General features: G+C 43.0%; 1 protein-coding gene and 1 pseudogene across 7 annotated transcripts; both read right to left on the bottom strand.

Annotated features, from left to right (window-relative positions):
- Positions 1 to 2,725: 2,725 nt before the first annotated feature.
- LOC147641730 (protein MRG1-like) lies at positions 2,726 to 98,715 on the bottom strand. 7 transcript variants are annotated; one of them, XR_015266008.1, is made up of 11 exons: positions 98,346 to 98,712; positions 65,772 to 65,825; positions 24,422 to 24,435; positions 24,116 to 24,261; positions 23,272 to 23,312; positions 22,864 to 22,968; positions 4,960 to 5,039; positions 3,883 to 3,903; positions 3,663 to 3,747; positions 3,258 to 3,383; positions 2,726 to 3,142 (listed from the first exon to the last, which is right to left on the bottom strand). XR_015266008.1 is itself a non-coding variant. In XM_086798978.1 (11 exons), the coding sequence occupies exons 1-10, from the start codon at positions 98,475 to 98,477 to the stop codon at positions 3,287 to 3,289; spliced, it is 822 nt and encodes a 273-aa protein (XP_086655104.1). In that variant the 5' UTR covers positions 98,478 to 98,715; the 3' UTR covers positions 2,726 to 3,142; positions 3,258 to 3,286. The 7 variants fall into 7 exon arrangements, 5 of the variants coding, with proteins under 5 accessions (XP_086655104.1, XP_086655094.1, XP_086655118.1 ...); XM_086798978.1 differs by having other exon boundaries at positions 3,836 to 3,903; positions 98,346 to 98,715; XM_086798968.1 differs by having other exon boundaries at positions 3,883 to 4,058; positions 98,346 to 98,706.
- Positions 5,545 to 12,628, bottom strand: LOC147641731 (uncharacterized; annotated as a pseudogene).
- Positions 98,716 to 144,179: the final 45,464 nt, after the last annotated feature.

Here is a 144,179-nt window from a genome sequence, read left to right on the forward strand (position 1 = left end):
TGATAAAATACGTACAGTAGCGATATGCTAAAATGCATGACCAAAAGGTTGTACTGCTGTCCCCATCAGTGTCAGAAAAAAACCGTCCTTTAGTGTAATTTTCACGACTTAAATTGAGAGAAACGGGTACACGATACACAGAACATGTTCACCATTGCAATATTTGTTTGCAAAGATCATTTCTTTAAATACCCAGTTGCCTACAACATTCCATTATGCATGTCTAGAGGTTTAGTGGTACCCCAAGCATTCAAAAATGTGGACTGTTTAGCGTCTACCAACCTCTCATGAAAAAGACACTTTGCTTGTGCTGATCTAAAAGTTCCTGTATACGGGCCGAAGTGGCCTCGTATAAATGCATTGAGTGCCGTGGTGCCCTCGATCCGCCTTAGGATCCATATCTACCAAATAGATAGTGTTGCTAGCTATTAATTTGACGATGGGAATATCCTAAACTGTGCATCTAGGCCATCCCTTTGTGGATCATGATGGTGGAGTCATGGTTCTCCCCCTGCTGAGTGAGCTAAGCAAAAAAGCCCCACGTGATGCATATAGTACCTCCGCTCAGTCTGCCTAAAAGCTGAGCTATGAATCTCCATATCCTCTAGGCATCACTGCAAACCTAGAGACAATGACATATAGTCTCAAAGGCTATAGAGCATCTAGGGCAAGCTTGATCCTGCACCAAAGATAGCTCTCCACTGGATTAACAAGGGGATCACTGCTATCTTTACACATTTCTAATGTATAAGATTCTAGATAATGACTTTATTTTTTATTTTATTTTTTTGAGTGAGGTACAGTTTTACCTCACATTTCTAATGTGTAATATTCTGGATAATGACTTTAAAAACAATTTTATTTTTATGAGTGAGGTACATTTTTACTTCAGCCTGGTTTAAGAGTTCCAAGTTTCAATCAAGAGCTACAATTTTACCTACATAATATTATTTAAAAAAATTAACACTGCCAAAGAAATCATAAGGAGATGTGAGTAATACACACTTCATGGGCAAAGTAATTTAAAAAACAAAGTGTCTTTGTCACCTATCAACTTGTTTGATCAAGTAAATGTGTACATGGAAAATCACGTTAACAAACAAGCTTGGTGTGCAACACTTGAGTAGACCTTGTTGCACATACTTCATAGTGGGCAATAGTACCTTGCTATGGATTGGATTATCTGAAGAAAGGTAATGGCACAGATAAGAGAAAGTCTGCAGCAATATGGAAAGTCATGAAGATGCCGCATCTAACTCAATGCATAGACGGTTACTCTTCTTTTTGAAAAATGTTCCTTCCTGGGACTGTTGGATAATAGCGTCGACTCGTAGTAGCTGAGATGGCACATGTTCCTTTCACGCATTTCAAGGATGGTCATGGTCTTGGTAGTAAAAAACCAAAAGACTATAATGATTGTCTCAAAGAAGAAAGAGAAGACAAACAAAATTATGTGCTCGATAGCAAAAACAACCCAATCTCCTTAGATAGTGATAATGAAGAAGATGCTCATACCACTACTTTGCCAAATATTCTTGTGTGTGGAAGAAAATCCACCTATAAAGCTTATTCTTGAATCCCATGATTTTGAGCCTTTTTAGCATGTAAAAGAAAACAGCTCCAACAATGTGGAAAGTCATGAAAATGCTTCATGTTGATCAATGCATAGGTGGTGGTGAAATCTTCATTTTGGAAAATGTTCTTTTCAAATACTGCAAAGATAGTAGTGCTCTTGGTAGTGAAAAACCAAAAGGTTATGGTGATGGTCTCAAAGAAGAAAGAGAAGACCAAGAAAATTATGTACTCAATAGCCAAAACAACCCAATCTCTTTGGATAGTGATGACGAAGAAGCTCGTTAAACGACTTCTTTAACAAATATTCTTATGTGGGAGAAAATCCACCTAACAAAGCTTATTGTTGAGTCCCATGATTTTATGCCTTTTTGGCATAGATAAGAGAAAGGGTTGCAACAACAATGTGGAAAGTCATGAAAGTGCCGCACGTTACTCAATGCAAACATTGATAGAATCTTCTTTTTGAAAAAATGTTCCTCCTTCAAGGATGATCGTTGTCTTGGTAGTGAAGAAACAAAAGGCTATGGTGGTCTCAAAGAAGAAAGAAAAGACAAAGAAGATGAGTGATAATAAAGCAACTATTCACCATGACTACTATGACAAACATTCTTTTGTGTGGAAGAAAATCCACCTAACAAAGCCTATTATTGAGTTCTGTGAATTTGTGCCTCTTTGAAGTAGCCAAAAAGACGAGGTGGTTATTATGTAAATGTCATAAAATATAATGTAATTTGCCACTTTTTGTGGTGTAAGCTCTTCTTTATATAATACCTTTTTTTAACCTTCAATTTTAGAAATTGTCTATATTTTTATTTAATTTCAGAAGTTGTTTTTATTAGTAAATCCAAATTTGACTTCTTTTTTTGAAGTAATTAAACATAAACCTTAGCAATACAACCTGAGACTTCATTGAACCTTAGGAGACTTTCAGAAAAATTCACCACAAGAATTAATTAATTCAAAAAAGTGAATATAGGAGACGGTATTTAAAAAAAAAACAAGGAGTGTATTTCCTACAACACTAAAACATTAGGTTGACGAGTACCTTTTTTCTGTCTCAAATGATACTCGACTGAAAACAATATGACAATTGCATGCTACATTCTGTCTTTAACACATGGTTGTAAAATATACATGCAAAGCTAGCCTGTGTGGCAAGAGCCCAGTAGTTCTTTACTAAATGAAGCAAAAGAAACGAATATTATAAATTTACAGCTTAATAGATGGTGAATTAGAGTCCTGAGAATATAAAGATTGCCCCCCTATGGGCTGTTGGAAGCAAGCTATTATAGTACACTATAGGTATCTTTGTATTTGGCTTTATAAGCCAGGGCTAAGTTGTGACCATATCACAATGGTGCACAACTTGCCGGGCATCTTGTTTGCTAGGAAACAAACATATAAAATTGCAGACCTTTGGTGTAAGAAAACTATTGTAACATGTGCCACACCTTAGGGACATCAATTCAGGGTGATTCTGAGATGCTATATCAATGCTACTGTAATACTGCCTTGACTAGCTAAACATGGTCGTGGCACAGACCTTGACGGTAGTAGCACTTCACACCTGCAAATCAACCTCAAAAAAATTAAAGTGATAAGTAATAATCTGTGCAGTGTCCTACTCTCAAAAGCAGATGCAAAATAGAAAGAATGTGGCATGCGCTTCACTGATCACGCACACCCAAGACTGCTTCATGAAAAAGCATTGTTAGGAATGCCTCTCCTTTCCTTCTTCCATGACAATATCAACTCTTGGTCCATCATAGGTAGACAGAAAAAAGACACTCTGATTCTTTTGCAAATATCTGATGTCAAATAGATAACCAAATTTCTTAGTCTCCTTTACACATCAACAACTGACCATTTCGAAGTAAAAATGCTAGATAAAGATTTAGCAAGGATGTGCAATCTTGCTGATTATCTAAACCTTATAATGATCACTGAAAGCCTTGAGTTGCAGCATGTGCTAAGTAAAACAAAGCTGTTACCTATGGCTGAAATTAAGGTGTTCACCTTAGCCTATTAATTGCATATGCTAAAATGAGGGTTACTGCCGTAAAATGCTGCCAGCTTAAAATACATACTTGAGGAAATCCGCCAGTTTTTGTTGCAACTGTATAAGAGCATCATCCTCCATGTTGGTGTAAATGAGCAACTCCGGCAGTTTCACTGAAAGCAATACATATACATGTTTTGATCTCTACACTGTCATGCATAAAAATCTTTCAACAAAACCATGGCTCCATCTCCCACTTACAAGATCTGTAATACAACCATGCTTTTGATTGAATCAGCAGACCATACCAAACAGGCGTAAAAGGTGCTCTGCTCCATAGACAGAAGACGGGGCAACCATGCTGTTTTCAGGTACATGTTCAAGAAATTGACCTCGTTCCAGTTTATATAGCAGCATTGCACGCAGCGACTTGTCAAAGTATGTACGCAGGCCATTCAAAATCTCCACAAGAGTATCACCAACACTACAGGTCAAAAGAATTTTAAGTGCGCTTTAAGCTTGTAATCAGATTGCAACAGTCCTAATCAATTGTAGTGGTAGTCACTAAGGATGCTATTCCATAGAGAGCCAAAATGGTGTATGTTACCATCAACCATGATATTGATCCTAAATGCATGCCGGAACGCCTATGTCTTTCACACAAAACCCATGTTTCTGATATAATTTTTGAGCAAGCACACCTTAAGATAACCACAATCCATCATGTATAATAATAAGCTTTAGGTGGGTTAAAAGCTTGGATCAGAAATGTGCTCGACATCTGTCGTAGGCGTCAACCTAAAAGGCCATCCCAAAAGGACACCAGACGCTTAAAACAGGGTTGTGCATGCTAGTAGAGCAAAATAGAGTCGTTTTTACTGATGCCAACTAAGAATGCTAATAGTGTGGAAAAGATTTATTGATGCTACCATAAAGGCTGGGTTCAAAAAGCTTCTCCACCTAGAGGGAAAAACATGGAGGAGAGGAAAAGAACAAAAAGTTCTTCCACTTGAAGCAACCAATGAAATTGCCACAGTTGATAGTGTATCAGACTGGGAAAGACAGGGTAGCCGGTTCAAAACTCTCAAGTGCGGAGGTTGACAAACTTGGTTTGGTGTCTGCTTGTCAGGCGGTTGGATTGGGTCGGAAGCTTCTTTTTTAATGCTTCCATCAAACGGTAGACACGTGGGCTTGGGCGCTGCCCTTTTAAATGGGGATTTCCGCCCGGAAACCCCTTTTAACTGAGGGGGGAAAGACTTACTAAAAAACTCTCTAAGCCATACACCCTGTCCATTGGACCAATGGTTGGGCATCCTAACAAAAAGGCATCTGATTACCTTTGAAATAGCAAAGGAAAACAGTAAGAAAAGAAAAGGTACACTCACACGCCTTCCTGCTTTGTTTTAAACTCCAAATACTTTTTCAGGATATCATCAACTGTGGGATGTCGTGGAAGCTTTATTAACTGCAAACAAATGCAAGCACACAGTTAGAGTGGATTTCATTGTCTGCCATTGTATTAAATCATGTAATCAGTAACCATGGTTTGGTTAATGCATGGCATTCATACCAAGGAAAACTGGTGAGCTGTAAAAGGAAAAATGAGTGAAGGACTATGAAGCAGTGTAATTAGCCCTGTATCCAGGAGCATGATCAAATTAGGTATGACATGTTACAAGTGTGGGGCTTCTGGAAATTATGCAAGTTGGAGTTCAATCATTACAAAAAGGGATCAGATCACCACACTATTAACCATAGCTAGGTTAGTTCCTAACATTTGTACCAAGGGAAATTGTAGAACTGTTAACTACAAGTAATCTGTGAAGGACTCTATGAGATAAATGTGCTTCGAGTGTGATGTTTGGCCCCAAGAGCCATAGCCTTACATTTGGTATCAGAATTTGCAAGTCCAGTCCCCAGAACAAAACTTGGAAGGAAAACATTGTAGAAATGGATGTAGCAAAAAAATATTTTTGTTGCGTTATATTTTTTGGGTCTGAGCCATAAATGGTACCAAAGATCATCTTGTAACTTTCATGACACCTTAAAGATTGCATGCCCAGTCCAAGCTATGTCTTTCTTTTTTCCCGGGAAAAAGATCCTTCAATTAGTTAAAGAAAAAACAGCCACAAAGGGCTAAGTACAACCACAAAGGGCTAAATACAAACTCGCCTCATATGAGGGCGGGAGACAAGTGATCGGGGAAGGGAGGGAGGGAGGGGGGGGGGACCCACACAGGTGGTCTGTAATGCCAAATGGGGTCACCGCCTCTATTTGTGAGAAAAGGGCCAGAAGAAGCGGAGCGAACTACTGCTCGGGAGAGAGATCAATGCCCACCTACCAACCGGGATAGCGAACTGGAGTGCCCCTCGAGATCCACTGGAAAGCCTCAACTCGTCTCCAAGTCGGGGCAGGTACTGAACCTACCTAAAACCACACGACTTGTGCCAGTTGATCTACGCTCCTGATGTGCGGCAGAAAATCTCAATCACCTCTGCGAATCTCTACATCTCCTGAAAGGAAGGCTACTGTGTCATCTGCAAACTCTGAATTGAGCAACCTCTCCTACGCGATTGGAGGGGGAGACGCAATCCCTGGAGCCCGGTCTCCTGGGCAGAGACAAAACTGCTCATGGCCTTGGCAACGAAAAGAAAGAGGTAAGGTGCCAGTGGACAGCCCTGCCAAACCGAGCGGAAAAGGGGAAATCTATCACCTCAGGCCCTCTGAATCGGGACCTGACTATGCAAGGCTGAGTGGAGTCCTGAAACCCCATGAATCCAGTCCTCGGGGAATCCCATCCGGCTCATTGTGCCCTCCAGAAAGCTCCAATCCACCCTATCATATGCTTTCTTGAAATCTAGGAGAAGCACAATGACGTCCTGCTGCCGCATCTTGGCCGAACTTGTCGCCTCCTAGAAGGTAAAAATGTTGTCCGGGATGCTCCTATCTTGAACAAAGCCAATCTAAGTGTCATGGATCAAGCCTGGGAGAAAAGGCTGAAGTCTCCTGCTGATGGTCGTGGCCAATATCTTATAGGCTGTCACAAGGAGAGTGATTTTATGGGTCTCCACTGTTGGATCTTCAATCTATCACCACTTGGGAATCAAGTGAATCAAGCTCTCTGAGAGCCTCTTTGGCATGGCACCTGTAATCATAATCTCAGTGAAGGCAACTCGAAGGCCACCTTCCATGAGGTCCCAATGGCGAAGAAAGAAGGAGATTGGAAGCCCGTCCGCCCCCGAGCATCTACCCCTGGGAGGTGCCATCAATGCCTCCGCCAACTCCTCAGCAGTAAATGGTGTCAATAAAAATGACCGAAGAGAAGGGGAAACCACCTCCCTTGTATGCCGCCAGATCCTCTCGCGTGCGTCCGCCACCTGTGAAGATGCTGGGACACCAGTGAGGAGGGATCGAAAAAAGTTTGTGGCGATGGCTCTCACCGGGGGGGATTTGAAACAATAGCTCCCTCCTGGCCACGCAACCTGTGAATACCATCTCTCCTCCTGTGGCGTCCAGCTATCTCAAAGAAATCCCCTGTGACTCTGTCACTTGCCTGTGTCCGAAAAGAGGCCCTAGCATGATACATGTACTCCACCCTCTTCTCCTCTATGGATCTAATCTGCGTACGAGCGGTGGCGAGCTCACTCTCGATCCACTGCCTATCCTGGGACCTCACAAGACTACTCCTCAAACACCTCTCCTGCTCCCAGAAACCCTCTAATCTGCTCAGAGCTGCCTCTTGCAAGAAACCGTTGATCTCCCCTAAGCCCTCATCCAATGTGCACGCAGCAGAGCCTGAAAGAAAATTCAATCTTGCCAAAAATCTGCTCTATCCTGCTACATATCGTAGGTTCCTGAATGAGGCTGTCCGGAATCCTCGAGCTCACATGCCTATCATGCCTCCAGGGATCCTCTAAGGACAAAATAACCAGGGTGTGATCAGAAAAGGAAGTACCTACCAAAATACCAATCATACCCCCTCGGTTGCAAGCCCACTCATCAACATAAAACCTGTCAAGTCTACAGATGTTGGGACCAATGCTCAGCCTATCCGATCATAGTTCTCACGGTACGAAAATACGATACCGTACGGTACGATACCGTACGGGAATATTCGGTACGATATGAAATTTTGGGATACGGTACGATAAAATACGGTTTTTTAAATTAAAGAACACCTACAAACATAGACATTTTCAATTTGGAAGGGTAGAGTCTAGAGAAGTTGTTTCAAACCAAAATATCATTAAAAACAACTAAACAAGTTTGAAGTGACAAACAAAAGTACATAAAGTATAGAGGTGCGATGCGATCATGCGCGCTAGGCGCGAGTACAAAAAGAGAGGCTAGAGCCAAGGCCCACGGAGAGACTAGACAAAGGCATCACTATCAGAGCTCTCGCTGAAATCATCCTCATGAGAAGAGGACACATCAGTGGCCTCGCCGAAGTCGCCATCGCTAAGAAGGTTGCCCTCATCATCGAACTCAGGCTCTCTAAGCTCATGTGAGAAGCCAAAGGGAGCATCCTCATCTGCAAGAGCGAGTGTGGAGCTACCCGATCCACGCCGCACATAGGTATGCACTATGTCCCTGGGAGCACCACGAACCGTGCATCCACGGCTTCCTACTTGCACTCCTCTGCCACTACCTCCACGCCCACGACGAGTGCGAGTAGGTCGTCGATCAAACGACTCGAGCTCTTGATAGATCTCTGCATAGATCCTCTCCTCCTCCTCATCCTGCACTTTGTTTACACTCTGAAGAGTGCCCCCTGTGAGCTTGAATGCATCCACATTCACCTACATTGTACAATGATCAAGTGACAAGCAATGTATTAGAATTTGGTTCCAAATTTCAATAAACATTGAAGTTTGAAATTTGAATGCTTATAACTTATAACTTATAAGTTGTAACTTATACCTGTCTCGCCGATTCCATCTTTTGCATTGCGCGCAGCATGTGCAAGTTAGCGCGGCAATATACTAGCCGCTCTAACTGTTGCGTGCTCAAGCGATTACGTAACTTCGTGTGTACAAGTGAGTAGGAACTCCAGTTCCTCTCACATGAACCTGAAGAGCAATCCTGAGCTAGGATTCTCAAAGCCACCTTTTGGAGGCTTGAGAGCGCATACCCAAATGTCTCCCACCAAAAGAGGGGCTTCACAAGGGATTCCCTCTTCCAACAGGTAGTAGATGCAAACGCGGCTCCTCCCCTTTGGTCATTGTAGCTTATGAGCTCCTCAAGGAACTTCCCATGGCGATCCTCCGCGGCAATGCTTTGGGCAAGTAAGCATCTCGGGCTTCAAGTAGCTCCATGTTGGTGAAGAGGGCGGGTGATTTGTAAGCCGGATGCAATAAAGCGGCAAGACCATGGATAGGTCTTCGCATCCACTTCCATCTCTTCTCCACAATGGCCAACATACCATCGCGCTTCTCCTCGTCGATGGAAGGAGAAACGCGTAACTCTGCTATGGCCTCTCTCATGAAGTGAACAAGAAGGCCCATGGTGGCTCCCTCCATGTCGGTCATCCGCAATACGCTATAGAAGGGCGTGACCGCAATGACAATAGTGCAGACCGACTGCCAAAACTCCTCCTTTAGGCAAAGCCGTTGCATGGCTTTGGCCTCCGCCGATTCTCACTCATCCCACTCATTCCACATTGTGGAGACCACTGTTTGGCGAAGGGAGGATTTCACATCGTGGAGACGCTCCAAGAGGAGCCACATGTAGGCGAAGCGTGTAGATGAAGGCTTCTTCAATTCCAACTTACTATGTTCGCGGAACATGGCAAGCACCTTCACCTTTGTGGTGAAGAAGGTAACAATAGAGATAGCTTCGGTCATTACTTCCTTCATCCACACTAACTTGCCCATATCCTCCATGAGCAAGTCAATGCAATGGGAGGCACAAGGCGTCCATACTATGGAGGGATAGTCCTTCTCGAGCAACTTCCCCATCCGACGGCAATTTGAAGCGTTGTCGGTGATGACTTGCACCACGTTCTTCGATCCAACCTACATGTCACAATGCACATGAATGGATGCAATGAGCGTATGCGGTATGAGACTTGATTCATGACTCATGATATAGCCACATATGATCATATCACATATACTAAAGCCTAAACTTTAAAGACTTTAGTGCAATTTGAAAGTTGAAACTTACCTCCATGATGGCTTGCTTGATATGGCGATATATGAATGCACCCGATGTTTTCCTCCCCGCCTTTCCGGAATCCACGCCCCGCACAAAGTATGTGCCAAGAGGGCAAGAGACAATTATATTGATGATGCCTCTCTTCTTCCGGTCACTCCATCCGTCGGAGAGGATGCTACACCCATACTTGGACCATGCCGCCCGCACCGGATTGAGAGATCTATCGATTCTTTCCCTCTTGTCCACAAGCCTCTTCGTGCGCATGTCATGATAGGAGACGTCGGTCCATCCTTCACATGGGCCCACATTTGCAATGGCTTTCACCATTGACTTCCATTGATCTACCTTGAGCACATGGAATGAGAGATTGCACTCAATAATGGTGCGTGCAATCTCTATATCCGCTAGCCGTTGCCGTTCTTGGAGATGTGATAGAGAAGAAGAGAACCGCCCGGTGGCTTGGGCTAGAGTGGCTTGCCTCATGGGAGACTCAAGCCTTTGTCTCTTTGAGGAGGCGGAGGCGGCACCGATGGAGGTGGCACCGATGGAGGCAGTGGGGGAGGATGTATCACAAGGCGGGGAAATGACCTCATCATCCGCCCTTGAGCTTCTACCACTATCATAGTGAGCACCCAATCCACCCTTGATCTTGTTGAAGATCTCATCGGATATAGCAAGGGGGACTTCCTTGCATGGAGCAACTTGCCCCCCCACCTTTCCAACATGTTGGAGAAGCCTAGTAACTCCACTTGTGTATTGTTTGCCACAATACTTACAAGTCCACCTATATGACTTGGACTTTCCATCGGCTTTCTCTACATGGATAGCATGCACATTGAAGGCTTCATTCTTCTCCCTTGTCATTGTAATAGAGAGAGAGAAGTTAGAAGATTCAAGAGATGGATAGGCTTGAGAGAGAGAGAGAGAGAGAGAGAGAGAGAGAGAGGCTTGAGAAAATGAGAGAGTGAGGCTTGAGTCTTGACTCTTGAGAGAGAGAGAGCCTAAAGGCTTGAGAGAGAGAGAGGCTTGAGAGAGGGCCTATGGGGGAGAGAGTGGCTTGAAAGTTGAGAGTTGAGAGAGAGAGAGAGGGGGGCTTGATGGTCACTTGAGCAAGACTCAAGAGAGGGGGGGGCTTGATGGTCACGACTCACTTGAGTAATGAGAGGCTAGAGCTTTGAGAGAAGCTTAGGGGGTGGGCATTTTATAAGGGCATGTAGCATGTCCAATGGGCCAAGCAAACACATGGGCCACAAAGCATGCCCAAAACGGCCAGCAAACGGCTACAACAACGGGTATAAACGGCTACAAAACTGCGCAATCGGCGGCGGCGCAACGGCTAAAAACGGGCAGATCCTGCATATCGTACCGTACGATATCGTACCGTACGGTATCGTACGTACGAACAGGTTCGTACGCGTACGAGAAACAACCATGTATCCGATCTCGAGAAGCAGAGGCTCCTTGGGCTACGCCCAAACTCTGGAAGATGTCAAGGGTCCTACCCCTTGACTGCAAGAATCATCTCCTCCCAGGCTAAGTACTCTACTCCTGAAACTGTGGCCGTGCCACCTCCAAGCATGTCCTTTGCTACCTCTATCATGTTAAAGTCACCGCCCAAGCACCAAAAGTCAGCCTGAGGGAGGGCTTGCCGTACTGAGCTCCAAAAGAGGGCTCTACCTTTAGCAGCATTCAAAGCATAAATGGTGAGGAAGCCAACGCTATCCTCTCCAATGGTAATGGTAATCCACTGTGCCCGCCCCAGGACAATGACGACTCAGCCAGTCATGACCGGCAACAATTGCTCACTGACAAAAATACACACCCCTCTCTGCGTCCCTTAGGGACCGAAGGATGGGGACCAGAAAGTATGACTCCTGCCTCGAAGAATCTTCCCGCATTTGCGAGTATGCCCCTCTGAGAGATGATGCTCCTGGAGGAAACGAATGTCTATGGGTTCCCCCACTATGGCCCTTTGAAGCTCGTCTCGTAGGACGCCTCGTCTCTAAAAGCATTGAGGCCCCCCTAAACCCTTAATGTTCCATGAAACAATCTGCATATCAATCTCGGTGTGATGCGGCACTAGCGGAACTACCCTCCACTCGGAGAGTTTTGGGCGAGGGTTTAGATGGGGAATAATCACAATACGTGCGGGGGCGCACCAGGTGGGCACTAATCATGTCCTCCATGTGACGCCACTCTGTACAAGCACACGCATATGCATGCTCCGGACTCCATTGATCACAATATAGGTATCTGTAAGAGGGGGGAAGAGGTACCACAATAGAGGTATGCATGAACACAAAGAGCAGCACCTCCATACTGGATACTACCATCTCCTCGTCCTGGCCTTGATGGGCTCAACCTCCAAGCTCCCTTCTAGCCAGAGGCCAAAAATGGATGAGAATATCGGTGATGCGGAGATCGTGGAGATGGTGGGAAAGCTCGAGTGCTTGACCCTGAATGGCAACTGCCACTAACTCAAAATCCCACTCTATCCCCGCGGCTATACTGAAGGGGAAAGATAAGATCATCGTGCCATTATCTGGCGTAGAGGGCATGGAGTGGTGAAAAACCACACACAGCCGAGTAGGGGCTATTGTCTCCTCAAATATGCCAATCCCTTCCGTTGACAGACACTAGAAGAAATTGTAGTGCACAAACTGTCCCAGGATCTTGGGGGGCCCACCTGGGGACTTTGGCAAGAGAGCCCTCACCGGGGAGGCAACGATGGTCATCACTACCGGATTGGAGAATCAGTGAATCAAGCGACAAATTGATCCCGTCGGCTGCCTCCGCACCGGGGGTCAAGGGCTGATGGGGGGCGACAAGAGTGCTCTGGAGAGGCAAAAGGAGGGGGGAGAGAGGTCTCGAATGATAAAGGCGGGGTGGAGTGCATTGTTGCGGGTAAAGTCGGTGACGAGACTAGGGGAGGAGAAGGGGGAGGCGGTGGCGAGAGAGGGCAGAGGGGCGGAGAGCCCAGGGAGGGGTGCTGCTGAAGGGGATCCACCGGAAGGGGGGGGAGGAGGGGCTCAGAGAGGTCGGTCGGCTTCTCAAAACACCCGGGGGGGGGGGGGGGGGGGGGGGGTCTTGACAAGGGATCGACCACCAAACTAGTGGGGCCGGAGGGGCCCACTCCTAGATTGAAGAGGACGCGTCGCCAACAGAAATGTGCTGGAATAAATGCTTGAAACGATTCTCTGACATAACCGAATCCTCGTGAGATCTATCAGCCTAGCGCACTTGGCGGTGGCGGCGGCGCTCGGCTCTGGTGGTCATCTAGCGACCCAAGCATGGTCCAACCATCCGCTACTCACCGTCTGCTGGGTCACCCGAAGTTGGGACCTGATGCTCAGCTACCTAAGGGCTTTCCTCTCTCTACCCCTGGTGAGGGCCAACACGAGAACCGAGGCGGTCTCCTGGACTGCCGTCGAGGGCAAGCTCTAGCTAAGTGATCCATCTGCCTGCAAATGAAGCATTGGCCTGGGAGGCTAGAATACTCCACGCGCTACCATATGGGGTCTCCACAGAAGCTAGGTATAGAAATACAATGTGGTACTGACTCCGGCAAGGCCCCACAGATACGGAGAGATGGAATCCCAGCTGCCCTCACGAGGGCCAAGGTGGGGGGGGCTCCATCACTCTCCTGATGGCACCACCAAGAGAAGAGGAAGGTACTCCTTCCTAAGGCTTGGGAAGCAAATTGTCACTGGGAAGCCCAAAACGCCAGCCAATGGGTCAGACATAGGATCGAAGCCATGCTGCCACCGGGCAAAGAAGGCCTGCGCCATATGCAGTGCAAGGGGACTCAGCTGCATGACTTGGTCTGACACCGATGGCGAGTCGAACTCCACTTGGTAGTATCCACGCCCCAAAGGGTGAATATCGATGATCTTTGCAGGTTCGCCAATGAGGCTGGCCTGAAAAAGATCACTGAGCTGTCCGCGTGTGGGGCGGCTACCAACAATTTTGCAAACCAGGGTGGAGGCCTCAAGTGAGGCAACAGTCGTGGCAAGAACTTGAAGATCTATTTCGGAGAAGGAAATGCAAGCAACGGCAGCTTCCGTCAGGGATGACGGAGTGGATAAGATGCACTATCTTTAGTAAGGCAATCTCGAGATTTCCGACGCTAGGGCAGATAGGATCTCACGCCATGAAATGCAATTATGCCTCACGTCATGAAATGCTTTCCTGCACTTTCCCGTGTTTATCAATCGAGCCAACATAATGATTTTTGAGTGGTTTGGAGTTTGATTTCCCTGCCCAATAGAGACCATTACTTCACATGAGACAGAGGTAGCCCACATACACATCCCAGTTACCCATCACAAGCTTCTTTGCGCCCACCTCCACCACTGCCAGACAGAGCCATATGAGGATAACCAAGCGGTGAGATAGGCCACACAGTGTATACATGCCCTGAGGTTCCCGGTGTTTACTTGGAGACAGCTACTCAGATCCGGAGATCCAAACGGCCTTGACCGGAGAGGACCGAGAGTACCATCCCCTCGCCAGCTCTAGCTTCGGGAAATCCTTCAGCGATATCAGAGTGCACCACCCCGAAATGTGGACATAGATAGCCAATACACGCTTACAAATACAGAGCCTATTGCCCCGTCAACGACCAACCCTGCCACACACTTATCATCCCTGTGGATTGTATCTCTATTTATGAGGATGTATTGCACTTTTACAGTTGAGCCTAGGTGTAGCACATAGGGCTTTCTTTGACAACTTTGACAGTGATGGCTCAGTTTTACTTTAGTTCTTGTTTCATTTTCAGTTTGTTATTCCATGATTCAAACATCTCTCTCTCGCTCTCATCTTGACACCGGCGGAGACTACAACAGAGGATCAGGACCATACTAGCACGGCATGGGAGACGTCCAGTCAGAGTACTCACCATGGAGGACATTGAGGATATCCGCCATCGACCGATGAGAGACATCTTTGGATAGTGATGTATATGATGCTTACCTTTGTTGCTGGAGTTTTCCTTCCCAGATGTTATCCATTAGGAGCTCCTAGTACCTTACTTTTCCCCATAGTTGTTGTTTGAGTTTCAGTTAGTTGTTTAGTTGTTTTAGCTTTCTTACACAGACATTGTATCGGATCCACCAATTGTTGTAACCTTTTTGGTCTCATAGGTCATTTTGGCCTTTTGAAGACGTTAATATATCATTTCATTTCTCTCTCTCTCTCTCTCTCTCTCTCTCTCTCTCTCTCTCTCTCTCATATCCCATCATTGATTGTTTTTATTCAGCTCTCCCATATCCCATTACTTATTGTACCCTATACCTAGCATAGAAGGATCTAGATTTTTCATCTTGTATAATCTCAGAGTCTGAGATGTTAGCTTTCAGTTTTCAATTTTAATTTACTGTTGCTTTTTCTTTATTTTATCCATGACGAGATTTTATGTATAAATCATTTCAGTCTTATAGACCCTTTGGGTCTTTTGAAGATGTTAATATTATGGACTTCCCAGACCAATGATTCCTTGGTATGTTTCTACTCAAGATGTGCAGACACCGGAGGATCCTCTCCAAAGATCCCAAGCCTCAGGCACCACCATTTTTTCGACAATATGTATACATCATGTTGCTTTTTCTTATTTCATCCATGACAAGATTTCATGGACACTATGTATACATCATTTTGGTCTCACACACCCTTCAGTCTTTTGAAGACGTTAATCTCTCTCTCTCTCTCTCTCTCTCTATCTCTCTCTCTCTCTAGCCCCTCGTACACGAGGTGTCACCAATGAGCGTGTGCAATCTCTTCTAAGAGTCAGACACCCCAGATCTCAGAGGCCTCATACCTCCACCCGGCAACTGCAGATCCAAGATACTCTTCGCCGATATGGCGAGCTTCCATCACAGAGGGGAGATGCTACTACTTTGCGTTCTATTGTGGAGGAGAATGGTATTACTATATGATCACATGTTGTCATCATGTAACATCACATGGATACTTTAGCTTATGTAGCTAGTTACGTACAATTTTAGCTTTCTTTTCCATGATTCAGATTCATCATAGATACATAATACATTGTACTACTTGTTGTCTTATAGACCCTCTAGGTCTTTTAGAGACATTAATATATCTTTCTTTCTTTCTCTCTCTTAGAGACATTAATATATCTTTCTGTCTCAAACAAAGGCATTGTACAAGACTAAGCTTCAACTCTTTCCAACACATTGGGCTCTTTTTAATTATGACAATTTTTGCAACTTTTTAGCTCTTTTGGAACTGTTTTGGACTAACTTAACAGTTTTGATCAAAAAAAAAATTTGACCGGTCCACTAAGCTTTGATCAAGGTGTGACCGATTACGACATGTTTTTCACAATTATAAAGAGTTTTGATATAGACTTGAGCAGTGTTGACCAAGGTTTCATCATTTGGTGAGGGCTGCAAATATATTGAGCTCCAAACCTTGGAACATAATTATGGCAAACAAAGGCAAAAGATGAAGACAAAAATGTATATTCATTTGACCTACAGTGAACCTTAAATAGGGATTGTAGAGGAAAATTGCCTCATGTTATCAAGAGTCACAATTGTATAATTACTATTGATTAGCCTTCAATCATTGAAAGGACACTAGTGAAGGGTCACATCCTGTCACATGGGTCGTCACTAAAGTACACATCTCTTCAAAGGGACACATGTATTGATCAAAGGACACATCTCTATGTCCAAAGGACATACTTATTCATTCAAGAGCCACACCCTTTCATTAGGAATGTGCCTCTTCATTTGTACCTATTCAGGCCCTATTTAACAAGGCCTTGTGTCTCAATGCAACAACACACTTTCCGCTCTTTGCCTCATGTTTACTAAGTATTTAAGCATTAAGATATTTTAATCATGTTTGATTAAGCTTAAAAGCTTAACAATGGTATCAAAGCAAGCAAACTCCACCTTGTGGGATGCCCACAACCAAACCCTAACCCTAAAAATAAAAAAACCCTAACCCTAGAAATCAACCAATCCCAACCCTAAAATCAGCCTTTGTCATGTGCACACCCAGTTGGTGTACAAGTGACATGGCATTCTAGGCATTCATAAGCATTAAGCAGAGCATTCTTGGCATTAAGCATGGCATTCAAGCATTAATCCAACATGTACAGCAATTAAATCATGTACTCAAGCGTAGATCACAATAGTTACAGCATGTGCAGCATTGTATGGGGTTGTTACAGCACCTACAACAATACACAAGGCATTAAGGGCATTTAGGGCATGCATCACAGCAAGTCGGGACCTGTGGCACGAGCCGACAACAGTTGTTGGGCATTTATGAGTCGTGGAGGACCTAGCCAAACAGGCTGACAGCAGTAACTGGCCGACCAACAACATAAATCATTATAAATAGAAATCGCATCATTCAGTTCATTTATCTTCCTTCTTCTTGGCATTTCCAGCCTAAGGAGCAAGGGGAATCAGTAGCATAGTCAGCATACAGTTAGAAGTCATACAGTTAGAAGTCAACATTCAGCCATCTCTTGCCTCCTACATAGAGGAAAGCCAGCATCTCAAGGGTGGACCTCAGCATTGGAGAAAGGAACATTCAGTCCATCATTATTCAGCATCTCTCTCTCTTCTCGACAAGGATACTCATTTAGGACAGACATAGATCTATTCATAGATCTCATTGTAACCATTGCATTTAATATAGTTGCATTGCATTTGCATTGAAACCATTCTCTATCTCTTAAGTATTTCTAAGTGCAGTTTAGTCCAGCCTAAGGTTGTTTTACTACGATCAATCCCTCGCATGTCACAGCCTTAGCAAGGGTCGTATGGAAGAACTAGAGAGAGTGCTCTAGCCAAAATAGGCCCCTTTGCCCAATTTTTCCTAATTTATGAATTCCCCCAAAATTTCTCAGTGCAGTTTAGTCCAGCCTAAGGTTGTTCTACTACAATCAATCCCTCGCATGTCACAGCCTTAGCAAGGGTTGTATGGAAGAACTAGAGAGAGTGCCCCAGCCAAAATAGGCCCCTTTGCCCAATTTTTCCTAATTTATGAATTCCCCCAAAATTTTGTAAGACCCTCTTCTACAAAAAAAAACAATGGATTGCTATGAAGGTTACCTAGGTATTATATAGACTAAAGCAAGCACGGAGAGCTCCCTCTCCATCATTTCGAGGAATCGTGGAGTCCATTTCTCTCCTCTTAGTTGAATCATCAGTCGTGATGAGTCACCTTTCTTCATAGTAAAGCCACAACTTTTCACTTTAAAAAAAAAAATCAAGACATAGGGTACCTAGAGGCTTTGATGATACGGGACTTAGAGGCTTCTCGCACTGTCAGTGATGTCACGACTGGTACCCTTGGGATTTACCCACACAGCCTTCTTTTTTGCCCGTAATTACACCTAGGATGTCAGCAAGCTTGTCCATCCGCTCATACACGCATTCGGCCTTCGTTCACCTCCGTCAAGAGGAATTGGCAAGTCGACCAGCTCCGCTAACAACATCCCAACCTGCCCTCCTTGGCTTTGATACCATGTTGGAAATTGGGGGCCATTTTCCGGGAGGTCACCCATCCCAGTAGTGTTCACACCACTGCGTGCTTAACCTCCACCACCCTAATCCCTTCCAAGCCACAAAAATCGGTGGAGGGATGATAATGGCCCTGGCACAAACGACGTTGTTGAAGACACCCACAAATTGACTATATTGCTGACGTCGAGTGCAGAACAAGACTGTCGACTAGCCTCTTGTTGCGAGTTACTAGGCTAACGACGTTGCCTCACACTCCACTGAGCCAATGTTGGAGGCACTCAACCACCAGAAGCGCATCTTCTCAACGTGAAGTGGCAGATACCGTTGAAGACGAGAGACTGGCAACCGCATAGAGACTGGCAACAGGCAATCGAAGATGCTTGGGTGAAGAGGGCCGCGTACAGACTAGTAGCCGGCGTTTGTTGGAGACACGTTGACCCCGTGCAACGTGGCTCGGGCATACAACACTGCTATGTAAATCAACACACCCTCTTTTGGGCTGTTGGGGAGCAACGCACAAAAGAGAACAGCTCTCAGCTATGATTGGCAACACACAGGCTTGGTTATGCTTGTGTGTATAGAAGAGTAGCAAGCAAAACAGTGCGGCGCAATGGGCAGCTATAGTGCAATCGATCCTGTGGTTACACAGTAGCAACACTAGGCTCCTGTCGTTGAAGGGCTATAAGGTGGCAATGAAGGTGTGGGGCGTACAAGATGAGTTAGCTTTAGAGGCAGCAATAGCAACAATTCGGAAGGTATGGGCCACTTCCTGGGAGGTCACCCATCCCAGTAGTGTTCACGCCACTACACACTTAACCTCCACTACTCTAATCCCTTCCAAGCCACAAAAATTGGTGGAGGAGGGATGATAATGGCCCTAGTCTTCTATTATTTATAGATGATCCCATTGCTTGGGACTCTATGCATATGGGATGTAGATGACCAGGCCAAGACCTTCCAACACCCTCCCTCGACGGCCAGGACATAGGGCACCCAGAGGCTCTAATGATATGGGGCTCAAAGGTTCTCACACTATCAGTGATGTCACGATTGGTACCCTTAGGATTTACCCACACAGCCTTCTTTTTGGCCCGTGACTACACCCGGCATATCAACAAGCTTGTCCATCTGCTCATACACGCATTCGGCCTTCGTTCAACTCCGTGGAGAGGAATTGGCAAGTCGACCAGCTCCGCTAACAACATCCCAACATGCCCTCCCTAGCTCTAATACCAAGTGAAGAGTTCTAGGTGAGGGTTGGAGCCTGCATAGTGAGACTAGGATGGATGGAAGCGCTTCATTACTCACAGTGTAGAGGAATGGAGAGAGAACAAAGCTGAAGAGAGATGAAATGCTAGAGAGAGAGTATTGCATGACTCAATAAAGATTTGATTGATAATTCAAACCTCCACTAAACACATGCTTTTATAGGCATAAAGCCTTATCTTTTGACTCAATCAAACTTGGATTACTTCTTCCCAAGGAAGCATCCTACACGCTTGACACTTGCATAATATCTAATCTATCCTAAGAGATTGTTCACACATAGACGCACTAGTACATATTAGTACAATCCCAACGAATATTCACACACTATGGCTATACGCTACCCTTTGACTTTGGAACCCGTACAATGATAAATAGCAGGAGAACATGTGTTGTCTCCAACAGGATTAGCAACAGGCTTTGCAGCAGATACAACAACAATTTCAACAACAACTTCAAGAATCCATGGCCACATTGGCTTCTCAGATCCAACAATGGCAGACGGATCACCATTCTCATACTAGTTCTCTAGCAGCAGTCGACATTACAACATCGGAACCAGACAATGAAGACAACATTCCTCCTGAGGTGAAAGGTGACGATCTTAAGACTTTATCACCTTTTGCAAGCTAGTAAAACAAAGAAATTGGAAATTAAGCCCCCTAAATTCTATGTAGGACAACACAATAAGCATACTCTTGAACAATGGCTTTACAAACTTCACTTGCATTTTGACTAGATGGTCCTTACCAATGCCAAGAAGATTACATTTGCTACATCCTTACTTAAGGATATTGCCTTACTTTGGTGGCAACGATGATAGCATGAAAAATGGCTACGACGTGGGAAAAATTTGAGCGGATCATTCGTAAATAGTTCATTCTTGCCAATGCGGATTTTCAAGCCCGAGCTCTTTTACGCCACTTGGACCAAACTGGTTCTCTGGCTTCTTATATCTCGCAGTTCACTAATCTGATACTGGAGATTGATTCTTTGTCCCTAGCGGACGAGCTTCATGCCTTCATTGAAGGTTTAAACCCACACTTCGTATCGATGTGCAAAAGTACAACCCTGTTGACCTTGCTACCGCTATTCATTACACCGAGCGTGTTGCGGATCTGAATCCCAATTCTCAAATATCGGCCTCTCACGGTCGCTATGGCAACAGTTCACATATGGCTCATGAAGGTTATGAACAATCCTCATCAGACAACTTTCAATTCCAACCCAACTCCCCTTGGCAACATTCGCAGCAACCTCGTTGACAAGATAGGTCATGTCATCTTCTTTCATTCTCAGCATTAGCTGTTATTTCAACCACATGCATCGGATCGTGGACGAGACTCTGGACGTGACCAATCTCACACTCCTCGTTCTGCAATAGCTTCGTCTTCTCTTAACCAGCAAAAGACGGGATTGTGTATAATTTGTAATGGCAAACATAGATAGTTTGAATGCCCTAAACGACCCAATGCTCCTCAAAACCGTAATGTAGAACCTTCAACTTCAGAAAACTGCTCTAATAAAGGAAAACATGCAAAAGCTCATGCACTTCATGTTAGTCCTAATCTTACACATCTATGGCAAACTTTATTGAGTCACTTGATGACCACACCGAGGATTCTTCCAGCATGGCTTCACATGAACAACAAGATGATATTGAAAAGTCCTTGGATTCTTTGTCTCAAGATGATGAGTCCCCGTCACCAACAATGGACTTCTTTGAAGACACAGACATTACCAAAGTGGATATAACACTTGTTTCAACCTTACCCACATGGGATGACACAATCGATATCAAGCAAGAGCATAATGGTTTCAACATTGTAGAGAATTTCACACATTCTTGTAACAAATTGGATTCTTCTACACCGCAACATAGCCAAGTCAACTTCAAGCCCAACATTTAGAAGAACACAAAGAAGAAGACGTTAAAGAATGATACTACAGCTTGGGATTTAGCATTTAAAGCACGACAACAAGACAATACAGGAAACTTATTCTTCACCACAAGCATAAATGGCCTAATGACAAAGATCTTCACCAACATCGAAAGTCAATTATTTAGCCGGCGTCGTATTTTAAGTGGGAGAGACTGTCACGATTGTGACTTAATCTCTCTAATTACTATTGATTAGCCTTCAAACATTGAAAGGACACCAATAAAGGATCACATCCTGTCACATCGGTCATCACCAAAGGACACATCTTTCCAAAGAGACATATCTATTGATCAAAGGACACATCTCTATGTCCAAAGGATATAACTATTCATTCAAGAGTCACACCCTTTCATCATTCAACAACATCAGAAGTCTCTTATCTAACCAGAGTCCTATTTTAAGTGGGAGAGAATGTCACAATTGTGACTTAATCTCTCTAATTACTATTGATTAGCCTTCAATCATTGAAAGGACACCAGTGAAGGGTCACATCCTGTCACATGGGTCATCACCAAAGGACACATCTCTTCAAAGGGACACATCTATTGATCAAAGGACACATCTCTATGTCCAAAGGACATAACTGTTCATTCAAGAGTCACACCCTTTCGTTAGGGATGTGCCTCTTGATTTGTACCTATTCAAGCCCTATTTAACAAGGCCTTGTGTCTCAATGCAATAACACAGCTTTTCACTCTTCGCCTCATGTTTACTCAAGCATTTAAGCATTAAGATATTTTAATCATGTTTAATTAAGCTAAAAGCTTAACATTGAGATATTTTAATCATGTTTAATTAAGCTAAAAGCTTAACATTGAGATTCAAGAAAACAGCCGAATATGTGAAATGCCAAAAAAACATCTATTTTGAAGGCTGAGAATGCCAAAATGTGTTTCGGGCTCAATGATCCCCCAAACCTAACATTTCACACACTTTTACCATCATTACACATGAAGCTAAAATGTTGCATCATGGCATATTCGTTTCATTTCACAACATTCACCAGTTTGTCAAATAAAAGTCCTAACCATTGAAATGAAGGTGAACCCTTCAAAATTGACAATGCTACCACCACAACAAGTATACCTTTGATTGGAAAACCACATTTCCACACACACTTGGCATTGAAATCATTACCTCAATCATCATAAACCATGTTGATTACATGGATAAAGCACTTTTCATTTCACAGCATTCACCAGTTTGTCAAATAAAAGTCCTAACCATTGAAATGAAGGTGAACCCTTCAAAATTGACAATGCTACCACCACAACAAGTATACCTTTGATTGGAAAACCAAATTTCCACACACACTTGGCATTGAAATCATTACCTCAATCATCATAAACCATGTTGATTACATGGATAAAGCACTTCAGCAATACATCAAGGCAATGTATTTAGAATGACTAACCTTTCCAAGTTGGGTTATAAACTCCCAATCATCAACTAGCTGCTTCTTTAATGTGCCTGGAAGAGGAATCTTAATCACTTGATCGGATTCATCAATATCTCTATCCTGACAATTGAAAACAGTAGAAAGCTTCAAGCAATGCAATAGTGAGATTCAGAAGAAAAAAAAAAGTAATTGATCCTGGTACGCAAAACATAGAGAATCTAGATGCACTACATGCATGTGAATCTGAACCTATAAGGTGTACACTGCACATATGATATTTGTATTCAATGGAACTCAGATATTTTATCACACTCACATGATGTCCCATATTTACGTGATCAAACTACATCGTAGCATGGGGTGGCTTATAAGAAAGCACCTAAACTTCAATAATAACACCACATGAGCAAGGACTGTACATACCTCAATACCTGAGTCTGCTTTACGCTTTCTCCCTCTTGTCACTGTAATTATACAATCAGCAAAAGACAACCTGCAGTAAGATATATATGGAACTATCCACACACTTAGCATTTAGCCTAGCATGGCCTCTAAAACACATCCCCGTGTGAAGCTAAGTTTAATTAGTCCAGTGTATGAGTTGTCCCACTCTGCATGTGACATACATGTACTATCTGAGGGGCCTATTTATGGGTCATCTGCCCTCGGTCGTCCGGTTGGCCTGCCGAAACTAGGCTAGAAAGCCTTGTTGACATGGGCAAACAATCTTTAAATACTTTACATGTCCATTGGTAAGGGGGGCCTTTTATCTCCCTTTTCTCCTCAAAACCACCATGCATGCAATGATGATCCCTTCCGCTAGGGAATATTAGCTTTCTAAATCCTAGAAACTTAGGATCCTAGCCCCTCCATTATGAGGCCCAAAAAGGTCCCCTAATAATCACTCAGGATACAAACTGGCATATTACCCCATTCCAAAGTAGGACCTTGAGCCCACTCTCAACATACCACAAGGCTCTCATCTCTCAGTATACATAAGGACAAAGCTAATTCCTTCTAGCTCAACCTTCATGCTCCAACTCTCTGACTTTGTATACATGAATTTCACTAGTTAATCCGGATGGCATCCTTCGGGAACATAATTCAGATTTGGATTGTGCCAACACATCTTCCAACAAAAATGCAAACAATTTCTTACAATGGCGGCTACCGTACTTGAGAAGCAATGTTTTGTAATCACCTGACATTTCTTATTATGCCAATAAGGAAAGGTTACGAACGACAAGTAGAGAGAAGGGTAAATTACCTGTTGTTGTACTCTTGGGTCTACTTGGTGCAATGCGTCCCTTCAGATTTTTGTCACCATTCTGGTTTTTGAAGAGCTTCTTTTGCTTTTCAACATTTGCTTCACTGTACTTCATCAAACGATCTGTGCCTACCCACTCATCCCAACTACTCTCGCAACTCACAAAGCATACATTATCAGAAACCTTCCATTGACTGCTTAACAAAACTTCAAAGCAATGTGTCAATTACTTGAAACCTTCCATTGACTGCTTAACAAAACTTCAAAGCAATGTGTCAATTGCTTGAAACGGAACAAATGACTCACTTTTTGCTCCATCCCTGCACACAAGCATGGCAAAGAGCTGAGAGTGATCTCCAAGCACCAACGTAATTAGAATATGTTTACATTCAAAATAAAACTTAATTAGTACATGTATAAGAAACAATTATTGTAGAAGAATGCTATAAAAAGTAGAGGGTTAAAGCAGTATCAGGAGTCACACGAGGAAAACGTATGAATGAGCCAAGGTTTGCAGATACAAGATGCCAACAGCACACTCCCAGAATCCAGATTGCTAGGTAATGCTACTCCGACAGCTCATGGGCGACCTTGACTTCCAATTGAGGCCACGTCTACAGATTCTAGAACTAGGAGGTCAAGAACTATTCAAACTCCTGCAGTCTTCCTCCTCATGAAGGAACCATTCCTAGACCCATTGGTCTTGAAGAGTTGTGGGTAACACAGATGACTGGTCTGCCATGAAGAAGCTACACATCACAAGACACTCTGTAAGGAAATGGTCTTCGTTAGCATGAGCTTCTTGGCCTCTTAAATGTCACCAATGAACACAAAACACCTGTGTAATCACTCCGCCCGATCAGTAAGCTCTATGAGGCAGTACAATGGCACTGGCATGGGTACACTTAACACCAGAAAAACAGCAATTGCAATCTCTTCATGTGAGAAGTACGTGGGAGTATTATTTTCTTAGGGCAAGGTTTAATGTGATCTAGCATTTCTTACTAATGTGGCCTTTTGTACGTTGCAAGCCAACACTTCTAACAATGTTTGAAAAGAGTGACCAGAAAGTTGTAATGCTTAAATGTCACCAATGCACACAACACACCTGTGTAATCACTCCACCCGATCAGTAAGCTCTACAAGGCAGTACAATGGGACTGGCATGGGTGCACTTAACACCAGAAAAACAGCAATTGCAACCTCTTCATGTGAGAAGTGCATGGAAGTCTTATTTTCTTGGGGCAAAGCCTTTTGTACCTTGCAAGCCAACACTTCTAACAATGTTTGAAATGTGTGACCAGAAAGTTGTAATGCAAGCATCTCCACAGGGTTGACAAAGGCTCCTTGTCATGTACACAGTGTGTATCTACCGTGTGCTACACGCACACAAGACTAGCTTCGAGGTTTGGGGAAGCTTGGAGCTAGGCAGGTTGCTTGGCGAGCTGAGTTAGGGATAGACTAACGGGCGGGCACCCAAGTATGGACGAGCGGGCGCCCAAGTGTGCACACCCGATGACCTGCCAAGAGCCTATAAAAGGGTGGCCAAGGTTAGTCATTAGTGATATGGAGTCTCACATGTCTTTGTGAAAGCTCTATGGTCAGGAGCCTGGATCTAGTGCAGACGTGCGCCTGCTTTATGCAACCGAGGCCGGCAGCAGTCTCTAGACCCGCAAGGGTAGCTTCGTGGCGGTATGGGACGTCACGAGGTAGAGATTGGTCGGTACATTCATCTAGTTAGCTCAGCTCGTGGTTCGGTGGGGACAGCCAAGACTTGTGGGCTTGCCCACGGCTGTCAAGGTTGCGAGGTGAGTCAGGCCTGCACCCCCTTCATGTTTGTATGGTTTGTTTGCAGGTTTCGAGTCTTGTACTAGGAGCGTTCTACGAGGAGATCCTATGAGGATTTGACAGTGGTATCAGAGCAAGCCTCGTGAACGAGCAAGTCGGTAGGTAGAGAAAAAGAGCTCGAAGAAAAGGTATGAGTTTGAGAAGCTTGCTGTTTTTCTGAGTATACTGCTGTTTTTTTCAAATTCAGCATGTTTCTTTGCATCGTAGGAACCCGTGATGAAGGTTTTGGTCTTGTTAAGGGTTGGTTTGCTTAGCGAGAAGAAGGGCTGTATGTTTTGCAACTGTATGAACAATTTGTGGAAGAGAGAGAGAAAAGAAAAAGCCAGTCGGCTGCTGGTATGAGAGAGAGAGAGAGAGAGAGAGAGAGAGAGAGAGAGAGAGAATAGCGCCGGTTCTTTGCTCTAAAGGTTGTATCGCCTATGTGTGTGACGCCTGAAGATTGCGCAGCCTATACGTGTGAGGACACCAACTAGTCACAGTCGGGCTGGTACACTTAGGCGTGGGCTGGTACACACAAGCAGGCAGGCGAGTGGCCTAGCGCCCGTAGGCGGACACACCTTGCAGTCGGGCTGTGTGCGAAGTCACGGGCGCAGGTGCGCCGATTTTAGCAAGGCGCAGTCGGGCAAGCACGTGCGTAGAAGGTCCACGCAAGACGATGGGCGTCAGACAGGCGGGCGCTAATTGCAGGCGTACGGGTGGCAAGCAATCGGGCGCAGAAAAAAAAGCGAACAACAAAGTGTGACGTGTAGTTTTTAGCTTTTGTTTTTTTAGAAAAAACAAAAAACCCACGCCTTGTTTCGTTTGCTGAACCTTAGAAAGGGTTTAAAAAACCCATGCTTTGCTTTTTATGTGTTTTTTTTAAGAAAACAGAATATATATATATATATATATATATATATATATATATATATATATATATATAATTTTATTTTATTTTTTTAATTACAAAAGCAAAAGCTAAGTTAGCTTTTGGTGAAGCCTATATATTTCCCTTAAGCGGGCTTTTTGCCACACATCTCTCAAGCTCTCAAGTTGTCTAGCACTCTTATTTATGCAAGATCAACCTTTTCTCTCACCTTGCCCTCTTCAAGATGTCGACCCAAAAATCCGAGTTGGAGCCCATTCTCGAACATGAAGACCTGCCAGCTACGGAAGCCACCGATGCCGATCTTTTCGACAATTTTGTTTCAAAATCTAAAAATCAGATTTCCAAGAGTTTAAAGTTGCTCTCGAAGCTTCTTCCTCGAGACGTCAAGCACAAATCGCGCGCAGATGCAAGCTTTACAGAACTCCATCTCTTTGTTGACCACTACCCTTTCTACTCTTTCGGGTATGGATACCTTGGCATTTGCTTTAGGCCCCAATATTACTTCGGAACAGTTTGGGGGCGAGCAAAAGCGGTGTACCAAGGAGATAGTGGACACTTGGCTACATAAGTGGCAAGTCCATTTTCAGTTTCATCCATATGACGATGGAAAAAAGATCCAATTAGCAACAGGTTTCCACTCAGACAAAGCTTTGCTTTGCTGGAAAGAACTCAACCCTAAACCAACGACTTGGGCACAGTTCGAAGACGTCTTCAAGAAAGAATTCCTCAAGAAAGAGGATGACTATGATGTTGTTGCCCGGTTTACTACTTTGACCATGACCTCGCAGAACCTCACTTACAAGGTCTATCTCCAGAAATTTAGGGACTTGCAGATGAAAGCTACGAAGATGGATTCCACAACTCTTTTGGGTTTCTTCGTAGCCGGTTTACCCGACTCATACCGTTTACAGGTTAAAAACAACAAATGCAAAAACTTTGGACAAAGCCATTCATTCCGCTCGTATCTATGATGATACAATGGTCTCTTCTAAGTCTAAACCCATTACCGAGCAGGGAAACAAGCACAAAAGGAAGTTCTCCACATCGATGACTAGCACGACAGAAGGAAAGTGTTCGGACCAACCTTCAAAGAAATCAACTTCGACCCAAGCAAAGAAGAAACGTCTCCTCAAGGCTTTGAAGCTCAAGAAGGAGGGACGTTGCTTCATCTGCGAAGAAAAAGGACATATGCGTAACGAGTGCCCGAAGCAAAAGGGTGCAAAGACCAACGCAGGACCCAAGCCAAAGGCAGCTAACCAATTGTCTTTGACAGGTACGTCAATTACAATACTTTCTCGCCCTAGTACATGTTCTCATTGTCTGTTTAACTCTAAAGTTTTTGGCTTGCATGATCTTCTCCGAGTTTATGGAGAAGTGAATGGCCATAGAATCAACATTCTTCTAGACCCTGGCAGCTCACACAACTTTGTTAATTACAAACTTGTGCAGAAATTGAGTCTTGACACAACACCCAACGATCATACCTATGAGGTACGCCTACCTGCGGGTCGGTAAGTATGGGATCGAAAGGGGGAGACACTACCGATCCGGATTTAGGACTACAAAGATACTATGGAATGCTATATTATGCACCTAGAACATGTAGACTTGTTATTAGGAATTGAGTGGTTTAAGACTCTTCAAGTCCAGATAGATTGGTCTAGTCATATTTTTTCTTTTGAACATAGGAACACCCAGTATAGTATTTTAGATGATTGTATACATCCCTCTCAGGGACCTCTTGTAAATACAGTTGATTTTGGTAATATAATGGATTCTTTTTTGTATACTGCTTTCCATTGTGTATTGATTCCACTTTCTTCATTTCTCATATCTTTTATGGATGTCAATGAATTAAGTGTATTTGAAAGCAAAGAATTACAGAAGATACTTGATTCGTTTCAAGATGTATTTCCTAAGGAACTGCCATCGGGCTTACCACCTAAAAGGGCAATAGATCATCGTATTGACCTGATCCCTGGTGCTCACCTTGTTAGTATTCCACCTTACAGGATGAGCCAAGCTGAGAAAGATGAGTTGGCCAAACAACTCGAAGATTATTTGAGGATGGGACACATCCGTCCTAGTAAATCACCTTGGGGTACACTTGTGTTGCTTAGGAGAAAGAAGGACAACACCTGGAGAATGTGCATAGATTACAAGAAATTGAACAAGCTGACAATTAAGAACCGTTATCCTCTCCCTAGATCAAAGGACAACACCTGGAGAACGTGCATAGATTACAAGAGATTGAACAAGCTGACAATTAAGAACCGTTATCCTCTCCCTAGATCAAATGACCTGATTGACCGGTTAGCCGGAGCGAAATATTTCACGAAGATAGATTTACGTACTGGCTATCACCAGATACGTATTCATGAAAGACATGTCGAAAGAACCGCCTTTCGGACTAGGTATGGCCATTACGAGTTTCTCGTATTATCTTTTGGGTTAACCAATGCTCCAGCCACTTTCCATGATGAACGATCTTTTTCGTGAACATTTGGAAAAATTTGTGGTTGTGTTCCTGGATGATATTTTGATATATAGTCGTACTCTTGAGGATCACGTTAGACACCTCATGATTGTCTTAACTATTTTAAGACAGAATCGACTATATGCTAAATTAAGTAAATGTGAGTTTTTCATGAGACAGACATCATTTACTTGGGACACAAGATCACTAGAGATGGATTGAGCATTGACTATGACCGAGTTCAGAAGGTTCTGGCCTGGCCTATACCGCGAATAGTGAAACAACTTCATTCTTTTCTCGGTTTTGTTGTTTTTCTTCGGAAATCTGTGCGGGAGTACTCTCAGCTCACACTACCGATAACCGACTTGTTGAAAGGTCGGACGTAAGTCAAATCAGCCTATCACTTAGAATAACGATCTCGATATGGCCTTCAGACTTTTAAAAGATAAAGTCAAGGAAGCACCTATCTTAGCATTGCCCAATCCTAGTCGGCATTATGTTCTTGAAATAGATGCCAGTGACTATGCCATCGGGACTGCTCTATTTCAAGATGGTAGACCTATTGCTTTTGAAAGGAAAAAGCCAGACGACACTCAATCTCGTTGGCCAACCCTTGAGAAGGTGCTTTATGACCAAGACTCGATGACTGAGCAGCCTAACATTCAGGCTGTAGGAGGCCAGTAGATGATTCGGAATGGTTTACTATTCCATAATAACAAACTTTGTGTACCACAGATCCCGGACATTAGGTCCAAGATTCTTAAGGAGTGTCACGACGCTCCTTCTGCTGGACACCCTGGGGTACACAGGACATTATTGTTAGTGAAACACACTTTTTATTGGCCAAAGATGAAAGGGTATGTAGAAGACTATATTCTCAAGCGTCAAGTTTGTCAAGCAAATAAAGCTGAACGCTTTAGACAGGCTGGGTTGTTGCATCCTTTGTAAATCCCAGGTAATAAATGGGAAAGTATTTCCATGGATTTTATTACCGGATTGCCAAGAACACATCAAGGCCACGATTCTATTTAGATTATGGTAGATCGCTTGACAAAAATAGCTAGATTTTTACCGACCTGGAAGACCATTACAGCTACGCAATTAGCAAGGCAGTTTATCGAGCAAATGTTTAGAATGTACGGGTTACCGCAGGACATAGTCAGTGATAGGGACTCTAAGTTTACGAGTGATTTTAGGAAACTTGTTTTTGAGAAGTTGGAAACAACTTTGAATTTGAGTTCCTCGGATCATCCTCAATCTGATGGCCAGACTAAAAGAGTGAATCAGATTTTGGAGGATATGCTTCGAGCATATGTATCCAAAAGGCAAAGTTCATGGGAGGATTATCTTCCTATGTTAGAATTTGCATATGACAGTACTAAGCATACGAGTACAGGTTTTAGTCCTTTCATGCTTATGTATGGTTTTCAACCTAGATCACCTGTTACAATGGAATTCTCAAGACTTTAGCATGATGCAACACGTAATTTTTTGCAAGATATGCAAGATATGTTACAAGTTGCAAAGGAATCTATTAGAAGTGCTCAAGACCGAGACAGATTTTATTCTAATAGACATCGTTCACCCAGAGAGTTCTCTGAAGGAACGATGGTGTATTTGCGAGTTCCGAAAAATTCCGAGACTTTACGGACAGGTCGATCTCCGAAATTATCCCCTAGATACTGTGGACCATTTCGTATTACATGACGGATTGGTTCAGTCGCATATGAATTGGATTTGCCTTCTCATGTGAAAGTTCATCCTTTATTTCATGTCAATAGACTTAAGGAAGTACTGGGTGGACTAGACCAGTTAGTTACTCCTCAAGAAATCATAGATGTCGAGGACATGACATTTGTTCCACACGAACCTGAAAAGATTCTTGGATTTCATGAATGAAGATTGCGTAATACGCTTATCACGGAATACAAGATCAAGTGAAAGGATCGTGTTAAGGAGGACGCTACATAGGAGACATTGACTACTCTTCAAAGAGATTACCCTAGCTTTTTAGTGAGCTCAGGAGTGAGCTCTTAGAGGAAGGAGAGTATGTCATGTACACAGTGTGTATCTACCGTGTGCTACACGCACACAAGACAAGCTTCGAGGTTTGGGGAAGCTTGGAGCTAGGCAGGCTGATTGGCGAGCTAAGTTAGGGATAGACTAACGGGAGGGCAACCCAAGTATGGACGGGTGGGCGCCCAAGTGTGGATGCCGGATGACCGGCCAAGAGCCTATAAAAGGGTAGCCAAGGTTAGTCATTAACAAGGTGGTAAGGTACGTAGTGTACGGTACGCTATCAGTACGTACGGAACGTACTTCTGTACGGAACAAATTTTAAGGTACGTAAACAGTACGTACCATTTGTAAACAGTCCTAGAAACCTGAATATTTTGTAGACATAGCAACCAAAATACTTAAAATAAAGAGACTGAACCTCACTACTTAAAGTTTAAATCAATTATCAGTTACCAAGCCCATTACACAATACCTCATGTTAACAGTCATAGTGATATAAGTAAGAACCATGAAAGTCACAGATGATAAAAGAGAGTACAAATATCATGTCTACAGCTGCCAGCACATGTCCTGGTCCACAAGTGCAAAAAGCAAAACAATAAAACACTACAGTTGTCTAGACTCTAGAGTCTAGACTCTAGAGTCTAGACGCAAGAGTCTCAAATCTCATCATCAGATGAAGATGATGAGTCTTCTGAAGAGAGCATGCCTCCATCATTGATACCATTGCCCTCTTCATCCAACTCTGGCTCAGCAGCAACAAGCTCCAGTGCATCCTCGTCATGTGCCTCGGGGGGGGGGGGGGGGGGGGGGGGAACGTACGGATCCGTACAGTACGGTACTGTACCGTGCCGTATGGCTGTACCGTACTGTACGGATCCGTACGTACGTACGGAATCAACCTTGGTCATTAATGATATAGAGTCTCGCGTGTCTTTGTGAGAGCTCTATGGTCAGGAGCCTGGATCTAGTGCAGATGTGCACCTACTTTATGCAATCGAGGCCGACAGCAGTCTCGAGGCCCGCAAGGGTAGCTTCGTGGCGATATGGGACGTCACGAGGTAGAGATTGGTCGGTACGTCCATCTAGTTAGCTTTAGCTCGTGGCTTGGTGGAGACAGCCAAGACTTGTGGGCTTGCCCACGGCTCTCAAGGTTGGGAGGTGAGTCAGGTGTGCACCCCCGTCATGTTTATTTGGTTTGTTTGCAGGCTTCGAGTCTTGTACCAGGAGCGTTAGATCCTATGGAGATTTGACAAATCCAGGCTCCTGACCATAGAGCTCTCACAACGACACGCGAGACTCTATATCACTAATGACTAACCTTGGCCACCCTTTTATAGGCTCTTGGCCGGTCATCGAACATCCACACTTGGGCGCTCGCCCGTCCATACTTGGATGCCCGCCCATTAGTCTATCCCTATTTCAGCTCGCCAATCAGCTTGCCTAGCTCCAAGCTTTCCCAAACCTCGAAGCTAGTCTTGTGTGCGTGTAGCACACGGTAGATACACACTGTGTACATGACACTCCTCACTGTTGAAACAATAAGAACGGGATTTTTTTCTAGAATAGACCCTTCTCTTAGTTAAAAGAAAATCCGCCACGAGTCGTAATACAACACGGGGAACGATAGTAAAAAAAGCCACACGCAAGTATGAGGAAGACTAGCGCTGTCGTGAAGAAGCCAACCGAGAATTCCAGCAAAGACTCAATTGGGAGGCTATGCAAATCAGCATTAACAAACGATGGCACAGATTCTAGCATCCCTCCCCAGGATGGCTCCAAATCCTTCGTCCTCCAACACCATCATTCGAACTTCACCAAACCTTATTAAGTATGAAGGTAAGTGTGATCATGTTGCTGTTACTCAGTTTATTCATCAGTTTGAAGCACATTTTTTATTAGCTAGAATCACAAATCCACAAGACAAAGTCCATGTGGCAGCACCTCAACTCACTAGGGAAGCTGTTACTTGGTGGCAACATTGGTCTCAGCTTCACACAGACCCCTTAGCAAACCAATATCTGTTTGATGGGGCTCTTATCCATCAATTTGTTCAAAAACTCAACCAGCCTCCTGATAGTCTAGTCAAGAATATAAAACCCATCCTCTATTTCACAAGCCATAAATATGGCCAGAGAATATGAAAGAGTTTTTCCATTGGAAGATACTCGGAAGGACGTGAATCCTTCCATCTTAACCAAGAAAAGGTCCCTATTTCAAGAGAAGTGCCCAACCCACCCCTCGCTAAGAGGAATCGTGAGCCATAGCAAAGTCAAGGTCAGAAATAGGGGTAACAGGACTAGAGAGCAAGACACGAACTCCTAAACAATGCATCAAAAAAGACATGTAAGCATCCATCCTCATTCTTTCTAGGAGATGTGCTATCGCAATCCAAATCCTCTATGTTTCCTTGCACTCCATAAGCAATGGTAGATGTCTCTGAAGCTCCTACACATCTCAAGCATTCTTTGGAGTTTTCTCGTGGGCTACTAGAGGATACTCAACAACTTGTAGTGTTTCTTCAAGAGTGGTCGGACAAATGGGAAGTGCTAGATTAGGCAACAGTTGGACATCTACTCTTTGGAGGTCTTTGTGCTGATGCGCCGAGGAAGGAATGTGAGCTTTCGCACTAGATGCATAGTAGTCTCGCATTGTTCGAGATCTTGGGTTATCCTCGATGAGCTTTGCTTGGATATTTTCCTTTTATAAAAGGGAACTTTATATGGACATCTTATATGGACATCGCGCAACTGAGGCCAACTACCATGCAAGTGGGGGAGAATGTGACACACCTCACCTGCAAGTATGCATGGAATAGCATGTCTAGGTAATCACACAAGTACCTTTAGGCCCATGTAATGCAATTGAGCCTGCTACATGGCACTGCCACATAGCAGTCGCCTATTGGTCATCTGGTCGGTAACCTATTTAAGCTAGTCATGGACACAAAATAGCAGGCCAACAATCCCACATCTGGCCGACCAACATATTTGCATCATATATATACGTGCCTCAGACATTCGCCACAGTTGGACTTCACAGAGCGTTGCGAAGTGCTAGCTAGGGTAGTCACAAGGTTGCAACTGACTTTTTCACTCAGCCATATCCATTCATTCAGTTGTATTACTTCTTTCTTGTACATACTTCAGACATTAGTTTAGAACTCTTGTGTGTGTTGAGTGTGATTCTACAGCACTCTTCTTTCTATCTCTGAAAACCCTAGCACATGGGCACAAGTGTTCCACACCGTAAAACTCCATCCGCTAAAGCAAATATAAGCTATTGAGGCTACAAGTATCCGCAAGATTTGTAATGAAGCGGTGGGGCCAAGGGCCAAGCATAAGTTGTATTGGACCAAAGGGCCAAGTGTAAGTGGGGGACATAGGCTTATGGGTCAAAGGCCAAGTAAGATGGACATTAATAAGTATGTGTGAAAAGGAGGCCATGGTATATAGGCCAATGTGAATAGCTAATCACAACTAACTCATACTAATCAAAATTACAAGCTAATAAGCTTCCATGGCAATCTTGTCCTTCTCCTTGGTCATGGATAGTGCTCCTACACCCATGTCATCACTCCATGCCTTGAGTGATCATAGCTAGTTCATTGCAATGGTATCAGAGCTTCTCATTGATCCCATTTTCCCCAAATTTCATCATGATTAGCTACAGAATTTTCAGCCCCTTTTGTGCTCCAAGAAAATCCTAGAATCTCATAGGTTCCATCAAATCTCTTGCTCAAACTTCATGTGCATGTAACCAAGCATCTAACTAAGCCTTAGTGATGATTCTTGGGCACCATAAGCAAGTGATTGAGGCTTGGAAACTCAGCAGCAGGGCGGCGAAATTCAGAAGGGCTGGCGGCAATTTTCGTGAAGGGCCAAGCCCTTGGACTCTCCAAAAAGCTGCAAAACAGAGATCCACATTTTTCATCAAGGTAAGGACATTTTCCACCATATATTCATGATCATGGCTTTGTGGTAATCCTCGAGCATTTGCTAAGCTTTTCCTTGTATTTCTTGCTTGATTCTTAGATTTTTTGAATCTTCCCTTGAGATTTAGGACTTTCTTAAAAGAAACCCTAATTTCTTGACATCTGTCATTCCAACTTGCCATTAGCCTTGTCTAATCATCATTAATTACACTAATGATACCATTAAACAAGCTAATGCTTCAAATAGACCAATGATCAAGCCATGTGTCTCAAGTTTGGGAGTTCTTGATCAAATCCATACACCATTGGATGCCATTGGAACCATTTGATGCTTCTTCAATCATTGGTGTGACACTCAAGCTATCTCTATGCTTGGGAATGTCAAGATACACGCCAATCCACATGCTATTTGCTTCACCTTGATTGTTGCATTAGTGTTGATGTTCTTTGGACAATGGAGCTTCGGAAGTGAAAGTATAGCATGAGTACATGCTAATGTAATAATGAATTGTACATGAGTTCATGCAAAGCATTGTAAGTCATCATACCTAGATCTTTGAAGTTCAAATCACACCTATTACATCACTTTGTACCCCACATTCTATTCCTAGAATCTTGACGTGTGAGGGTACCTTGGCATTTGGTTGGAGAGGCCACGGAGAGCATGGTTTGAATCTTCCTTACCGTGAGTGCCGCAGTAAGGCAGTAAGAAAGAGGATTAGGTACATTGGATGTGAAGAAATGGCCCCAACTTGTGCCTAGTTTTGACCTAGGTACGAGGATAGAAAGTGCTTGGTAGGAGATCGGCAAGCATCAACGCTTTACATCAACAACAATTGGGATTAATTTCGGCATCCAACAACATCCTACATTCAACATTGCATTCAAGAAATTGCATGGATAAATGCAATTATGTCACACGGTAAAGAGAGGATGGACAATGGCAATGGCATTGCATGAGCCTATGTTACATGCATGATTGAGCAAATGATGCCTTTGTTGGGATGCAAAGTGATGCAAATTTGTTGATGGATTGTTATCAAGAGTTGATGTGAATGGTGGATATTAGATTGTGGACACATCTATATTGAGATTTTGTCACAAAAACAAAGGAGACCATGCCAAAAAAAATTAAAATTTACATACATGGTTGGGATTGAGAGAAATTGTGGACACACATAAGGTGTTTTTGGATGCCAATGATGCTTGGAAGCAAGGGATAGTACATGTGGAGCATGTGGAAGGCAAATGGGTACTAAAGGAGCTCATGAGCAAAATCTGTAGATTTGCAAAACCCTAATTCAGTAAAATTACATTAGGACTAGAGTTTGGGTGATTATATAGGCTCTTAGTACTCCCTTATACCTTCCCAACAAGCCTTAAACCTCTCCGTTCCGACATCATTTGGATCCCCAACTTGCCATTTTCCATTGGAGATCAAACTTAAGCCAATCAAAAACGGCAAGCTATTTGGGACAAATGACATCATAGAAAGGATGTACATCATTCGGGCTTCCCAACAATCCATAGTACACCCGAATCCGATGTCGTTTGAGGGGTCAAACCTATATGGTTAAATTTGACCAAAAAGTCAAAACAGAGGATATCTGCACTTTGACTTTGGTCAAACCCTCTTAGGCGTAGTTAGTACTTGTCATCACAAGACCACACACTAAATTTCATCTAAATTTGATGACTTTTGAGTACTTAATGGCCTAATTCCTATTTTCAATAGAATCGCATAAACCCTAAAACAGAGAATATTAAGACTATTTGAAAATCTTTTGTTTCTACATATTTGCATTCTACGCCACAAGATCTATCCATAGAGCCCTAGATCATCGAATTCCAACATCATTCAAGCCTTCTACTAGCCATTTCCCATTTTCAGCTTTTTTGCCAAGGTGGCATCCGTCTAAGCAAGCAATGGAACTTCATGAGATAGGAAAAGATAGGGAAATGGTGAATGAGGATCGTGTAGAGGAGATTGGTGATGAGGTTATGAATTTACAAGATGGCAACATTGCAAATACGGCACATAGGACCAATCATGTGCAAATTGGGCCAAGTTTTGCAAATGTGGTTAATACATCAAATCATTTGGGGGAAGCAAATGCACAAGCAATACCCACTATGACAAATGATATGTCACAAATGATGATGATGATGAGAAGCATGATGGAAAGCATGATGCCACTTCTGCAAGAGATTACGGACACCATAACACAAACACTTGTGCAAGAGATTAGGGACATGCATGGAGACATAAAGACCAAGGATGAAGACAAGGATGGACCATCTCACAAGATTCAACAAGCTCATATTGAAGACAAAGAGAATTATCACCCAAGTTTCCATTCTACTCATGGTGCTATGCGCAACCCAATGTTTACACACTCACCCAATGATGCCAAAGACAAAGGTCATGCATCTCCAAATGAAGGTTCAAGAGTCCCAAGGAGTGATAGTCATGTTCCATTCAAAGGGAATACTCATCGAGGCGGTGCTTTAAGACCTCATGTTGAGAAAGATTTCTTTGGTGAGTTTGAGGATTATAATCATTACGTGGATGGGCCTATGCATAGGCGTGGTGATCGTCATGGGAATGGAGATGAATTCAAGGGTGTGAAGGATAAGATCGTCCTTTCAAAGTTTAGTGGTGAAGACACTAATAATGATGTCGTTGAAGAGTGGGTGAACAAATTGGATCTCTATTTTGAGATGAACCCTCGAAGTGAAAAAGCTATGGTTTACTTTGCCACTTTACACTTGGAAGAATACGCTCATGTATGGTGGAGGCATCTCCAATCACAAGGTTATGAGGCCACAAGTTGGGATGCTTTCAAAGAAGATACGAGAGACACATCCACTTCCAAGATGTACAAGAACAAAATGGTTTGTGAATGGGATGATCTACAACAAAGATACATGAGTGTGAATGACCAACAACTCTCAAGGATGCAATCATCTTGACTAAAGTATATGAAGAAAAGTATGCAAATACATGGGTGAACCCTCGGCCGGATTATGGGTCAAATGCTTTCACAAAGCCATCTCCTACCACTCCAAATGTACCCAAATTTCCTACCGTCTATGGTAGTGATGAAAAACCATACAATGCGGGTGCTTTCAAACGTGGGAATACTTTTCAAAAGCCTTCACAAGCAGGTGCAAAGCCACCTAATGATGGAGTCACCAAGACCAAATTTGTGAAGAAAGACCGTATTAATGAGACGAGGGACAAAAGCTTACGCTACAAATGTGGTGGGAAGTATAGCAAGGACAATTGGAAGGAGTGCAAAGCCCGCAATGTCAAGATTAATGTGGTTTATTCGGAAGTGGTGGATGACACTAATGACAAAGAATTGGAGCCATTTCAGAAGCCATGTGAGTTTGTGAATGCCGACTTTTCTTTAGAGCCGGATGGGGAGTTCCTTTTGACCCCGGTGGTTCTCTTGGTGATCTTCATGAGTATGATAATGGCTTACCTCATACTTTGGGTGCTACAAATGCATATGAACACAATGCTTCTCTTTGTTCCATATCCAATGAATCTTATGCCGGTTGCAAAGAGACACATACATTGAGATTCAAGGCTAAGGTCAAGGGAAGAGATGCGAGGGAAGAGATGCATTTGTGTTGGTGGACAACGGTAGCACACATAGTTTTGTGAACTACAAATCATTGGGAAATCTGAAATTGTACCCGGATGCATTGGCAATGAAGAAAAAAGTTGAAGTAGCAAACGGGGATAGCATGGATTGCACAATGATTTGCAGAAATGTGGAATTGATGCTCTCAAAAGAGTACACTTGCAAAGCTGAATTGTTAGTGCTCGATATGGGACCGATTGATATGGTTTTGCGGTGTGATTGGCTATCAATTCTTGGAACCTTCTCCATGGATTTGCAACAAGGCTTTTTGAGATTTATGCATGGGAAGAAGACCATTACATTGCATGGTTTTGGCACCTCAAAGTTAACCTTGATCCAAGGTCACCGCGAAACGTTTCACTACTGAAACAAAACGTTGCTGAAACGATTCATTTTGGAATGAAACGTTTCACCACCGGAAGGTGGCCAGTGAAACGATGGACCGAAACGATTATATACATAAAATCTGAAGGTTGGGTATGGTGCCAAAAGAGCTGAAAGTATACACAGTGCACACCAACAGTTCAATATCAATCAATCATAACCCTCAAATTGGTGGAAGAATTGGGCAACCAATTTGGGAGTTTTGCCCAAACCGGAATCAAACCTGAATTTAGGGATTTTGTCCAAACCCTCGAATTGGTGGAAGAATTGGACAACCAATTTGGGGATCCAAATTGAGATTTGCTCAAATTGAGCAACCAATTAGGGAATTTTGTCCCAAATTGGACAAAACCCCCAAATTTGGACATCGAATTGAATGCCCATTTCTGAATGTTGAGAAGATGGGCTTATAGCTGTGATTTTTGTATGTTTTTCTCATATTTAATAGAAGTCTCTTTCTTATAAATAAAAAATAAAAAAATAAAAAATTTATCCGCCTTGAAACGTTCTACGCTTCACTCCATGCATGAAATATTTCACCAACGTTTCGCGTTTCAAGGGAAGTAAAACGCATTTCGCGGTGACCCTGCCTTGATCAATAGCACACAACTCAAGAAGGAATTGAAGAAGAGTGGCTATATATATGTTTTGCAGCTTTGTAAGGATGAAGACAATGAAAAAAGAGCAAAGTTACACATGTGGGCATGAAGAAGTTCCTTAAAGAGTATGAAGATGTGTTTCATATACCCAAGTGCTTACCACCGATGAGGGAGGTTGATCATGCCATTGAGTTGGAGCCAAATGCAAAGCCGGTCAACAAACCTCCACATAGGTTGTCAAAAGTGGAGAAAGATGAAGTGGCAAAGCAAGTTAAAGAGCTCATTGATATTGGTTGGGTGAAATCGAGTCAATCACCATTTACATCGCCCGTTTTATTGGTGAAGAAGGATGGGACTTTTAGACAAAATTACCATCAAGAATAGGTATCCAATCTCAAGAATTGATGATCTTTTGGATGAATTGAAGAGTGCCAAGTTCTTCACCAAGAGTGACTTACGGTCCGGTTACCACCAAATAAGAATGAAAAGTGGAGATGAGCACAAGACGGCATTTCGTACCGACGAAAGAGGTCTCTATCATTTCATGGTGATGCCGTTTGGTTTATGTAATGCACCGGCCACTTTTCAAGCATTGATAAACAAAGTGCTACAGCCATTCCTCTTCAAGTTTGTATTGGTGTTTTTTGATGACATATTGGTGTATAACAAGAGTGGAGAGGAGCACTTGGTTCATGTGAAGGAGGTATTTGATGCATTGAGAGCCAACCACTTGTACGCCAAAGAAACCAAGTGGGCAAAAGAAGTGGAATACCTTGGTCACAATGTGAGCATTGATGGCATAAAGGTGGACCCCAAGAAGGTGGAATGTGTGAAGAACTGGCCGGTTCATTGAGAAGTATGACATATAGCAGCTCCTTTGACGGATAAGTTGAAGAAAGAGACATTCTTTTGGGATGTAACGGAATAAAAGAGTTATGGGCTGAAAAGAATGCTTACTTCAGCAACTATCTTGGTATGGCTAGATTTGTCCAAGCCTTTCACTATTAGAGATGATGCATGTGGAAGAGGCATAGATGCGGTGTTGTATCAAGACCATGGGATGAAAGCCGCAAACTTGATGACAAAGAGATGGAGATGCATGTTATGACCAAGAGATGATTGCTATTTTGCATGCGATCAAGAAATAGCATCACTATCTTTATGGAAGCAAGTTTTATGTGCGAAGTGACCATAGGGTTCTTCAATTCTTCCTATCTCAATCAAACCTCTCACCTAAGCAAAGAAGATGGTTGGTTACCCTTCAACAATATGATTTTGAGATCACATATACAAAGGAAAAGAAGAATGTGGTGGCGGATTCACTCTCTAGAATGTGGGCATGTTTTTCATCGGCCATCGCAAAAGTGCATAATGATTGGGTTGAGGAGATTCAAGAGGAATATATGCTTGATGATGAGGCTTCACAAATAGTGCAGAAATTACAACATGGTGTTTGTGATGATTTACGGTTGGCAATCATCTCCTGTCTATATGTTTACACCAGGGCCTCTGTTGTGGGTGTGCCCGCCCGATTTAGGTGTTTTCTCATTTTTCCCCACTCTCCATATTTTTCCCTATTTTTTTTGCTATGGGAGGCTGCCATGTGCATGTTGGCTACCCCTGTATGCTGGCCGACCGCAGGACTGTATGCACTGATCTGGCCGACTGCACTTTTACCGGCTGACTATACTTGTGCTGGTCGAGTTTTCATCAGGCTGTTGTCGACTGTCTCTACAACATGCCGACTGCTTGTAGGAGCCATATAAAATGGCCCCTTGGCCCCCACTCACTTCATTCTTGTATTTCGGGATTCCTAGTGTATATAGTAGAGTTACACGCCTCTCTCTCTCTCTCTCTCTCTCTCTCTCTCTCTCTCTCTATTGCTGTATTCTTCTGCAGTGCACTTACTCTTGAGTTTTCAGATTTTGTCTTCATCTCTGCTGCATATTCTGACATGGTATCAGAGCTCTAGGCTCTTGATAAATCTTGGGAACTGTGTGAGCAAGAGGAGGGCTGTTTTGTTGTTGATTGGTGGATTGTTTTGGACCGTCCGGGAAGAGGAGAAGCAAGAGGAAGGCAGGCTGATTTGCTGGACAGCCACTTGCAGGTTTAAGTTCTTCTTTTTTCCCACCCACCCACCCTTTTTCGTTACACCCCCGCAATGGCAGATTTACTTGAGATGACTGAGAAGCATGTGAAGATCCCGACACTCCCCACGTTCCCAATGGACCGTCAGTTGGACGAGAACAACTACGGCATATGGAAGGTAATGATGGAATCTGTTTTGGAGTCTTATGACCTTGCTGATTTCATTGTTGTTGGGGTTCCACGGCCGGAGTTAGAGGAAGGGGAGTTACCCTCGATTCGGAAGGAACGCGAGGCATAGGCACAGTGTGGGATCGTGTCAATGCTAAGGTCCGTTTTTTCATTTTCCTCAACTGCACACCGCAGGTAATCAATCATATCAAGCATATGACGCTGGCCAGAGGTATGTGGCAGCATTTGGCTTCTCTCTATAAAACAAGGTATCGCCAATGAAGAGGATCTCCTTGGAAGTATAGATGCGGGTGATGAATCGTGCAAAGTCGTCGACGATGCGGGAGCTCATCAACAAGCTGTAGGCTCTTCAGGTAATCAATCATATCAAGCATATGACGTTGGCCAGAGGTATGTGGCAGCATTTGGCTTCTCTCTATAAAACAAGGTATCGCCAATGAAGAGGATCTCCTTGGAAGTATAGATGCGGGTGATGAATCGTGCAAAGTCGTCGACGATGCGGGAGCTCATCAACAAGCTGTAGGCTCTTCAGCAGGAAGTTCTCCAGGCTGGAAAAGAGATATCATCAGAGGATATGGCCATCACGTTGCTGTCGCATTTACTCTCTCAATACTCAGCATTTTACTCTTCTTTGATTACTAGTGGCAGGCTCAGCACCATCACATGGGAGGAGCTTGTGCCCATGGTCTTGGACCAAGAGGAAAGATTCACGAACCCTCCACAGAGCGGAGGTTCGGAGGCCTTAACTGGCCAGCGGTCGAAAGACTCTTCTAAGAAGAAGCCTGACGCAGACCAAGAGAAACTGAAGGCCGAGAGAACCTGTAATGATTGTGGCGAGCAAGGCCACTATTGGAGGAAGTGTCCTAAGCGGACTGGGAAGAGTGTTGATTCTTTAGCTTCAGTTGCAAAGACTCCAGCCTGTGTGCACTTAGAGATGATGGACTCAGATGCTTCGTCTTCTTCGAGCGAGGAGGCAGTTGACTTCACCGCAAAGGATACTCGGGAGTCGATTCTCGACAGTGGTGCTTCCAGGCACATGACTCCTTCCCATGACTTCTTTTTGGATCTGAAATAGCAGTCAAGTCACATTTTCATTGGCGACAATTCCACAATTCCGATACATAGTGAGAGCCGGATGGAGATCATTCCCGAAGGCAAGGGAGGTAAGCATTCCTCTCGTGTTCTTTACGTCCCAGCACTTGGTTTTCATCTATTGTCAGTGCATGAGGTATGCAAGAGTGCCTTCCGAGTGGAGTTTGAGGAGCATTCAGTTGCTCTATGGGACCGCGAGATTGGCCAGGTTGTTTGGAAAGGCGGCGTGGAGAATGGTATCTACAAACTCTCCGCACTCTCCTCATTGACAGGTTCTCAGGTTGGTGACTTGTGGCACTTTCGGTTTGGCCACTTAAATGTGGATGCATTGCGCAAGCTTTTCGGGACCAGATGGTGGTTGGCTTGCCAGATGTTGGCAATAGGCAAGGACGTTGCAGTTCTTGCATACGTGGTAAGCAGCATAGGGAATCCTTTCCGAAGTAGGCTTCCAGGCGGGCTTCAAAACCGTTGGAGTTGGTTCACACTGACTTGTGTGGACCTATGCAAACACCATCCTTGGGAGGATCTCTATACTTCATGCTTCTTGTTGATGATTGTTCCAGATTCACATGGGTCTATTTCCTTTCTCAGAAGGACCAAGCCTTTGCTCGGTTCAAGGAGTGGCATGTGATGGTAGAGAAAGAGTCTGGATTACAGGTAAAGACTCTGCGGGCTGACAAAGAAGGTGAATTCTCTTCAAATGCTTTCGTGAGATTTTGTGCAGATCATGGCATCAAGAGGGAACTGGCCAATACAGGTTCCCCATCAGAGAATGGTATGTACACATTCTGAAGAAGCAGAGGGGGAAGCTCGACTCCAAGTCCCAAAAGCTTATATTTGTGGAATATAACTCTCTTTCCAAGGCATACAGGTTGTTTGATCCAAAAAGAAATGAGATTGTTGTCGGCTGGGATGTGGTCTTTGATGATCATATTCTGGTTTCCACTGTTGTTGATGAGCCGCCACTTCTTGGAGACCCAGAGGATTTTGATGATAATTCCCACTCTATTGTTCCACTTGGACAACCACAGTCAGTTCAAGAGGTTGAGCCCGCAGCTGGAGTTCAGTCCCCCCAACAGCAGGAGGCTCCGCGTTCTGTTCGAGTACCTAGGAGGTTAGTGGACACCCTTCGGGAGTCAGGTGTCACGGAGCTTCCCTCCGAACGGACCATAGAGGACGGACCTCAAAGATCGCACAAAGTCCGTGACAAAAGTCATTCAGCGGAGCTTTTACAGGTAAACTATGCTTTGATGTCTCGTATCATGCGAGACAAAGAGCCCACTTCCGTCAAGGAAGCCCTTGCACAGGATACTTGGAGGAAAGCCATGCAAGTGGAACTGGATGCCATTGAGAAGAACAACACTTGGGAGTTAGTACCGAGGCCGTCAAAACGGTCAGTCATTGGTGTCAAATGGGTCAAGCCCAAATATGCGTCAGATGGATTGGTGGACAAACACAAAGCCAGACTCGTGGCTAAGGGTTATGCTCAGCGGCTAGGCATCGACTATGAGGATACCTTTGCACCGACAACGAGGATGACCACGATTCGGACCGTTCTTGTCCTTGCTTCTTCTCAGAGGTGGCCTGTGTATCAGATGGATGTCAAATCTGCGTTCCTTAATGGTGACCTGCAAGAAGAGGTGTATGTTGAGCAACCTCCGGGCTTTGTGGTTCCAAGATCAGAAGGGATGGTTTACAGATTAAGAAAGGCCTTGTATGGTCTTAAACAGGCTCCCAGGGCTTGGAATCAGAAGATTAATTCCTTCTTTCTCCGGACTGGATTTGTAAGATTCCTTCCTCCAACTTTTGATGATTATTGATGTAAGAACCTCCCCTTCAATCTCTTGTAATCATTCACCCCCTTCAGAATGGAAAAAGATCTTGTTTTTCCTTGTTTTGGTCTAGAGAGAGATAATACAGTTTTGAAATATTTTTGAATAAGTATTTTCTTCCAATCAATAGGAAGTGATCTCCTGAAACCGAAGTTTAAAAAGAGTTTTCCAATGTGCATTAGAAATTAATTGAAATGTGCACTGGATACCTTAGTCTAGAGGTACCTATTTTCAGAAAATTATGAATTAAGGTCCAAAGAGTGTTCTAATGAGCCTATAGGATTAATCCAAGTGTTTGAATAAGAAAAATGCAAGAATAAAAGAAAATCTTCCAAAAATGAGTAAATTCTCATATAAGATGAAGAGTTGACTAGTTCTGATACTTAATAGTAAAAAAATGAGAATTTTGACATCTCAGGAAGGTGAGTGGAGCTCATGAAGGAGGCGCCTAGAATCCTTATTATTACCCCAATTTTTAATTCAAAAAATTGAGATATTTCATCTCTCCTCTCACCTCTTCCAAACTAGATCAGAAAAATGGGTTTACCTAGTCCAAAACTTGTCCAAATTGGATCAAACTGAAGCTAGAAGCGTCTAGATCCCAGTTGGACTTGGTTGGTGGCCTCCCTCACCTATAAATAGACCCCCATTCTATGCTAGTGTAATTTTTATTTTAGTGTAATTACGTTATCCCTCTACCTTGCCCCTTCATTGTGAAACTTTGGTGCTTCACTAAATCTCTTCTTCTCTTGAAGATTACCCTCTTTTTCTCGATGGCCAAGCCTCTTCCTTAAGGACTACACATCTCCTTAAAGAATCAAGTCAAAACCAAGGGTAAACCTAAAACAATGATTTTTTACTCTCTTCTTGGATGGTAATCTTCTTCCCAACCTCTCTACATGCTTTTGGGAAGCATTCTAATTCATGGTTTTTTCTTAAAACCATGCTTTTTTTTATTTATGCTGTTTTTAGATGAATAAATGTTTATGTTTATACCTAGATTTATGCATAAACTAATTTTTATATTAAAAGTGTAATTTTTATGCATAAACTAGTTTTTATATTAAAAGTGTGATTTTGAGCATTCTCATTTCATAGAAAATGCGAGGAAGCTATGGCAAAATTTTATCATTAGAAAATAAATTTGAATTTATGCATAGTAAATTTTATGCTAAAAGTGGAGTTTTGAGCATTATTCATTTGATAGAAAAATAAAGAAGGTTATACACAAATTTTTCTAGATTCATTCAATCCATGAGAATTATGGAAAGGATTATGAATATAATTCATTTAGATAAAAATAAATTAGCAGGTATGTATAAATATTTTATGCTAAAAGAGAGATTTTCATGATATTTTATTTTGAAAAAATTGTAGAAAGAATGTGAAAATATTCATAGGAATGCATCGAGAAAACATGGATAAATTTTTAATCAGAAAGAGGAATCACGAACATATTTAACTTTTGGAATTATGAGGTATACATCTAGATTCTCGAAAAATAGAATCTTGAGTACATTCTGAACGGGAAAAGAGATTTCCCAGAAAAGACTAGAAACATGCCTAGTTGAATGAATGTAAATACTTGTGACTGACTTATTCCTAGATTCCCTGAGAAAGGATTCTGAAATTCTTGAAAGGATCGAGTATCCAAAAAAGAGACGAAAATTTAGACTTAACTGATTTGAGTCGAGAAAAAGTTATCTTAACTAAAATCAAGTAATTAGCCGAGACTTAGAAAGTTCTGTCAGTAGAGTAACTGTACTCTTAACCTGGTTGATTGTGAAACATAAATTCTAATAACTAGATCAAGAAAAGTTAATAATCAAATCCGATTCGCTCAAAGCGAAAAGAGACCATCTTGTTTGTAGAAAATGGATTGATGTGGGGTGATGTGGACGATGTGTGGATTGATGTAGAAAATGGATTGATGTGGGGTGATGTGGACGATGTGTGGATTGATGTGGTTGATGTAGATTGATGAGAATTGATGTGGGGTGATGTGGATTGATGTGATTGATGTGGATTGATGAGAATTGATGTGGGGTGATGTGAACGATGTGTGGATTGATGTGATTGATGTGATTGATATGTGAAAAGATGTGGATTGATGAAAATTGATGTGGAGTGATGTGGAGTGTTGTGGATTGATGTGTGAAAAGATGTGGAGTGACGTGGATTGATGAGGATTGATGTGGATTGATGTGGTTGATATGGATTGATGTGTGAAAAGATGTGGAGTGATGTGGATTGATGAGGATTGATGTGGATTGATATGGTTGATGTGGATTGATGAGTGAAAAGATGTGGAGTGATGTGGATTTGATGAGGATTGATGTGGATTGATGTGGTTGATGTGGATTGATGTGTGGGATAATGTGAATGATGTGGAATGATGTGAATGAATGTGGAATAATGAGAGATGATGTGAACGAATGTGGGATAATGTGAATGAATGTGGAAATGATGTGGGATAATGTGAATTGATGTGAAATAATGTGGGATGATGAGAAATAATGAGGAATGATGTGAAATGATATGAAATATAGGATGACTCACCCTGGCGGATCGTTAAGAGAGCATCCAAAGAGAAATGATGAGGAATGATATGAAAAGATAGGAATTTTGTTTGGAAACTGTATTTGCATATGAAATCTATTTTTTAAAGATTGTTTTCACGTGGGGACCTAAGTGTAAAATGTTGCAACAGCTGACAGAGAGTCAAAGGACGTCTCGCGTGGCAAGGTCGGCCGAGATATTGACCAACCTCGGTTCGATTAAAATGGTGAGCTTCTGGTACGGTGGATAAAGGACCAAGAAAGCGGCCTGAGTGAAACGCTAGGTCACCTGCGAAGGAGCCTAGAGGGTGCTGACCATACGGTGCTCGCGCTCTGGGTCGCCCAGGATACCCACGCGTGCGTCGAGAAAGAAAATGAGTTGGAGTTGTTTTCTGAACACGGGCATGGATCTGGTTGATTGGCCTTGCTCGTCTTCAACGGATGAGTTCATGGCTCTTTTTGATAAATGGATCTTGTTGGTTGATCTAGCTGATCTTCAACAGAGAGTCCATATGGATTTTATGAGATTACACTCCTGGGTACTATGAGCTAGGAACTACTAAAAAGGCCCTGAGTGAAGTACTAGGTGAGCCTAGAGGAACTGATCAGGTGGTGAGCGTTCTGGTTACCGATGATGCCATAGGTACGCCGAGGAAGGAATGATTAGAATTTGGATGTATGGTTGAAAAGTGGAAAAGTTGGAATTTGGATCCTGGAATTGGAATACTGAGGACTATGATGGAAACACTGTGGTTTTATTGCAATGCTGTTTTGAAAATAGTTGAATCTAAGAAAAGGTAATTTCATATCGGGTGCGGAAGTGGTGTGTCTATTTAATTTTTGCATGAGAGCCGGCTAGGGGGCCTGGAAACTCTTTTCCCTGGTACCCGAGACAAAACATAACCAAATTTTTATAATGGATCCTATCAATACACTGGTTGGGCGGTTGGCTAACCCATGGGATTGGATGGGGTTAGGTTGGATCGATAAATTCCTATAACAAAATTCAATACACTGGTTGGGCGGTTGGCTAACCCATGGGATTGGATGGGGTTAGGCTGGATCGATAAATTCCTATAACAAAATTCAATTATATTCAAGTTACGATAGTTGAAGTAAGTCACAGGATAATCCTTGTTCTATGGAAAAGAATCAACGGTTGTGCCTCTTTTGATGGGGAAAAAAGCGTTGATCTCTATAAACCAAGTGCAAGTTCTTCCTTTGATTCCGCCATGCGACCTGCGGGTTCGGTCGGAATACAAAGGATAGTTAAAGATCTTGACTACGTTAGAAGATTTTCCTAGAGAAATCGCCTATGCTTTCTGGGTGAGGAAAGCTTTTTCCGGGTTCGGTTTTGGAAGAACCGAGAGATTAGTCTCTTGTCCGGACATTCGTGGGCGAGGCCCCATGTGGGAAGCTCTACCCTGCGCGTGAGGCTGCTACTTCCGCTGCTAGCACTGCAAGGTTCGATGCGTAAGAGGGCAAGGATCTCACAGGGTTTCAGAGATCGGTTGCAGATCCCAACTTGTATCTCTTTTGGGAACGCGGCATGGTTACGTTAATTATCCTTTATGTGGATGATCTCATTCTCACTGGCAGTCAATCAGGAGCACATTGGAGTGACGAAGGCTGCCTTGTCAAAGGAGTTTGAGATGATCGACTTAGGCTTACTCAACTTCTTCTTGGGATTGGAGATCTAGCAGACCCAGAGAGGGTTTTTTGTCTCTCAGCAACAGTATGTTCATGAGTTGCTTGAGACCTTTGGGATGGAGAACGATGGACCCGAACACAAAGCTAACAGTGAATGATCCTTGTGAGCCAGTTGATGCCTCTCTGTACCGAAAGCTGGTTGGTTCATTGATCTAGTTGCTGAACACCAGATTGGACTTGAGCTTGTCTGTGGGACTGTTGAGCTCATTCATGCAAGCGCCGTTGAAGTCTCATTGGGACGCAAGATTGTGGATCTTGCGGTATCTGCAGGGTACGAAGGATCTTGGACTCTTTTACACAAGAGGGGGTTTGATGGATGGAGTGACTTAGATTGGAGAGGAGATCCAGACACGAGGAGATCCACATCAGGCTACAATTTTTCCCTCGGCTCAGAAGCGGTTTCATGGAGCAGTAAGAGGCAGCCAACTATTGTCTTATCATCGACAGAGGCAAAGTTCCGGGCTGCTTGTGGTGCTGCTTGCAAGGTTGGGTGGCTGCAGAGGTTGCTTGGCGAGATTGGGTTTCCATAGAAGGAGCCCACAGTCATCCAGTGTGATAACCAGAGCTGTATAGCTATTGCTTGGAACCCGGTCTTCCATGCCCGGACCAAGCACATAAAGATACAATATCACTTTATACGTGAGAAGATCTTGAATGGTGACATCTTGCTTCTTTATTGTTCGACGGAGGACAATGCGGTGGACCTCTTCACGAAGTCTCTACCTCAGGCTATGCTCCGGCGCCACTCTAGCTCCCTGGGGTTGGTTCCACATCCAAGAGCTGAGAGGGGGTGTTAACAGTCATCTCCCGTCTATATGTTTACACCAGGGCCTCTATTGTGGGTGTGCCCACCCGATTTAGGTGTTTTCTCATTTTTCCCCACTCTCCATATTTTTCCCTATTTTTTCTATTGTGGGAGGCTGTCATGTGCATGTCGACTATCCCTGTATGCTAGCCGACTGCACGACTGTATGCACTGATCTAGCCGACTACACTTTTACTGGCCGACTGTACTTGTGCTGGTCGGGTTTTCATCAGGCTACTGTCGGCTATCTCTAAAGCAGGCCGACTGCTTGTAGGGGCCATATAAAATGGCTCCTTAGCCCCCACTCACTTCATTCTTGTATTTCGGGATTCCTAGTGTATATAGTAGAGTTATAGGAACAAATGAGGATCATTCGAGAGGAGGAGGAGCAACATAAAGAGAAGACATCTTCATGGGTGGAGGTGATCACAAAGACACAAAAGAAGATGGACGAGGCCGAGAAATGGATCGAGGTCGCCAAGAAAGGGAAAGGTAAAGAATCGCCACCCATCCCCACTCCCACCATCATCAACATGACCCTTGAAGAGGAGCAAAGGAGGAAGACCCGGGCCTTACATGTACGAGTGTCCGGTCTAAAAGACCGTGATAATGCGGAAGGGGAAACCAAGGAGCTCTTCTCTATGATGGGCATTGAAGCCACGCACACAAAGGCATGGAGAGTGGGAAAGAAGAGGGAAGGTAGTGGCGAATCTTCTTCTAAGGAGAGAGCACTTATCATTCGTTTCCCCTCCATGGAAGCCAAGAAGGACTTCTTGAAGAGACGTCCTACACTCAAGCAAACGGGAATATTTCTTGGAGATGACCTCACACTCTCGCAACTTGCCCACATGAAAGAAGTTATGCCCGAGATAAGGGCAGCCCGAGAGAAAGGGAAAGTGGCCTTCTATAGAGATGGTAGAGTGGTGATTATGGAGAGGCGCTCTTCATGACGGCGCGAGACCTATGGGACTACACTCAAAGTTGCTACTTGGAATTGTAATGGATCTCTACGCCTTGATGTAGGGGCTTTTGAGGATAGTTTCACTGGGAGGGACATCATCTTCTACTGTGAGACGCATCAGGCTCCTGGACAGTCCATGCCACATGTTAGTGGATACCGATGGGAGACAGCTTGTAGACAGGAGACTCGTTCAGAGCATAGAGGACGGGGCTCAGGAGGAGTGGCAGTATTGTTTAGAGAGGAGCTACAGCCACTGATACATATAGTCCGCAGAGATGAGCAGGCTAGGTACATGTGGGTTAGACTGAGGGCAGAGACCGGCAGATATCTCTACATTGCTATATGCTATTTTGCTCCTAGTACATCAGTGTATGCATCACCTAGCGGGCAGTCTCCCTTTTCTATTTTGGATGATGACATTTGGGAGTTCTCCAGGGATGGTGACATCATTCTCTTGGGAGACTTCAATGCCAGGACCGCCCATAGCCAGACAGTATTTTATGATACCTCAGAGGAGATGTTGAGGGAGCTTGATGTTAGGGATATGGGCCTATCTAGAGTGTATGGGCGGTATTTGATAGACATGGGGACTGCACATGGATTGGCCATCCTGAATGGCCTACAGAGATTCCCAACATCGGGCGGTTTCACTAGCTTTCCACATCGGCATGGTGCTAGTACAGTGGACTATGTTATGGCTCAGCCCAGTCTCATTCCCTCTTTTCAGGATTTTATGGTAGGCACTAGGCCGGTTGGAATAGCAGTGGATCATGCTATCTTGTCCTTCACTCTCACATTTCAGTTCAGCACCGCTCCATTGGGACAGGTCTCCACACACACTCGTTATACCTTTACGAGGGAGACTGACACCGTATACACGGATGAGATATACAGACGCCTATGTGCCGAGGAGCCGGGACGGCCATTAGATGAGCTCACTCAGATATTGATAGAGACGCTTCATGCTGCAGCATCAGAGGCATATCCCCATAGTCAGCCTACACGGAGACGATCTGGGAACATGCCCCAGAACAGTTGGTATGATGAGGAGTGCAGAGAGATGAGGATCAGATTACAGAGAGAGGTGCTCATGGGTGTTACCACTCACAGACAGTCACGGATTACCTTCCGGCACCTAGTGCGACGGAAGAAGAGGGCTTATCTTGCTCAGTTAGAGAGGGATTTGTACCAGTTGTTTATGAGTCAGGACTCAGGCGAGGCATGGAGACTATTCCATGAGCATTCACCATCACCAGCCATTACCTCCACAGAGATTTGGGGTGAGTATGCAGCATCCCTGTACACAGCACCAGGACAGCCGCCCCTGCCAGACCCATCGGAGCCATGCCCAGAGACGTGTGCTTTCTTTACTGCTGAGATGGTAAGGAAAGCTATTGACAGGATGAGGACTGGGAGAGCATATGATCATGATGGTTTGGTAGCAGAGCACTTTATTCATGCCAGAGATATGCTTGCAGAGCTTATTGCTATGATGTTTAACCGAGCCATGTGTGAGGGTTTTCCTGAGACTTGGAATATGTCCACGATTGTGCCTACCTTCAAGTCAGGGGATCCCATGCTTCCTGGGAATTATCGTACCATCATGATTGGTCACACATTGGCTAGATTATATGCATCTATTCTTGAGCAGGAGTTGAGTAGATGGGCAGAGAGAGAGGGCATACGTGCATCAGGGCAGGCAGGGTTCAGGAGAGGTTTCTCCACTCTTGACCATATCTTGACACTCAGAGCTATTATTGAGGAGGGCAGATTATATGGCAGGAGGATTTATTGTTGCTTTGTGGATTTCCGCAAAGCTTTTGACACAGTACCGAGAGCCAGACTGATGCGCAGACTACAGGAGATGGGAGTGCCCACAGAGCTGATTTGGGGAATCATGGCTTTATACAGGACAGTTGTGGGGCAGGTACGTACTACCCAGGGTATATCTGAGATGGTTCACTCCACTATTGGGGTGAAACAGGGCTGCCCCCTTTCCCCTACCTTATTTGGGATGTATGTGGATGAGGTTTCGGACTATGTAGAGCGGGAGGGTGACAGAGGAGCACAGCTAGCAGGGACATGGATTCCGCTGTTATTGTATGCTGATGATATTGTGCTGATCTCAGATTCTCCAGAGGGGATGCAGCGTCATTTGGATGCATTGCACATGTTTGCAGAGGATAGTGGATTGTCTGTTAACCTTGGTAAAACCAAGGTGATGGTGTTTAACACCACAGCACAGTGGGTTAGGAGGTCAATGCCCACCTTTACATATGGTCAGGAGACAGTGGAGTATACAGATGCATATACTTACCTTGGTGTGGTTTTTAGTGGCCCACTATTTTCCTTGAGGAGAGCAGCGGAAACCAGATTGACCAGAGCTTATGCAGCATTGGGGAGACTAGAGAGGATGTGTTCGCAGGTTCAGTTTCAGGAACCTCGAACAAAGCTGTGGCTCTTTGACACTTTGGTCACTTCAGCCATGCTGTATGGAGTGGAGATATGGGGACCCTCAGTGGATCACCACAGCCGAGCTGGTAGCACTGATGGATGGAGACGTATGGAGAGGTCCTTGGTTTCTATGATTTCCCGGATGATTAGGGCCAAGGCCTCCGTACCACATGATATTATCCGTGCAGAGATGGCTGCCCCCCCATTGGTAGTAGAGGCACTCACTCGATCAGTCTCCTTTATACGTAGCACTTGGGCTCTCCCTAGAGACAGATATGCTCGCTTAGCCCTGGAGTCTTCACGACAGTTGGCATCACAGGGAGACGGATCATGTTGGTATGCACAGATGACAGCTTGGTTCCAACTGCATGGCTTTAGTATGGACAGGCTACCTCCATTTCAGTACTCCCTGGATGCACCCTCCCTCTCTCTCACACGGGCAGAGATTACCAGACTTATCAGGCAAGACTTGACTCAGCTGGACACTAGGAGGACATGGATACAGCCGACACACGAGCTTGGTACGAAGATGGCTTTCTATAGAGATCATCTTCTCCAGCTCACGGAGGATGGGTTTGTGATTAGACCCAGCTACATGGATACTCATCTTTCTCATGGGGTACGGTGTGCTATTGGTCAGATGCGCACATCCTCACACCAGCTAGAGATTGAGACTGGCAGATTCAGAGGAGTACCAGCTGAGGCCAGGATTTGTCAGCTATGCCAGATGGAGCCAGAGACAGAGTTACATTACATATGTCACTGTCCAGTATATTATGAGATACGAGGCCGTTTTCACTGCCTGTTCAGAGAGGGCTTTGGACCACTTTCTAGAGTCATGAGATACCAGGATCAGAGATGCCTCGGATTGTACTTGCTGGAGCTGCGTAGACATAGAGAGGGTCTCCTGAGAGGGAGGGGATCAGAGAGGGAGAGACACCTACAGAGGCAGATTACAGACTTCTTTCGACCAGAGATTGAGCAGTCAGGTCAGCAGGCATTGCAGCTAGCCCCAGAGTACAGCCGCACCAGAGGTACACTGATTGATCGGGCTATAGAGCTGGGGCGGTCCAGGCGCCCCAAGATGAGAGGCCCATCTCGACACCGGCGGAGACTACAACAGAGGATCAGGATCATACTAGCACGGCATGGGAGACGTCCAGTCAGAGTACTCACCATGGAGGACATTGAGGATATCCGCCATCGACCGATGAGAGACATCTTTGGATAGTGATGTGTATGATGCTTACCTTTGTTGCTGGAGTTTTCCTCCTAGATGTTATCCATTAGGCGTTCCTGGTACCGTACTTTTCCTCATAGTTTTTTCCTCATAGTTGTTTCAGTTTCAGTTAGTTGTTTAGTTGTTTTTAGCTTTCCTTACACAGACATTGTATCAGATCCACCAATTGTTGTAACCTTTTTGGTCTCATAGGTCATTTTGGCCTTTTGAAGACGTTAATATATCATTTCATTTCATTTCATTTCATTTCTCTCTCTCTCTCTCTCTCTCCATTGCTGTATTCTTCTACAGTGCACTTGCTCTTGAGTTTTCAGATTTTGTCTTCATCTCCGCTGCATATTCTGACATTTACCTCATTTTCGATTACAAAATGGTCTCCTCTATCACAAGGAAAGGGTGTATCTTGTACCCCACTCATCCTTTAAGAAAAAGGTCATGAATGAGATACATTCTACTCCCATGGTGGCGGCACATTTGGGTTTGTTCAAAATCTATGATGCCATAAGGAAAAGTTTCCATCGGAAAGGCCTATAGAGGGAAGTCAAAGAATATGCTTCTAAGTGTATGCCTTGTCAACTCAACAAGGACCAACACACAAGCTCGGTAGTTTGCTTTAGTCTTTACCTATTCCGGAGGATAAATGGATGCATATTGCTATGGATTTCATTACCGACTTGCCTTCTACCAAGAGGGGATGGGATAGCATCTATGTGGTAGTTGACCGGTTGACTTAAGCTGCTCATTTTGTACCAACAAAAGTGAGACACTCGACATCTATGGTGACACACCAATCCATGGAAAATGTGTTTGCATGGTATGCCACAGCAAATACTAAGTGACAGAGATGTGAAGTTTATGGGCACATTTTGGCATACATTGTTTGATAGCATGGACACTAAGTTGACTCCTAGTACGGCCTATCATCCGATGGTCAAACCGAAAGGATCAATAAGTGGGTTGAGACTTACTTGAGGCATTATTGCTATGAAACGCAACATACATGGGATGATTGGTTACATTTGGCGGAGTTCACCTACAATAGCACCTATCATAGTAGTATTGGAATGTCGCCTTCTGAGACTATGTATGGCTACAAGGTGCATGTACCGATCGTAGCATTCAAGCAAGAGAATGCAAATCCACATGCAAGGGATGAAGTGGAAAGAATGCAAACTCTTTTTTTGCAAACATGCAAAGAGAACATCAAGAAGTCTCATATCGAAGGCCATTGGAATTCAAAGAAGGTGACTTTGTGTTCTTGAGGATACCTAAAACTCAATATGGATCTCTCAAAGGTAGTATCAACACAAAGCTTGCACACTGTTATTATAGGCCATACAGAGTATTGAGGAGAGTTGGCGAAATGGCTTATCAATTGCTACTTCCATCTACTACAAGAATACATAATGTCTTTCACGTATCACATTTGAAGCATAGTCACAAGGAATGGGCATTTTTAGACTCGGGAATGATGGGGATGGTAGCATCTTCCCATTCCCATTCTCGTCCCATGTCACTCTATAGTCACAGGGAATGGCCATTCTCAATCTTTTCCGTCCCATGTGACTATGATTTAAAGGCATATATTGGTCCGGAGGTGCAAGTATTGGATGAGCTTCCACTCATGAGTGAAGATGACATAGTGGAGTGCATACCCGAGAAAGCGTTGGGAGAAAGAGAGAAGGTGTTACGCAACCGCACTTTGCGTGAATATCTTGTCAAGTAGAAAGGTTTACCTCAAGATGAGGCAACATGGCAGCCCATCTCTATGTTGGAGGGGATGGAACACCTTTTTGATGCATCCGAGGTGCATTCTAGAGTCAAAAAAGTAAAAAACAGCTTGCTGTAATTTACTGTTATGAGGCATAAAAGAGGTTCAAATGGATGCAATTGACATATACACTTCTTAGCCATGATTGGCAATGAATTGGGGAGCATTTCAAGAAGTTTTGGAGGTCTCAAGGCTCAAATCATGCTCTTTTGGACAGCTTTGGCAAAGAAGTGTAAAGTGATTCATATTGATGCTTATGCAAACCATCCATAGTACATACTATGATTCTACTTTGAGCATGTTTCGAGGACGAAACATATTTGGGTGGGGATGGTTTGTAATGAAGCGGTGGACACATAAGTGTGGACACAAGTTGTACATATGAGGCCAAGGGCCAAGCATAAGTTGTATTGGGCCAAAGGGCCAAGTGTAAGTGCAAGACATAGGCTTATGGGCCAAAGGCCAAGTAGGGTGGACATTAATAAGCATGTGTGAAAAGAAGACCATGGTATATAGGGCAATGTGAATAGCTAATTACAATCAACTCATACTAATCAAAATTACAAGCTAATAAGCTTCCATGGCAATCTTGCCCTTCTCCTTGCTCATGGATGGTGCTCCTACACCCCCATGTCATCACTCCATGCCTTGAGTGATCATAGCTAGTTCATTGCAAGATTCCGATTGTCCAAGCAACTCTATTTGCCGCTGACAGGGGGAGGGACTCAAGCACTTGAACCAAGGTACTTCCAATCCTAGGAAGAAGTGCCAAATACTCCATGGGGAGGCCCGGGAAGCTACTGACTCCAGCCCAAGCGTTTACATCTTGAGAGAAATAGTGGTCCCATGTGGCAAAGAAAGCACGCCCTGGTATAGATGATTTGTGACTATATAATTGTCCAAAGTTGGTGTTGGTAAGGTCCGTAACCCGTTCTCGTTATTATGTTCCATGAAGTAAGTGCATTGAGCTGGAGCTCCCAGTAGCAAAGTGTCCCTCTCCCTCCCTCCCCCCCCCCCCCTTCCCCCAAAAAATAAAGCTGCCCTGGCTTGGTTGCCTCAAGTGTGTAGCCTACTCTACCCTGTCCCTTTATGCCTTTGACAGTCCCTGCCACAATTCTTCCTTTTGCCCATGCCCTTGCCCACAACCCCCTGTGAGTAGCCTTCCTGCCCTCATCTCATTTCGCCCATTTTGTACCCAGTTGGAATGGTCTTCCTCGCCCGCCCGCTTCAGCTTGGTGCATTCTGCACCCGGCCGAAATGGTCTTCCCCGCCCGCCCGCCTCTCCTCCTTTTTCACGTGGTCACTTGTCCAACGCTCTCTTCACAGTTCGATATTCTCTGATATGCACCTTCAGCTCTTGGCCTCTTGTCTCCAGACTAGTCTACAGCTAGCAGCAACTCCAAACTGGTTGACAGCTGGCAGCAACTCCAAAACCTCTTGCAGGCAACCCTCATTGGGGACCAAAGACACATCACCAACATGCATTTCTTGGGCAATGGCTATGTTAGGATTGAGTTTGACTCGGCGGCCCTGGTAGATGGTATCCTGTTGCGGAGCCTGATCACGATTCAGGAGGCAAGTCATGGACGTAGCTTCGATTCTTCTTGCAAACAAAGGTGAGAAGCTGCAATAAATGCACAGAAAATTGTTGGGGTAAAGGCATTATGCCCACCCTTATAGTGTGTACAAGCCCATAAGTTATAGTACATAGTACACTTAGTACTTTTAATGTACTAAGTGCACTATGTGTACTAGTGCAATATACATGTGTGATAGGGGAGTCACACACTCAATTCCCATGAGTTGACTTATCCCCATATAACTCTCTCTCTCCCTTCTTCCTCTCTCTGTGTATGTCTCCCACATGAAACCCTAATTTACTCTCCCATTCAACTGGTATCAGAGCATTCTTGATCCCCTCCCTCTTCTTATGATGGCTGCACCCTGTTTTTCTCTTACAGAACTGTAGAGATTCGCTTCTTCACTCTTCGCTGCTTCAACGATCTGCTATCTCAACGATTAATGGCAAAGCTCCACGAAGAAGCCAGATAGCAGGAAGGCGCAGGTGGAGAAGAAGGCGAAGAGTCAACGTGTAGGGCAGGGGTGTCAGCGCTAGGCAGCACACGTCCATACTTAGGCGGACACGGAGGCAGGCGAGCGAGTAGGAAGAGCAGCGGAGCTTCACAGGTTCACGCACAGCAGGAGTAGTCGGGCGTCAAGCGGGAGAAACAAGTTTCCGCCGTGCGTTGCCGACTCGATAGCACACTCAACCCCTAGTGCCCGTCATCAGCAAACCTGTTTTTTTTTCCATCCGCTTATACTGCGGCTACACACGACACTGCTTAGGTGTCCTTTCCGGCTGCCATTGCCTACAACAGTCACCTGTGTAAAGCCGCCTCTCTTGAGCCCGATGCACAGCAGCTCTTATGCTCACACCTTGGGCATCTATTGAGCAGTAGCTAGCTATATCTGATTCAGCAACAAACTCCTGGCACGCCTGGTGGGACACGAACCCACAATCCCTTGAACTGTCATTCGCCTGTCATCCAATGCCCGACTACAAAGGTCTGCACGAGCAGCAGCATCAGCAAACCCCCCTTTCCTGCAACAAAAAATCAGAAAATTACCTGAGGTATTTGCTTCAATTTTTTGGAATTTGCATGTCCAATTTGCAATTGAGCAGGTACAATCATCAATTGAGCAGGTCAGGTGCCGAATTGCTCAATTTTTGAGCAAAAATGGCAAAATTGGGTGACATTGGTCACAATCAGGATCAATTTGCAGGAAATTGGATGTCAAAATTTGGGGCTTTTGATGTAATTGTGCAATTAAGCATTCATACATGCTGTATGATGTGAGAAATCGCACATTCGGGCAAAATTGCAGCAAATTGCAGTGCAAATCAAGGGGCTTTTGTGCCGATTGGGTTGATTTGCATGCAGGCACTCGCATTTGATGCTTTGGGCAATGTGTTGATGCCTGTCAAGCACTCAATGTGCCTGTAAATCAAGGGGCTTTTATGTACTGGATGCATATGTGGCCAGGGGGAAGCACTGTGAAGACTCTGGATGCCTTCATGTGCCTCAATGTACCATGTATGATCAGAAATTGATCTTAAATCAGGGGGCTTTTCAAGATTTTATGCTTGTTGAGCTTGGCAAAGCAACAGGCAAGACTTTTATGCCTTGAATCCTCAGAAATCAGCTTGCAGTCAAGGGGCTTTTGCCCAATTTCTGTTCGGAACTGTAAAAGTCTGATTTTTACTCATTTGGACAGCCAGGAGAGCATTTATTGCTACTGTACCTGCTGGTACAGATTTGGTACAGCTTTGTACAAGTTTTGGCATGGCTGCACATTGATTTGAGTGAGCAAAAGGTTCATTTTCAGTTGCTGTACTTGCCGGTACAGGTTTGGTACATCATTGGTGAGCACTTGGTACTGTTGTACAATACTTTGGAAGGGCAACAGAGCACATTTAAGGTGCTGTCCTAAATCTGCAGCAACCAGATTTTGGTGATTTCATCACATACAGTGGGAGAAAACTTGCATTCGTGCTTCCGCAGTGGGAGATAAACTTTGGGAGAACAACTGTGAGCACTTTGTGTGCTTTTGGTGCAGTGTTTGCACATTTTGCAGGGAGTCAGGCATTGACAGGTTGCATATTGCTATGGCAACCACAGGTGAGAGCTCTTCATTGCTTCACATCAAGAAGCTTGAAGGCTCACATAATTATGATATTTGGCAAACCTAGTGCTATAATGTGTTGCTCCAGAAGAAGCAGCACAAGCCTATCAAAGAAAGGGGTGTAATGCCCGCTTCTCTTACTGCTGCTGAAGAGTGGGAAGATATGGATGAGCTGGCAAGATCTACTATCATGTTGTCTGTGTCAGACTCTTTACTTTTCAGCATTCGTGAAGAGAAGACAGCTTGGGGAATGTGGCAGAGATTGCAGGACTTGTATGCCCAGCAAAGTGCCTCAAGCAAAGTGTATTGGTTGAAGAAACCCATAGGTCTTCAAATGAAGGAAGGGGCGTCTATGGCAGCCCATCTAAATGTGTTTAATGGTATTGTCAGCCAAGTTATAAATCAAAAGTTGGCAATGGACAATGAGTTCAAAGCCACCTTTCTCTTATGTACTTTGCCAGAGAGTTGGGACACATTCAGGACAGCCACTAGCAATTCGAATGCTATGCTGTCATATGCAGATGTTGAGGGTGCTCTTCTTCAAGAAGAGATGAACAGGAAAAACAACTCTGTTGGAAAGTCCAATGCAATGAATGCACTTGGGAGATCCCAGCAAAGGGGTAAAAGCCAAGAACGGGGAAGGAGCAAGTCCCGCTCCAAAAAGGACTTGGAATGCCATTATTGTGGCAAGAAGGGACACATCAAAAAGCAATGCTACAAATGGAAAAATGATCAAAAGGAAAAGGGAAAAGGCAAAGACAAAGACAAAGATGAAGCCAAAGATGTAAAGCCAAAGGGCAAAAGTGGAGTCAAGATTGAAGAAGTCAATGTGTCACATGCAGGTGACAGTGAGGATGAGGTCCTATTCACGTCTTCACTTGATGCCCATTCACTTCTTACAGGAGATGGTCATGGTATGCACTAAGGGATCATTGATTCAAGTGCCTCCTTTCATGTCACAGGTTGCAGAGACTTGTTTGTCAGGTATACTGCTGGCAATGAAGGAGTAGTTTATTTGGGTGACAACCATGCATGCAAGATTCTTGGCAGAGGTGATGTGAGGCTTGTGTTTTCAGATGGCTCACAGCTTATGCTCCATGATGTCAGGCATGTGCCTGAGATCAAGAAGAACCTGCTTTCTACTGGACAGCTTGGTGGGGAGCCCTCATGTTATAAGGAGGCTTTACAGAGGGCAGACAAGGCTCTTTGGGAGCGTGCTATGAAGTCAGAGATGGATTCTCTGCACAAAAATGGAAGTTGGTGCATTTGCCTACAGGCAAGAAGGTTTTGCCATGCAAGTGGGTTTACAGGCTCAAAGTTGCACGTGATGCAAAGCCAAGATACAAAGCCAGGTTAGTAGCTAAGGACTTCAAGCAGGAATATGGTGTGGACTTTGATGAGATCTTCTCTCCAGTGGTCAAAATGACCACACTTAGAGCTGTATTAGCTTTGGTTGCTCATGATGATCTGGACTTGATTCAGATGGATGTGAAGACTGCTTTTCTTCACGGTGATCTCCATGAGGAGATATATATGCAACAGCCAGAGAGTTATGGAGTGAATGGAAAGGAGAAGCTTGTATGCAAGCTGAAAAAGAGTCTTTATGGGCTCAAACAGGCACCAAGGGAATGGTATCATAAATTTGATACATTCATGAAATCCCAGGATTTCAGGAGAAGTGACATAGATCACTGTTTATACACCAAGAAAGCTTTGGATGGCAGTCTATTGATCCTCATCTTGTATGTTGATGATATGTTGATTGCCGGGAAATCTCGTAGAGAGATGGATGCCTTGAAAAAGAGGCTGCATCAGACCTTTGATATGAAGGATTTGGGTGATGCAAATCACATTTTGGGTATGCGGATACTTCGGGACAGAAATCAGCATGTGTTGTATTTGTCTCAGAAGGAATACATTGGCAAAGTTTTGCAGAGGTTCAATATGGACGGGGAGAAGAAGACTAGTACTCCTTTGCCTCCATATGTGAAACTCAGTGCTATGGACAGCCCACAGTCGGATAGTGACAGGGCTGATATGGCCAAGATTCCGTATGCTTCAGCTTGTGGCAGTCTCATGTATGCCATGGTTGCTACTAGGCCGGACATTGCATTTGCAGTGGGAGTGGTTTCTAGATACATGGCCAACCCTGGCAAGAAGCATTGGGAAGCAGTGAAAGGTGTCATGAGATACCTGAAGGGCACACAGGATATGTGCATTTGTTTTGGCAAACAAGATGCATTAGTGCATGGTTACACGGATTCGGATTATGCCGGTCATCCAGATAACCGGAAGTCTACTACCGGTTAAGTCTACTACCGGTTATGTGTTTACATTCACAGGAGGTGCTGTGTCATGGATATCCAGGATGCAGAAGTGCACAGCCTTATCTACTACAGAGGCCGAGTATATTGCAGCCACAGAGGCGTGCAAGGAGGCATTATGGCTATCTCGGTTAGTGGTTGATTTGGGTTATACAGGGGATATTCCATTGTTGCATTGTGACAGTCAAAGTGCCATCCAGTTGGCAAAGAACCCTGTCTTTCATGCAAAGACGAAGCATGTGGATGTGAAGTATCACTTCATCAGAGAGGTGATAGAGAACAAGCAAATTCAGCTTGTTAAGATTCATACGGATGACAACCCGGCTGATCTGTTGACAAAGAGTTTGCCTCCGGAGCGGTTTGCTCATTGCAGACACTTGATGGATGGGCAACCTTTGAGAACATTTACTAGCAAGAGATGAAAATAAACACGCGAGACAACAAAGAAACACCACAAGAAGAGGAAAGACAAAGAAGAAAGAAAGAAAGTTCTATTAATGTCAACAAAAGACCAAAGGGTCTATGAGAACAAAAGTGTTACAATGAGTCCACAAAGTAACTGAATCATGGAAAATCAACTAGAGCTGAAAGAAAAAACAGCCATGTAATTTTTAGTGGTACAATGGGATCAAAGGGGGTCTGACTGTATAGAGGCCCTCGATGTTCACTGCATGTGGAGGAACACTCCTATGTCTCTGGAGGATCTCTTGGAATTGAAGCTATCGGGTGAAGCATCTCCTCGGACCAATGGGTCTTGGATCGCTTTGTCCAAAGAGACGGCCGGGAGGAGGCGAGGCATGGACTGTCAGTGCACACTACCTCATCCCTCGAGTAGGGGAACATGGGTCAGAGCTCTCTTGTGGACGTCGGTGGGGGGCCTCCATCCGTAGATGAAAGAAACTCGTGATGCCTCCCATTCTAGGACTAGATGAAAGAAACTCGTGATGGGGGGCTGTGAGGTATCTGGGATTTGCATCTGTGCCTCTCCATAGCTGATCTTTGTGGTAGCGTAGCTCCATTAGGTAGCACATAGTTGTCAGGTACAAAACGAAGGTATGAAAAAACAGTACCTGTCTGCAACTTTTGATTTATTCTAGACTCTAGACTCTAGTCCTCCTCCTTAGAGAAATCACCCAAAACTACGCTCGCTAAGAACATTGCCCTAATCATCGTAGTCGACTCTCTGATGTCTGCAATAAGAGCATCCTCTTCTTCGGCAACAGGTGCTAAAGAGCTCCTTGAAGTCAAGTCATGCCTCACATATGTAGCCACCGGGCTAGTCAAAGTAGGGCGCCAAAGAGAGCATCCGCGGCCTCCTACTCGTGTGCCACCTCTAGCTCTGCGACCTCTACGAGTACGAGAAACTCGACAATCAACCTCCTCTAGCTCCCTATAAAGCTCGACATATATAGCCTCCTCATCTAAATCTCGCTCCTTGTGGACACTCTTAAGAGTATCAAGTGTCAACTTGAACTCGTCGACATTCACCTGAAAGCAAACATTTATAAATCATGGATTGAACTTCGAACTCTGGAGATCTCTACTTGTTTGGAAATCTCCATGTCATGCATCTTCTCCACCATGCGCATGTTAGCGCAGCAATATATAAGCCGCTCTAACTACATGGTGCTAAGACGACTGCGTATCTTTGTGTGTATGAGTGAGTAGGAACTTCAGTTCCTCTCACATGCCCCTCCTTCTTGGTTCCGAAAAAATGAGCCATAGCAGTATGCCTGGGTGACATGCCCGCCATTTGATAACCAAATGACTCCCACCAAAAAAGTGGCTGGACCATCGACTCCCTGCTTGAGCAAAGTGAGTTCGTGATAGTGGCTCCCCTCTGATCATTGTACCGAATGAGCTCTTGGAGAAACTCTCTTTGCTCATGGACGAGAAGTATCTTTGGCAAGTAGGCATCCCGATCGGAAAGTAGCTCTTCATCAATGAAGAGCCTTGGTACTTTGTAGGCAGGATGCAACGGCTGCAAGACCATGGATAGGTCTATACATCCACTGCCACCTCCTCTCCACAAGTGCCAGAAGCGAATCACATCGTGGAGTGGGTGGAGGCTTGGTGGGATCCCTAGAATGGCCACTTTAAGATTAATAAGCATTAAGTATTAAGGAAAAAGAAGGAGATTTGAAAACCGGAAAAAAGAAGGAGCAAGAAGGAGATTTACCTAATCCCCTCCATAGGAATGTCGGGGCCCTCCTCATCAAGCATGGTGGTCGCACGAATCTCAGCTAGCGTCTCCCGCATGAAGTGGGTGAGTGGCCCCAATGTGGAGCCATCTATGTAAGCCGTGTACAAAACCCTATACACTATACCATCTGCAATTTCTTGAGGAATCTCCTTGCACGGCGCAACTTCCCCACCAAGCTTGGACACATGTAGAAGGAGCCTCGTGGCGCTACTTGTGTAATCCTTCCCGCAAAAGTTGCACGTCCATTTTCATGACCTGGAATTACCAGTAGGTTTCTCGCCGATGGTGGTATATAAGGCAAAAGCCTCATGCTTTTCCTTTCCTCCGGACCTCATTGCCAAAGAGAGAGAGAGCTTGAGAGAGAGAGAGAGAGAGAGAGAGAGAGAGAGAGAGCTTGAAAGTTGAGACACAGAGAGCTTGAGAGAGACTAGAGACTAGAGCTTGAACCTTGAGACAGCAAGCTTGAGAGAGAGCATGAGAGAGTTTTGTGTCATATCATTTTTTATGTGCCTGTGGTGCGGTACGCATCCCACAGACAACTATGAGGTAGAGTCCCAAGCATCGTTGGTCCACGAAATCAATGACCCCAAACAGTGGGCCAAATCCCTCCTTGAAGGGGTAATGAAACCTCCCTCAAATCTCATAGTACACTGGGCATCTGAAAAGATGTATTGACCATGACAACGTACGCAGAGGCAACATGAGGTCAAGGAAAAAATATTGCAAGCACATGAGAATAGAGGCAATCTTGCAAACCACTGGGGATGAGACAGCAAAGACAAAGGGGTTCAGCCCTAAGGATATGCACCAACACTGCTCGAGACTCTACTTTTAAAAGGTTCTCAATCAGATGCACAACATTGACAAGTTTCTTTTACTGTAATGAAAGCCCATTTCAAATTTTCTTAAGTACACAACTTGAAACAGCAAACTGTAAGCACTAAATGAGCAGCTTGATACTTACAAGGTAATGCACGAAAAACTTCCACTCTCTTTTCCGAACTTCCGCTCTTTGGATCTATGCAAAGACAACGTATCAATTAGGTGTAAAAGTTAAATAACTACATTAAGTCCACCATGGTCAAATAGACATTAGTATAAAACCTAAATCAAGGCCTTAGAAACAAGAAAATCGTAGACTAACTTCTATAGTCTAATCAACCATGGAAGTGTGGCACGCACCCAAACAAGATCCTATAGAGCTTTCAATTTGTTTTAAAAACAAATTGAAATGACAAATGTGTTTTAAACCCAAAACAGAGGCCTTAATCCAAAGTAAAAAGACAAATGAAGAAAGAAAAAATGGGGGGAGGGGGGGGCGTGGGGGCGCGGGGGGGTGAAAGGCCTGTTTGTCTGAATGCAAGTGTTTGAAAGAGAGGTAACAGCAGGAGGCTTTGACTAAAACACAAGCATGCACAGATGCCTAAACTACTGTAATCTTTCTGCTGTGAGAAAAGCTCTATTTACAGCATGCAATATAGCTCAATGCTGCCCAATCTCTACTAAAGAACTCTAACCCAATCACACCCGAATCCTCTCTCTAAAGTGGAAGATGGGAGAAAAAATCTTGGTGCTCATTTGAACTGCATTAAGGAAACTCCAGCTGCTCATAAACTTCGAGAGAAGCAACTACAGGCTCCAAACAAAAGATTAAGGGAAAGAGAGGTTGCGGTGTTGGAACCAATGTTCCACCCCCTTCTTGTAACTGCACAGGTACCGCTAGCTCTAGTTTGTAAGGCCCCCTTTGCGAAGAGACCCTGGTTGAGCAGACTGGACGCTTGGCAGGTCCCAATCTAGATACTGGATGGTGGCCACTAGTGGCCAAACAGTTTGAGACGGCCTGAATAGGTAAAGCTACATGTAAGTGAGGGCTGGTATTCCAATCCTCATTGCACTAAGGATTGAGGTAGAGAGATCTTCCCAAGACACCCTCTCCTTGGGGACGCCCAAACGAGTCCAATGACATTGAAACCTGCACCCAAGACCTACAGTCTTATGTTTAATCAAATATTCACATGATATGGTTCGTTGGGTCACATAGGACGTATGTAACATGTTGCGAAAGTATTCGTAATTAAGGATCCTGTCACACAAGTCTCACACCGCCTTCTATATCCTGAGTTTCGCGAGTTTAGCGATCCACTTTTATGACTTCAAACTTTAAGAGATTGAGAGAGAGAGAGAGAGAGAGAGACAGTAAACCTGATTGGGTCCCGAATTACCCACTGAAGGGCCCCCTATCCCGTTACCGGAATAGTATTTGCTTTTATTACTTTGAAGAGAATGACTTTGGACTGACGATAAGCCAAACACAAGATCTCGGAGGACCAAGAGGCGGGCTGTTTGTACACGGCTGTAGAAGCACCAATAATGATCGATCTCACTCTTCCAATGGAATGTAGGAAGGCTGCAGATATGAGGCTGAGAGAAGGGGCTGATTGGGATTGTTCTAGGCTATGAATATATGTTGAAAATGAATGTATGCATGCGTGTTACCTTCACCCAAGGGGCACAAAACGCTGATGTTATGCAATGCTGAAAACTGCTTCAAGGCTGAAAACGCGGGTTCTATAGTGCTTCTTCCTTGGCTGAATGCAAGCTGGTGCGTTTTGGTTGTATGCTCCTAGATGCTCATGCGTTGATGCTCCAATAGGCTGATGGCTGAAACGCTTGATGCTAGATGATTGGAATGGTGCAAAAGCAAACCTATTTATATGCTCACAAGTGCTGGTCGGTTGGCTGTGAAGCTGGCCGACTGTAGCATGTTTTGCTACACGACTTGTTTATGATGAATAATGGTATTAAACGCTGAAATAATGCTAGAAAATATGGAAAAAATGCCAAATAAATGCTAATAAATATCCTAAAAATACCAAATTATATTTCAAGGCTTCTACAATGGTCTATGTGATATGCATGCAAATGGGATGAATGATATGCAATATGCAAAATGCTTTCTAATGCAAACCCTAAGGTTTCTACTAAGTCTACATGCATGAATGATTCTCTCCAAGTGGGTTAAGGGACTTCGACTGGATGACTGACTGTCTAAGGCTGAGGAATGACCTACGTAGCTCGTGCCTGACATATCTTGGACTGAGGATTAAAATGGGGTCATGGCATACGACAAATATCATCCTAAAGAGTGCTCATATTGTACAATGTTGCATTGATGATGATGAGCCATCTTGTCACCATGCATTACAGTGCAGAGTGCATGTGACATTCCCTCTTGCTTAGCTTGGCGACAGGTTCATGGCTTCCAAGTAGTCCGCCAACAACTAAGGGTACTCTTGAAAGAACTCCTCGTCTAGCCAAACGGCTTCGTGGGCACCTCGATCTCGGAACTTCGTGTAGAACTGACATATTCTTCAACCGGAACCATGCTTCCAACAATGAAGAAGAATCTGCTCAGGCTCAATGACTTCTGCTTCGTCTACCACATATGGTACCTGTTCATCTGAAACATCAAACACTTCTGGTCCAACATATGGTTTTAGCCAAGAAACATGGAAAACATCATGCATTGTCCAACTGTTAGGCAACTTCAACTTCATGGAGACATCACTTATCTTTTTAACTATAGGAAAGGGTCCAAAACTACGAAAAGAAAGCTTGGGACAGTGTGTGCCTGTAGCACGCGGAAGCTCTGGGTAGTCTTCTTTCAGCCCTAAACACTCTTGGAAAACCTTCTGATGCAAAAACGCACCATCTGATGCAAAAACGCAGGGAGAGAGAGAGTAGAAATGAAATGAAAATGAAATGAAATGTTATATTAACGTCTTCAAAAGGCCATAATGACCTATGAGACCAAAAGTTACATCATGGTGGATCTGATACAATGTCTGGATAAAAAAACCCAGAAAATGAAAAATAAAGATGATACTACTGGCACCTAGAAAATGAAACTGGAACTGGAAGGTACACTATGGAGGTACCTCCATCTCATAATATGTGCCGCATCGGACACTGGCGGATCTCCTCAATATCCTCTGTATATACTATGGTACAAAAAGGGTACATATCTGCAGCCATGGGCTGCCTTCATAAAAAGGTGATAACACACCAAAATTCAGTCCCAAACTAGGACTCCTACTGACTCAAACCCCTAGTGGGCTGAATGACTACAACATAGAGCAAGGGGGCTATTTATAGCCCTTGGACTACATGGGAAACTGGCCGACTGCTGATCGGCCAGTTCATACTTCATTAATGCCTTTTTTAAGCACAGCCGACTGGATATCCTCCTACGCATGCTGCTTGTGTATGATGCACCTGCTGCCCACACTCTGCTGACGTCAGCCGATAGCTCTTTTGGCAGCCAGCATCCTCCGTCCTGCAGCCGACAGCCATCTGATCCATGCTTTGCTCCAAGTCCTGCTCCATGTCCACCTCAGATGCTACACCTAAAGCTCCTACATTCTGGTTCTTCTACTGGTTCATGGTCTTTATCTGTTTGCCTCTTCTGGATCTAGCCCTGAGAATGTCCATGGCATCTGTGATGCACATGACATCCCCCTCTGCTAAACTTGATGACGGGAATCCAACCTGCTCTTGGATGACACTCATCATCCCAATCCTGTCCCGAAGTCCCTCTGTCATCATCCATGCCTGGCAAACCCTTTTCTCTGAAAATCCGGTCTGTTCTCCAAACCACTCTGTCTCTAATGAAGATCTATGCATCTGGTCTTCCTCTAGTCCACAATCCATTCCTGCCCTGACTCTGAACACCGTCTTGGCCTTCATTCCTGGAACTAAGTCTGGCACTCTCACATCACCCTTGGAGGATCAACCTCCCTTGGGACCGTTACCTGAGAACCTATCTGGCTCACGGAACTGCCATCCCCATCTGGCACTGTGGAACACCACCAACAAACCTCCTGGGAGTTCTTCCCGCTTCTGTGCTCCTCGCCTTGGGCTTCGAATCCGTGTACTTTCCTGTACCTTGGACCTGTACACCATCATATGGGACTGAATCAGGGTTTAGCTTTGCTGAGCCTGATGCTCTGATACCAATGTAACACGCGGAAGCTCTCGGTAGTCTTCTTTCAGCCCTAAACACTCTTGGAAAACCTTCTGATGCAAAAACGCACCATCTGATGCAAAAACGCAGGTAGAGAGAGAGTAGAGAGAGAAGTGCTGGAAATTCGGTATATACTATGGTACAAAAAGGGTACATATCTGCAGCCATGGGCTGCCTTCATAAAAAGGTGATAACACACCAAAATTCAGTCCCAAACTAGGACTCCTACTGACTCAAACCCCTAGTGGGCTGAATGACTACAACATAGAGCAAGGGGGCTATTTATAGCCCTTGGACTACATGGGAAACTCGCCGACTGCTGGTCGGCCAGTTCATACTTCATTAATGCCTTTTTTAAGCACAGCCGACTGGATATCCTCCTGCGCATGCTGCTTGTGTATGATGCGCCTGCTACCCACATTCTGCTGACGTCAGCCGACAGCTCTTCTGGCAGCCAGCATCCTCCGACACCCATCTGATCCATGCTTTGCTCCAAGTCCTGCTCCATGTCCACCTCAGATGCTACACCTAAAGCTCCTACATTCTGGTTCTTCTACTGGTTCATGGTCTTTATCTGTTTGCTTCTTCTGGATCTAGCCCTGAGAATGTCCATGGCATCTGTGATGCACATGACAGTGCCCCCACTTGTTTCAATCTCTGTTTCATGATGCGCAAATAGACACAATCCCCTTCCTTGAAGTGGACATCTCATCTAGACTTATGTGCCTGTCTGTGAACTGAATAATGGTCAAGCTCAAAATTGAGGGCCAAACTGGGTTGAGTACCAAGCTCTACGGAATCGACATATTTATCCTCCATGCTATCCAAGTTGTAACATGCGGAATGCTTCGGGGAGATCGGTAACTTCAATGCTCAGAAAATAAGCACACTTGTCGCGACAAAATTAACGCACAAAACTGAATGTAGATGTGCAAAAAAATAGAGAGAGAAAGAGAGAGAGGGAGAAGAGGACACAGTATTGGGTCCAAAATACCCTCTGTAGGGCCCCCACCACGAATGGTGTATTTGCTTTTATTAGAATGATGCAAAATGTGAAAATAAAATACTGAATGAACCTGTTTGGGCTGAGATAGATCTCTGCCCTTGACCTTCACCCTTGCGTTAGCTTCTCCCTTGGCTGTCCTAGCCCTTGTGTAGCTGCAACACCTTGTGAATTATGAGATATCTAGGACTGAATTATACCATGGATATTTATACCCCTCCAGTGTGCTGGTCGGCTGGTTTTACTCTAGGCGGCTGATTATTAAAAGCCTCACGACTGCATTAAAAATAGCAATTAATGCTATTAAATCCTACGCTTCATACCTATGGAGGGCTGGCCACCTATGCGCATGGTGCCCCCACACACAGCCGACTGGCTGGGCAGGGCTCAAGGCCCTGTCGACTGCCTGGCCAAGGCCCCTAGGCTAGCTGACAGCCAACCCAGCCCAAGTTAGGGCAAGTGGGTACAGCATGGGGCCCTCCTGGCCCCTTGGGGTGGTTCTAAACCTCCCCATGCCCAGTACATGAGCCTTAGGCTAGCTGACAGTCTACCCAGCCCAAGTTAGGGCAAGTGAGCACAACATGAGGCCCTCTTGGCCCCTTGGGGTGGTTCTAAACCTCCCCATGCCCAGTACATGACCCTTGGGCTTGGCTCTGGGGTAGCCCTATGGGCTGGCCCCTATTCTACATGCAAACTTACATGTCTACACAGAGGTCTGGCATCCAGTATCATACCAGATACACAAAACCACTGACATCATTCCAGAGGGAGACTCACAGCGCGCACTGGCACTACTTCACATGCAAGACAATGCACACCTGACCTTGGACGCATGTGCAAGACAATGCACATGTCAAATCCCCTAGGATCTCCTCGTGGAATGTTCCTGGTACAAGACTCAAAACCTGCAAACAAACCAAACAAACAAGACGAGGACGCATGCCTGACTCACCTCCCAACCTTGACAGCCGTGGGCTAGCCCACAAGACTTGGTTGTCCAACAAGCCACGAGTTGAGCTAACTAGATGGACGTACCGACCAATCTCTACCTCATGACGTCCCATACCGCCACAAAGCTATCCTTGCGGGCCTCGAGACTGCTGCCAGCCTCGGCTGCATGAAGCATGTGCACGTCTGCACTAGATCCAGGCTCCTGACCATAGAGCTCTCACAAAGTCACGCGAGACTCTATATGACTAATGACTAACCCTGGCCACCCTTTTATAGGCTCTTGGCCGGTCATTGGGCATCCACACTTCGGCACCCGCCCGTCCATACTTGGGTGCCCGCCCGTTAGTCTATCCCTAACTCAGCTCGTCAATCAGCCTGTCTAGCTCTAAGCTTCCCCAAACCTCGAAGCTAGTCTTGTGTGCGTGTAGCACACGGTAGATACACACTGTTCACATGACATACTCCCCTTCCTCTAAGAGCTCACTCCTGAGCTCACTAAAAAGCCAGGGTAATCTCTCTGAAGAGTAGTCAATGTCTCCCATGTAGCGTCCTCTTCAACACGATCCTTCCACTTGATCTTGTATTCCGTGATAAGCGTATTACGCAATCTTCTTTCACGAAATCCAAGAATCTTTTCAGATTCGTATGGAACAAATGTCATGTCCTCGACATCTATGATTTCTTGAGAAGTAACTAACTGGTATGTTCCACCCAATACTTCCTTAAGTCTACTGACATGAAATACAGGATGAACTTTCACATGAGAAGGCAAATCCAATTCATATGCAACTGAACCAATCTGTCGCGTAATACGAAATGGTCCACAGTATCTAGGGGATAATTTCTGAGATCGACCTGTCCGCAAAGTCTCGAAATCTTTCGGAACTCGCAAATACACCATCGTTCCTTCAAAGAACTCTCTGGGTAAACGATCTCTATTAGAATAAAATCTGTCTCGGTCTTGAGCACTTCTAATAGATTCCTTCGCAACTTGTAACATTTCTTGCATATCTTGCAAAAAATTACGTGCTACATCATGCTGAAGTCTTGAGCACCCCACTGTAAAGGTGATCTAGGTTGAAAACCATACATAAGCATGAAAGGACTATCTAACATAAGAAGATAATCCTCCCATCAACTCTGTCTTTTGGATACATATGCCCGAAGCATATCCTCCAAAATCTGACTCACTCTTTCAGTTTGGCCATCAGATTGAGGATGATATGAGGAACTCAAATTCAAAGTTGTTTCCAACTTCTCAAAAATAAGTTTCCAAAAATCACTCGTAAACTTAGAGTCCCTATCACTGACTATGTCCTGCGGTAACCCGTACATTCTAAACAAGTGCTCAATAAACTGCCTTGCTAATTGCGTTGGCCTTGATGTGTTCTTGGTAATCCGGTAATAAAATCCATGGAAATACTTTTCCATTTATTACCTGGGATTTGCAAAGGATGCAACAATCCAACCTGTCTAAAGCGTTCAGCTTTATTTGCTTGACAAACTTGACACTTGAGAACATAATCTTCTACATACCCTTTCATCTTTGGCCAATAAAAAGGTTGTTTCACTAACGATAATGTCCTGTGTACCCTAGGGTGTCCAGCAGAAGGGGCGTCATGACACTCCTTCAGAATCTTGGACCTAATGTCCGTGATCTGTGGTACACAAATTTTGTCATAACGGAATAGTAAACCATTCCGAATCATCCACTGGCCTCCTGCAGCCTGAATGGTAGGCTGCTCAGTCATCGAGTCTTGGTCAATCAATGAGCTCCCGTCCTGGATCTTCTGCCAAAATGGACCAAAATAACTATCAGTCCTGCAAAGCCCTCTCAATGATTGAAATAAGTCAGTAGAAATCTCGGTGAACGACAAAGTATTCACATCTCTAATTCGACTAAGCGCATCTGCAACACTATTCATGGACCCTTTTCTATAACGAATCTCAAAATCATAATCTTGCATTAATTCAGTCCATCGAGCTTTCCTTCCTCTCAAATCGTCCGCATCACACGCATACTTGATTGACTGATGATCAGTCAACCACAAATTTAGAGTCATATAAATAATGTCTCCAAACCTTGAGAGCGTGAATCACAGCACAAAGCTCCTTCTCAAGGGTTGGCCAACGAGATTGAGTGTCGTCTAGCTTTTTACTTTCAAAAGCAACAAGTCTACCATCTTGAAATAGAGCAGCCCCGATGGCATAGTCACTGGCATCAGTTTCAAGAACATAAGACCAACTAAGATCAGGTAATGCTAAGATAGGTGCTTCCTTGACTTTATCTTTCAAAAGTCTGAAGGCCATATCCAGATCATTATTCCAAGTGATAGGCTGATTTGACTTACGTCCACGACCTTTCAACAAGTCGGTCATCAGTAGTGTGAGCTGAGAGTACTCCCGCACAGATTTCCGAAGAAAAACAACAAAACCGAGAAAAGAACGAAGTTGTTTCACTGTTCGCGGTATAGGCCAGTCCAGAACCTTTTGAACTCGGTCATAGTCAATGCTCAATCCATCTCTAGTGATCTTGTGTCCCAAGTAAATGATGTCTGTCATGAAAAACTCACATTTACTTAATTTAGCATATAGTCGATTCTGTCTTAAAATAGTTAAGACAATCGTGAGGTGTTTAACGTGATCCTCAAGAGTTACTTGGAAGTTCGGAGCCTGGGAGATCGATCGATCTTGTGGTCCTCTAGTCTAGACGGGGGGAGCTAGGGAGGGAGATTGTCCCAAAGAAAAATCTTTTGAAACTTTTCATGAAGAGCCAAATACTTCTCGAAAGCACTGGCCACTGACCGGGCAGTCTGGATGTATATCATCGCACAATGTGCGCCTTTCTTGATTGCTCATTTAACCTCCAAGTGGCTTATGAGCGGAAAGTTTAGAATTCCTGGCTCACACATAATGGTCACTGGGACATTTGACACATTCCGACTAATCTGGAAAGTGTGCTTGCTTGTCCCACTTGACATCAGGAAGGAACTTGTGAAACCACTGAATGCCCAATATTATGCCTACAATGTTGGGGTAAAGGCACTATGCCCACCCTTATAGTGTGTACAAGCCCATAAGTTATAGTACATAGTACACTTAGTACTTTTAATGTACTAAGTGCACTATGTGTACTAGTGCAATATACATGTGTGATAGGGGAGTCACACACTCATATCATTATGAGTTGACTTATCCCCACAACTCTCTCTCTCTCTCTCTCCCTTGTTCTTCTCTGTGTATGTCTCCCACACATGAATCTCTAAACCCTAATTCCTGTTTCTCCCACACAACTGGTATCAGAGCTTAGTGATCCCTCCCTCTTCCCTCTTCTCCTTCATACCAGGCACCGGCTCAGAAGAGGCAGCGCAGCAAAGTGTTGGTGGCCACAAGGCGTAACCCCACACCGGCAGTGATGGCGGAGCTGCTTGTGAATAGGCGAAGGTGGCGGCAACTTTGAAGCGCACAGCAGTCGGGCATTTCGTCTGAAGGGCCACCATGAGGCCTCTGCCAGCGACGGCGTCTACGTGCGAATGGGTCTATGAGTCAAGCGCACAGGCGGGCGTCCATCGAATACTAGGCGTCGAGAGTGGAGCGGACACGTAGGCAGTGGGCGTTGAGGCGTTTAGTCGCGATTCGGCTGGCTACAAAGCGTATTAGCGTTGGGCGGAGCCCGTCATGTAGACTGGCGCTAGGCGAGCGAAGCGCACACCAGGCGAAGGCAGCAGCCGTTGGTCCACAAGGCGCACGGCAAGTGGACTCAAGGGGAAAGGCGTGTCAGCGCTGAGCAGCAGGCGCACTTCAGCGCTGGGTAGCACACGTCTATACTCAGGCGTAAAGCCACGAAGCAGATTCGTTGGCTTCATCGACTAGCCCCTTCTCCTCTACAGCAAGCAAGCCAGCAGCTAGGAGAAGCCTTGTACGCCTGCACTTGCCCATTTCTGCACAACAGCATTAGAATTGCCCCCCTCTCCTGCAGCAGCATCAGCAAACCCCTTTTCCTGCAACAACAAAATTCAGCCTGCAAATTGAAGAAAAATCAGAAATTACAAGGTATTTTCCTCAAATTTTTTTTGGGATTTGCAATTGAGCAGGTACAGGTGCCCAATTGCTCAATTTTTGAGCAAAATTGGCAAAATTGGGTGACATTGGTCACAATGAGGATCAATTTGCAGGAAATTGGTCACAATCAGGATCAATTTGCAGGAAATTATATGTCGAAATTTGGGGCTTTTGATGTAATTGTGCAATTAAGCACTCATACATGCTGTATGATGTGAGAAATCGCACATTTGGGCAAAATTGCAGCAAATTGCAGTGCAAATCAAGGGACTTTTGTGCCGATTGGATTGATTTGCATGCAGGCAATCGCATTTGATGCTGTGGATAATGTGTTGATGCCTTACAAGCACTCAATGTGCCTGTAAATCAAGGAGCTTTCATGTATTTGATGTATATGTGGCCAGGGGGAAGCATCGTGAACACTCCGGATGCCTTTATGTGCGTCAATGTACCATGTATGATCAGAAATTGATCTTAAATCAAGGGGCTTTTCAAGTTTGTATGCTTGTTGAGCTTGGCAAAGCAGCAGGCAAGACATTTATGCCTTGAATCCTCAAAAATCGGCTGCAATCAAGGGGCTTTTGCCCAATTTCTGTTCGGGACAGTTGTATGCAGTGTACAGGACTGTAAAAGTCTGATTTTCACTCATTTGGACAGCCAGGAGAGCATTTATTGCTACTGTACCTGCTGGTACAGATTTGGCACAGCTTTGTGCAAGTTTTGGCATGGCTATACACTGTTTTGAGTGACCAAAAGGCTCAATTTCAGCTGCTGTACTTGCCGGTACAGGTTTGGTACATCATTGGTGAGCACTTGGTACTGCTGTACAGTACTTTGGAAGGGCAACAAAGCACATTTAAGGTGCTGTCCAAAATCTGCAGCAACCAGATTTTGGTGATTTCATCACATAAAGTGGGAGAAAAGTTGCATTTGTGCTTCCGCAGTGGGAGATAAAGCTTGGGAGAAAAACTGTGAGCACTTTGTGTGCTTTTGGTGCAGTGTTTGCACATTTTGCAGGGAGTCAGGCATTGACAGGTTGCATATTGCTATGGCAACCACAGGTGAGAGCTCTTCATTGCTTCACATCAAGAAGCCCCTAAAGGCTCGCATAATTATGATATTTGGCAAACCCAGTGCTACAATGTGTTGCTCCAGAAAAAGCAGCACAAGCCTATCAAAGAAAGGGGTGTAATGCCCGCTTCTCTTACTGCTGAAGAGTGGGAAGATATGGATGAGCTGGCAAGATCTACTATCATGTTGTCTGTGTCAGGCTCATTACTTTTCAGCATTCGTGAAGAGAAGACAGCTTGGGGAATGTGGCAGAGATTGCAGGACTTGTATGCCCAACAAAGTGCCTCAAGCAAAGTGTATTGGTTGAAGAAACTCATAGGTCTTCAGATGAAGGAAGGGGCGTCTATGACAGCCCATCTAAATGAGTTTAATGGTATTGTCAGCCAGGTCATTAATCAAAAGTTGGCAATGGACGATGAGTTCAAAGCCACTTTTCTGTTATGCACTTTGCCAGAGAGTTGGGACACATTCAGGACAGCCACTAGCAATTCGAATGCTATGCTGTCATATGCAGATGTTGAGGGTGCTCTTCTTCAAGAAGAGATGAACAGGAAAAACAACTCTGTTGGAAAGTCCAATGCAATGAATGCACGTGGGAGATCCCAGCAAAGGGGGAAAAGCCAAGAAAGGGGAAGGAGCAAGTCTCGCTCCAAAAAGGATTTGGAATGCCATTATTGTGGCAAGAAGGGACACATTAGAAAGCAATGCTACAAATGGAAAAATGATCAAAAGGAAAAGGGAAAAGGCAAAGACAAAGAGAAAGATGAAGCCAAAGATGTAAAGCCAAAGGGCAAAAGTGGAGTCAAGATTGAAGAAATCAATGTGTCACATGCAGGTGGCAGTGAGGATGAGGTCCTATTTACGTCTTCACTTGATGCCCATTCACTTCTTACAGGTGGTCATGGTATGCACTCATGGATCATTGATTTAGGTGCCTCCTTTCATGTCACAGGTTGCAGAGACTTGTTTGTCAGGTATACTGCTGGCAATGAAGGAGTGGTTTATTTGGGTGATAACCATGCATGCAAGATTCTTGGCAGAGGTGATGTGAGGCTTGTGTTTTCAGATGCCTCACAGCTTATGCTCCATGATGTCAGGCATGTGCCTGAGATCAAGAAGAACCTGCTTTCTACTGGACAGCTTGATGATGCTGATTATGTTACCACATTTGGTCGTGGAAAGTGGAAGATTAGTAAGGGCTCACTGGTTGTTGCCAGAGGCTCTAAGGTGGACACTCTTTATTTCATGCATGCAGGTGTTTGTCACCATGCTAATGTAAATGCAACCGAGCTGTCGGAAATTTCTATGTGGCATAGCCGGTTGGGACACATGAGTGTCAAAGGAATGGAGCAATTGTCTCGTTTGGGTTACTTGCCTTCTCTAAAGTTTTCAAGTTTTCAGTTTTGTGAGCATTGTATATATGGTAGGCAACTACAGTGCCCCCACAAGAAGCTCTTGGACAAAAAGATGCTCAGTTAGAGCTTGTGCATACAGATGTATGTGAGATGCCTCGGCTTTCTTTGGGAGGGGCAAAATATTTTGTGTCTTTTATTGATGATGCCACACGCAAGGTGTGGGTTTATCCTCTTCGTTTGAAGAGTGATACATTCTCAGTGTTTGAGAAGTTTGTTGCTCTTGTTGAGAATCAAACTGGCAAAACACTGAAAGCTTTGCATTCCGACAATGGTGGAGAGTACATGTCCAAACAGTTTCAGGACTTTTGTGATGCTAAAGGCATCAAGAGGGAGCTCTCTACTCCTTATGATCCTCCACAAAACGGGACAGCAGAGAGGATGAACAGGACCATACAGGAGAAGGTCCCTTCTATGTTGTCACATGCTGCATTACCTCATGGTTTTTGGGCTGAAGCTGTTATGACAGCCGTTCACCTTATAAACAGGTCACCTAACACGAGGCTTGGTGGGAAAGTGCCAGAAGAAGTATGGACAGGGAAGCCTCCGTCATACAAGCACTTGAGAGTGTTTGGTTGCGTTGCGTACGTGCACATACGCAGGGAAATGCGCACCAAACTTGATCCTAAGTCTCACAAATGCATATTCCTAGGATATGGTGACAGAGGTGAAATGGGGTATAGACTTTGGGATCCCATGAATAGAAAGATCATACGCAGCAATGATGTCATTTTTGATGAAACATGCATGTATAAGGAGCCTGCAAGGCAACAGGAGCCTGGCAGAGTCATCTTTGATGATGATGGACATCATGGACAACAACCAAGGGCTGTAAATCAGCCATTACAGCAGGAAAACCAGCCCTTAAATGGTGCTGAAAATGGTCCAAATGGACAGCCAGAGATGGCAGAAGATATCCCTATGGATATACCACAGTTAGAAGAAATACCGGGCATGATATTTCAGCCTTATGGCATGGAACAGGAGCCACCAATGGGTGATATGCAGGCTGGACAGCAACCTGCAAATGATGGTCATTGGGTACAGAGGTCCACTAGACCCTCCAGAGCCCCTGACAGGTTTGTTCCAGGGGTTGACTACTTGATGCTTACTGACTGTGGGGAGCCCTCATGTTATAAGGAGGCCTTACAGAGGGCAGACAAGGCTCTTTGGGAGCGTGCCATGAAGTCAGAGATGGATTCTCTACACAAAAATGGAACATGGAAGTTGGTGCATTTGCCTGCAGGCAAGAAGGTTTTGCCATGCAAGTGGGTTTACAGGCTCAAAGTTGCACCAGATGCAAAGCCAAGATACAAAGCCAGGTTAGTGGCTAAGGGCTTCAAGCAGGAATATGGTGTGGACTTTGATGAGATCTTCTCTCCAGTGGTCAAAATGACCACACTTAGAGCTGTATTAGCTTTGGTTGCTCATGATGATCTGGACTTGATTCAGATGGATGTGAAGACTGCTTTTCTTCACGGTGATCTCCATGAGGAGATATATATGCAGCAGCCAGAGGGTTATGCAGTGAGTGGAAAGGAGAAGCTTGTATGCAAGCTGAAAAAGAGTCTTTATGGGCTCAAACAGGCACCAAGGGAATGGTATCATAAATTTGATACATTCATGAAATCCCAGAAATTCAGGAGAAGTGACATAGATCACTGCTTGTACACCAAGAAAGCTTTGGATGGCAGTCTATTGATCCTCATCTTGTATGTTGATGATATGTTGATTGCCGGGAAATCTCGTAAGGAGATGGATGCCTTGAAGCAGAGGCTGCATCAAACCTTTGATATGAAGGATTTGGGTGATGCAAATCACATTTTGGGTATGCGGATACGTCGGGACAGAAATCAGCATGTGTTGTATTTGTCTCAGAAGGAATACATTGGCAAAGTCTTGCAGAGGTTCAATATGGATGGGGGGAAGAAGACTAGTACTCCTTTGCCTCTATATGTGAAACTCAGTGCTATGGACAGCCCACAGTCGGATAGTGACAGGGCTGATATGGCCAAGATTCCGTATGCTTCAGCTTGTGGCAGTCTCATGTATGCCATGGTTGCTACTAGGCCGGACATTGCATTTGCAGTGGGAGTGGTTTCTAGATACATGGCCAACCCTGGCAAGAAGCATTGGGAAGCAGTGAAAGGTGTCATGAGATACCTGAAGGGCACACAGGATATGTGCATATGTTTTGGCAAACAGGATGCATTAGTGCATGGTTACACGGATTCGGATTATGCCGGTCATCCAGATAACCGGAAGTCTACTACCGGTTATGTGTTTACATTCACAGGAGGTGCTGTGTCATGGATATCCAGGATGCAGAAGTGCACTGCCTTATCTACTACAGAGGCCGAGTATATTGCAGCCACAGAGGCTTGCAAGGAGACATTATGGCTATCTCGGTTAGTGGTTGATTTGGGCTATACAGGGGATATTCCATTGTTGCATTGTGACAGTCAGAGTGCCATTCAGTTGACAAAGAACCCTGTTTTTCATGCAAAGACGAAGCATGTGGATGTGAAGTATCACTTCATCAGAGAGGTGATAGAGAACAAGCAAATTCAGCTTGTTAAGATTCATACGGATGACAACCCGGCTGATCTGTTGACAAAGAGTTTGCCTCCGGAGCGGTTTGCTCATTGCAGACACTTGATGGGCATTGGATGAGGCCAGTTTCAGCCTTGATATGGCCTTGTATATTATCATGTACATGCTGATTTTTTCTTTTCCTTTACTTAAGGGCACTTTGCCTTTAAATGGGAGGTTGTTGGGGTAAAGGCACTATGCCCACCCTTATAGTGTGTACAAGCCCATAAGTTATAGTACATAGTACACTTAGTACTTTTAATGTACTAAGTGCACTATGTGTACTAGTGCAATATACATGTGTGATAGGGGAGTCACACACTCATATCATTATGAGTTGACTTATCCCCACAACTCTCTCTCTCTCTCTCTCCCTTGTTCTTCTCTGTGTATGTCTCCCACACATGAATCTCTAAACCCTAATTCCTGTTTCTCCCACACATACAAGAGGAGCAACCATAAAATCATGCACAAACGCTATGCCCTGAATAACTAACTTAGCACCTAGAGGAAGCTTCCACTCCCCCCCTGCTCGCGCTACTGCCTGCACGCCCTCCCCCCTTCCCGCCCTCACGTCTGTTCCCCCCCCCCCCCCCCCCCGCCTGCCCTGTGTTTCTGCCGCCCTCGCGTATGCTCCCCCCCCCCCTCTGGTTTTCTTGCGCCCCCCACCCCAGCGCTGTAGCGCCCGCCGCCCCCTGTTCCTCTCCTTCGCGCCCCCCTCCCTTCTTCAGCGCCCCGCCCCCCTCCGCCAGCCTCCGCCCTCTCTTCCCCCCCACCCCCCTTTCGCGTTGCTTCCCCCTCCCCCCCCCCCCCCCCCCCCCCCGGTTTTTTCTTCGCCGCCGCCTTACCCCCCCTCCCCTTCTTTCTGCTTTTTTTTCCGTCCCCTGGTGGTTTTTTGCCTTCCGCCTTTCCCCTCCGCCCTTTGTGTGCATATCGGTTCTTGCAGGACTGTCCGCATTCGCTCCGCCTTCGACATAGCTTCAGACTCTGATGGAGGCTTCTCCCGCCCCACCTCAGAGGGACTCTTCCGCAGCCCCCTCGCCCGCCCCTGAGGATACCCCCATCAGGCTTTCTCTTTCGCCAGAAGAGGAAGCGAGTCTCGCCACAGAGGTGGAACGCCTCCAGGCGCATTCCACCATTTGCCGTATAGTCGGCACTCACCCCAGCAGAGGGGAGATCCGGGATCTTCTCCAGGCCCGCCTTCTTGCAGATGTGGGCAAGATCCTGGACGTTCAGTTATTGGGCCGTGGACACTACCAGATTGAGTTCGAGACAGCCCAGAGCGTGGCCCAGGTCCTAGCCATGAGTCCCCTTGACATCAGGGGCGCTCGGGCATTCTTCAGACCTTGGCAGCATGGCTTTGACCCAACAGCGACCGAGCAGGGAGAGCGCCTATTTCATGTTACAGTTTGCTTCCCTGGACTCCGCCGTGAGTACCTTTTGCTCCTTTCTAGGCTAGGAGCATGGTGGGCTCGGTGCTTGAGACTGGCCCCACAGCAGCTTCAGTGGTGGCTAGAGCAGTTGGGCTACCTTCGGTTTGAGTTTTGGTTCCTGACATCTCCTCCCTTCTGAAGGTCATTCAGCTACCTAGGATAGGGGGGGGATGGTTTGATCACAGAGTGGAGTTTTCGGGGCTCCCGAACCAGTGTTTTATCTGCAGGCATGTCGGCCACATGGCCGAGGCTTGCCCTCGCAGGAGACCCCGACCTTCACCGCAGCAGGAGCAGGCCCCCGATGGCCCGCCCACAGATGCGGCTCGGCGGGCAGCCTCCGGGACACCTGCTCAGCCCACAGACCTCGGAGTGGCAACCTAGACAGGGACGCCGTCGAGGAAGACAGCCACAGCAGCACGCCTAGAGACCGATGCAGCAGCAACCACCGTCTCAGCATCACTGGGTTCCCGTGAGGAACAGCTTTGCTCCCCTCCAAGAGGAGACCCCAGCGCTGACTGAGGACCAGGAGATGCCAGCACCCCCTCCTTCGTCCCCACCCCCCCTCCCCCGTCCCCCCCTCCCGCCTCGCTTCCACCTTCGCCTCCTCCCGTTCCCGCTCCGGTTTTGGCAGCGGCTCCTTCTCCACCCCCCCCCCTCCTCCCCCCCCCACCCGCCTCAGCTCCCCGGGAGGCCCTGGCAGTTCCCTGGCGGTCACCTGCAATCCGGCAGACACTGAGCACCGACCTTGCTCGAGCACCGCAGAGGAGACTTACCATGCCGATTCGGGCTTCACGGATATCCTCTATCCGCAGTCGGCTGAGTCGTCTCGACACTAGACAGCGCTTGGAGGCTTTTGATTACTCCTTCACACGGCTTTTTGGAGCGGAGGGCCCCCATGAGCCAGCACCCATCAGAGTTCATGTAGTGATACCTCCGACCCGAGGGGAGGAGGCACTTGATTCAGCGGTGGCCTTCTCATTCCCTCTCTGTGGCCCTAGCGACCGGGAGTGGAATCTGGATCTCGCTCTTAGCATTTTGAAGACTCAGGCAGTTGAGTTTTCTCACCATGTGAGCGATCTGGAGGTGACAGACGTGATAGGCCGACTATGGGAGCTGGCTCATTTTTTCTTTGATACCGGGAGTGTGGATGCCTCCGGGATTCGACATTTGGTGGTTCGCATAGTGGCAGACTTGGCACGCGACCCTGGATATGTATGCATACACGAGGTTGCTCTGTCTGAGCGAGAGGCAGTCGCCATGGGACAGCCACTAGCGCCTGATCCGAGATTCTTGCAGCACACCGGGTGGGCAGATTCGTAGCCGCTCGGATGGGGACTATTCCCCATCCAAGCCGCTTGCGAAGCCCCGTCGTACGGCTGAGACAGCATCCACCTCAACAGGTCATCCATGAGGATCATCTCATGGCATGTACAGGGCCTTGGTGGCGCACACTATATACGTTATCGTGGTTGCTTGAGGCAGGAGCTTCAGAGATGCCTGGTTGGGGGCAGTATTGATATTCTGATGATGCAAGAGCACCATTTGGGTGAGAGCAGGATCCGGAGATACGGTTCGGTAATGCCTGGTAGATGGGACACATTTTGGTCTGCAGGGTTTGGCCCCTTGGGTGGGCAGGGAGGAGTATGTATGGTCATTGCGGATGTATGGCGGCAGGCCATTGTGGATCGCGGGATCATTGTGCCTGGTAGAGCACAGTATGTCATTCTGAGGATGCATGATGAGCTCTTTGGCGTGCTCAATGTCTATGCACCCAACCATGCTAGTGCCAGAGCAGAGTTCTGGACCCAGGTTACGGATGCATTGCCAGAGGCTGCACATTGGTGTGTCGGGGGAGACTTCAACATGCTTGAGGACCCGGCCGATAGGGTGGGAGGCAGTCATGTTACAGTGCACGACACGGAGCTTGCAGCTTGGGAGCGATTTTGCATGACACTGAGGATCACTGATGCATGGCAGCATGAGGCTTTCTCCCGCTCTCAGGACAGTCTTAGTTTCTCTCGATCGGATCGCCGGCAGGGAGGGACTGATCTATCACGGATTGATCGCTTCTATGTGGGCGACAGGTTAGGGGAGCGTGGGGGCTCCGTTGGCATTCTCGCTGGCACCTCTTTTTCAGACCATGCGCCAGTTATTTTGACACTTGAGAGGACACGGGAGACCAGCTTGCAGTTGAGGATCCCAGAGAGGGTACTTACAGATCCTAGTCTCGTTGAGGACATTGAGAGGATATGGCATGATAGCCAGAGCTCTGACCAGGATGCAGCAGGCCAGTGTGCCCAGGGACTCATCGAGCTCAGCTCTTTTTTGCACGCTGCAGCCTTGACACGGCTAGCAGAGACTCGCGAGCGGGAGCGTCGGTTGAGACGTAGCCTTGCTTTGCTTCAGCGCCTTCAAGAGCAGTAGCCTACATGTGAGTGGGTGGCGTCCCAGCTGAGCCAGGAACGCCAGGAGGTTAGAGAGGCAGAGGAGCAGAGACATGAGTTCGACTATCGTCGCCACACCCCTCAGTGGACGCAGCTTGGTGATAGAGTGATTGGGGAGTTTTTTGAGATTACTGGACCTCGCCATTCTCGAGCAGGAGTCTGCCAGCTCAAGAGGCAGGACGGATCGGTAGCCACTGAGCCCGGGGAGATCAGAGCCATTGCCACTGAGTTCTATAGAGACCTGCTTTCAGCAGAGCCAGCCACTGAGACTCGGGATGCTTGCAGACAGACTGTGTGGACCCATGTGCAGAGGAGGGTCACAGATCGTATGCGCACAGTTCTGGGTGAGCCTCTTTCAGAGGTTGAGCTTGCTGAGGCCTTGAGGGTCCTTCCGCGCCATAGTTGCTCTGGGGAGGACGGATTGACGCCTGCCTTTTTTATGCGCTATTGGGACCTTTTGGGGCCAGGCCTCCGCAGGGGCTTTCAGTATGTTTTGGACACTGGGGTGATGCCACAGAGCTTTTCAGAGGGCTTGATCTTTCTTATCCCCAAGGGGGAGGGAGTATCAGATTATATTCGGCATTGGAGACCTATTACGATCCTCAATACTGTCTACAAGGTCTTAGCAAAGGCCTGAGTTTGAGGATCCAGCCCTTCCTGGGGGAGTTGATTCATGCTACCCAGACAAGATTCGTCAAGGAGCGCAGTATCCTTGACAACATTTTCACCTTCTGGGAGGCGACGGCCCGAGCTAGATTTCTCGGTGAGGACCTGGTCGTGATGCTTCTCGATTTTGAGAAGGCATACGACAGGGTCAATTGGGGTTTCTTAGAGGGCACTATGCTTCGCCTAGGCTTTGAGCCAGTTTGGATTCGAGGAGTGGCGGCTCTATATTCCACAACTCGTAGCCAAGTGCTGATGGCAGGAGGACGGGGGCCGAGTTTTGAGTTGACCAGATCAGTCCGTCAGGGGTGTCCTCTCGCCCCTTTTCTTTTTCTCTTCTTTGCTGAGGCTATGAGCATGTATCTGACAGCAGAGGAGGTTGGTTTGAGAGGACTCCAGCTCCCAGTCCGAGGGGAGGACCTGCTCGATGCTGAGTTTGCTGATGACACGGGTTTATTTTTGCATGGCCAGGAGGCCAATCTTCAGCGGGCAGAGCAGTCGCTTCAGGTTTTTAGTGCAGCTTCGGGAGCATTGATCAATTGGCGCAAGACAGTGGCCTTTTGGATCAGTAGCGCTCCCACTCAGGTATGGACCCCAGACCCAGGTTTTAGATGGATTCCTCCTGGCACAGCAGTGCGGTATTTGGGATGCCAGATTGGACTAGATTTGTCACCTGAGCAGCAGATTGCCCCGCTTCTTCTGAGCATTCGGAAGAAGCTTTTGTATTGGAGTACAGCTCAGCTATCCTTGGCTGGGAGGGTGGTGGTGGCAAATCAGGTGCTTTTAGCGACCATGTGGTACATCACGTCTTGCTGGACCTTCTCGAGCTCTTGCATCAGCCAGGTACAGAGACTGATCACAAACTTTCTTTGGTCTGGGCGGGATGGTCAGCCAACCCGGGCTAAGGTTGCTTGGGCAATTATTACACTTCCGCTGGCCCAGGGGGGCTTGGGCATTATAGATCCAGTTGATCAGAGTAGAGCCTTATTGGGGAAGCTTATTGTTCGGGGGCTGCTTCCAGGCGCTGAGCCTTGGAAAGAGCTGCTTTTTCAGCGGCTGCAGGCTAGGGCTCCCCCAACAGGGGACACTTGGGCACCAGAGATACAATGGATCTTCATAGTGATGAGGACGATAGGCCTCAGTAGAGGATGGGAGGACAGATTCGCCTTTAGCATCCTGCGAGCTTGGGAGTTGCTGAGACCGGGACTCTCTCAGAGACGACCTTCTTGTGATGAGGAGCGGGCCAGACAGTTGCTCATCTGGAGCCCAGCGGTACGCCCAGAGCAGGGTCATATGCTGGGTTCTCGGCCTCGTCTAGCCTAGGGACCACTGGCGGCAGGCCCAGCACGTAGTTTTGGAGACTGGCAGGCCTTCTGCAGTCTCCCAGAGGAGATCCAGGTGGAGAGGCTGAGTCACTTCAGAGGGGGGCTGATTATGAGGGATGACATTCAGGAGGCACTCACAGAGGAGTGGTTCACGCCTCTCGAGCTAGTGGCCCCACGGTGGATGGGAGCCTTTACACAGTCGGAGATCCTGATTGCTGTCAGAGCTTGCACTGAGGATGGTAGATGCCTCTACTCTGAGATCCAGGATGAGGGCAGACTCCAGAGAGTGGAGGCGGAGTCGCCTTTGGTTGCAGAGTGCATTTTTCAAAGGATACGGGTAGTGGCCGCCGCTTCCCGGAAGTGGCATATTGATCCAGACCCTGCAGATGTGGACTCTGATTGGCGCATATGGGCATATGCAACGCGCCCCTTGGCCCAGCTCCAGTGGGACCCTGGCGAGTACGAGTGGCATGATCCTTATGCATCCCTCGAGGCCACAGAGATCACCTTTTTCCAGGACACTGTTCGGTTAGGGAGACATATTTTGACGGCGCAGAGGATGGTCTCTCTAGCTGCATCGGAGCATTGGCGGCTACTACAGGGACTCTCACAGGAGTTCCTAGAGGATTTTTGGACCAGGCTCTGGGCTAGTCGACAGGCACGCAGGATCTCGACTTTCCAGTGGTGGCTGGTCGCCCACAGGGGCTTTGCAGTTGGCACCTGGCTTGTCTACAGTGGTCTTCCAGCGGCCTGCGTCCGATGCGGCCACCCTTTGGAGACATAGAGACATTGCCTATGGGACTGTCCTCAGGCGCAGCAAATTTGGCTGCGAATGCTGCGCATTCTGGCCCCCCTCTCTCCAGAGGGCATGTATACGTGGGGTGCCGCTGCTTGGTCGACTTCGTCAGGGCCTGCTATGGGCTATGAGACGGAGCAGGACAGCCAAGCCATCAGATTCATTAGGGGCCAGCCTCGCCTTGTTTCTTCACCGGATTTCTCATCCGCCAGCTGGACACAGGAGAGGGATCTACGATGGGAGCTCCTCAGCAGCCTCACCATCTGGTTCACCTGGAGAGCCCGGTGTTTCAGGGCCTTTGAGGGGAGACTGGAGCCACCAGCAGAGACTGTCCGGGGGATTTGGCAGGAGTTGATCCACACCCTGCGAGGACAGTATGACCGCATCCGGGGCGACTCAGATGAGGCGATCTTGCGGCGCCAGGCCTTTCACACCACTTGGCGCAACGGCCCCTTCTATACCCTACACGCGGGTTTCCCCCGCTGGCACTCCAGGCCACCTATTTGGCTTTTCCCCCCTCCTATTGTATGATATAGCCCCTCAGTTCTTTGTACTGATATTTGTACTTTTCTGCACCTAGGGAGAGTCTCCCTAGCTGCCTTGCTTGGATCTCTGCTCTGTTCTCTTATGAACAGGAGAGGGTCTTTTGTAGCCCTACAGGCGTTTTCTATATAACTAATGAAAGGATCTTTTCTCGAAAAAAAAAAAAAAAACGTAGCACCTAGAGCTTCACACTTGACGCTCGTTGTCATGCCTGTGCTAAAATCCTCAACTTGCTTGTCCACCGAAGTCGGGACGAAACGGGCACGCCGAGCGGCCTGTTCCGTGACCACGTCCTCCATGCTGCCGCTGTCAAACAAGACGACTACTCTTTGGCCACCTATGTAGCCGAAGGTCTTGAGCAATTCGTTGTGCTCATACTCCTCGTCATGGGCGCCCTTCTGCTTATCTTTGAGTTCCCGGCTAATAATTGCTCCAACTGAAGCATTGGGATTTGAAGAACTAGAGGCAGCCACTAGGGTCTATGTGGAAGTTAGGCTCACCGTTGAAGCCGTGGAGGCTGAGACGGCGATCTTTGGAGCGGTAGTCTTCTTAGGACACTCCCCGAGAAGTGTGTCCTTTGACATGACCAAAGAAACACCTACCCTCCTCCTTGTACTAAGCAATCTCCTCAGCACTCAACTTGCCACTGGTCTTGCCTGCCTCTTCTTTCTGGTTTGGAGTAAGCTTGGGCGCATTGGTCGAGTTCTTGGAGCCAGAGGCTCCCCTGCTCTATCCCAGGGAAGACCCTTTCTGGTTCTGGCCTTTTCTCCCCGAGGTGGTAACCCTGGGAGTAGCCGACTGAGCTCTGTCCCAGGGAAGACCCTGTCTAGTTCTGGCCTTTCCCCCCCGAGGTGGTAACCCTGGGAGTAGCCGGCTGGGAAGTCTTGGGCTTGCCACCATTGTGCTTCATTTCAGCACTCTACGCAAGCGAGAGTGCATCTTCGAAGGTGGCTAGCCTAAACATACGCACCTCCCACTGGATTTACGTATCCAAGCCATACAGGAATTGCCGTTTCTTGTCCGTATTAGATAAACCTAATTGCAAACATAAGTTGGAAATTCTATTGGCAAACTAAAGGATTGGTTGCGCGTTCTGATGCACTCCCCTAAACTCGTCTTCGAGTCGCTCAAGGTAATGGGGCGGTAGAAACCGCTGCTTAAGGTCGCAAACAAACTCATCCCAAACATAAGCTGCCATACCTAATCTGGTGTGGGCATGAGCCTACTAGGTCCACCAAGGAATGGCCTCACCTTCCAAGTACCAACTGGCTAAGTTCACCCTGTCAGTATCATTCTTTCTAACTGCAGCAAAGTAAGCTGCAAATTGATGCAACCATGAATAAAGAGTTGTGGGGTCGAGTTTACCATTATATTTACTGAAATTCCTTTTCTCGAGAAAATGATTTGAGGAAGCCGCTGGTGTCAGTCTTGCGTCCAAAGCCGCAAGGTATCACTCATGTTCCACGCGTCGCATGGCTTCGTCTTTGCGTTGTCGGATCTCCAATACACGCATCTGTAACTCATGCATCAAACTCGACTGCGGTCGTGACCCTTCAAGAGGGTCCCTGTGTAGAGGATCTAGAATCTAGGATACAGAAGGAGAGGGAGGAGAAGACGGAAAACGCGGAGCTGGAGAACGGGTGCGCTCTTCCAAGAATTTCTTACCCCCTGAACTAGAGCTAGGACTGTTGTCTGTCTTAGTGTCTTTAGCAGACGAGTTACCCTTCCCCGATTGGGGTTTGGTACTAGACTGTGGTTGTTTAGGCTTACCTACGTTCATTCTCATTTCTTCATTTTGAGCGAGAGTCAAAGCCCGGTCATATGTGCTAGGTTCAAAGTTACAAACTATGAATTGGATGTTAGGATCTAATCCATGAATGAATTGATGTTAGGATCTAATCCATGAATGAATTGATCCATCTTGGCTTGCTTAGATAACCCTCACTGTTGTGCTAAAGTTATAACCTTGCCAGAAAACTGAAGCACGGGTGACCCGTTCTGTCTGAGTCGATAGAACTCATTTGCCAGGTTGGTCAAATACTGAGAAATCTGGTCTTTAGGTTATGAACAAATGTATCCTAGCGAAAAGCTATGACACCTGTGGTCTAGTCTGTATGAAGACTAGACCAATGCTGCCACCAAGTGACTGCCTCACCCATAAGGTGAGGAGCCGCTACGTGGACTCTATCCTGAGGATCTGTGATCCTAGCTAAAGGAAAATGAGCATTAAATTGATGAATAAATTGATTAACTGCTAAATGATCACACTTATCATCATACTTACTAAAGTTCGGTTGAGTTCGGATAACGCTAGTCGATGTCGTAAGATGCTGGTTGGTGGCACCTATGGTTGGGGAAACTGAAGAGAGGTGCTGATACCTCATATGTATGGCCTCCTTTTCCCTTTGGTGTTCGAGTAACATGTGCTCTCGATCGAGCTCCCGTTGGTGCTCCCGAGTGGCGAGTTCAGCCTAGCGTCGGTCTTCATCGATTCTGCGTTGGGCTTCCTCATAGTCCCATCTATCTGCTTTTTCTTCCCGCCGTCTAGTCTCATCCTCTCGTCATTGCTGTTCCATCTGGAAGAAGAGAGTGAGGAAGTCAGGGGTAACTTGAGGAGTGGGTTTTGCTACTGTTGCCTCCAAGAGTTGGAGACGCTCCATAAGAAGTTGGTTCTGAGCTCGGAGTAGAGCTATGGTATCTACGGTAGGTGGAAGAGCAAGGTCTCCTTCGGGGGAGACCTTGCTACTGTTGCCTCCAAGAGTTGGAGACGCTCCATAAGAAGTTGGTTCTGAGCTCGGAGTAGAGCTATGGTATCTACGGTAGGTGGAAGAGCAAGGTCTCCTTCGGGGGAGACATCTTCCTCCTGATGTGCACTCTCCTCTGTAGACATGATGTTGAAGTCGGTGGTCATGCCAAAACACAATCTGACCATCCAAGGATGCCCTCACGCTAGGATGCAGTGTGTGTGGACAAGCTGAATCTGATACCAAGCACCGTTTGTAAGACATATGCATCGAATAATACGCGCCTAATGTGCCATCTCTTGGTGTTACTGCTACTGCAATCATTCTCAAAGTGGTAATATTTGCCCCACCCAGCATCAATCCTTCTTTGTACACACTGATTCCACCTGTGATTTGCCGGGACATCAACTCCCAGATACTTGAATGACTGCACCATCTCAATTTGCTGTCCATTATACAGAATGCATGGATAGTTGGTAGGCTGAATTGTTTTCACTACCATCATTTTAGTTTTGGTGACATTGACTGCTAGGCCACTTTCCTTACAAAACTCATGGAGCATGTGCATCATCCGCTGCATGTTTTCTGCTGTGTATGAAAAAAATACATCATCATCTGCATATAGTAGCAGTAATATAGCGTATCCAAAAATTTGAGGGGCATCTTTCAGTTCAGCAGGCTCTGTTTCCCTGACCAACTCTTCCAATGTATCAATGCATAAGCCAAACAAAGTTGGTGACAGAGGGCAGCCCTGTTTGACACCCATATTGCTGTAAAAAGAGGTTGACATTCCATTTGTGCCTTTGAGTTGACAAACCACCTTCTCATAGAGTTTATGGTCATTTGGCACCCCTAAGTGCACCATTCTCTCCCATAGGCTGTTCCTTAGCACGGTGTCAAATGCTTTCTTAAAATCTACAAAGCAGCAAAAGAGGGGTTTTCCTTGTAAACGGCTCTCCTCCATCAGAACCCGTATTGTGACCAAGTGATCTGCTGTGTTATGGTCTCTCCGGAACCCGGCTTGTCCAATGGCTCTCTTCTCATTCATTTAAACCCATAAGCTGAGTTTGCTCTCAACAATTGTACTAAATAGCTTGGCCATAGTGGATCCAACCATAATGGTTCTGTAGTTGGTGAGTTGGTTCTTATCTCCCCCTTTATAGATAGGCTTTATCCAATTCTCTTGCCATTCTGGTGGGAAACTGTTGACAATTGCATCATTCAATAGAAGAGCAATACATTCTCTTGTATACTCTTTTGTCCACTTGAGTAGCTCAGCCTTGAGGTGTAATGTGTCAGCGGCCTTCCCGTTAGCCATTTTCTTCAAGCCTTCATTCACAGCCTCTAGTGAGAAAAAATATGGGCTATTAAGGTGGACTGCATTTGTGACCATAGGTGGGGCATGTGGGTGCATATATAATTGCTTGACATACTTGAGCATTTCTTCCTCCGTGAAGTCTCCCATGATATCCTTTGCTTTCCCTTTGGTGCCCCTCCATGCCATAGTTACCACGGAACGTCGTTCCGCCTTCCTGGAACGCCGGAACGCCGTTCCGGGTGAAGGCACGTTCCCAGAACGTCCCGAAACATTTCGAAAAAAAAAAATTTAGTTTTGCTTGCAGAAATGTATGTTCATGTCTTGGGGGAGCAAATATTATGAAGCATATTTGGCTATCCGTATACAAAAAGTTACATTTTTTTGTGTCATATGCTGACATGTCATATGACGTGGCGTTCCGCGACGTTCCCGATCCGCTCCCGTTCCCGTTCCCGTTCCTACTCCCGTTCTAGCATTTGACGTTCCCGGAACGTTCCCGTTCCGCGGTAACTATGCTCCATGCACCTCTTGGATTTTTGGCAAATTCAATGGCATCTTGCCACTCTTTTTCTAGAATGTATGCCCTCTTTTTCTTTCGGGTGAGTGCATGGAAGTGCTTTTCTGCTTCCCTGCGTGCGTCACTATTCTACATATTTTTTATCCTCAGCCTATCTTCTTTGCATTCATCATCAAACCATTTATTTTGTGGCAGCCCCCTGGTACATTTCTTCTTACTCTTTTTTTGTCCTAATAATGTATGTGCCACCGATAGTAGAGCTCCTTGTACCTCAGTCCAACTCAACCTGTGTATTCCTCTTAGTGATGCATCAATATTTTCAGCATATTGCTCCCTCTTGTCATTGTCAATACAAAAAGACCAACCTACTGTAGTAGGTGTTTGCATTTTTGTCATGTATGGGATATTCACCTTGAGGTACTGGGTACTTAGGGCCAATCACATACTCAGCTATGAGATGTACCGCATCTATAGAGATGAAAGCAGAGTCTATCACGCTAGACCCTCCACTGGCTAGAAAACATGTCGGTACCTTTGTGTGTGGGAAGAGGCATGTACCATTCATTACTAACATACGGAGGCTGTTTACCATAGTAGTCATTGCCCTACCATGTGCATTTATCTCCTTGTCATCTGAGTATCAGTGCCATTTTGGGTCTATATCAATTTCCTCCTCTTTGTTGTATTCATGGCCTGTAAGGGATTGATATTGCATCTCACCAATGCGTGCATTCATGTCACCAACAATCATCACTCTCCCTTTTGAATTGAACTCCACCACATCTAAGCATAGATCACCAAATGGGTCCGAAGGGTCTATCCCATACCGTGAGTAGTATGGAGACTCCCGATGTGGGATGTAGCATCCAGCAATATACAGTGGCAAATGATCTCCTTTCACCTTTATCCAGATAAACCGCTTGTATGGATCATCTTTGCATATACTAATTATGTCTTGTAAGCATTCCTTATATAAGCATGCAATCCCTCCCTGCCCTCGTGTACCAGCATGTGTGTGCCATATAGAATGCACTATATATCCATGCATCTCAGGAATCTTGCGTGTCCCTCTCCCGTGTCTCTGCTAGGAATACAATGTCTACATCTTCCAATACATCATTGAGGCTTGCCCCTTTGTGCCAAGGGAAACCTCTGCAATTCCAAAACATCACTTTGAGGGGTCTTCGGATCCCATGGACACAGAGAGAGAGAGAGAGAGAGAGAGAGAGAGAGAGAGAGAAACTCTAAACCAGATTGGGTCCCAAATTACCCACTGAAGGGCCCCCTATCCCGTTACCGGAATAGTATTTGCTTTTATTACTTTGAAGAGAATGACTTTGGACTGACGATAAGCCAAACGCAAGATCTCGGAGGACCAAGAGGCGGGCTGTTTGTACATGGCTGTAGAAGCACCAATAATGATCGATCTCAAGCCTATGCACTCTTCCAATGGAATGTAGGAAGGCAGCAGATGTGAGGCTGAGAGAAGGGGCTGATTGGGATTGTTCTAGGCTATGAATATATGTTGAAAATGAATGTATGCATGCGTGTTACCTTCACCCAAGGGGCTGTAGCAAAACGCTGATGTTATGCAATGCTGAACACTGCTTCAAGGCTGAAAACGCAGGTTGTTCTATAGCGCTTCTTCCTTGGCTGAATGCAAGCTAGTGCGTTTTGGTTGTATACTCCTAGATCCTCATGCGTTGATGCTCCAATAGGCTGATGGCTGAAACGCTTGATGCTAGATGATTGGAATGGTGCAAAAGCAAACCTATTTATATGCTCACAAGTGCTAGTCGGTTGGCTGTGAAGCTAGCCGACTGTAGCATGTTTGCTACACGACTTGTTTATGATGAATAATGGTATTAAATGCTGAAATAAGGCTGGAAAATATGGGAAAGATGCCAGATACATGCTAATAAATATCCTAAAAATACCACATGATATTTCAAGGCTTTTGCAATGGTCTATGTGATCTACGTGCATATGGGATGAATGATATGCAATATGCAGAATGCTTTCTAATGCAAATCCTAAGGTTTCTACTGACTCTATATGGATGAAAGATTCTCTCCAAGTGGGTTAAGGAACTTTGATTGATTGACTGACTATTTAAGGTTGAGGAATGAACTACGTAGCTCGTGCCTGACATATCCTGGACTGAGGATTACAATGGGGACACGGCGTACAACAAATATCATCCTAAAGGGTGCTAATACTGTACAATGTTGCACTGATGATGATGAGCCATCTTGTCACCATGCACTACAATGCAAGGTGCATGTGACAACTTACCATGGACGACGAACAACAGCCAACCTGAGCTATGACCACCACAAGAGGCTATATATAGATAGGTAGCACAGCCCGTCATTCATCATACACTCATCTACCTTTACTTCTTGTTCACCCTTATATTCTAAGTGGATACAACCTCCATTGCTAAATTTTGGACACGCAATCAAAGCTTCTATCAACGAAGCACACATGTAAGAAGCAAAATCCATCCTTGTAATTACCTTTTGCAACAGTTATTCAGTACTATTTTCTTTTCATTGGCAAATTTTGCTAAGTTTTTCCGTGGAAGATCCTAGGTATTTGTGTTTGCACACGGTCTGTAATTTCTTAATGGGGGCTTCTTTATATGTCTATCACGGCCCTGGGACTGGCCGCAACACCTCACAACTGGTTAGGGGGGCCCAAACTTGGGTGCCCTGTTAGATCGGTGCCCAGGCAGCTACCAACCCAACTAGCTTGCTGTCCACTTGTTATACACTTGTCATCCACGCCCAAGTCCGCTGCTGGCTGCTCCCTTTTGGGCATCCCGAGCTGCCCATCCTTGACAAACCCACTCTTGACGGATGCAAGCTTGCTAAGAGTGGGATGTCTCACAAGAGGCCTCCTAGTAAGCAAATTAGAATTCCTCGGTACCTCAGAATGAGGTACCCACCTGTAATGCTCTCTTCAAATGAGAGGTGTTGATACTAAATTTTCAGATATGTATGAAAATATTCATCAGGAAAGGAGGTATGCTTGGGTTTTGGCCCTCCATGCTTATGTCCTGCCAAATTGCTCAGAAAACACAAAGAGTTGAGTAAGGTTGTTATTGCTTACCTATAAATGGACTATCCCTAAAACCTTGTGCACAGCTGGAGCTCCCGTGTTGCACCAGCAGCAGCAGCAGCACCAGCCCCAGCCCCTCCAAACCCCCTTTCGCTTCCCTCTTCGCACAACAGCCCACTGCGTGCACATTCCACACACCCCCCTCCCAAAAAAAAAGCCCCCTTTCACTTGCCTCTTCCTGCAGCACCCCCCCCACCCCTTCACCCCAGCGCGCACGTCCCCCCCCCCCCCCCCAAAAAAAAAAAAAAAAAAAAACCGGCACCTTCTCCCATCAGGTGATATGGTTGGTTGGGTCACATAGGACTTACTATGGGTGGTGAACAATAGCAGACTTAAGATGACGAAGATCCAAGTGATATTGCTTCTAACAAACAAAAGGTGTAGCGAAAAAGAAATGAGAAAGCCATCACGATAATTGGCCTAAGTCTTGCATATCTTTGGTACATCACATAGACTTTAAGTCCACATCTAAGCAAATCTGGGCAAAACTAGAGGGTATCTTCGATAACAAAATCACTAACTCTAAGGCAAGTTTTAAGATCTTAAAATAAATGAAAATGAAGAGTTAAGTGATCATCTAGCCAAGTTTGGGTCAATAACCCAACAACTTGCTAGCCTTAAATGTAAACCCAAGGACAAAGACAAGGTGGTTGTACTCATTAAGAGTACGAGAGGAGTCACTCGATTTGAACAGACTCAGGAAATCCTTCGTGTGGCAACTACAAGCTTTGAAGACCTAGGGGCTTTGTTTCTTGAAAAGGATAGAAGAAACAAAGAAGAATAGCAAGCCAACACCAGTCTTGAATACGACAAAGCTTTGTAGGAGCACAGAAATGGAGTAATAAGAAGATTCAATGTAGGTACTGCAAAAGGATGGGGCACAAGGAGGCTAACTACTTCAAAAAACTTTTAAAAAAAAGAACAAGATAAGCATCACACAATCTCATAGCTGAAGATGAGGAGATACCAATTGAAGAAGAAGAAATAGTCACAGAGCAACAACCCAAGTCTCCCTCAATGAGGAAGACTATAACCGGGCATTGTAGTTGTTCTTTTTTGTGTGCAAGTGTCATTAAGGATTCTCTGCCCGAGAGGTCCCCTAAAAAAGATTTGTAACAAATGTTTGTGTGTTGTGTGCCTTCATGTGTAAAAGGCTCCATGTTATGCTTTATCCCTGTTAGAAGCTAGGGAAGTGACGAAGAGCTGATCTTGCTGCTTCGATCACTTGTTGATTGGAGGATTAGCATGGCACGGGAGGTGCTCATGGCTAAATCGCTCCCTTGTAGCATGTCCTTTGCATATGGGGTCTCACCACCTTCGCTCCAAAGGGGGGTTTGTTGGGCATTCAGAGCCTCATGTGCATGTGTTCGTCTCGTGTATGAGTCATCTTATGTGTGTGTGTGTGTGTGTGTGTGTGTGTGTGTGTGTGTGTGTGTGTGTAACCTTATTCATGTGTATGTGTGTGAACACTTGCTTAGGTGTGAACACCCCATTATATCTGGATAAGATAAGTGTGACATGTGTCATGTGTATATTTGTGAGTATGACATAACAGATAAGGCCTATGCCTATAAAAGCATTGTACTTGATGAGCTTCAACACATCAATCGAATGCCTATCATTGAGGCGTACAAATACTCTCTTTTAGAGCTTTGTTCTCTCTCCTCTCTCGATCTCTCTTGCATGGCTCACCGGTTTTTAAGAAGAGGAGCATAATTCTGAAGGTATCAATGATATCAAAGTCCGAGATCATGTAGCCTGATCACAGAGGGATAGAACACACCAAGTATGAATCCACTTTCAAATCCCGCAAGCCTACACACATGGGATGCCTATATCTAACTATATAATATATCTCTTAAAAAAACAGGTGGAGAAATCACTATAACCTGCCCTGAATTTTTTCTTATTTTTTCAAATAAATATAATATGCAAGTCATTTCAGCAAAAAATAAATTGAGACAAATTAACAAAACCTCAACACTATGGACACGTAATGGGCAGCAACAGGATCATGTGTCCCAAGGCTTAGGTTCGCATGTGACCGTAAATGGTGGTCACTGGAAATAGCCTAGATGCCAAAAAGGGGTTGGTGGACCGTGGGGCAATGTATATCTGCCACTTTGGTGGTGACTTTACCGTATATAAGCAGTCCTAATTATGAGCAGGTGTAGGGAGCAGTGAAGGAGCTCACACAGTGGAGCTTTGGCAGAAGCTGGCACAGAGGGTAAGGACAACTTTGACGGAAACAAAAGCATGGCCTCATCAGAATTGCCTAGCAGGACGGCAGGCCAAAAATCTATATAAACACATGTGTCGGGTTAATCTTGCTTTGCTTTTCCCTTATTTGCCAGAACCCTACCTAGCCAGTAGGGCGAAACCTGGCTCCTGGCTGCTGTAGAAACCCTAGCTATTGTGTCCTGACAGAACATGTGTTTAAGAAAGGCTGCTGTGCCTTGATGATGCACATGTTAAAAAAGCCCTAATTAGGATGTTGAAGAGGAGAGAGAAGACACACCTTGGCCTCGTAGATAATGGGGCCGTGGTAGGCGAGGACCTTCTCGCCCTCGCAGAAAAGCCCGCTATCGCTGGCCCCTTCGCTGTTGTCGCCACGGGCATCCTCCTTCCCGCCAGTCGTTGAGCTCCCCATGTGTGTCCCCCTCCAGCAAATTCAAAACACTAGCTACTATGACCTCAAATCTCTCTCTCTCTCTCTCTCTCTCTCTCTCTCTCTCTCTGCTGCTAGAATCCAAATTTTGTTTGTGGCCAATGGCTTTCCATATACCAACCCAACGGAAAATGTAACTCGCCAAAGTTAGAAGTCCTCATGCACGCTCGGGCGCATCTGCATCATCCAGTGCTGTGTTCTTGTTGGCCGTCACCTGCCCACCTGTATTTCGGCCATGGGCATGTATTATAAGATTGACATGAAACACTATAAGATAAGGCTAGAAAAGATTATTTATATGTAAAAGGTTTGCATATAAAGAAGGTTAAGGGGATTTCAATTTGGAAATACCTAAAGTAATGGTTAATAGGCATTAAGGTCAATGTAAAAGGGATGTAGATGGTGCATAAGGGAAGCCCAAAGGCCCTTCTAGGGGGAGTTAAAGAGGCATTAGATAGTGAAAGGGCCATACCTAGCCATTGAAAGGTCAAAGGACTGAAGTTGGAAGGTCATGCATCACCTAGGCCTATATAGCCATGTGTTTAAGGTCCATTTGGGATATGGTATAAGAATATGGCACAGCGAAAAGAGATAGCAAGACAAAGCACAATAAACAATGCAATAGATACACAATGAAGAGAATTTAAAATTCTGATTATACCAAAGAGCTACAAGTGATGGTGCTATCTACCCGTGCGCTCTCAACAAACTCTGGATGGAGTATGTACGAGGTGTAGAAGGGGGTGGATACTCACAAGCATTGGATGCCTTAGCTCATGGCAACTATGTCCATATATAATACTATAGGCGGTGTGGTAGACGCGTATACAACGAAGGCGGTTACACTGCATAGACACGGTCACTGTCGCATATCAAGATCGCAGCCCATCGACCACCGACCACCGACCACTAATAATGGACCTAGTATCTGAGAGAATATTCCTCATATCGTTGCCTCGGGGCTCCCGTCCCTGAACCCCCACCAGGGAGACTAGCAACCCCCCTAGGACCCCCCAACCGGGGCGATGCCCCGAACCCTAGCTAACGCTCATACCCCTGACCATCTCCTAACCATCATCAATGGTCAATAATGATCCCATTAGCATCTAAGTCGAGGTTCCCACTAGAAAGACATATGCACCATGGCTACTCCTCATAATGGGGGCCTACCAAATGTGCATTTTACATCAAAGTGAGATACATGCTGAGAGGTGGGCATTGAGTGTATACTAACATATGGTTGGGTGGAGAATCAAAGTTCTAGTCTTACACAAGTCCTCAAGCTATTGATGCAAGGAGTGTTACATTGATATCAGAGCTAAGTTCTATCTCTTTCATGATTCCATTGAGCTACTCTCATGGCTAATTCTAATCTCTACTCCTTAATCTCTTTTCATATTTCTCAAATCTTCTCCATACAAATAGTTATTGCTTAATAGATTGGGCATACCTATTGCCTAATTGATTGAGCATACCTCTTACCTAATAAATTGGGGATACTTTGGAGAGTCTACATGAAGCAAGTGGAGTACATGACAACCTTGAAGAATCATTGAAGCAAATATCAAGGAACCAATGGAATTGTTCTTCAAATCATTTGAGACAATTCGTAATTACCCAACCAAGTAATGTCGTTGTGTTGCATCTTTTTTGCTTTGTAAGAAACTTTCCATTTTGTTTATTGTTAGAGTAAATGGCTTCTCAAGGTGGAAAGGATGAAAATGGGGAGAAAGGGAAAAACCCAATGTCCTCTTTCCACATGGAAAAGGATATTACAAAAACAAATGAAATAGATATGCAAGATTTAGATCTTAATGAGTATGAGGATATAGAAATGAAGGAAATGAAAGAAAAAATCTCTAATATAGAGAATAAACTTGAGAAAATGATGGGTCTTCTTAGTTCTTTAATGAGAGGGGAAGGATTGGGAGTAAAAGAAATATCTAAAAACATTAATGAGGGAAGAGAAAAAACTCTAGAAAAAGGATTAAATGGAGCCATAGTTGAAGAGGGTCCCAAAACTAGAGACCAAGGTATAGTATTTAAAGATTTAAAGGCACCCACTTTTAGTGGAGAAGAGAAGGAGAGAAATAAAGATGCGGTTCATATTTTTTTACAAAAATGGCAAGATTTGCATCTTTTAAGAATTGTGCCTGATCATAACTGCCCCATTGAAGCTAGCCTATCCTACAAGGCAAAGCTTATAAGTGGTGGATGAGCTTAGCAAAAGCTAGGCAAGTAGTCGATTCTTGGGATTTATTTAAGGATTTATTCTTAAAAGGAATATCTTCCTGAAAATGAAGAAGACCGAAATTGGGAGGAGTGGGATAATTGTTCTAAGAATTTAAATCTCACTCAATATATAGCTTGCTATAGAGAAATTGTCTTAAAACTTAAGAGAATAGACAAATTTCAAAAAGTAAGAGGCTTCATTAGAGGCCTAAAAAGGGAATGGAAGAAGGAAGTTCACTCCAAAAAGCCAAAAGAACTTAGATGAGACTATAAAATTTGCAAAAAAAATTGACGATACTGTGGGTAATGGTAATCCTAAAGAAAATGAAAAAAAAATTCATATAAGCCTTATGAAAAAAAAATCATATAAGCCTTATGAAAAAAAATATTTGGCTCTCGAAAAAAAAAGGTTTTTTCTTTAAAAAAGAAGAACCTCTTAAAAAGCAAAAAATCAAGAGCGGTTAAAGAAAAACTTTGTTTCTCTTGTATTGAGCCGGGACATGACAAAAAGAATTGTCCTAAGTCCCAAGGACAAGAACTTACTGGGAATAGTAATGATAAGCCTAAGGAATGCACACTTGAATTATTTGCATAATGCACTAACATTTGAGCATAAAAGAAAAATTATTACATTGCAACTCTCTCTCTCTCTCCCTCAATTTGTGCAATATTAAAATCATTAATTGTTGCATACATCATTATCATGACTAGTTGTATTAGCTCCCATCCAACCAAACATAACAACAATTAGAGAGACTTGTTAAATAAGGAGGGATGGAGACTCTTTCACTACAAGAGAGAGAGAGAGAGAGAGAGAGAGAGAGAGAGAGAGAGAGAGAGACCGTAGGCAACATAAAACATGGAATTACACAGCTTAAAAACAAGGGCAACAAGTTGTTGTTGCGAGGTAAAATGAAAGAAAGAAGCTTTGTCTATGCGCATTGTTATAGCTAAGGCTCATGGCACCCACGGAGGAGGCAACAATATCATAGCTAAGGCTCATGGCACCCACAGAGTCAGCAATGCGAGTAAGTGCCCCACATATCGCTTGTGTGCTTTCATGTTGCAACTCCATCTTTGCACCTTCTAAGCCCTCTAGGTGAGCCATGCCGTCCACCTCCCTAAGCTCCTTGCTTGCCTCCCCAAGTTGGAAACAAGTCGCATGGGCAGCCTCACACTCTTGGAAGAGTGACAATAAGTTCTTTGATGTTTCCACCAACTGCGGATGTCGTTGCCCACTAAGTCGTCATGGTTACTATTGACGCCACTTGCACTATCTCCTTGCATGGGTGGTTGCTTATCTGGAGTTTCGTTCCTATTGGCACCTTCTAGTTGTTGACATGTCAAAAACCGAAGCACCATAAGTATCTCTCTCTCTCTCTCTCTCTCTCTCTCTCTCTCTCTCTCTCTCTCTCTCTCTCTCATGCTCACACACATATGCACATGCACATTTACAAATGTTTTAAAAGTCCCTGTACCTCCTAGGGTGGCAACATTGTTGTTGACCAAGATGGTAGTTGGGTGGGCAATGCGATCCCCTTAAAAGAGTTGAGCCATTCTATTGTAAATCTCTTCCTTGAAATCCTCATAAGGAAGGTCCAGTGCCTTTCTTTTGGCTGTTGTCATCGCCCAATATGCGGAATGGCATGTTGGAGCACTCTTCTTGTAGTCCAAGACTTGATGGAATGCTAAACTTAACTTCTCCCACTTTGCTTGCATTGTTTCTTGGTTCTTTTCACACCCACCTTTTCGTACATCTCCTAGATGGTTTGCCACCAACGGTCTATAATACGCACATAAATCCACCACACCCTTTCATTGAATCAATCTCCTTCTTGCTTTCCAAGAGGGTCATAATCTTGTACACGCACCAATTGGACCTCCCCTCCTCTTGGGATCCTCGACCACCTTGAGTAGAGTATTGGGAGTGGGAGCCATTGGATAAGAAGATGGGAGCTTGACAAGAACCATTGTGGCACAGCCAAAGCATATGTGTGCGCCATGATAGAAGGATCCTCTTGCATCGCATGAGATGAGGGCTATGTCCCCCCTCCCATGCTGTAATGGTCCTTGCATCAATAGCTTGAGAACCTATAAGACTAGAACTTTGAATCCTTTAAAACTTCTATGGGATAATTTATTCCTCTATCTAGAGGTACACCTTTTGGCAATGTTTCCAAAAAAACATCTGTATATTCTTCTAGTAAATTGTTCAAATAATAGTTATCTACTTCATAAATACTTGAATCCAACTTTTCACAATGGTTTTTACATTGAGACATTGCATATAACATAAAACATTTATTCTATTTCATTATCTCGATGAAGGTTTTGGAGCTCAATATTACATATCAAAGGAGAAGATGGTAGATTGTGCTAGAGAGAGAGAGAGAGAGAGAGAGAGAGAGAGAGAGAGAGAGAGAGAGAGAGAGAGAGAGAAAATCATAGTCAATGAGAACTTTATTCAAACAAACAACCTAAGAGATTGGTGACACCATCAAATGCATAGTTAAATTGATACAACAAAGGTGGCATACCAACTCAATTCTTTACATAAGACCTACCTTCATGTGCTCAAATAATAAGGCATGCCTGGTTGAAGTGATTCCAAGAGCAAGAGGTCTCTCTCGAGATCGAAGAGGATTACTCACTATAGGCAATGACTCTTGCACATCAAAATATATGCAATAGCTGCAGTAGCAAAGGGTTGGTCTTTACATCACATGGGTGTAAAGAATGCCTTCTTGCATGGTGATTTGCAACAAGAAGAAGTATACATGATGTAGCCACCACGTTCTGAGAGTGATGCACACCCAGATTTTGTGTGCAAGTTACACAAAGCCTTGTATGGCTTAAAGCAGGTACCCATAGCAAGGTCAAATAAGATTGGGGAGTATCTTATTACCATTGGATTTCAGATATCCAATTTAGATTCTTCACTTTATGTGAAAAATACAGATAGAGGGATCATGCTATTAGTTATCTATGTGGATGACTTGATTATCATACTGGTGATAATGATGCTGACATACATGATGTTACTTTTGAAGTAGAAGTTTAAGATGAAGGATTTGAGTGAGTTGTGGTATTTCTTGGGCATAGAGGTGGTAAGATCACCTCATAGCATTTTGTTATTGCAGAGGCAGTATGACTTGGACATGTTGTCCAAGTAGGTATGACAGGCTGTAAACCTATTTCAATGTGGAGTAGAACACAAAGCTTTCCACAAATACAGGAGGACCCCACTACGTACAGGCGCATAGTGGGTAGCTTGATCTACATGACCATTACTAGGCCAGACTTGAGCTATGCTATTGGACTTGTGAGTTAGTTTATGCAAGCCCCTAGTTAGCCACACTTAGATACGGCTGGACGGATTCTCATGTCTATAAAGTCTACATCTGATTATGAACTTTTCTATGAGGTTAGTATGGAGATACAGCTACATGGGTACCCAAATGCTGATTGGGGTGTCCTTAATCAAACCACCAAGATGCTGAAATTGGAGTTCCTTCCCAAGATAGTAGCTATTGCTTGTAATGACAGCCTTGCCATCCTTGCAATCGAGCTGAATGTCTTCTCATAGTCAATGCCATACGTTTGTGCATAGCCCTTAGTAACCAATCCTACCTTATACCTGCTCACTGAACCATCAGCATTATGCTTGACTTTATATACCCACTTACATCTAATTGCTTTCTTTTCCTTAGGCAAAGGCACTAACTCCCATGTTACATTTGCATCCAATGCTGCCAGCTTATTCATGGCATCTTCCCATTTCTTATTTCTAAGTGCTTGCTCAAAATAAGTGGTCTCCAACTCTTGTATTGCTTTAACCATGTAAGCATAATGATGGGCTATATATTCATCATATCTCAACCTGTCAATAGGGTACCTAACCCTTGTAGACTTGAGTACACCTGGATCACTGCAAGGTGTCCTCAAAATAGCCATGGTTCTCCTTTCACTAGGAGTAACCACCACAAATGGAATGCCAAGCTCCTCATCAAGGCTTTGCTTAGAGCTGCTAGAATCACCATCCACTTATGAGTGACTTGTTGACAGATCAGGCACAAAAGGTTGATCTACTTTTTCTTTTCCTTTGCGTGATACATGTGTACCTACATTTATCCTCAACTTGCCTGACCATGGACTAACATTGGATCCACTGCTAGAGGACTCTCTAGGTCCATTAAGCACTTGTTATTTGCTACTCTACATGTGGTGCAGCATTAGCACTTCTTACATCTGCATCTTTTGTTGCCTTCACCCTGGTGCATACCAGCTACTCATCTCATCAAAGACAACATCTGTCCTTTCTCGCATCTCATGAGTGGAAGGGTTATAACATCTATAACCTTTATGCTCCATAGCATAACCAATAAAGATGCATTTCTCTACCTTTTGATCCAAATTTGTTCTTGCTTCATTAGGAACATGCACATATGCAATACACCCAAACACTTTCAAGTGAGACACATCCTGTCTTATGCCTGTAAACTTTTGTTCAAGTGTTATACGATGAACACTTTAGTGGGTGTCATGTTCATAATGTACACAACAGTTGCTACTGCTTCTGCCCAAAAATAATGTGGCATATTCTTTTCAGCCATCAAGGCACGTGCCTTTTGCAATGTACCTATTTTTTCTTTCTGCAACACCATTATGTCTTGCGGAGTGTACCTCCATATAAACTGCCTCTTGATTCCCTGTTTTATTAAGAAATCATTGAACTCATTGGAGAAATAATCTCCCCCACCATTTGATCTTAGGCATTTTATTTACATGCCTTTTTCTTTCTCAACAAAGACTTTAAATCTCTGAAAGCAAGCAATCACCTCACTTTTCTCCTTCATGAAATAAACCCACCCTTTCTTAGTGTGGTCTCATCAATGAATGTAACATAATACATGTAACTTGTAATTGTTGTAGTCTTAGTCGGTCCCCATACATTTGAATGCATAACATCGAATGGCCTTGCACTGACATTCTTTTTATGTGGGAAAGCATGTTTGGCTTGCTTACCAAGTTGACATGCTTCACATACTTTATACATACCCTCGGCCTTAAACTTTGGCAAACCTGCAACAATATTTTGGGCCTGCATAGACTTCAGCCGATGTATATTCATATGACCAATGCAATATTTTACCATTTCTGTTACCCTTTGCAACCAAGCGACATTGATTTTTGGAGTGTTCCATAAAACATCCTTGAGGATTAAACCTCACTTATAGACCTTGCTCAACTATCTGTCTAACAGAAACCAGGTTCTTTATAATATTTGGAACATGAAGTACATCTGCCAAGTACTTCATTTTGTCATCTTGCATAGACAATGGCACTTTACCAATATGCACAATGGGATGCACAATATCATCACATGTTTCTACATAACCTGGTTTTTCCAATTTTTTGCATGTCTTTAAACCACTCACCGTGATTGGTCATGTGGTTAGAGGCATAAGAATCCACATACCGTATATCTTGTGATCCTGACTTAGAGTAGAAGGCATGTTGTGATGTGTTCTTGCTTGTGAAGAAAAGTCCTCACCTAGAGACTTTTCTTCTATGATTAGCATAGACAAAGTCCCAAAAGTTGGGAACATTCTCCTTGACTACCATGGAGATCTTGAATGGCTTGCCCTCTTGCTAAGTCCATTCAAACAAACACTCACCAAATCATCATCTTCCTTTGATACATTGATAGACCCAAGAGATTTAACAATACCCTTGATCTTTAAATCATTCTCATTGATAGACATGCTTTTCTTTTCCACAGTATGCAGCTCTTGTTTTAGCTGCAGTTTCCTTGCCTTTGTATTGGTTTGGAACATTTGCACACCAGGTTCTGCCATACTAGAGTGTTGGTGTCCTAAATGTGTCCTATCATTGTGTGTGGCACTGATCGAAAGCCAATACATGACTTTCCTTGCACCGTGATTCCAATCCTTGAATGCCTTTATATCTACTGGAGCTGCACTCTCCTCTCAGACAACTCTAGAGGCTCCTCATTGTCTCCTTTGACATAGTCCTAAAATCTTTTACCCATTAGAAAATTTGTCATTCTGAACTTTCAAGCATGGAATTTGTACCATGATTCCAATCCTTGAATGCCTTTATATCTGCTGGAGTGGCACTCTCTTCAGACAACTCTAGAGGCTCCTTATTGTCTCCTTCGATATAGTCCCAAAATCCTTTACCCATCCGATGCCATCTAGCTAGAGGATAATCTAATGATTAAGAGAATTGAATGTGAAATTGGTTGCTTCAGCATTGATAATGGCTAAACCCTTGGCTAAAGGTAACACTTTGGCAAAAATGAACTTCACGAACTTTATGAAAACACTGCAAGAAGAGATGAGGGCCAATAGAGCTCCTGAGAACGTACATATATACCCAAGGAGAGAGCTACATTGGTGTTCTATATGTTGATAAGCTCATACAACAAGTGAGTGTCCAAGTGAGTGTCCAATCTTAAGAGCACAATACCAAGGAAACTATAGTTTCTACGGTCTCTATGGTCATAATGTCGAGTGCACTTACAAGGCATTGCTAATGCTCCCAAAGCACAACTAGCTTTACCAAAACTAGCACAATAATAAGCTGTCATGCCATCCACAACAGCTCAATACCCTACTGACCACCCAACATAATAACCAATCTTAAAGGGAATTTAAAATGTTGCAAATTTACCTATGCTAGCACCCATATTAGGACCCCAACCAGCCCTCCCAAGATCACACCACTTAATCAGATAGATTTAGAGTAGCCTATGGTGGATAAACTAGGGTATGAGGTGGACTTGGATGCTACCTCACATTTTGTATAAGACTTCATAAAACTCTCCCTTGAGTACTATGTAGTTGATGCCCAAGGGGGAGTCAAACATATGTACCAACTTGATGTAGGAAGAGGTCGTGATATTAACACTATTGTTAGAAGAATGCCTCTTCAACAACGTTATCACCACTAAGGACCGCACAGAATCTTTGAATGTCCTCTTAAGTATTCTCAAACCACTCAAGGTGCATCTTTTACACCACCACCTGCCACTCCTAGTCATTGCAGCATAGATCATATGATCAAGGATTGCCCCATGAAACCTGTGGTAACTAATTTGTAGAGTAGTCCAACCATCACACCACTCTATGATTGGTGTAAGTGACAAGTCAAAAGAAAAATCAATAATTCTTCTTATCAATGCTATAACCAAACTTATGGCTAAAAACCAACAAAATTTGGAAAGAAAAATAGAGACTCCAACTATTTTAGTGGGAGAATATAAGAAGAAAGGCCATAGAAGGAAGAAATCTGTGAAGGGGGGTAAGTCTCGAAAGACAAAAAGAGAAAACTCGGGAACATTTGAAGAACCAGGTTACATGAATGAAACATATGAAGACTTTGATTCAATTGGCACGTGAGCTGATTCCAAATGGCATAAAGAAATTCCTCTAAAGTCTAATGAGACCTAAAAAGAGATTCCAAAAAATGTATCATCAGAGGAAGCACCAACTAAGGGCAAACCTGGCTCTTACCCCAACTCGGTAAAAGAAGTTGAGTAGGTGCATGAACTCAGAGATTTAGTTGTTAAGACCCAACATGAGTTAGAGATAAAACCGAGACATGTAAGAATATCAGACACAGTACACCTAGATAATCTTTGGCTTGTGGAGGCACACAAACCGTTATATATTCCTAGTGCCATCTTGGAGGAAAAAGAAACTCACCGGCTCTCCAAGTATGGACCCCGAACTATTTAGGAGAATGTTTGAGTTTGAAAACCTGACCCCATAGAAGAAGTGAAGATTCCAGCCTCCCCAGTGCCTTCATATGGTAGAGAGGTGTCGAGAACTCCTCTCAACACATCTAAATTGTTGGAGTTCATGGCTTCTGAAATAAAGATCACAATGCCTATGCACTTGTGTGGAGATCCCGAGCTCTTTAGAGCATTCAAAGCTCTTTTAAATGGAGAACTCAATGTAGGACTACCACCATTTGTAGAAAGCCACAAGACTCAATCCTACTATGGGATTTTGCCAACTCAAGTCATAGAAGATCCAATAACCCAAGTAGAGGATGAGTACGCCAAATCAATGATCAAAATTCCATTGAGTAAATTGGGTCAATACTTTGAAGGCGATAAATATAATGCAATCCTACATGTCTCGCTGCCAAGGGTATCACAGTAATGGGAGTCCTTGATGGTGGTGCAAGAGTCAATACAATCACCAAAAAATGCTGGACAAAATGGCCAAGCCTAGGCTTGAAGTCTGAGTTAAGATGGCTGATAGTACCGTTACCAAACCACAATGTTACACAACCTTAAGATCAAGGCGTTGAAACATCGAGTGAGGCATACATTCATTGTGATGGACTTTTCCAAGTAACCTGATTCTTATAAAATTATCTTAGGAAGAACATTCATGTGTGAATATAAAATGGTCCATGATTGGTCCAAAAAGCATATCTACCAACAATTTAATGACTTAATCCTTAGAGTAGACCTTGTGACTAGTCATGTACATCGAATGGGTAGTGGTGGACTATTCAACTAGAGATTTGATACTACCATCCATTCAACCCCTTTGTAATACTGTTACACTTGCAGAGGGAGGAAACCAATGTAGGGGAAGACTCGCCCTACAAGTTAAAGGTCATGAGTGAAGAAGATGATCTAAATTAGATAGAAATGATGGCCATAATCGATACTTGGGATAAAAGAGGTTCCACATGGGTAACCCGTGATGGTAAGGAACTCCCTAAGGTTGTGCCATTACGAATGATTCATGCTCTACCTTCTGATGTTGAGGGGAATGGTTATAGTGAACTTGAGTCCACATGGGATGACTCAAACACAAGCACCAATGGTGATGATGAGGAGTCTAAAATAGAGACCGAAAGTGACACCAACTCCTCAGTTACCATAAGCATAACATAGCTAACAACATCAAAAGAAACTATTGTAATCCTATCAGTTTCTTAGTTGTGTTTGATTTTTCCACTCGTGAGCCACATTCTTCCCAGCAACATGGGATATGCTCCCGAGATCTCAGTCATCTTCAAGACTATACATACAGCAATCCTACCACTTTAATTTTCTCTCCTTTGATGATTCCAACTGGCCAAACCCTTCCTTGATCAGCCCTCCTCATCTAAAATGGAGCAAGTTGCATTTTTGTAATTCCTAGCTTCTTTTCCAGGATGTCTCATGACACCGTCTGCCCTCTTATTTTTATGGTCACTTCAGGAACATTTGTGTTGCACTCCTAAACTATTTCCACATTTATGCATTCTACAGCCGAATTCTCCATTTCTTAAATGGGTACTTGCACCAGTGTTTCACTCAGCACTATTGCCTACATCAACTTTTGCCTATAGTTGGGGACCAAATTCAGCATTCAATCTAGTGTTATATTCAGCTTCATTTTGTTGAGATCCTCCCACACATCATATTCTTCCTCATGGTTGATGCTCCTCACTTCCTCACTTAGCATGCTTTATCCTCTGTTCACCTTTTCTTCTTCCTTATTGGCTTCTCTTTCCTTTTCATAACCTTCCCGTGTCAGTTCTTTTATCTAGACTTACTCATGATTCGTTTCTAGTTCCTCCTATAACATGCTTTTATTGCTCTGGGCTTTTATAGGCTCGAGTTAGCACTCCTGCATCCCTTCTTAAGTCATCTTCACACTACCTAGTGGTTGTTGTAATGTCTTCTCTCTTCCTGACTAGGCTTGTCCTGTCCGGATTAGTGTCAGCATGCTCATTCAAGAGCGTGCTTTTATGCATCATCCGTACCATTCCTTGTGCACTATGCATAAGTTTAGTGATTTGTTCTCAGACCCTTTGCTGCCCTACCCACTATTTTGGCTTCTGCATTTCTTTCGAATCAACATTCATGCCTATCATTATCTTGATAAGTCCTTGCGACCTTGCCATTATTACTGGGGTGACTTATCTTGGTGTTTAATTGTAAGATTCCTCCCTCCAGCTTTTGAGGTGTGCAGGTATAAGAACCTCCCCTTCTGATCTTATAATTATTTCCCTCAAAAATAAAAGAAAGATCCTGTTTTACCCTGTTTTGGCCTGGAGAGAGAAAATGTCTAGAGGGAGGTAATTCAAAATTGAGATATTTTTGGATATAAAAATCCTCCTAGTGTCTAAAATGATTTTCCCTGAAACAGAAATTCAAAAAGAACTTTCTAATGTGCAATTGGAATTAATTAAAAATAGGTATAAAGGACCTTAGCCTAAGGGTCCAGATTTTCAAAAAAATTTGGATTATGGTCCAATTAAGGTTCCTATGGACCAATCAGATTAATCCAAATGTAGGGAGGAGATAAATTGAAGAATAAAAAAAAAACCTCCCAAAATGAGTAAATGCTCACATAAGATGAAGAGTTGACTAAGTACAATGTTTATTAGTTAAAAATTAAGAGATATTTAGAGGAAATGATGCCTTTTTGACACCTCAGTGTGGGGATCTCCCCTCATGAAGGAGGCACCTATTTCACATGTCTGGAGGAGTTTTAAACTAAAAAATAATGAGATATTTTCATCTCTCCTGTTTCAACTAGATCCAAAAAGTAAGCTAAATTGACCCAAAAATGGTCAAAAATTGACCAAACTGATCTGGAAAATTCTAGAATCAGTTTGCTTAGTTAGAGGCTCACTTTTTTCTATAAATAGAAGCCTCTCCCTTTGTAAAAGCTTAATGGTGTTTATGCACTGTTACTCTGCTCTCCTATATCCTGAGCCATTTACATTGAATTTTTTTATAATTCAATTGTTTTTGGCCTAATTCTCTCCAAAGTGAATTGGTGGCCACTCTTGCTTCAAACAAGAGTAGAACCCTCAATCCCTCAAGCAAAGGAGAGCTTACAAGCTCTATGTAAGTTAATTTTCTTACTTGTTTAATTTTAAATCTATGGTTTTCTTGATTTTTATGTTTTGCAATAAATTGAATTAAATTTAAATGCTATGCCTTGATGAAAAGGCCACCCCCTTCTCTTCTTTACATTTCAGCCTTTCTTAATCCTAGAAAGATTAACTAAAGTATTAATTAAACTTTTTTTATTGTTTACTCTCTTGAATTTAAAAAATTATGTAGATTAGAGTTCTAGGAATCTACTTTGGGTTAATTTAAGTCAATTAAAGAATGATAAAAATGAGAAATGGTCAGCCATACAAAGGAGGTTATGGCAAAATTTTCCAGAATTATATGGAAAAGAAAGTTTGTTTTTATGTTATTCCAAAAGAGTAATTCCCACCATTTTTGCATCTAAAAGAGATATTCTAATTACTCCATGTACATATTCACCTATGAATATGCATGGATATCACTGATGCATAAAGGATTTATTTTTATTTCAAAAGTGTTATTCCCATTAAAATTGATTTTTATGCATAGAAAGATGCATAAACGATTTATTTTATTTCAAAAGTGTTATTCTCATTAAAATTGATTTTTATGCATAGAAAGATGCATAAAGGAATTATTTTTATTTCAAAAGTGTTATTCTTATTAAAATTGATTTTTATGCATAGAGAGATGCATAAAGAAATTATTTTTTTTTTCAAAAATATTATTCTCATTAAATTTGATTTTTATGCATAGAAAGATGCATAAAGGATTTTTTTTTTCAAAAGTGTTATTCTCATTAAAATGGATTTTTATGCATAGAAAGATGCATAAAGGATTTATTTTTATTTCAAAAGTGTTATTCTCATCAAAATTAAAGTTTTTGCATAGAAAGATGCATAGAGGAATTATTTTTATTTCAAAAGTGTTATTCTCATTAAAGTTGATTTTTATGCATAAATACATGCATAAAGAATTTTTATATAAAAATTAGAATTCTCTTAAATTCTATGTTTAAATTCTAGGAATAGATGTGATGAGATGTGATGTGAATCAGATAGATGTGAATGAATGGATGGATGGCATGTGATGTGAATAGATGTGATGAGATGTGATGTGAATCAGATAAATGTGAATGAATAGATGGATGGATGTGATGTGAATAGAGGTGATGAGATGTGAGGTGAATAGATGTGATGAGATGTGATGTGAATCAGATAAATGTGAATGAATGGATAGATGGATGTGATGTGAATAGAGGTGATGAGATGTGAGGTGAATAGATGTGATGAGATGTGATGTGAATCAGATAAATGTGAATGAATGGATGGATGGATGTGATGTGAATAGATGTGAGGTGAATAGATGTGATGAGATGTGATGTGAATCAAATATATGTGAATGAATAAATGAGATGTGATGTCATGTGAATCAGGATGTAAATGAATGATATGGGATGTGAGTGGAAGATATAAGATGAAAATGGATATGGATGTGTATGTGAAGAATGGATGTGGATATGTATGTGAAAAAATAGATGTGGATGTGGATATGTATGTGAAAAAATAGATGTGGATGTGGATATGTATGTGAAAGAATGGATGTGGATGTGTATGTGAAAGAATGGATGTGGATGTATGTGAAAGAATGGATGTGGATATGTATGTGAAAGAATGGCTGTGGATGTGTATGTGAAAGAATGGATGTGGATATTTATGTGAAGAATGGATGTGGATGTATTTATGTGAAGAATGGATGTGGATGTATGTGAAAGAATGGATGTGGATATGTATGTGAAAGAATGGATGTGGATGTATGTGAAAGAATGGATGTGGATGCGTATGTGAAAGAATGGATGTGGATATGTACGTGAAAGAATGGATGTGGATGTGTATGTGAAAGAATGGATATGGATGTATGTGAAAGAATGGATGTGGATATGTATGTGAAAGAATGGATGTGGATGTATGTGAAAGAATAGATGTGGATGTGTATGTAAAAGAATGGATGTGGATATGTATGTGAAGAATGGATGTGGATGTATGTGAAAGAATGGATGTGGATGTGTATGCGAAAGAATGGATGTGGATGTATGTGGATGTGTATGTGAAAGAAGGATGTGGATGTGTATGTGAAAGAATGTGATGTGATGTGACATAAATATTAAGTGGATGTGAAGTGATAGATATGAATGTATGGATAGATGTGGGTAGTCGTACATGTGAACGATTGGATGGATGTGGATGAATGAGATGAGATGTGTATGAATGAGATATGATGTGGATAGATGTGATGTGATGTTATGTGGATAGAATGTATGAGATGGGATGGTGATGAGAATGAATGTGATGGATATGAATGAATGTGATGTGAATCGGGATGTGAATAAATGAGATGTGATGTCATGTGAATCGAGATGTGAATGAATGATATGGTATGTGAATGGATGTGATGTGAAGTGAAATGGATGTGGTGAATCGGGATAGATGTGAATGGATGAGACGTGAATGAATGTGATGTGATGAGATGTGGAGATGGGTAGATGCGAGTGGATGAGATCTGATGAGGATAAATGAGGAAAGATGTGATGAGATGAAAATGATGTAATTGGATGAGAATGGGAATACATATGAAATGGATGTGATTTAAATAATGTGGATTGATGTGGAACAATGTGGAAAGATGAGAGTTCGTTATAGAAACTGTATTTATGACTTGTTTTTAAATGACTGTTTTATGTCAAGAATGCTGGGGAAGCATTTTATCCGTCTTGTGACAGAGGTCGTGGAGACCTAATCTGATAAACTTACAACAGCTGACGGAGAGTCAATGGAGGATGTCTCGTGTAGCAAGGTCGGTCGTGGTCTTGACCAGCCTCGGTTCGATTTAAATGGTGAGCTTCCGGTACGGTGGATGAGGGACCAAGGAAGCGGCCTATGAGTGAAGCGCTAGGTGACCTGCGAAGGATCCTAGAGGGTGCTGACCATACGATGCTCGGGCTCTGGGTCGTCGAAGATACCCCACATGCGTCGGGTAAGATATTGGAACAAGGAGTACGAGTTATTTTCTGAATTCAGGCATGGATCTAGCTGATTGACCTTGTTGGTCCTCAACGGATGAGTCCATGGCTCTTTTATATGGATCTGTTGGTTGATCTTGCTGATCTTCAACGGCAATTCCATTTTGATTTTTATAAGTGAAAATATTGCCGGTTACTATGAGCTAGGAACTATCGAAAAGGCCCCTGAGTGGACAGGTGGTGAGCGTTCTGGTTGCCAATGATGCCATAGGTACACCGATGAAGGAAAAATTGAAAATTAGGATTCAACCGGATATTTTGGAGGTTTATGATAAGTGATACTATAGTTTCATTAAAAGATTGTTTTAAAGACAGCTGAATCTGTGAAAAAAGGCAATTTCATATTGGGTGTGTAAGTGGTGTGACTAGTTCTAAGTTTGCATGAATATCTGACTAGGGGGCCTTGGAACTCTTTTCCCTAGTACCCGAGACAAACCTAACCAAATTCTTAATTGGATCCCATCACTATAGTGGTTGGGCGGTTGGCTAACCCACGGGACTGGATGGGGTTAGGCTGGACTGATGGATCCCTAAAATGAGACTCAATTCTGTTATGTACGATAGATGAAGTAAATCCCGGATAAATTGTTCTATGGAAAAGAGTCAACGGATGTGCCTCTCAATGAGGAAAAAGGCGTTGGTCTCTATGATCCCAGTGTAATCTTTTCCTTGATCTGATTATGGGACTTACGGGTTCGGTCAGATCAGTTCAGTTAGTTAAGGCTTTTGACTACGTTAGAGTAAAAATATCCTGGAGGAATTGCTTGTGCTTTCCCAGCAAGGAAAGTTTTTTCGGGTTCGATTTTGGAAGAACCGAGGGATTAGTCTCTTATCCAGATATCCTTGGGCGAGGCCTCGAGTGAGGGACCCTGCCCCGCGCAAGAAGTGCTACTTCTGCTGCTAGTACCCCTGAATTCGTTGCGCGGTGGGGACAGGGATCTTTTAGCTGGTATCAGAGTGAATTGGCTAAAGTGGATCAACTGAGAAGCCAAAAATGTCAAGAATTTATGAAGTAACAGTAGAAAGTTGTAAATGTGCGATGAAATTCATACAAATTGATATCCAGACTGAAATTCATAATTTAGTAATTGGGTCTTCAGATGGAAGTACCACAATTGCATGGAATCCTTTAGTTGCTTGAGGCCTAGACATGATGGTATTTACCTTATAATTCCAAGGACCGTGACTACCCGTCTATACCGAGGGTATAACAACAGCTCTTTACTGGAAGTATATACGAGTAAATCTAAGACTTGAAATTATAAGCAAAAATGCTATCCAGATGATGAATTCGAATGTGGTTGATATGATTTTAAAAACTCTCATTCTGAACTGATGAGTTGATTTGGATTCTGATTGAAAAATGATGATTCCTGAGTTTTGGTTGAAAAGCAATAATCTAAGCAAAACCACAATGAGGATGAATGGGACGAGTCCCTATGATGATGTTCGTAACTGGAATGACGATAACGACTTCAGCAAATCACTATGAGATTAGTAGATTGTGCGACTGATTGCTACTATTAACACTTGACCCAGTGGATCAAGTTAAGGGATGTCAAATTAAAAATCAGTATAATTGAAATTCCCATGGAGGACTATTCAGATGGAAATTTCGGTCTAATGGACCATTATTGTGTTAAAGATATGAATGATATGATCTGAAAGAATCGTTATCTGATTATGAGTTCTATATAAGAGATCTTTATCCCAAGATTTGGTTGGGTCCACCAGACTATAAGGAACCCCAGAATCAATTGGATCTTAAGGGAAAGAGTTGTCCTCTAATTTGCGAGATGAGGACATCTCACGTTTTTTAAGTGGGTAAGATGTAAGATTCCTCCCTCTAGCTTTTGAGGTGTGCAGGTATAAGAACCTCCCCTTTTGATCTTATAATTATTCCTCCCTCAGAAATAAAAGAAAGATCCTGTTTTACCCTGTTTTGGCTTGGAGAGAGAAAATGTCTAGAGGGAGATAATTCAAAATTGAGATATTTTTTGATATAAAAATCCTCCTAGTGTCTAAAATGATTTCCCCTGAAACAGAAATTCAAAAGGAACTTTCTAATGTGCAATTGGAATTAATTAAAAATAGGTATAAAGGACCTTAGCCTAAGGGTCCAGATTTTTCAAAAAATTTGGATTATGGTCCAATTAAGGTTCCTATCGACCAATCAAATTAATCCAAATGTAAGGAGGAGAAAAATTAAAGAATAAAAGAAAAATCCCCAAAAATGAGTAAATGCTCACATAAGATGAAGAGTTGACCGAGTATAAGGTTTATTAGTTAAAAATTAAGAGATATTTAGAGGAAATGATGCATTTTTGACACCTCAGTGTGGGGATCTCCCCTCATGAAGGAGGTGCCTATTTCACATGTGTTGAGGAGTTTTAAACTAAAAAATAATGAGATATTTTCATCTCTCCTCTCTCCTGTTTCAACTAGATCCAAAAAGTAAGCTAAACTGGTCCAAAAATGGTCAAAAATTGACCAAACTGATCTAGAAAAATTTAGAATCAGTTTGCTTGGTTAGAGGCTCACTTTTTCCTATAAATAGAAGCCTCCCCCTTTGAAAAAGCTTAATGGTGTTTATGCACTGTTACTCTGACCCAGTGGATCAAGTTAAGGGATGTCATATTAAAAATCTGTATAATTGAAATTCCCATGGAGGACTCTTCATGAAATAAAAATTTCGGTCTAATGGACCATTATTGTGTTAAAGATATGAATGATATGGTCTAAAAGAATTGTTATCTGATGATGAGTTCTATATAAGGGATCTTTATCCCAGGATTCTGTTGGGTTCACCAGACTATAAGGAACCCCAGAATCAGTTGGATCTTAAGGAAAAGAAATATCCTCTAATTTGCGAAATAAGGACATCTCGCGTTTTTTAAGTGGGGTAGGATGTAAGATTCCTCCCTCCAGCTTTTTGAGGTGTGCAAGTATAATAACCTCCCCTTCTGATCTTATAATTATTCCCCTCTCAGAAATAAAAGAAAGATCCTGTTTTGGCCTGGAGAGAGAAAATATCTAGAGGGAGGTAATTCAAATTTGAGATACTTTTAGATATAAAAATCCTCCTAGTGTCTAAAATGATTTCCCCTGAAACAGAAATTCAAAAAGAACTTTCCAATGTGCAATTGAATTAATTAAAAATAGGTATAAAGGACCTTAGCCTAAGGGTCCAGATTTTCAAAATTTTTGGATTATGGTCCAATTAAGGTTCCTATGGACCAATCAGATTAATCCAAATGTAGGGAGGAGATGAATTGAAGAATAAAAGAAAAACCCCCAAAAATGAGTAAATGCTCACATAAGATGAAGAGTTGACTCAGTACAAGGTTTATTAGTTAAAAATTAAGAGATATTTAGAGGAAATGATGCATTTTTTACACCTTAGTGTGGGGATCTCCCCTCATGAAGAAGGTGCCTATTTCACATGTGTGGAGGAGTTTTAAACTAAAAAATAATGAGATATTTTCATCTCTCCTCTCTCCTGTTTCAACTAGATCCAAAAAGTAAGCTAAACTGGTCCAAAAATGGTCAAAATTTGACCAAATTGATCTGAAAAATTCCAGAATCAATTTGCTTGGTTAGAGACTCACTATTTCCTATAAATAGAAGCCTCCCCCTTTGTAAAAGCTTAATGGTGTTTATGCACTATTACTCTGCTCCTGTCCTGAGCCATTTACATTGAATTTTTTTATAATTCAATTGTTTTTGGCCTAATCCTCTCCAAAGTGAATTGGTGGCCACTCAAACAAGAGTAGAACCCTCAATCCCTCAAGCCAAAGGAGAGCTTACAAGCTCTATGTAAGTTAATTTTCTTACTTGTTTAATTTTAAATCTATGGTTTTCTTGATTTTTATGTTTTGCAGTAAACTGAATTAAATTCAAATGCTATGCCTTGATGAAAAGGCCACCCACTTCTCTTCTTTACATTCCAGCCTTTCTTAATCCTAGAAAGATTAACTAAAGGATTAATTAAACTCTTTTTATTATTTACTCTCTTGAATTTAGAAAATTGTGTAGATTGGAGTTCTAGGAATCTAATTTGGGTTAATTTCAATCAATTAAAGAATGATAAAAATAAGAAATGGTAAGCCATACAAAGGAGGTTATGGCAAAATTTTCCAGATTTTCGTGGAAAAGAAAGTTTGTTTTTATGTTATTCCAAAATAGTAATTCCCACCATTTTTGCATCTAAAAGAAATATTCTAATGACTCCATGTACATATTCACCTATGAATATGCATGGATATCACTGATATTAATTATTAAAATTGATTTTTATGCATAGAAAGATGCATAAAAGATTTATTTTTATTTCAAAAGTGTTATTCTCATTAAAATTGATTTTTATGCATAGAAAGATGCATGAAGGAATTATTTTTATTTCAAAAGTGTTATTCTCATTAAAATTGATTTTCATGCATAGAAAGATGTATAAAGGATTTTTTTTCAAAACTATTATTCTCATTAAAATTGATTTTTATGCTTAGAAAGATGCATAAAGGAATTATTTTTATTTTAAAAGTGTTATTCTCATTAAATTTGATTTTCATGCATAGAAGGATGCATAAAGGATTTATTTTTATTTCAAAAGTGTTATTCTTATTAAAATTGATTTTTATGCATAGAAAGATGCATAAAGGATTTATTTTTATTTCAAAAGTGTTATTGATTTTTATGCATAGAAAGATGCATAAAGGAATTATTTTTATTTCAAAAGTGTTAATCTCATTAAAGTTGATTTTTATGCATAAATAGATGCATAAAGAATTTTTATATAAAAATTAGAATTCTCTTAAATTCTATATTTAAATTCTAGGAATAGATGTGATGAAATGTGATGTGAATCAGATAGATATGAATGAATGGATGGATAGGATGTGATGTGAATAGATGTGATGAGATGTAATGTGAATCAGATAAATGTGAATAGATGGATGGATGGATGTGATGTGAATAGAGGTGATGAGATGTGAGGTGAATAGATGTGATGTGAATCAAATAAATGTGAATGAATGGATAGATGGATGTGATGTGAATAGAGGTGATGAGATGTGAGGTGAATAGATGTGATGAGATGTGATGTGAATCAGATAAATGTGAATGAATGGATGAATGGATGGATGTGACGTGAATAGATGTGATGAGATGTGAGGTGAATAGATGTGATGAGATGTGATGTGAATCAGATAGATGTGAATAAATAAATGAGATGTGATGTCATGGGAATAGGATGTAAATGAATGATGTGGGATGTGAGTGGATGATATGTGATGAAAATGGATATGGATGTGTATGTGAAGAATGGATGTGGATATGTATGTGAAAGAATGGATGTGAATATGTATGTGAAGAATGGATGTGGATGTATGTGAAAGAATGGATATGGATATGTATGTGAAAGAATGGATGTGGATGTATGTGAAAGAATGGATGTGGATGTGTATGTGAAAGAATGGATGTGGATGTATGTGAAAGAATGGATGTGATTATGTATGTGAAAGAATGGATGAGAATATGTATGTGAAAGAATGGATGTGGATATGTATGTGAAAGAATGGATGTGAATATGTATATGAAAGAATGGATGTGGATGTATGTGAAAGAATGGATGTGGATGTATATGAAAGAATGGATGTGGATGTGTATGTGAAAGAATGGATGTGGATATCTATGTGAAGAATGGATGTGGATGTATGTGAAAGAATGGATGTGGATGTGTATGTGAAAGAATGGATGTGGATGTGTATGTTAAAGAATGTGATGTGATGTAAAGAGATGTGATGTGACATGAATATATGTGGATGTGAAGTGATAGATATGAATGTATGGATAGATGTGGGTAGTCGTACATGTGAACGATTGGATGGATGTGGATGAACGAGATGAGATGTGTATGAATGAGATATGATGTGGATAGATGTGATGTGATGTTATGTGGATAGAATGTATGAGATGGGATGATGATGAGAATGAATGTGATGGATATGAATGAATGTGATGTGAATCGGGATGTGAATAAATGAGATGTGATGTCATGTGAATCGGGATGTGAATGAATGATATGGGATGTGAATGGATGTGATGTGAATCGAGATAGATGTGAATGGATGAGACATGAATGAATGTGATGTGATGAGATGTGGAGATGGGTAGATGCGAGTGAATGAGATCTGATGAGGATAAATGAGGAAAGATGTGATGAGATGAAAATGATGTGATTGGATGAGAATGATGTGATTGGATGAGAATGGGAATACATATGAAATGGATGTGATTTAAATAATGTGGATTGATGTGGATCAATGTGGAAAGACGAGAGTTCGTTATAGAAACTGTATTTATGACGTATTTTTAAGTGATTGTTTTATGTCAAGAATGGTGGGGAAGCATTTTAACCATCTTGTGAATGAGGTCATGGAGACCTAATTTGATAAAGTTGCAACAGCTGATGAAGAGTCAATGGAGGACATCTCGCGTAGCAAGGTCGTCAGTCGAGGTCTTCACCATCCTCGGTTCGATTTAAATGGTGAGCTTCCGGTACGGTGGATGAGGGACCAAGGAGACCTCGTCTGGTTTTGGCCTTTTTCCCCCTAAGGCGGTAGCCTTGGGATTAGCCGGTTGGGGAGTCTTAGGTCTTGATGATGGCATTATAGTATGGGACAATTAGTTTTCCTATGCCAAGGGGCACTACAGAAGTAGCATATCAATCCAGCTCCTCTTTGTCCAAATCTTTCACCTCCACCTCTTCTATAAGGTTTGCTATTTTGAGGCCCAGTGGCGACTTGATTGACAGCTAGAACCTATTGTTGTTGCTGATGTTGTTGTCTTTCTACTACTCTCGAGTTCCTATTCCGAGTGTTGTAAAAGCATGTACCAATGGTGTGGTTACTCTTATTGCAAATAGCACACAGTTGTTGTGTGGTTTTCATATGACATGCTTCTTTTGTGTGACCTGGTTATTACACTTGGTGCACCAGATGTCTGGTCTCAATCCGAATCCTGTGTGTTCTCTAGTAAGCTTGGACACGGTGGCCTCTTTAGTTCTTCCTGAACATCCACTTCCTACCTTTCTTCTTCCAAGGCTTTTGCTCTTCAGCATCCGAATCTTGACTAGAGTCTGATTCCGACGTGTGTTCACCGGAATCGACTCAAATGTTTCTTTTTCCTTTTGTCAGCTCCTTTCTTTTTCTTCTTGGGGTCTTTGCTTGTCTACCTCAAGATTCCTTCAGCTTTAGTTGCTCCTACCACATGTTCAAATGTGAGAGTTTCCAAATCACAAGAGGCTACTACTGTCTGGAGCTTCTCCCTCAATCCTCTCACAAACCACTGACTCGGTGTGGATGTTGTAGGTTTGTTGGGCTGGTCTAGATGGATTAATAATGCTCTGAATTCTACTGCATAATCTTATATTGGCCTCTTCTTCTAAGTAGGCCTTTGTAGCTTTTCTTAGTGGTGGTCTTGTCTCTCTGAAATCTTTTCAAGAAAGCTTCCTTCAGTTTTTTCAAGAAAGTTTCCTTCTTTCTTGAAATCTTTTCAAGAAAGCTTCCTTCAATTTTTCAAACATCTGGAAGTGCTCAAGAGCGTACTATGTATACCAGCTATGGCCTTACCACATAGAGTTGTTACAAGGTACTCTATCTTTTGTGGCAATGGGGGTCCGATGGCCAAGAAGGTGGTCTCAAAGGCAAAGATATGAGCGTCTGGGTCCTCCTCACTTTTTCCCTTGAACTTTGGGTATTTCAGAGACATCCTTCCTAAGGCTTCTTGTTCCTCTCCTTCTTGATCTCCTTGACTCTTGTTTTGGAGCTCCTAGTGTTCTTCCTCTCCCCCTTGATCTCTCAAAGGTTCTTGATTCTATCGTTCTTTGATATATCATGTTTGTGTTCCTCGTGCAACAAGACTAATTGGTCCAAGATAATCTAGACCCCATTTTTCAAAAGGTTGGTCTACTCGAACAAGATGCAAGGACATCTTGTCCTTCCTTTATGGTTTGGCGCATAGCATTGGCACTCCTCACAACCTTTGACAAAGAGTGTAGAATCTTTGAAGAGCATCGACATCTTGAAAAATGTCCACCCATTAGCCCTTGGTGCGCTTGTGCCAAGATGTATAAGTATTCATACTCCCTGGGGAAGCATCTTAGTATATCATCTTTACCTCTGCTATATAAAGGGTCCCAAAAATCAATTAGTTAAGCTTTGCTTCTTTCAAAAATTTCCTTACTAGATTGTGCCTTAACTTTTTTAGTGTTGGGAATCCATTAGCGAGAAAGTTAACAACTCTCTCACTCTACCCTGGTATAGCTTTGAGCTTGAATAGTGTAGCATCAGGTAGATCGTCATCAACTCCAATTGGTGCTTCACCATTAGGTATGCATTATATAGATGATCCGCCATCCCATTTTCTTGCCGAGCCTCACAACTACGGTGAAATCACTTTCCTTTGTCAGTTGCTTCAACTTACTATAGCCTTAGCCTCTCATTCCTTCTGTGCAAGTTCACAATTTTGTATCCTCCTAGCTAAGCGACTCGATTCTGGCCTTAGCTATATTAATTGGGGGTGGCCTATAATACTTGACCTTTTGTAGCTTCTCTCCCCAATCATCTATAAACTTTTGATGTAATACTGCACCCATGTACTGGAGCCATTGGGCGGTAGGTCCTCACTTCTAGCCTTCTATGATGATTGGATACATAGTGTTTATGTCTCCACCATTTTCAAGATGCTCCTTGGTGTTTTGAAGAACTTCATCCCTTTCTTTAGATTGGGAATCCGTATCAGATTCAGAGCTGATTCATCTACCCAATAGATAGGGAAGAAAAGTGTTCGAAACAGGATTGTGCCAATAGCATTGAAAGATGCCCACACATTTGCAAAGAGTGTGACATGTGCCAAAGGCTAGGGAAGCCGAATGATTTAGATAGAATGCCTCACTCCTTGTTGATACTACCACTTGAGCCATTCTAGAAATGGGATCTGGACGTTCCTTTCTCTAAATCTAGGGAAATCTTCAGCCTTGAATGTGGCAGTTAGCATTAAAAATAGAATATTTGCATTAAGTGGACATAAATTGCATTTAATTAAGTGGGTACATCTGTCAGGGAATATAGTAGGTGGCTGTTAGACCTATAGCCTTAAATTCTCTAAAAAATCTCCAAAATCTGATGGTGCTCATTGACGCCAGATTCATCTATGAGATAGAGCATACAGAATGGGTATCACCAATTGTGATAGTGCCCAGAAAAAATTGGAAGGTAAGAGTGTGCGTAGACCTCATAAAGGTCAATACCCCCACCATAAGGGATCATTACCCCTCACCCTTCACTGAACATGTGCAAGAACGAGTGCAGGAAAGGAGGCCTACAACTTCCTTGATGGATTCTCCGGTTGGTGTTGAGAGTTCTAGTATGACTTCTAATCCAATCTCAAGAGGGATTTTGGATCCTCTCTCAATTGGTAAACCCAACATGAAGTAAACAACTCGAGTCTTCAAGGTCAATTCCTAACATAGTAGAATTTTGTTGATGTTTTGTTTTCTATTCTTTTTGCTTATTTGATCAATTTGATTCATATTTTGTATTTTGATCAAGAGATTCTATATATTGAAGCCCCATCATGTTCATGCTAATTTTCTTTCAACTCTCTTTTCTCACATCAAAAGAACCAAAAAATCATCTTCTTTGATTGATGTGTATGCCTTCACTATACATGGGTTTTCAAATTCATTTTGGGTGTCTATTATCCATCCGTCGATGAGATAATTGGGCTTTAAATGGTTCCAAATGATCAACATATGAGGGAGAATTAACCTCGGGGGGTTGTAGAGAGAGAAAAAAAGTCATTTTTGGGCAGTTTTACCCCTTGTTAGTAAAATGGGCATAACTTTTTACTCCAATAACATTTTTAAGCGCAATTCAGTGCATTGCAAAGCTGACTTCAAGATGCATCTTTTGGTTCTTAGTTTTTCATTTTGAGTTAACAAGCACAAAATGGTAGCACTCTGTGTTTTGATAATTTCTTAAGGATAATTTTTTCTCTAAAGTTAAGAATTATCTTAATGAGATTTCTTTAATTTTTTTCACATTTAATATTTTCTTCATGAGTATCGTTTTGTTTTTCATTCCATAATAACTTGATATCATTATTTTTATAAAAAAAAACCCATGAGTGACTCTTCAAAGTGATGCGATTGGCAATTTCTCTCTTGGTCATTGTACAAACGTCACTTTCCTTTCTCCAGCAATGGCTTCTTTTTCCATATAGAAAGTGATTTACAAAGAGTCTTGGAATGCCATGACAAGGATTGGATTAATACCCTCATAAAGTGGGTTCAAGAGTTTTGTTTGTAGATGTGAGCATGGTTGTTCAATTTTTTCTTAGGAAATCATTAAAGACATGAATTAACAACTTTAACATCCTTACTCCAACAAAGAGGCTTCATGTGGGAACCCATTCATGAATGGGCATTTCAAGCCCTAGTCATTGATCCCTTTTCCCAAAATATTTCATCCTTGATAACCCTTTCCACTAATCAACCTATGCAACCTCAACGATAGTTGTCATGCTTGAAAACAAAATACATTAACAAATAACAACTAGTTATTCTCTTTGGTGCACAAAGAATGGCCGAAGTGATGCAATCTTCGGAACCATTCATACTTCCCATTTTGGAATATAATGTCACTTGGGACTTAATTGTTCTAATTTTAATCTCAGAGTGTCTTTGCATTTTTATGGTTCTTATTCAAGATTGAAAAATAAGGGTAGTGTTGGGATTGTTCTTACTTCTCTAGAGGAAAACTCTTTACATAGAAATATGTGAGTCCTTCAACTTCTTGTAATCAAGTAGGTATCATGCACTAATTTATGGTCTCAAGAAGGCCCATGAATTAGAGGTTAAAAGCTTAAATGTGTTTAGTGATTTTCAACTAATCTATATTCAAGTGAAAGGAAAATGGAAGGTGAAAAGTTTGTCATTGTGTTTATTGCATCAACAAGCTTCTACACTCACTCAACACTTTGATTTAATACACTTCAATCACATTTCATGCCAAGAAAACCATCAAGTAGATCTTCTTATTACCAAGGGAGCTTTTCCCCAACAGACTTCAACATCACTAGATGCTAGAAAGAACTCCCCTTGAAGAAATTACTTGGAGGTTTAGGAGATTGAAGAAGCAGAAGGCAATACTCAAGCTCTACACCTAGTTGTAATTGTTCTAGGATTGATGTTTGCTCTCATGAACAATCTTATAAGGAGACGACAACCACCACAACAATAAGGTATCTTTATTTCAATTTTACTCTTGGATTCTTGCAAAAAAAGGGTTTTATTAAAGGAAGGAACAAAATGTCAAATCTTTCATGTTCAGCAGGAGGGACACACAAGATCCCAAAGAATACATCAGAGCCTTTCGAAGGTATTGTAAAACCCATGGTGATAGAACAAAGGTTCAATGGTTAGATCTATTTCCTGATTTTCTTGCGGAACCGGCTTTAACATGGTTTAAAAAGCTTGATGATGAAGAAAAATGAACTTGGATAGCTTTAAGTGATGGATTTGTTAAGAAATTATTTCAAATGAAATAGAATTATAAAGAATTCATGTCTACAGTGGTGAAATCAAAGCAGCTTGCAGGTGAAAAAGTTGTATCATATGTGGATAAGACCACTACTTTCCTGAAGAGGTCTATAATATTGATGATAATATGTTGGTAAAATCCTCGACGGCGGTGGTATTGAAGTTAAACAGGATAAGGTACACCATATGATCATCAATATTATAGGCAATATGCAAAAATGTGCATTAGATTTATGTGATGAAGTGCCGACCTAAAATGATTCACAAAAAGTAGCTTTTTGCGATACAAAGTGGAAGGAAGAGAAGGTCAAGAGAAAGAGGGAAAAAGAAATAGATTCACAACACACTCTCTCAAAGCATTTGCGATTGGAGCTCGATTGGAGCAAGCAAGTCATGCAGGGGGTCTTACTACTGAAGAGGTCTGTGTAGTGTGTGTATGGAGGTAAGTAATCCAGGGATGCTTCCTACTTAGCACGTACATTTAGAAATGCAAATTGCTCGATTGTGCTAGGTATCCCCCACCACGAGGCAATATAATGCAAGAAAAAATTGGGTGCTAGAGCATTGGAAGGTGCAGTCAAGTGGTATTTCTTTCTTCTAAGAGAATGTGACATATATAGCAAAATTATATAAAGGAGACACTATCCAAATGCTAAAATCATTTGACAAAGAACATGGTATGAAAATCGCATGGATAGGTCTTGTTAAATGCATCAGTTTTATGTGTGAAGCCCCTTGGATTACCATATTTCCTTACTTCAATGGGAGAAGTATTGGAGACACGATGATGCAACTTCCATTTAAACATGGTACATTCAGGTGAATTATACTGAAGTTGTAAAACATAAAGGTGTGATCAGAGACCTGTAGGCTGATCCAATCATTGATGATGCTAGACTAGCAAGACTTCTTACATTTTTGGAAGCTACTCTTGACATTATACATGCATTGGTAGATTCATTAGTAGCTATTCAAGCGGGGATATTTCATTGTGACTTGTACCATTCAATGTTATGATTGATTTTACAAAAAATCACGTTCCAAGGGTGGGAATCATTGATTGGGGCCTGATGCTTTGCTATGGTGAAAAATAAGAGTCCATTAACTTCATTGTATGCCCCTCTAGACATGGACAATGTTGCTTTTGATTTGTTAACAATTCAAGCAATAGATAGAATAGACTCCAACCTTAGTAAGCTGATGAAATTTTAGACTTAGAGAATTCAAATGCATATGGAAAAGAGTCAGATGTGTATATGTTGGGATTGATTTATGATGCTTTGATTACTTTGTACGATTTTGTGATTTCTAGTGCTTTGACTAATTTATTCTTTTACTTATCTCTATCCACAAAGTTTTATGATGTCACTTGTTATTCACAAAGATTTATGATGTCGTTTGTTATTCTTTTAGTTCTCTATCCACAAAGTTTTAGTTATTTTTTGATTATTTGTGATGATGTTGCAAGTTATTGATCACATGACTCATTTGTTGTTCATTTGGGATTTTAAGACAATGGCTCAATAGGAAGGTATGGAGGCACCCCGATAAACACCCCTAAGATCTCCACAAGGTAAACAAGGTATGGAGGCACCCTGATAAACACCCCTAAGATCTCCACAAGGTCAAGGAGAAAGAGAAGAGAAAGAAGGGATGTAAATTAGGATGATGAAGTGGCACAAAATGAATACAATGAGTGAGCCCGAAAGCATACCTTGCAGTAGGAATGGGGACAAGGGAAGCCTTAAGAATAACTGCACACTACTCCCAATGGGCGAATCCAACAAGAATGCATTGGAAAGAAATAAATAGAAAATCACCACTCAAATGGTACGTGATATATGGCCTATAACAAATGTGAAAAAGGGAAGGTGCAAGGTGGATAAATGCATGAATGAGGCCATTAAGAGCAATGTTGAAAAGATATATTTAGAAGTGTATGGCCATCCTCTCCATCATGCATATTGTCCATTATTTTCTCCAAAGATGTTATATATGCATTTTGTCAGAGAGGCACCAATGTGGACTTTAGCTCCAAAGAAGCCACATAAACAATAGACATCCGATAAGAAACTGTCACATTCACTCATGAGGACATCAATCTTACACTACATGGAGCAAGGCTTGAGATGCATGAAACAAAAGAAGAGCTATGTTCACAAATAAGAACCCAGGAGAACACTTTGAAAAGGTGGCAAGATTTGGCCACAACCCCACTTGCTGCTTCACGAGAGGAGACATCACTAAGAAGAGAGCTACATATCCTACAAGGAAAGTTGGATAGTATGTATGAAAAACTTCAAATCTAATGGGGGGCATATAATTCATATCATCTCCCATCCAACATCAATAGAGGCATGTGACTATGATGCAGATAATCTTTGTCCAATATGCACTAAGTCATTTAATGATTGGAGTGGCTATTATACATTGTTGTGTGGTCATTACTATCATTTATCTTGCTTGGTGCAATCTATGATACTAGATAATCACTGCAAATTATGTCAGTAGGACCTGATTGAAGGTTTTTATACAATGTTCGATATGCAAGTTGAGTACAATAGTCTCATGGAAGTAGCTCGACAACCTACTAGTGCAATTAGAAATTTAAATTTTGAGAGTGGTGATGGTGTATCCACAGCTTTGTAATTAAATATTTCTTATACATTTGTAATCGAACAACTTCAAGTTTGTAATTTTCAATCCCAAGGACTTGATTTATGTCTTTTAACTCATTTTTTGTTATTAACACTAGTCTCGTAATTTGGAACCACAAAAGTGGCTCAAGTAGAATTTCTTTAATCTGATAAATTTTACATATAATGTCAAAAAGGTCATGGAATTACATAATTGTGATCTTTTAGTACAATGAAAAATTTGGGTACTATTATTGACTCAAGTTTGGCTTTTTTTTTGAAATTCAAATTTTAAAAATGCCCAAAAATGGCTAAAATTGCTCGTAACATATCAACTTTGAGGGGCTCAAAAAAGTTGTTAGCTTCTACCCAAAAATGGTTAAAATTGCTCCTAACATATCAACTTTGAGGGCCTCAAAAAGTTGCTAGCTTCTACCCAATTAACCTCATATCTATATGGATGGATCACATACATATAAGTATATTTTTTTAAAAAAATAGCTTGCAAAAAATTCTTTGAGAAAGTTATGGACAAAAGACTCAAATCGAAGAGTTTTTCTCGAAAATGTCTCTAATGATGGCCCTTAAAAAGTAGGCTTTTAAAACCTTTTAAAAAAACAAGACTAGTGTAAATCCACATTTTCTTCATTTAAATCATTGCTTTGGTTGGTTGTAAAGATATGTTTCCTTTTTTTGTCTCCAAGCCTCCACGTCATATGCATCTAGTTCCAATTTTGCATCTATTTCTCTTTGCATACACAATGCGACACATGCATCAATGTCCTGAGTATCATCTTTTGTAACAGTTGAATCCCCTTCATCCACACATTCATACATCCATATCGGAATTCCTCATCATAGTCACCAATTTCAAGCCGCTTCAAGATTTTCTAATTGTAATACATGTACACCAACTTTTCGGCCATGCCTACAAGAAGCGATTCTGAATAGTACTATGCACATACTTATAACTACTCTAGTTTCTTTTAGAGCTAGAGTTTATTGCGCATTGTGCAAGAACCTTCATTGCAAGTGGTCTCAAATACTCACACAATATTCCATTTAACATCCATCAGTTCCATGCTGGTTGTTCCCTTGACAAATTTTGAACAAAAGGATTATTGAACTTACCTTCCTTCAACTTGAACTCGAGCAATTCAGTGAGACAGCTTGCAGCAATATCAGGGTTAGTGTAAATAGAGTTAACAACATCATAAAAATCTTGTAAAATCTCTTCATTAGTGTCAATATCCATAGCCCAAAACTTAGGGTCTAACAAATATGCCACCTATGTAGATGACTATGTGCTCTGACCCATTGTGCATGAAATACTTCAACATGATGGACTACTATTTATTATTAAATGGTGGTCACCCCATCATTTCACAAATGAGCTTGTCAAGTTTCTCCAGGCTTTGTTGGACACTCCACCATGTCTTTCACATTTTTCCCATATTAGGTCCTCAAGAATCTAGAGCACGAATTACATGATAAGCATCATAACATGGTATGCATCTTCCACTCTATGCCAAAACTCTTTTAAGCATGCCACAAATCTCTTCTACCTTTGTGCAAACCTTTACTGTGTGTACTTCTTCCCACTTGCAAAATGCAATGCATGTGAAAGTCTCTTGGACTCCATCTCTATTTTGCAAGAGTGATTCTACATGTAATAATGAGTGCAAAATCTAGTTTTAGCAGGGAGCTTCAACATGCATACCATGCACACTTTGAAGACATCAAGGACTCTTTGATGCTTTAGCATAAATTTAACAACTTTGCGACGATAGTCATCTATAATGTTTTTAAACCAATTTGTATGAGGACTTTTGTACCTATCATGTAGGACAAGATTTAAAATGTGTGTATTACATCCAGATATATACAAGTGTGTATTACAATAGTCATCTATAATGTTTTTAAACCAATTTGTATCAGGACTATTGTACCTATCATGTAGGACAAGATTTAAAATGTGTGTATTACATCCAGATATATACAAGTGTGGATAACAGGCTTTCAAAAAGCATGAAGCATATCTACAATTTTTGGCATTGTCCATCCTAATTTGAAAAAAAATTGTTGGACCCACATCTTCGATAACTTGTGCAATAACCTTTGCTATGTATGTATCTATTTTTGTTTGCCCCCTGAACTATCAATTGGGTTTATGAAACATCAAGCATGATGTTCTAGGAGAGGCCGTTATTGCATGTTTGACCATCCATCACTTACAATTGTGCATCCTGACAAAGACAAATTTTTTAAAATCAATCTATCAACCCCCTCTTTAACACTTTCAAAACATTTATCTAACAAGGAGTTTCTCATATGTTGATATGATGGAGGAGTGAAGCCATCACCATACTCACCTATCTTTTTCCATGCAAGTTTCCAATCCTCGCGATTGACCATAGACGTTGATGACCATGTGAAAAATATCGCCTTCGCCAATGATAATTGTGCCTCTTCAAGTGCAGTTGCTCAAAAAATTTCTCGTAGAGAAGTTTGCCTCATATTATCACTTCAATGCATTGAAAAGTGTCGTGTGTTAATGTTGCACTTTCCATAACTCTTTTAGCTCTTCTTGGCTCCTACTCATGGCTGTAATCCTTATTCATAGTTTTTGTACCAACAAATGAAACTCCAGTGTCACGAGAAGGAGGAGGATTTTGAGAAGGCAATTTTCATTTTTTTTGTGTCATTTTTCTCTTTCAGCTCCCTTAACCACTTTTTACAGCACCAATCACACCACAGTATTCACATTTTCAATTTTTTTTGTGCTACCAAAGGAATAATCCCGTATATGTGGAGCACCTCCTGACAATGACAATAATCCCGTATATGTGGAGCACCTCCTGACAATGACAATAATCACATTTTTTATTTGTTTTTTACATGCATGACAATAATTACATTCCCACACCATAAATTTGCCACATAAGTTCTTTGCAAATTGCCATTCAGGACCAGGTGATTTTTTCTTCATTGTATTATGCACTTGGCTTGATACTTCCATGTGTAGGACAAGAAGTCATTGCATTTGGACTTACCTGACACGACATTGACTGAGATCCTAAGGCATGCATATTAGCAGTAAATTGAGAATTAGATGCATTTGAGACATTAGCATATGTATGTTGTAATCTTGTTCTGACTGTGGAAAGGGTTGTGATCTCGTTAGATTCATCATTCTTGAAATTATACATCTCATAAATAATATAGATATAATCAACACACATTTTATTTTTAAGTAACTTTCAACACATTGATATATATTAATTAATTTAAAAACCACAAACATCTAGACTCTACAAAGAACAATATAAGAATATATTTATTCTACAAACAACAATACAAGAATATATTGTCACTAAGTATATTGACACATACCTTTGTATGATCTATGTATTTGGAATCCAACCACAAAAGACTTAGGAATTTCACTTCAAAATAAAAAAATAACTCATAACTCATGCACACAACATCAAAAGCATAGTCTCCTCTATGCAAATATATAGTAAGGACCACTACCTCTCAATAAAGGACTTGTAATCCAAACAACACAATACAAACCAACTCAAATAAGTAGCTTATACCAAAGAAACAATACAACCCATGAAAGGATCAATGTTTCAATGGCATATATTACGCAATGACAACATGTAATGCAATTAAACATAAAAAAGAACCATAATTGCCAAAAGTAGGACACATGGTCTAATTAATCACATATGCAATCAAACACAAGAAAGGACCATAACTATCCAAAGTAGGACAAGTGGTCCAATCAATCACATATGCAATTCTATTGCACTATGTCAAGGACTAACACTGCTCAAGGAAGGATTACTAGTCCAATCTATAGCACAATGAAACTTGAAATAATATGTGATGTAAGGCTCAGGAGTTCATAGATAAGTTACCAATGTATATCAAGGACAACCAATGCCCAATAAAGGACTAGTAGTCCAATCAATACACGCGACAATATTAGCTCACAACATAGGCTATGGTGCCAATATCAAGAGCCAACATAGCTCAATAATAGGACTTATGGCCCAATCAACAAGCAAACACCAAGATTTCTTCAAGAATAGCACCTATCTAAGTCTATACAAGGGCACACTATCTAGGAAGAGCACCCGCTACATAATAAAATAACCGTTGAATAGACATTTTCTTTTTATAACATTAACATTGAAGACCCCGCCAAGTTTGGACATACCCCGACGGGCTCTCCAGGGTTTTGAACTTGCACACTAAGTCAATTATCGGCATGTGAATACTAACGTTATTAAGGCAAATTTTAAATGTTAATAACCTACATTATTAACATATTATCATTTTCATAATCACACCAGTGAAATACCTGATCTTATGTCAAGTGCCATTCTTTATTCTATTTTATGCTTTATGTTTAATATTTTACAATCAATTTATTGGGTTTATATTAACCTCCCACAATAGTGGTATTAGGGCCAAGATCTCGGGGGTGCACTACTAAGAAGCCCTATGTATCACGTGTGTTCAAGGGGTATTTAAAAATCCCCTTACATGTAAGTTTTTTCATGAATAAAATGACCCCTTTTTCTTTATGGATTTATGGGTTTTTTTTCAAAATTGATTAAAAAAATCCATTTTGTTATATATTTCTGTAAATTTACCTTAAAATTTGGAATTAAAAAACCCCTTCATTTGAACTCACGTGCTATACTTACATATTTTAAGGTGAACCCCCCAAGAAAGCCAAGATTTATTGAAAAATTTGAAAGTGGTGAAAGATAAAGAAGCCTTGGAATTGAAGAGAAGGTAATTTTCATTTACAAATTGCAAGGGAATTCAAAGGTTTAAGGAAAACTTGTTTTTGTGCATTAGATAATCAAAATCCATGTTTCTTTTACCCATAAGTTAAAGAAAGGTGGAAAACCACTTCCCAAAACCACCCAAAAATCCAAAAGTAGTTTGCTGAATTCTTTCCCTCTTCCAATCCAACATCACAGATGAAATTCTCCCAATCTCTAGGCTTCAAAGTCACTCTTCCCATGTTCTTTAGCTGAATTTTATCTAGTTTATTTCGTTCAATGATAGGGTCCAGGTTCTGCTAGCAACCTTGGACAAGAATCAGGTGGAAGTGAATCAGGCCATCTCTAACCTTCTTTCACAAATTCCAATACTTAGAAAGGCCTACCACTCGGATCTCACAGCGTTTTCTGTGGCGGGTGCTGACTTTTCCAATTTTCTAAGAAAACAATGTGGGTTGGAGTCTTCCTTTCTTGCGGCTCCTTCCACTCCTAATGTTCCTTTGATGAGCAACATTTTTAGTAGGGATCCTGCTACTTTGGATGCTATTAAATCATTCCAAATAGACATGTGCACCATGTTTGATTCTCGATTACTAGAACTAGTCCCAAAAGTATCTAAAGTTTACCCATTCCTACCTATTTGTCAGGTGGAAGTAGAAGCTATTGGGGTTTCTCACCGTCTCTAGACTTTAGCAAATAAGGGGTTTCTTGTGCCTATCCAAGAAGAAACCTATATTTACCTTGCTAATCTACCAGTGTCCATCCTCGAAGAATACAAAAACCATGCTATCAAAGGAGTTCAATATATGGAATGAGGATAGTTGTGCTGAAATCACCTTTTTCTATGAGCTTTTTGGATCCTTCTAAATGTTCATCTTCACCAGTGGGAATATATGGTAGGACAAAAGGCACTGTGACTTTCACCAAAGCCAATGTAGAATATTACTCAAAAACTATCTGGAATATTTATAAATCCTATCTAAAATGTGCTTGTAAGTTTCTTGATCCTAATGCTCCTTGTGACTCCAATATCATCTAGTTTGACCATGCTATTTGGTATGTTCTAAATCACTTGGAAGACTTATTTCTAGACAAGCCAGTAATTTTCCATCTTTCTCTTCTATGTTCATGGCTAGGTGGACATGCTAGGAATTTGGTTTTGGCACAAATTGCCCTTTACAGTTTAGATAAATTATATTGGATGTTCTCATTGAATTAAAAGGTATAGAGCCTGGTACCATACTCACTAGCTATGGAAAGTTTAAAGGCATTAAGCTCATAAATTCTCTGTGTTGAACCCTTGTATTGACTTTGAATCCTCTTCCTCCCCACTGAGAAAGAAACCCATCACATCCCTTGGCACTCCTAGTACCTTTACCTCTTTTCTCTCCCCCTCCTCTAGCTTTAGTTCTAGAAGCAAATATAAATCTTTTACTTTAAGAGGTCGTGGTGGGCGGGGCTTCCCTATCCGTAATTTACAGGATTTGTAATTTTGGATTTCATGATTGTTGACAGATTTCAAAAGGTCCTACTGGGAGACAGATGCTTTGTACCAAGGATTGAAAAGATGCAGGGGGGAAGAGAGCTTGAGCTCTTGCAAGCACACACACACACACTCTCACAAAACCCTAATAGAGAACACACAAGGTGAGAGGCTGAAATCTTCTTCTTCTTCACTCAACACTCAACACACCATATACAAGAATAAGAGTACACATAATATGAAAGGTACTCAACCAATACATACACGGGTTCTCTATAGTGTGAACCCGACTAAATGAGCTGGCGCTATAACTATGCCAGTCTCTAGAATGGCTGTCACACAGCTTGTCATCCCACTGGCCGCATATCTCCCATGATCTCACCAACCATGCCAGTGGTGTAAGTGTGGGGCCTATCCCCCAGGCGGGTCATCAGTGTCCACCGCCTCACTAGACGAGCTCGATATCTCAACACTCCCCCTCGAGCTCAACTCCATCTCATGTACACCAAGTAAAGCCCTGAATCTGCGGAGCTTCTCTGTACCCAATGCTTTGGTGAAGATGTCAGCTACCTGATCCTCTGTGCTGACATAAACAAGGTCAAGGTCTCCTGCCAAGACCTTCTCTCTGACAAAATGATAGTGGACCTCTATATGCTTCGTGCGAGCATGAAAGACTGGGTTCCTGGCCAACTGTATACTGCTAATGTTGTCACAGAAAATGACAACTTGTCTATCCACTGATAGACCCAAATCTGCAAGTAGCTTCCTCAACCAAGCTACCTCACATGCTGCCATAGCAGCTCCTCTGTACTCGGCCTCTGTACTCGATAGAGCAATTGTAGGCTACTTCTTGCTGCTCCAAGTCACAGCAGCACTCCCCAAAGAAAACATGAATCCACTGGTAGATCTTCTATCTGAGATACTACTAGCCCAATCAGTATCTGTGTACCCATGTACACATATCTCTGTCCCAGTCTCATAGAATAGTCCACAATGCAAAGTAGACTTCACATACCTCAGTATGCGTCTCATTGCATCCAAATGCGGTTTCCGTGGAACCTGCATAAACTGACTCACCAACCCAACAGCATAGCTCAAATCTGGTCTAGTGATCGTCATATAGATCAAGCTTCCTACTATGCACCTATACATAGTAGGATCCTCCAAGATCTCTCCTGAATCTACACTCAACTTGCCATTATGATCCAATGGCACAGAAATAGGCTTACAGCTTGTCATACCATACTTGGACAACATGTCCAAGCCATACTGTCTTTGCAGTAATCCAATACCATGTGGTGACCTAATCACCTCAATGCCCAAGAAATATCTGAGCTCCCCCAGATCCTTCATCTCAAACTTCTGTCTAAGCAAGATCTTTACATCAAAGATCTCTGCATCATGGTCCCCCGTAATGATCAAGTCATCTACATAGATGACAACAAGCACAACCCCTCTATCACCATGTCTCACATATAGCGAGAAATCTGCATTGGCTACATGAAAGCCAATAGTGGCAAGATATTCAGAAATCTTGTCAGACCATGCTCTTGGTGCTTGCTTTAAGCCATGCAAGGCTTTCTTCAACCTGCAAACATGCTCGGGGTGACCCATATCCTTATAACCAGGTAGCTGCAACATATACACCTCTTCTTGCAAATCCCCATGCAAGAATGCATTCTTTACATCCATCTGATGTAAAGACCATTGCTTTGACGCAGCCACTGCTATCACAACTCTCACTGTTGCCATCTTGGCAACTGAGCTGAAAGTTTCCTCATAATCAATGCCATATGTCTGCGCATATCCTTTGGCTACCAATCTAGCCTTGTACCTGTTTATGCTTCCATCACTGTTATGTTTTACTTTGTACACCCACTTGCATCCAATGGCTTTCTTGCCTTCAGGCAATTGCACTAAATCCCAAGTCTCATTTCCATATAGTGCATCCATCTCCTCATCCATAGCTTTCTCCCAACACACATTTCCATATAGTGCATCTATCTCCTCATCCATAGCTTTCTCCCAACACACATTTTCAATAGCCTCGTCAATGCATGTGGGCTCAACAACCTGCACAACCTTTGCCATATATGCATAGTGATGTGCCACATAACCATCATAGGTAAATCTCTGCATAGGATTTTTCACTCTCCCAGATCTTCGTAGCTTTTCATTCATGGCTTCCATAGCCTTCTTTACACCAGGTGTTCTCATAGCTGGGATCCCAAGCCCCTCATCAAGGCTCATATCTGAGCCACTAGACTCTCCATCAACATGAGAATGCCCTGCAGAAATGTCAGGCATACCAAGGGGCTCAACCACTTTCTCTTTTCCTTTACGTGATGTACTAATCACATTTACAGGACTGGTATTATGACGCAGCCTGCCACTCCATGGTCTATCAAACAGACCCACTAGATGAGGACTCTCCTGGTCCACTCAAAGACTGTGATTGCTGACCTGCATTCTGTGCAACCACACTTCCACTCACGTCAGCCCCAACAGCTTCTTTTCCAACAGCATACTAGCTGCTCATCTCATCAAAGACAACATCCCTGCTTACCCTCAACTCACGTGTAGCAGGGTTATAACACCTGTATCCCTTTTGCTCAAGGGAATATCCAATAAACACACATTTTTCAGCTTTTGGATCCAGCTTAGTTCTCAGCTCATCTGGCACATGCACATATGCAATGCATCCAAAGACTTTCAGATGAGACAAATCTGGTTTTCTGCCAGTAAACCTCTCCTCTGGAGTTACATCATGTATGGCTGCAGTTGGAGTCCTGTTCATGATGTATACTGCTGTAGAAACAGCCTTAGCCCAATAGCTATGCGGCATATTTTTCTCTTCCATCAATGCTCGCGCAATTTCAGCAATGTGCCTGTTTTTCCGCTCAGCAACTCCATTTTGCTGCGGAGTGTATCTGCATGTAAACTGTCTCCGAATACCATTCTTCTTCAAAAATTTAGAGAACTCATTGGAGAAGTACTCTCCCCCTCCATCTGACCTTAGGCACTTTACATATTTCCCTGTTTGCTTTTCAACCAAAACTCTAAAATTCTGAAAGTGAGTGAACACCTCACTCTTCTCCTTCATGAAATATACCCATACTTTCCTTGTGTGGTCATCAATGAAAGTCATATAATACCTGCAGCCTCCCATAGACATGGTCTTTGTAGGACTTAGTGCATTTCTGCTTACATATCTATTACGTGGAAATACATGCTTTGTTTGCTTTCCAAATTGGCATGCTTCACATATTCTCTGCATACCTTCCACTTTAAACTTTGGCAGCCCTGTCACAATTCCTTTAGTCTGCATAGACTTCATTCGCTGCACATTCACATGTCCAATTCTTTTATGCCATATGTCTGTGTCTGTAACAATTCCTGAACCATTTGCAAACATCGCAGCACTCATTTCAGGCATGTCTACATTCAATGTAAACATTCTGCCCACTCTGTTGCCTTTTGCAACCAACCTGCACTTGTCTTTAAAGTCTTCAACATAACAACCATCAGGGTTAAACCGAACCTGTAAACCCTGCTCAATCATCTGGCCAACTGAAACTAGATTCTTTGCTATGTTCGGAACGTGAAGTACATCTGCAAGGTACTTCACTTTGCCATCCTGCATAGACAATGGCACATCTCCAACATGGGCAATTAGATGAGCAGTGTCATCCCCTGTTTCCACAAAACCTGGTCTTTCCGGGTTTTTCATCTCCTTGAACCACTCCCCATGACTTGTCATGTGGTTCGAAGCACCTGAATCCACATACCATACATTATCTTTTTGTGCTGCATCAACATTTTCAGACATGGCATTCACGACATGCTGCATAACAAACAACCTTTCATTATCCTCATTATTTCTGCTTGAGGATGCATAGTTGTTTTGCTGCACTTTCCCATTTTGCATGTTAGCCTGCTTCTTGTAACATTCTGCCTGCACATGTCCAGGCTTACCACAATAATAGCATTCACGTGCATCATTATATTGCCTTTGCCAATTTCCACGGCCTCTTTGACTCCCCCTGCCTCTGAATTTGCCTCTTCCACCTGCGTGTTGTTGTTGTTGTTGTTGATTCTGGGACTGTTGTTGTTGCTGCTGCTACTGGCCATAATTCTGATTACCTGTTTGGCCACCTCCTTGACCACGTCCACGGCCTCCTCTACCTCATCCTCTTCTTGAACTTGTGTAGAAGGCCTGTTGCTCTGAACTGTTTTTGCTTTGTGAAGACTGTTGGTCTTCACCCAAGCTCTTCTCTTCGATAATCAGCATAGACACCAAATCTGTAAAGTTGGGAATGTTTTCCCGAGTTTGAATAGACGTCTTGAACGCCTTGAACGCCTTGTATTATGGCCCGAGATCACGTAGATAGACTTCCACCTTGTCATCATCATCTACTGACACACCAATAGATGCAAGGGATTCCACAATACCCTTTATCTTCAGCGCATAGTCATTCACAGACATGCTCTTTTTCTCTACAGTATGAGGTTCATTCTTCAACTGTATCTTACGTGCCTTGGTATTTGTTTCATAGAGCTTTACCAAGGTGTCCCACACCTCCTTGGGGGACTTGGCATCTTGAATGTGCCCAATCATGGTGTCCTATATACTAATGGAAAGCCAATACATAACTTTCTTGGCTCCTTGGTTCCAGTCTTTAAACTCTTTCACATCTGCAGCAGCAGTCGGATTTATGTCTGGTATCTCTGGTGCCTCTTCATGCTCACCTTCTATGTAGCCCTAATAGCCTTTTCCCATCAGGAAATTCGTCAACCTGAACCTCCAAGCATGGAAGTTATTCTTATCAAGCTTCTCAGCCACAATCTGAGTTATCCCATCATTTGACATCTTGCCAAACACACAATTTTACCAGAAACTGCACTCTGGTTTTTCTGCACAAACTGTTGTATTTTCTGTACAGTGGTACTGTAGTACTCTCAAATGTCACAAGCAGTGACTTCAATGTGCATACATACACCCAATGGCAACTGTTGACCTCTTGCAGCGTCCACAGTGTCTGCACAGTCAATCTGTCTTCCTGCGGTTCTTAAAACAGAGTTCTGCAGGGAATCGATGACTTACCCGCAGTGCTCGAAATCGCTTGCTTTCTGAAAAACGGAGGTCCAAACGCGCCCGAAACGCGTTTTTGACCCAGAAAATGTAGTCTGATAGGACAGTATAGTTGCCCTATAACTTTGCTCCCGCGAAGAAAGCTCCTCAATCAGAGATCGTTGCCGGTGCCTCCCGTAGAGCTCTCGACAAGGGTGTAGTCACCAACACAAATAGGGAAGAGTAGTTGAAGCTCTTACCCTCGTACTACTTCCTGTGGTTCTCTTGCTTGCAGCTCAGTCCTTAGCACAAACCAGGCTCTGATACCATGAAAAGATGCAAGGGGGAAGAGAGCTTGAGCTCTTGCAAGCACACACACACACTCACAAAACCCTAATAGAGAACACACAAGGTGAGAGGCTGAAATCTTCTTCTTCTTCACTCAACACTCAACACACAATATACAAGAATAAGAGTACACATAATATGAAAGGTACTCAACCAATACATACACGGGTTCTCTATAGTGTGAACCCGACTAAATGAGCTGGCGCTATAACTATGCCAGTCTCTATAATGGCTGTCACACAGCCTGTCATCCCACTGACTGCATATCTCCCATGATCTCACCAACCATGCCAGTGGTGTAAGTGTGGGGCCTATCCCCCAGGCGGGTCATCAGTGTCCACCGCCTCACTAGATGAGCCCGATATCTCAACAAGGATGATGTACAAAAAGATATTTTTTTCATTTCTTATTTGCTAACAAACTCTTGGAATATGCCACCTATGCCTTGGATTTGGTTTTAGGAAATCATGATATTTTACAAAATGTTAAGATTGGATGGAGGTATACTACATGTTTAAAGAAATTATTTTATAGGCAAGATTTTTTTATGAGAAGAAAAGACTCCATGTTTTTGTTCTGATTTTTTGAATTTTATGACTTTACTAATCTGGGTTCACATGTATGCACGATAGATCTTAAAATTATTTCAGATCTGACTACTAGAAACCTTTTGGCAAAGGGATTAAATCACATCCCTACTAAACCTCTTAATCCACATATGGCAATCAGTGCCTTACTTGAGTGTATGGCTAACATTGCTAGCAAACTCCGACTGGAGTCTTCGTAACTTAATATGATTAATATGGCAGTCCCTCACATTTTTATGGAAAAAATTAAAGGGATTCCTAAGAAATGGTTGTCAAACTAGAACTTGTGGATTAGCCCTCACTTTATGCTTTACTCATCACAATTACTAGAAAAATTCATGATGATTGGGCTTGATAAAGCTCTTAATAATGTATCTATCATTTGCAAACATCTTGCATATGAGGCTGGTAGAAAAAAGCTTTCTGGTGAAGAGTTTTATAGACTTTCAGATAATCCTTTTGAGATTGCTAAAGGTTTACAAGAAGAACTTAGGGGCATGCATTTTGAATCACTTAATACGAGATTACTGGTACTTGTCCCTTCTTTTAAAATCCATAAGAACAAATTTCGATGGATTTCTAATGCTACCAATGCTGTCTTCACAGAAATTACCTCTATCATTACTAATGTCTTAAACTTAGTTCTTTGTGACTTTCATAAGATCTGTTAAGCAATAAGAACTTAAAGTTTTTTTAGATATCCATTCTAACCCTTTTTGGATCATAAGAAATGCAACTGAGGTAATGCTAAACCTTCTAGAATCTATCTTGCACATATTCAGTGCAAACATCACACAGTGTTATGAAAACATACCACTTATTGGTGAAGCTGGCCTTATGAACATACTATACAAGGTTTACAATATGGTTTTTGACAAAAGAAAAACAAAAGGCTTTCTTAAGGTTTCTTTATGTCTGGGCAATATGCGATGGGTTAAAAACCATCAGCTGTAGAGATTCAACATCTGCTTTTTTGGCTTTTCAATTTTGTGCAAGTAGGCTCTCGAGTATTTAGACAAATGCAAGGTATTCACATGGGATTTTCCTACTCTCCGGTGATGTGTAATATCTATTTTGCTTACTTTGAATATAGCTTTTTTGCTTCTCATGCAGACATTGCTTATAAAAATTGTTGAAATTTGAGCAAAATGATGAGCTATGGTGGATCAAACACTAGAATCAACATAATTAACAAAGTGATTAGCAAGTGATTAAGATGTAATTAGTGAATAATTAGCACATAGATTAATGTAGGCATGGATACTCAAAAACTAGCAAATTCTCATTAGGGATATGCCTCAATTTATAGAGTTTACATCAAGCATCAAATCCCATTGATTTCTCCATGATTTACTCCCAGAATATCTCCACCTCTTGCCTGATTCTCTCCACCTCTTCTCTTTTCCCTAGATATCTCCCAGAATATCTCCACACTCCTAAATTCCCTCATGCTACCCATTATTCTCTCCCAGTAGATTCTTCTCACCTTTTCACAGGTTCTTTCACAATTACATCTCCTCTTTTACAGCCTCTATCCAAGAGCTTGTTCCCACACACACCCTATTCACTTGTATATTTCAACACCTCCCCTCAAGTGAATAATCCTAACACACCTGGACCCTGTATCAAGTTTCCCTCTTACTTGATAGCCCGCGACCAGTGCCTCAAGTCCCTAAACTCCATAGTCCTTGACACTCTCTCTCTCTATGTGTCCAAGGCTACTATAAGTGCCCGCGACCTTGACTAAAGTGCTCACACATACATCTACCACTTGGCCTACATCATCGGTGGCTCAGAGGTGGTTTTACTTTGTTGGGGCAGGTTACATTGGGTTGTGGGCTTTCTCTCTCTCTCTCTCTCAGAAAAGATGATCCGACTCCACTTCTCTTGGAGCCTCCATGAAGTTTGCCGATGTCGTTCCTTCTTCACTGGGTTTGCTGTAGCAGTCTCTCGCCATGTGTCCTGGCTTTCCACATTTGTGGCAAGTGAAGGTCCTCCCTCCTACTCTGCCTCTTCCTCGTCCTCGTCCTCGAGAGAATCCTCCTCGGGTGAAGAATGCTTTTTCCTCTCCTGCTGTTGAGTCGAGCTCTTTCTTCTCTTTGCCTCTGCTCTCTTGCTCCAGTAGAGCTGCTTCTATCTCGTGTATCTTCAGTTCAGGTACATTTTTTAGTGTTGCTACAATGTTTTCATAATCTCCTTTGTCCACACTCTTCAAAAGTACAGCTAATGCTTCATCGTCTTCTACCTTTTTGCCAATAGCTGCCAGCTGTTGCTTAATGCTTTTATATTTGTTCAAGTGTGTGATTAAAGGTTCACTTTCCTTCATGTCCAGTTTGTAGAATTGCATTAATAGATTTATCTTGGAATTTTTTGCTTGTGTACCAAATAATTTATTGAGTTCATCCCATGCATCTTTTGCCCACTGTATCCCTGTGATATGATGAATGATCTCATCATTTAAACTGAGTGCAATAAGCCCCAATGCTTTTTCATTCCTACTCTTCCACTCATTTTTCCCTCTCTCTGGGCATTCATCTCTCCCTTCAACTAATCCCCACAGATTTTTCCTCATCAGCAAATACATGGTTTTTGTTTGCCATGTATAAAACTGTTGCCCATTAAATTTGGCTATTTCCTGTGCTGAATTCATGGTGATGTGAAGGGGGTCTTACCTCTTGATCCAAATTCAAGATTCAAGGGCAGTGTCTACCCTTTTACAACTCAATCTGGTGTTTAATAGATGATTACAACAATTTTATCAGCATAAAATCACCAGAAATTACATTAAATTGAGAGTAACCAATTTGTACGGGATGGTTGGAGTATCAAACCAACTCCGATTTGCAATCTGAAGCTTTAGGGATCTGTATCAAATACCTAATGGTTAATTTGAACCCTCAATTGCACCAAAGTACAGTGATTAGCACTGATTAATCACTGATTAGCAAATTAATGCTCTGGTTTGTGTGCAGAAAACAGAGTA

Source organism: Cibotium barometz, chromosome 1 (assembly GCF_041138505.1).
Source record: "Cibotium barometz isolate CiBa-2024 chromosome 1, ASM4113850v1, whole genome shotgun sequence".
NCBI lineage: Eukaryota > Viridiplantae > Streptophyta > Polypodiopsida > Cyatheales > Cibotiaceae > Cibotium > Cibotium barometz.

What these genes read in the sequence shown, in the direction of transcription:
- LOC147641730 (XM_086798968.1), bottom strand. Translation starts at nt 98,477, where the DNA reads ATGGGGAGCTCAACGACTGGCGGGAAGGAGGATGCCCGTGGCGACAAC. An exon ending in AAAACAAAGCAGGAAGGCGT is followed by an intron (nt 4,059 to 4,959) that starts GTGAGTGTACCT and finishes TTTGACCTGTAG; the next exon opens with TGTTGGTGATACTCTTGTGG. An exon ending in GCACCTTTTACGCCTGTTTG is followed by an intron (nt 3,748 to 3,882) that starts GTATGGTCTGCT and finishes TATTGCTTTCAG; the next exon opens with TGAAACTGCCGGAGTTGCTC.